Source organism: Falco rusticolus, chromosome 14, assembly GCF_015220075.1.
Source record: "Falco rusticolus isolate bFalRus1 chromosome 14, bFalRus1.pri, whole genome shotgun sequence".
NCBI lineage: Eukaryota > Metazoa > Chordata > Aves > Falconiformes > Falconidae > Falco > Falco rusticolus.
Window position 1 is genome coordinate 16,771,417 of NC_051200.1, and position 104,137 is coordinate 16,875,553.

Sequence of the window (104,137 nt, forward strand, 5' to 3'; positions counted from 1 at the left end):
AGCCGCCCGGGCGAGCTGTGCGGGCAGCGCTGGGGCACCCAGCCCGCGGCAGCCGCTGCCTTGGTTTGCGAAGGCAGGCAGAATCTTAATGAGCTGTGCTTTCCTTCAGCATCTCCATCATGGGTGGCTGCTCAGGCCTTCCCCCACAGCCAGGCAGATGCAGGACGGTTGAGCCGGGCTCTGCGGGGCTGAGCCCCCCACCTGCACCCCTCCCAGCATCACACAGGATTAGGGTTGTCCTGTGTGGGGTGCGGAGGGGCTGCATCATGATGGTTCCCACTGGTGGCTTTCTCCATCAGGACCTTTGGCCATCACCCAGTGCCAGCCCTGGCTCCACAGTGCCGTCAGCTGATTAGCTTGCTAATTAAAGTAAATTATGGTGATAGGGCTGAGGTATATGTTAAATCTCTACCAGGAAGGGTGTGTTTTTACATAGCGCAACACGTAACTCTGCCACGTGGTCTAGGCTGTACTTGCTGCTTTTTCCTTTGAGCATGGTACCTGCCTTCACTTTAATGATTATTTATTCCCTGGCTGCAGGAGAGCTCGCTGCCCTGAATCAGAGCCTCAGCTCCGCTGCATGAGGGTCTTGGGCACCGGGTGGAGAACCAGGGAGGGGATATTTCAGGAGGACATGCACGCAGAGCTACTACGGGTGACAGCTTTCTCTAGGATCCTGGTGCATTCCCCACTGGTGCCCAAGCCTGGATCTCTGGTCCCAGCTCTGCCTGACATACATCCCTGGGCTGCTGCTGCCCACTGCATCTCGCTGCTTTTTAACAGAGCTGGGGTGGTGGCAATGGCATGTCTCATCGTTGCAAAAGCTGGCTGGCAGTCTCGCTGCGGCACGCTTTGCTGCTCCTGAGCATGTAACATGTCGGAGTGGGTCTTGCTTAAAAGGCAGCTTCTCTGTCAGGTAGGATGCTGTCCCTCTCCAAGTGCCCCCCCTCAGTTTCAGGGGTCACTCATGATTGAAGAAATACAGGATTTCCAAAAATACCCTCAAATAGAAGACCAGTCCCTCAGTCTTGTTTACATCACCTGTAAACAAGATGAACCCAGAGAACAGATGCACCTTCTACTGTTAATAGATTAAAATTATAGATGATCACAAAATAGCAGTGTACAGAATAAATGCTTAGCTGATGTAAATTACTTTTTCCTCTACTTCCTTCCATTAGCCACTGACCATTTACCCCAGGCAGAGCTCTGTCCCCGGGAAACACCTGAGATGGATGTGGAGCTGCAGGCTGGGTAAGTGCTTGGTAAGACAGCACTCCTGATGGACTGAGATGAGATGTGTGAAAATCAGAGGGACTGTGAGATGGAGGATGCTACTTGTCATATTATCTCCAATTCTTAAAAGAAAAGAAAAAGAAAGAAAAAAATGAAGAAAACTGTCCTACCTTTTGTGGTCTTCTGTGCATCACCTGCTCCAGGGCGGGAGTTGGCCTGCAGACCAGTGAGGAAAGTTTGCAGCATTGGCAACAATACTGTGTGATTCAGGAGTGATCCCTTAAACAAGATTATTATTCATTTTACCAGGCACAGCTATCCATTATGGTTAATAAAACACCGCATAAGTGTTTCTCAGCCTGATCCAAACAATAAATCTTGTGGCCCAGCTGGACTCAGTTTCATCCTTAGCCTCGCACTGGAGGATGCGTTGGCACCAGCAGACACCGTGACTTGCGTGGACAGCCAAGATCTGCCTCTTACTTGCCAAGGTGAAGAGCGATGTGAGCATGGTTGCCACCTCCCCGCTGCATCCTTCTCTGAAGAACACAGTCTGCGTTGGCCGTAGCTGTGGTGGCACGCTGGCCCAGGGTTCTGTGGGGAAGGCAGCTCTCTCACCCTGCACACCTGCTCCACGGTGGGTGGGTGGCCTCTTGAGGGACCACACTTCAGGCTTTTGCACTGCTGGAGCTGTGGCCGCTGTTTCGGCTGCCGAGAGGGTGATGTCTCATTGCCCTGGAGCAAGTGAAGTCTGCAGGCTGGCGAAGGAGAGGGGGACCAACCCAAGCTGCAGGAGGAAGGCTTTGTCCTGGCATTCCTGCTGAAAATGAGGTCCAGGAATTTGTTGTGGGGATGCACCTGATGCGAGGATAATGACAAGGCTGTCTGCATGTGCTTGTGCTGCTCAGCAGCCTGCACTGCGGGAGGATGGGAGCCAGCAATCCTGCCTGCACACTGGCCTTTGCATCCAGCATCATGCCTGTTCTGCAAGGTGCCGGGAATGGCTGGAGCAGTGTCGGGGTCCAGGCAGCGGCAGGAGCTGGTCCCTGCCAGGATGCAGTTACCCCACAAATAAGGAGCAAGCACTGCGTGGCTCGGGGTGACAACCTGCGCCAGCACTGCTGCTGCCAGCACCTGCTCTGCAGTGCAGTGCTGGCGGCTGGCTGGGGGGCTCTGCTCCCGGCCATCCATCTGGCATCTTTTTGAGACACCACACTCATTTTTTTGCCGTGCCAAAACAAATCCTAGCAGACTATTAATCACTGGCTTGGAACAGCATCCACCCTAGGTTCGGTTATGGTAAGCTATGCCAGCCCTTGTCTGACATCATGTAGTCATTTGAAGAAGCCATAATTACAGCAATTGTTAGGCATTTTTCTAGCCTTTTCTGCCTTCTCTTGTAGGTAATGTTATGTGACAAATCTCTCTCCCTGACATTCACATCTCTGAGTGCTCTGCTGAAGCGCCACCGGTCGCCCAGCTGTGTTGCGGTGCAGGAACATCAGGCTCGCCGCAGCCAGTGCAGGTGGAGTGCCATAACGTGCGAATCTCAGTTTGGTGGGTGAAAAGGATTTGCGTGGCGATGCTGGGGAAGAGCTGTGGTTTTGACGGGTGTACTCTATGATTTCCCTACATCTGCCGTTGCAGAAGTGGCAGGGGGTGCCGGGGAGGAGAGAAGTGTGCCAGGACTGGTGCCTGGACTGCTAATTGCTGGGTGTAGGATAAAGGCAGGCAGTGTTTGAAACACCAAGCTGGGGGGTGCTGCTAAGTCAATACCAGCGAGGAACTGAAGCCAGGTTCCCTGATGCAGGCACCGTGGTGGGATGGAGCTGGACCCACGGCTGCTCCTCGGCTGGTGCTACACGTCTCCATTGGCTGCTCCAGAGCCGGGGCAAATCGCACCAGCTGAGGAGCGCTGCTGAAGTCTCCCAGCTGGCATTCAGCGCTGTGGCAGGAGGCTGTATATCCTAGGAATGCTTCTCCTGCCTGCTGGCATGCTGGGCAGAAGCCCTGTGGCTCGAGTGTAAAAGCAAGTGAATGTTTGGGAGCTGTCAGCTCCCTGCCAGTGCCAGGTATCTAATTTCTGCTGGAAGAAGGAAGCCTTGGAGTCTCTCTCCCATGCCATGGGGTCAGCAGCAGACTAAGTAGCATGCAGGAATGAAGGGGGCAGAAAAGTGGAAAGAAAAACGTGGAATAAGTGATTTAGTTGTATTCGTGACTTTTGAAAGATGGAACGGATGCTGTGGGGGCGGCTGTGCAGAGTTCGCTAAGCTCTGTGCGTTAGCAGCGTAGCTGTTCAGACCAGAGATGCTGCACTGCTCTGCTTCTCTAAATCACTGTCCTTCCCCAGGTGTCTCTATTCTCCCAACCTTTGCAGTCTGTTCGTCCATGCAATGACCTGGAGACTGAATTAAGATGTGCTGTTTGTAAGCAGGGTAGAAAGAGCAGAGATTCTCCCATTACCTAGGATAACCTTCGCCGGCAGGTGGATCTCCTGCAGAGAGAAGTTTGGTTGCCTCTTAATTCATCCATGGCATTGCTGTCTTGTAAACCCTAAGGCCGTCTGTTCTTCACCTGTGTGTGTAACAGCACGCACGGTTTGTAAATCCAGGCAGGCATCCAACGCGCCATCCTGAAGGTCCACCACACGACTGTGCACCGAACTGCATTGCAGCGCTCCCCCAGCCCGGCTCCCGCACACACTGGTGGCACAGATTGCAATCTCCCTGTGCTTTGCTTTCTACCCTCCCTCTTCTCTCCTCACTTTCAATCTTTGCTTAAGTTGTTGTGTAGGCAATTGCATGGCATTTAGTGCATGGTGATGTGTGTTTGGGGCCTGTGCTGGAAATACAGATCATTATCTGGAGTGGATAATATTAAACACTTTTCTCTGTTGGCTATTTGATTGCAAGGTTACTCTGTTTGATGGTTTTATATGCTGGAATTGATTGCAGGGGAAATATTTAGCCAAGCATGGCTGAAAGGTGTGTCCCATGGGCTGCCAGGTGCAGGTGTGCTGCTGTGCCCGAGGAGCCAGGGTTGCATCTCGGAGGGTGACCAGCAGCCCTTTCCAGACCCTCAGGTCAGCTTTTCTTGTACGATACAGGATTAAATCAATCAAGCTGTGCAGTTTCTTGGTGTGATCCTGCAGCAGACAGCAGGTCAGCTGTCAGTCACCTGTGAGGATGCTGTTTGGTGCTCAGTGCTGGTGCAGGACCAGCTTGCTCAGCAGCATGCCTGGCTCTCGCTCCAGGTGCCCTCCCCACCCTGCTTGGTCCTGGTCCCTCAGCTGGCAGAGATGGCAATTCTGGCAGTATATTTCATAATGTGCCTTCTGGGAAGTGGCCTGAGAACCAGTGTGCTCATTTGCCCCAGGCCATCGAGTAGCCGCTGGCTAATGAACAGCAGCAGCAGCCAGTGGGGTGTGGGCCAGCGAGCTGTGGGGAAAGGCTGCATCGTCTATCATGGCCCCCTGCATCAAGCAGCATTTTTTGCTTCACATCTTCACAGACCATACCGGGAAGAGAGTGGCTGATGGTGCTGGCTGCATTGTGCCTTAATATTGCCCTGTGCGGGCTGCTGAGAGCCAGCCTCTGCCCAGCTCCTCGCTGTGCCCTGGTGCTGCTTTTGTTCACATGGGATGTGCCGGCCTGGCTCCTTAGGTACCCCCAGAAAGCACCATCCTATTACTTCTCCTCTGTCCCCATTTTTTGCTGTCAGGCAGGCTGTGTAAATTGGGAGCAGCTCCAGCAGGCTTCCTCTGGACCAACACCGGTGTGGGAGTGGAGAATTAGCCCTTCACCTGCCACTTTTTTAATATAGGCTTTAAATCTGATTATAACTGCCTGTCTGGCTCTGCATTATGTGCTTCATGATTATTCAGCATTATGTAATCTTCGATAAAAGATGCTGCATCAGTAAAATGAATTAAACTATTGAGTGATAGGAGTTTATCGAATTCCTCACAGTGATGCCGTCCTCTCTTTGGCACTTTAACCTCTCCTGTGGAAAGAGCATGCCAGACACTGCCCTTGCTAACAGCTAGGAAACCCTGCTGACTTGGGTGGAATTGCGGGAGTACAAATAAAGTTAGATTTCAGCTTAGAAAGACAGTTTTTTATAGTCTAAAGACTCAATATTTCACAGCAGCGGTCCCTTATCTGCATTATGTGCAAAGTGCTAGCAGAGCTACATGCACAAATGTCTGCAAGTCCCATGGATGCTGGAGAAAGTTTGGCTCTTGGGGGGCTGATGGGCAGTGCTAGCCAGGCTGTCTTTACTCCAAAACCTCTTGAGAGTAGACATACACTGAATTCCCACATAATGGGTGGTGGTGGTGGTGAAGTGTGTTTAATTTGAAGCTGAATACTTTGTCTCGTCTGCTGAACACCACCCTGCCAAACACAAAATATTGTATTTTCTCCTTTTTAGGTCTTCCTTTTTCCATAACAGCAGTTATCTGATGGCTGAATGGGCTAGGGATTTTGCTCTGAGTTTTCCTATTTCTTCATTTCCTTTTTCTAGACTACAGGGTTTTTGGGTTTTTTTTCTACTTTGCTGTGCTATTCGAAACATTGCTCAGGAAAAAAACAGTTCAAACCTAAACTGTAACTCCCGACACCCAGACACCTTGAGAAGCTTTCAAGTTTTGCAGAACTGGATAAGCAAAGAAAGGAAAAAATAAACTTACATCATTTATTTTACTTCACCTAGTAGCGAAAGGGAAAGGTGCCGGAAAGGGGAAAAACAACACTTCAGAAATGTGAAATTAAAAGAACAGCTTTGAAAAATTAAAAAGATAAAGTTCCTCTTTGATGTTTAAAACAAACTTCAAAATTTCAAACTGTTTTATGCATGTTTTCTCCGGTTCTGCACCACACCAGGAGAAGTGGGGTGCTGGGGGAGCTGGGTCAGGGTGGGCTTCAGTCCCCACCTTGCTGCAGCAGAGGATGCGTGTGGTGGTGCGGGTACCAGCAGCTGGGGCAGGGTACCAGCGGGAAGCCCTCGCTATAGGGGGAGGTTGGCTGTGCCTCGAGCCCCTGAAGCCTTCTGGCCTCTGCAGCGGTGCACCCCGAGGGAGGCAGGGAGGACAGGCAGGGTGCTGGCAGGAGCTGGCTGGGCAAGCGCTGAGGCCGTCACCCTGCCCTGCCTGCGGGCGATGGCTTTGCTGGTCTCATCCTGTGCATGTCCTTTCCCCTCACCGCCTGCACAAGGAATAAAAAACCCAAGGCTTGACAGCCCGCTGACACCATATTTTTAAATATACATGTTTTAGATCCTGAGATTTACTTTTTGACAGGTACAAGAGAGACAGCTATAAATGCTGGGCTGGAAAGGAAAGTCATTCCCATTAGTGCTCAAACAAAGGGCTGCAAGATGCACCACTCGCTTTTAATTAAAAGTTTTCCTTATTTTACAGCATGGGCAGAACCGATATCTTCATTACACGCTGTCCATACCCATCCATGAGCTGGCTGAGCAACAGGCTGTGGTGCTGCCCTGTCACACTGTGTGTCACGCAAGCTGTGAGGGGTCGGGCTGGCCCTGCGCCCCCTCCCCTCAGCCTGATGCTGAGGAGCAGCAAGCCGACACCAAGGGGGACAGTGCAGCTGCCCAGTGGCAGGATGACCAGAGATGGGTGCTGTGAAATGAGCTGCTGTCTTGCATGGAGAGTGCTTGCAAGGGGTTTGGCCAAGGGGGACATGGGGGACCACCATGCCACCAGCTCCCTCCCTGCCAGCCAGGTCACCACGCACTGGTACTAGGGCCATCAGCAGGTGCTGATGTTGGGCTTTGGATAAACTAATTGTGTTGCAAGGAGTGAAGTGATGCTTTTAGATTTCAGAGCCAACGTGTGGCATCTTTATTAATGTGCCTACTTGAGTTCCCTGGGACGCGATGTTTTCTCCTCACCCTGGCCATCCATCTGAACTGATAATAGGACTATTAATCCATTTTGCTGACAGCACTCACAGACCTCCAGTGAGGCAGGAGATGGGGGGGAGGGGGGGCTGCAATCGATGCCTGTTTTGCTCGGAAGGGATCCCGTCACAGCCTCTGGCAAACTGAGCATTAGCTGAGGGTGAAAGGATGGAGCGTTAACCAAGGTTACGGGTGCTGTGCAGCCAGCCAGCTGTGGCCTGGCTTCTCCTTGGTCACCTGGAAAGCATCCTGCAGAAAGCCACTGAGATACAGGATGCTCTACAGAAGCCTGCAGGAGACCTGGTGGTCCGGGGCACGTCGCACTGTGCAGGGATACAGACACTGGGGACACCATAGACCTGCTCAGCAACCTTGTACCTGTCACTTAAACTGCATCTATACCTATATGGAGGTGAAGTTTCTCTGATTTCAGGGCCTTTTCAGCCCTGCCTGGCTACAAGGTGCCTGGGACAGCATCCATGATGTCAGTGATTTTCTTTACAGCAGCAGAAATACAGGTATGCAATAAATAAAAAATGCAGGTCTTTTATATATGTGACATATAAGCATTTCAGTAAGAGCTGGAAAATGAGATGCGTCCCTGCCCAGCTCTTGCTCCTTCCACACTTCCCCTGCCGGTAGCTGATCCCAGGTGCCTTTATATTCAGACTGATCCTGTCTAGTTTTAAATATCTCAAGCCACCGAACTTTCTCCCTCCAGGGAACCATGTTGCAGCCTCATAATTTTTGCTGTCAGCAGAGGGGATTTTTTCCCCTGTGACATTCAACCTAAATGCTCCATTTCTTCATTTCCTGTCATCCCTTCTGGTGATGCCCCTTGTACTCTATTAAATAATTCCTTCCCTCCCTATTTACACCAACCAGATCTGTAAGGCTCTTAGTTTGTCTCCCCACGGACAGCTCTTAGCCAAGCAATATATATATTTAAGCCTTTTAATCTTCCTTCAGAAATCAGTCTCTCTGTGCCTTTGATCACTTGCGTGGCTTCCCTCTGAACTGCTGCCAGCGTGTCTGTGCTGAGGCAGCCCAGCTCCGGCCACACCTGAGCATCCCAGGGCTTGGATGTGCACGGCAGCCCCCCATGTCCCCCTCGCTGTCCCCTGGCCCTTGTCCTGGCTCCGGTATGTGGCTCAGCTGCCATGGCCCGTCCTGCTGTGGGCTGGTGGCCACGTCTCCCTGCCAGCCGCGCTGGCTTGCAGTTGTCTAAGGCACAGATCCTTGCGCTGCTTTCTGCCCATGTTTCTACTCTCACTAGGCCCTTTCTCTGTTAATTTTCTGTGCTTGCTGGAGCTCACAGCACCTCCCCATATAGCATCATCTGCCAAATTCATTAATGTGTAGTTTACTCCCTCTTTCCAGGTCATTAATGAGGGTATTAAACGAGAGTAGACCTAACCTAGATCCCTGCAGTACCCCATAAACACCTCCCCCTGTTTCTAATTACCCTTTGTTTATGATCCTTCAGCCAGGTTTTCAATCCACATGGCACAGTTCAAGGCATCAGAATTAATTTTTCCAAGGAAGCCTTGGCGGACGCGGGACCAAAGGGTTTGCCCACTCGCACTGTCCCCCCCCTGCTCCCCCGTGGGTTACACCGACCCACGCCGCTGCCTCCCGGGGGACACACACGAAATTCCTGGGAATGGTTCTTCCCTCCGCCGGCTTCTGCTCCCGCTGCGGGATCGCGGCAGCCAGGAGCGGGGGGACCCGGCGTTGCTCCCGTGTTCCCCAGAGAGGAGAGGGCATCCCCCTGGGTGTCCCCGGGCACGGTGTCCCCGGAGGGGGCGGTGTCCCTGGAGGGATGCTGTCCCGGGGAACGGTGTCCCCGCACGGGTGGTGTCGCGGGAGGACGGTGTCCCGGGAGGACGGTGTCGATGGAGGGGCGCTGTCCCGGAGGATGGTGTCTCGGGAGGGGGTGGTGTGCCGGCCGCCCGCCGCCTGCCCGTCCTGCCGGCTGGGCGGCCCGTGGCCGCGCCGCAGCGCCCGGAGCCGCGCACCGTGGGGGCCCGCCCAGGGCAGGGCGGGTCCCGGCTCCGCCGTGCGCGGTCCGGGCCGGTCCCGCCGCTCCGCCTCCCCGCGGCGGCCGCTAGATGGCGCCCTTGTGCCTGGGAAGGCGCGGCAGGGCCCGACGGCGCGGCCGGGCCGGGGCCGGGGGGCCGGAGCCGGAGCCGCCGCCGCGGGGGTGCCCGGGCTGTGCCCGCGGGGCGGCGGCTCCGACGAGACGGCGGCTCCCGCTGCCCGCCCCGCCCCGAGGGGGCCTGTGGCGCGGCAGCTCCGGCCGGGCACCCTGTCCCGCTGCCTTCCCCGCCGCGGCGCCGGCTCGCCGCTATCGACCGGCGGGCTCCCGGGGCGGTTTGCCGCAGGGACGCGCCTGCACCCGGCCCCTCTTTGAGCCGCGGGGCGGGGAGCGGCGTGGCTGGAGGTGTGCGGCCCAAAGGCCCCAGGCCGAGTGCCGGAGCGGAGGGCCCGGCCCCACCGGCCGGGGGCAGCACCGGCCCGTGCCCAGGCACCGTGACACCTGCCCGGGGACCCCGGTAATTAGCCCCCGGGGACTTGCGGGCCACGCGCGGAGCCCTGAGGTAAGGCACCGGCACACGGACAGCGGGAGGTTTATTTCATTTCCAAGGAGGACGGCACCGCCGTGCTTTCCGCAACAACCAGCGGTGAGCGGCGAGCGCCGCCGGGCTGGGGCCGCCGGGGAGAGCCTGGCGGCCCCGGGTCCCACGCCGGCTCCCGGTGGACCCTGCCCGGCGGGGCGGGGGGCGGTGCAGCCGGAGCGAGGCGGGCTCCCTCCCGCCCCCGAAGGAGAGCGACTGAACGGGCCTGGGGGCGCTCGGCGCGGACCCGTTGGCCACTCCGGCCCGGCCCCCGCGGCGCCCACCCCGGTGCCCGCAGGGGCCCGCCACCGCCCTGTACGCGCCCGCGGCTCTGGAGAAGGAACCGCCGGCGGCCGCCGCCACGCAGCGGCTGCCGCGGCGCCCGAGAGCGCCGTTGCGCCCGCAGCTCCCGGGCACCGGGGCGGGCTCGGCGCCGCTGGGCACCCGGCGGCCGGCGCGGCGGAGCCACCCCGCGCGGCCCCGCTCCCCTGCCCGGCCGCGCCGCTCCGCCGGCCCCGCCCCGGCCCCGCCCCACCGGCCGGCAGCGCGGCTCGGCGCGGCCCCATTGGCGGCCGTACGGCGCGCCGGCCCCGCCCCCGGGCGCCCATTGGCCGCCGCTCACCGTCGCCCGCCCCCGCGCCGCCCGCCCCCGCGCCGCCCGCCAGCGCTCCGGACTGCGGGCAGTGGCGTGCGGCCGCCGCAGCGAGCGCCGGCGGGAACGGGCTCGGCGCGGCGCGGCGCGGTTCGGCCCCGCTCGGTTCGGCGCGGCTCGGCTCGGCACCCCGCTCCCGCACGCCATGCCTGGCCCAGCCGCGGCGCCGCCGGCTCGGAGCGCCTGAGCGGGCGGTGTTGGCGTGGGCGCGGGGGACCGCGGCTCCGGTGCCCGCACCCGCCCGCCGCCGCCGCTGCGGCCGGGGCAGCCCGGCGGGCGCTGTCCGCATGAGGGCTGCGGGCCCCTGAGGCGGGCGGCCGTCGGCCGTCGGGGCGCGGCGCGGCGGGGGCGGCGGCGGCGATGGGGGCTCTCCCGGCGCTGCTGGGGGCCGCCTTGCTGTGGGCCGGCGCCGGGGCCCTCGTCAACCTCAAGTACTCGGTGGAGGAGGAGCAGCGGGCCGGCACGGTGATCGCCAACGTCGCCAAGGACGCCCGGGACGCCGGTTTCGTGCTGGACCCCCGGCAGCCCACCGCCTTCAGGGTGGTTTCCAACTCGGCCCCCCACCTGGTGGACATCAGCCCCGGGTCAGGGCTGCTGGTGACGAAGCAGAAGATCGACCGGGACCTGCTGTGCCGGCAGAGCCCCAAGTGTGTCATCTCGCTGGAGGTGATGTCCAGCTCCATGGAGATCTGCGTGATCAAGCTGGAGATCAAGGACCTCAATGACAATGCGCCCAGCTTCCCCACTGACCAGATCGAGCTGGAGATCTCTGAGACGGCCAGCCCCGGCACCCGGGTGCCACTGGAGAGCGCCTACGACCCGGACTCGGGTAGCTTTGGTGTGCAGAGCTATGAGATCACCCCCAACGACCTCTTTGGGCTGGAGACCAAGACGCGGGGCGATGGGTCACGCTTCGCTGAGCTGGTGGTGGAGAAGAGCCTGGACCGCGAGACCCAGTCCCACTACAGCTACGTGATCACGGCGCTGGATGGCGGTGACCCGCCCAACTTCGGCACGGTGGAGCTCAGCATCCGCGTCATCGACTCCAATGACAACAACCCACTCTTTGAGGAGCCGGCCTACACCGTCAGTGTGCCTGAAAACTCCCCGCCGGGTACGCCGGTCATCCGCCTCAACGCCTCTGACCCGGACGAGGGCACCAACGGCCAGGTCCTCTACTCTTTCCATAGCTACGTCTCGGATCGGGCCCGGGAGCTCTTCCAAATAGACCCACAGAGCGGCCTCATCACAGTGAGCGGTGCTATCGACTACGAGGAGGGTCACGTCTACGAGCTGGACGTGCAGGCCAAGGACTTGGGGCCTAACTCCATCCCTGCCCATTGCAAAGTTACCATCAGCGTCCAGGATGCCAACGACAACCCACCCCTCATCAACCTGCTCTCCGTCAACAGCGAGCTGGTGGAGGTGAGTGAGAACGCCCCGCCGGGGTACGTCATCGCCCTGGTGCGGGTCTCGGACCGCGACTCCGGGGCCAACGGGCGGGTGCAGTGCAAGCTCCTGGGCAACGTGCCTTTTCGGCTCCAGGAGTACGAGAGCTTCTCCACCATCCTGGTGGATGGGCGGCTGGACCGGGAGCAGAGGGATCAGTACAACCTCACCATCCAGGCCAAGGACAATGGCGTCCCCTCCCTGCAGGCCACCAAGTCCTTCACCGTCAAGATCACGGATGAGAATGACAACCATCCCCACTTCTCAAAGCCCTATTACCAGGTCATTGTGCAGGAGAACAACACTCCGGGGGCCTACCTCCTCTCAGTCTCGGCCAGGGACCCTGACCTGGGCCTCAATGGCAGCGTCTCCTACCAGATTGTGCCCTCCCAAGTCAGGGACATGCCTGTCTTCACCTATGTCTCCATAAACCCCAACTCTGGAGATATCTATGCTTTGAGGTCCTTCAATCATGAACAGACGAAGGCCTTTGAGTTCAAGGTCTTGGCAAAAGATGGGGGTAATCCCTCTCTGCAGAGCAATGCCACTGTTAGGGTGATTGTCCTGGACGTAAATGACAACACCCCCGTGATTACGGCCCCACCGTTGGTCAACGGGACCGCGGAGGTGTACATCCCCAGGAACGCAGGGGTTGGCTACTTGGTGACGGTGGTCAAGGCAGACGACTATGATGAGGGTGAAAATGGCAGACTTTCCTATGAAATGGTGGAAGGAGACAGAGGATTTTTTGAGATAGACCAGATCAATGGAGAGATAAGGACCACCAGAGCCTTTGGGGAGAACGCAAAGACAGCCTACGAGCTGATCGTGGTGGCTCATGACCATGGAAAAACATCTCTCTCTGCTTCTGCCTTGATTTTGATATACCTGTCTCCAGCCCTGGATGCCCAGGAGTCCATAGGATCTGTTAACCTCTCTCTGATTTTCATTATTGCCCTGGGGTCTATCGCAGCCATTCTTTTTGTCACCATGATCTTCGTGGCAGTCAAGTGCAAAAGGGATAACAAGGAAATCAGGACCTACAACTGCAGGTAAAGACATCTTTGTTTCTGTGCGGCCGCCGGGTCTGCTTTGATTTTTGCTGTCACAGTTACTTTTCCATTTGCTGCTGTATACTTTGGGGGGTGGGGGTGGGTGGGGGTAGATTTGCTTTAGGAACAAAAGTGAGCTTCCCGTCCCTCCAAGAAAATTTCCTGCGAGGCTTTAAAAAATTGTTCAGGGGAGGAGAGCAGGAATGCGTGCCGAGTAACGGATCGACTTAACTGTGTGGCTTGACAATCTGTTGCAGCATCCCTGATTTTACGTGCTCCGTCGCGGGAAAGGGGGAGAACAGTTTCACGGCGGCGTGGCTGGTTCCTGTGGGCAGCCCCCTGCCCCCAGCATGGCTCCCCGGGCTGGCGAGGGGGGAAAGCCCCCCAGCCACCACCGCAGCCCCGCGGCAGGAGCGCGAGTGGCCGCGGTGGCCTCCGTCAGCCCTCGCTCGCCGCTCAAAAGAGCCATTGTGCGCCCGATGCGGCTCCTCACCACGGCTGCCGGTGGGGCTGGCTGGGTAAAATAGTGGCGAAAATCACCCGGTTCCCCTCGATGCGCTGCTCCAGCACCCAGCACCCAGCACCCAGCGCCTGGCACGGCCGGTTGGGCTGGGAGCGATGGGGCGAGGGGAGATTTTTGCAGCGCCGCGTTATTTTGCCCTGGCTGGATGCGTGCTTCTGGGTCCGAAATGCCGGAGGGGAGGTCAGCCCCATGCTCACAACCGCTGAAAGGCTGATAGGGGAAATCCAGTCCCCTGAATATGTAACAGCCCGGCGATTATTGTCTCTCTTTTACTATTCTCTGTGTTACACAAGTTAGGAGACAAATGCTAACCACACATGAATATCAATCAGATGCCATAAAAGAGCAGCTGCAATGCCTCATAAATGGTTTAATCCTGTTACTAGTGAAATAGCCATGACTTCTCCATTCCTTCGGCACCGAGTCGTTTCAGAGGGGAGGGATGGAAATTAATTTTGCTCTACCTTGGAAACGCACGCTCGCCCCCGGCGATTCTGCAGCGCAGGGGGATGTGCAGTCTTTAAAGTTTTATTTACGCAGAAATAATGCTGGAGAGTTTGGGTTTTATCCCCGGTTTTCACCGCATAAAGTGCATTTATAAGCCTTTTTGCTTGATGGGGGAAAAATCATCTGCAAATAAAGGTCGATCTGTGCTGTATTATGGGATGTCTAGCTTCAAGTGAAAGCCCATACACCAGCTTTCTTGCCAGCTTGGCCCATTAAAGGAGAATAGGGCCTGAATAGATAAAAATCACGTTGTGGTGGTGCCCCTAACAGCTTCACACATATGTATAAGCCCCGGGTTTACTGTGATGGCTTAGGGATTAATGAAGTGCAGTTTGATTAAATAATTGGTCAATAGAGAAAGGACAGCAAAATGAATGCCTGCAGGAAATAATTGGGCTCTCGCATTGCCAAACTTAAACATTTAGGTAAACAAAACAATTAAAGCTTCATCAAGCATTGTTAGAGGAGTCAGCAGCATATAGATTGTTGGCACAACAGAAATCCCTGCCTTCCCCTGATTTATTTGCATGCTCAGGGGGATGCACAGGCGGTTATCAGTGTGCATCTGAGCAGAAGTCAGCTGCGGAGGTAGAGAAGCACCAGGTAGGCGCAGCAGCGGCTGTGACCGTGGGGCACCCTCTCCCCACACCGGGTGCGTGCCTTTGGGCTTGGCAGTGCCTTGTTTTAGAGTCTCTTGCAAGAGCTGCTGGACAGTCTTCATAAAATGTGTTAATTTATGAGGCATGTAAGGTATATGAGAGCTGTTTGACTTGCTGGCATTTTCATGCTCAGGCAATTAGCTTTCTGGAACAAGAATATTTGTCCAATATTTGCCTTTCTAGATAAACTGTATTATTTATTCATCCCATTATTTCTGTTGCAGCTATTGGGTTGTTTGTTTCTGGTGTGTCTTTTTTTTTTTTTTTTTTTAATGCTGTAATCATAACAAGAAAAGCAGCAAAGTCCTGACTTTCAAATGTGTATTTCTGACTGTGGGTAGCATTTGATGTGCTTCTCTGTGAAATACTGAGCTGCCCAGTGCAGTGCATGTACAAATTCATCTGTGAGGCATTCGCTAGGGCTGTGTTGCTCCCTATGGAAAGAGAAGCCACAGTCACTCTGAGCTGAGCATACCCAGTTAATGCAAGGTGCAATCATATTTGTCATTATTTGCTTGGGTGGTGTTTTACGGTAACTTTTTTCCTCTGGTGTATTGCAGAAGGCAAACAAGGCACTTAATCAGTTGATTCTTTTGGCAGGTGGGAAGCAAAGAGGGAAAGAAAGGCAGAGAAAAACAAGCTTGCAGTAAAAAAAAGAAAAAAAGGTCAAAAAGGATAATTTCTTTTTGAAAAACACAGTTTTGTTGCGCTCTGATTTCTGGAAGGTGAAAGCGTTTCCCAGCAGAAGGGGGTGTGCGTGCTGGGGAGTGAGGGAGGAATAGGATGCGGCTGGAGAAAAGATTTTGAGTTATTAGGTATTATCAGGATATAGTCAAAACACCAGCAATTTGGATAAAACATTAATAAACAAACAGCCTTTGGAGTGTGAGAGAGTAGAGCTTGCCAGCTAGGACTGCTTCTGGGTCTGCTTTATTTACTGCTATGGAAAATGAACTGGGAAAAAAATCCGCTATTCGTTTTGAATTTTCATTATAGGGACCAAATTAAATCACTTTTAAAATCCTTATTATGCATGGAAATGAATGCAGGTACCCTTTTCAGTTCATGGATTTTAACATCTCCATTTTTCTCTTCTGCAGGCTGGACTTTACTCCTAGTAACTAAATATCAGCAATTACAAACACTAGAAAAAACCAAAGGCATTCTTCCTTCCCATTATTTTTCATATTTGACCTGAAAGTGTTATGCATATGAAAATAAGCTAAAGTCTGTGTTGTGCCACCAGTCTCAAAACATGACGTAATGTGCATGACTAAGAAGCCTACATGGAGATGGGGGCCAAGCCCTCTGGGTTTCAGCATGTGTATTTAGTGGGGCAGGGTTCGGGATGCTCTCAGCTATTCATTTTCATTCTGTCCCCCAGAATTGCAGAATACTCCTACGGGCATCAAAAGAAATCAAGCAAAAAGAAGAAAATCAGCAAGAATGATATCCGCCTGGTACCGCGGGACGTGGAAGAGACAGATAAAATGAACGTTGTGAGCTGCTCCTCTCTTACTTCATCCCTCAACTACTTTGACTACCACCAGCAGACCCTGCCGCTGGGCTGCCGCCGCTCTGAAAGCACCTTCCTCAACGTGGAGAGCCAGAACAACAGGAACGCCGGCTCCAACCACATTTACCATCACACCTTCACGGGGCAGAGCCCCCAGCAGCCCGACCTCATCATCAACGGGATGCCGCTGCCAGAGGTGAGTGCAGGCGGGCAGCCCGTGCCCCTGTGGCATCGGTGATGGGTTTGCACGTGGACCATGGGCTGTGGGTCTGTCGGTGTAAGCGCTGCCGAAACGATGTGTTGAGCAAACAGGCTGTGGTGGTTTCCGTGCGTTGGATGCCCTGGGTGAGGGAGTGATGGAGGACGGGCAGGGGGAGTGGTGGGCACCCACCTTGCAGGTTTTGGGGCAGCCCTGATGTGGCCATGGGTGGATGTTTCACCCTCAGGGATGCCCCAGCGGGGGTGCTAGCATGGGTGTGCCTGGCCACGCTGCCTCCATGCTGCTGGGAGGCTGGAGGTGGCTGCTTTGCAAGTGGATTTTGGGTATGATGATACTCAGGGGACAAGGTACTCGTTAACTTCACAAGAGTTTGTTAAAAGGTGGTTGAAAGTGGTGGTGGTGGCTGTTCCACTGGAGGCAGCGTGTTGTGCTGGGGGTGCAGGCAGTGCAGGGTGCCCCAGCGCAACCACATGCACGCCTGGCCTGGGACTGTCCCCTCGCCGTGCAGGATGGGTGTGCAACTGGAGGAGGGATGCGTGGTACCTGCCAAGGGCATGGAAAGGGTCTGCTCCGATCCACACCATTCTCATCAGGTTCTTCTAATTCATCAGCTTTCCTGTACATCACAGGCATCATTTAATGTTGCTTGTTTGTCTCTCTTTGAATTATTGTTTGGTATTAAGCAAAACAATCAAAGGTTTGTCATGTTTCCTGCTTTGAGCAGAATAACAAAGCTGAAAAAGCAGCTGAAATATTTATGGCTTGCTCTGTTTTGCGTTCAGTGTGCTGGTGTAAATGTAAGATGCTGCTGCTGAAGACAGTGGAGCTGCTTCAGATTTATCTGCTCTATGGGGAGCAGAGCCTGGCCCTCTGCGAGAGTCTGCAGGGCTGCTGGAGAGGGCTGGTGCTGGCGGGTTTCATCCTGCAGTGTTTGTATTGGCAAAATACTCATTGAACCCTGGTGTTCAACCTTTGCTAAGGCTACAGAACCACCTCCCAGGAGGTCATGTACTGGTGTCAGCCCAGTTTTACAGTGCTCCCAGCCCAAATGCTGGTCGCTCAAAGCAGAGGTGCAGCTTTTAATGACCAGACGGTCAGGAGGGGGCTGTCGGGATCTCCGTGACAGATCGTGGGCATTTAGCCTCCTTCTGCTCAGCCTGCGTTTGGAGGCTCTCCTGCCCTCACACGTGCAGGCTCCATTAGGGTTTTGCCTGTTCAAGGTTACCTGCTGAGATGCTGTGAGGAGGCACCTCCTGCACCGGTGCCCCAGCACAGCCCTGCACGGTTGCCTGTGGCTGCGGCACCATGACTCTGCCTGCCTTTGGGAGGGTATGGCAGGAGCAACCCAGCGCTGGTCCAGAGCATTAAAGCTCAATTTTAACTTCTGGTGTTGGTATAAAAGCTGTAATAGAGTTTCTTAGCCATAACAGAAAGGGAATGACCTGAATATAAGCGCTCGTATATTCTACTGCACGTGTCCAGCCATAGAGCTGCGCAGGCTCTTCTGCTCCCAGGTCCCCCAGTGGGTGGAGGCAGGGACTTTGCATCCACGCCTGGGTAGGAGCAGTCTGGGATAAGCCTGTCTCTGGTCAGGTAAGGCGGAAGAGCTGCTACCAAAGCCGTCTGCTCCTTGTGCTGTGCCTGGGCAGGCTGGGGGTGGGAAATGCCGCCCTTCGTGCATGAGGGGATCTCCGTTGATGCTCAGATTTGCCTGTGCCCTTTGCTAGGTATCAGCTGGGGCTCAGGGAGCCTAGCTGCCTGGGGGATGCATCCCAAGGATGTGGGTGACCGTTGCTGTTGGGATGTTGGGGGTTGCGGTCCCTGAGGAATTCCTGCCTTCCCAGAGCAGTGTGCTTTGCAGAGGGGTCTCAAGCGCATCTCTGGCTGGTGCCTTGCTACGGGCACCAAGCAGTGGAGCACCCTGTCAGCCTGTGATTCACTGCCACAGACAAAATTCAGTCATAAAATCCATCATGTTGGCGTTAGCCAGAAGTGCGTGCTGGCAGGGGAGGTCTGCCGTGCTGAGGAGGAGGGAAGGAGCATCGGGAACATCACAGCTCGGCTGATAAAGTTAATAGGCAGCTGCGGGCAGAAGGCAGTGCTTGTCCATGTCCCTTCTCGTTAGCCTGGGCTCCGGCAGCGTGTGCTCTCCAAAGACCCCCACCGCCTTGCACACCCTCATGTGAGGGAGCTGGGATGCTCGTTGCTTCTCCCTGTGGCTCCAGCACGCCCCATTTCCCCATCACTTGTACAGGTGGGATGCACTGCAAAGAACCGGTACCTTGCCTGGAGCAATAAATTTGTCTCTTGTAATGAGTGCCATGAAGTGTCAGCTGAAAACGTGCCCTGCAGCAGCCCCGCGGGCACGCAGGAGGGCAGCTGCGCTTCTCCAGCCCTGCTGAGGGATCAGCAGCTCATGGGTGGGTGCTCCTGGGGAGAGCAGCATGTCCTGGTGGGAATCTGCTTGCTCCTAGGGAAAGCTTTTGGACAAAAGGGCAGGGCCAGGGCACAGGGAGGAGAAATCCCAACTGAAAGCTGCTTGGAAGTTTGGTTTAGGGTGGGAACTTCTATGTTTTTTGGCAGAGAGTCCCAGTGTTATGCTTCCAGCTGTTGCAAGGGAAGTTTATCTTGGTGGTGGTGTGGGTTCTACTGGCTCCTAAAAATCCAGGTGACCCCAGAGGGTGAGGAGGTTCAGTGGTGACTAGAGTGACAACCCTGTCCTGGCACACAGGGTGACACAGAAACTCCATAGAAGATGCTTCCATGGAGGAGCATCGCAGCCGTAGCCCATCGCTGCCTTAGCAGGTATTATGGTGTGATGATACACGTGTGAAGCGTGCTACTGGTACACCTTCAGGTGACGAGCATTTAATAAATGCAGTTCCTGCCCAGAGTTTCCAGAGCCAAACTGTTCCCTGCAGTGCATCCAGTGGGACTTTGTCTGGGCTGGTTTGAGTTGCCTCCAGTGACGAGGCTGCTGGCATTTCCCTGGGGAGCCTTTATGAGGTGTCAGCATCGGGGAGATATCGCTGCTGCTCCACCTAGGAGTGACTTTTCCTGATGAGAAGGCAGAGCGTCGGTTGATAAAAGATAAAATACAGAGGTAAATGTGTCGCTGGCGATGTCGCTTAGCATATGATGGTTGTGGCTGGGAGTAAGTGATTGCCTCTGCAGACACGCGCTGTCCTAGCGGCGGTCGGTTTGCAATGTAGCTGGTCTTTAACGTGAGGCTCATTTACTTTAACAGTCAGGAACCTTGAAATAGAAGTCCCCAAGGATGGGTTGTTTGTGGAGCTTCAGGAAATGTTTCCTCCCGTGCCGCAGCAGTGGTATGCACAGTGGCAGGTCTTGGGGCAGGCGGTGCCATGCCGTGCCGGTGGTAATTGGGTTTGTCAGTGCTCCCCACCTTTCCCTGCTGATCCACAAGGGATTAACAGCGGTGTCTGCAGAGGCTGCAACCCCACTCTGAGGATGCAAAAAAGTTTGAGATGACCCTTGAAAAGCTTTTCCCTTTGGGTGGGGGCTGGATTCAGCTGCCGGCTCTCCCTGTGCCAGGGCATGGCTGCCAAGAGAGCATCGGGAGGCAGTGAGGGACATCTCGGGGGGGTTCGGCCTCACTGGGGTTCGGTGGTCCCTTGGGTGCTGAGGTACCACTTGGGGACCCCTGCCTGCAGCCTTTTAGCATCCTTGTGGTGGTAGGCAATGATATGCAAGAAGCGTTTGCGAGCAGCTCTGGTGATTGTGGCTGACAGGGGGAAGCTTGGCCCCCATTAGTGTTTTGTTTTGCAGGAGGGAGAGTGGGACATGTTGGAGCTGCAAGGGCATTGCCGGTCAGAGGCTTTGCTGCTGCCGAGGGCTTATTTTTTTTTTCTTCCTGCTGAGCCGGAGGGGAAGTCAGCTTTGAAACCAAAAGGACTTGTTGTCAAGTTTTGCATGTATATTACTGGAAGTTGTACCAGGAGATTAAAAAAATCAAAATTAATAGGAGCCATTAGGCAGCTTCCTCGATAAAAATGCACGTTGCATTGGGGTGGTGTGGAAACCGGTCTGAATGCCGAGCCTTTTAGGATTCTCAGGACACGACTTGCATGTAGAGCAGCCACCCTTGGGTAACACTTACATGCCTGGATTTTGACTTCACGGTTTTAAAAGAAAACAAGGTGCATGTAATGGCTGCATCTGCGTTTCAGGGACAGTTTTACATCCAAAATCTGTGCTGCTTTGGGAAACAGTGCTGGTGCATCGAGCACTGCCCTGGGACGGGGAGCATCCCCGGGGGCACGCCAGCTGGCTCTGCCCCTCAGTCTCAGCCGGGGCTGAGTGGTGGCTGGTCCCTGGCAGGACCCAGCATGGGAGAAGTGAGGAGGTGTGAAATGGGCGCCGGCAAGTCTTGTTTGAGAGGTTGGGTGTCCAAAGGTAGAATTAGCATGGAGGTTCAGCTTGACTCTCTGGGGGTGCAGGATGGCTCCGTCACGGCAGTGGCAGGGAAGGGAAGCAGCAGTGCTGCCGTTTCACTGTGAGCAGGGTGTGGGTCAGGCATGGGCTTGCTCTGGTGCTGCTTTGGGGGGTCCCACTGGAGAGGGTCAAGGTGGAGCAGCCCTGATCCATCAGGACTCGAGTCCTCCAGGGACCTGCGTGCCTGGCAGGTCCCAGACCCAGCTCCGGCCCCGGCACCGAGGGGTTGCGGCTGTGGCGATCCACTGCCTCCTGAGCTGATGGCCACCATCAGTAAGATGGGGAATTACTGGTTTTAGTGATAATCCTGGTCTAATCCCCCAACCTTGATACACTCCCGCGTAATCCTCACTCACACTGATTTTGTTTGGGCTCCTCGTGGCAGCAGGGATTATTTGAGCGAGCAACAGTTGCAGGATAAGGCCCTGTTGGTTTCAGATATGCTTTTTACTACCTGGAAAGCGTTCTCCTCACTGTAGGAAATGGTTTTCTAAGCACAATAGAGCAATTTTCGTTTCAGGCAGCACCGGCAGTTTTTGCTCTGGCTATCTGGCGGTGCTAACTAAAGCACATTTCAACAACACACAAAGATTTTTGTTTTGTAAGAAATGAAATCAGCGTGGCTGTTCCTCTTTCTCTGTCATTTCTCTACTTGTCAATTCTTTCTTCCCCTCCAGCTTATCCTCCTCTTCTCCGCTAGCCTTAAAAAGCCCCCAAAGTGTCTGTTGTAATCACATTTTGTGTGTTACAACCAGAATGAATGTACTCACTTTAATATGCTGGGTTTGAGGAAATCAGTTTCTGTCTGGTATAACAGACAATTTGTTATAAACCATGCCATTTAGAAGTGAAGGGCCTTGCTTTAGTGTGGTGCTGGGGAAACATCATCGTACATAATTGGAAGGGATTTGGCTTGCTTCTGAGTAATGCTGTGTATAGAGCGGGGGGGGGGGGGGGAAGAAGAAAACGGAGATAATTTCCAACCCGGAGAAAGTTTGTGGCACTGAGGCATGCCAGGCTGTTGAAATAAGGCTTATTTTCAGCAGAGAAAATAATTAAAACATTATGAGCGTCGACGTTTGACTAGTCGGAAGCTGACTTTGCAGCAAGCGTTGCCAGTCTTGTTTTCTCCTTGGGAGGTCACTGTAACTCAGCACTTTTTTGTGCCTGCGATGCGCACCGTGATGGGTAAGCACAGGTCATGGCTCTCATTAGTGCCTCTGCATTTCTGTGCCTGTGCATCCCTGCCTGGGAGCTAGCGGCAGCCTTGCTTCTCCCAGAGCCTGCCGAAGAGGAGCGGTGCTTCCGACTTCAGGTAGGGGCTGGTTACCCCCTCCCTGGGGAGGGCTCGGGGGTCCCTGCCAGGGCAGCCAGCGGGCACACTGCACCCCCCGGGGAGCCCGAGCCTGTGGGGGGGACCCCAACCTCCCCAGCTGCGCTCCCTGCTCGCTCCAAATACGCCCCCGAAATCACGAGTCCCAGCAAATCCCTCAGCTTAACTACTCCCAAAGTGTTTTGTGTATCGCTGCACATCCCCTGACCTCCCCGAGCGTCAGAGGCCAACATTATGGAAATCAGCAGCTTTTGATTCCATTCCGAGGTCAGCCTAACCAAATTATACGTCTCCTAATGTAATCGCTCCAAGCTCTCTGTATGGAAAAATTCATTTGAATACCTTGCAACAGAGATAAATACGCTGGCTCCCATTCACATTTAACTACGTCCCTCACTGATGGCTGCGCTCGCTGCGCGGTGGCTTAGGCGAGCCTTTAGTCCAACAGCTTTAGCTTGTCACGGCATCGCTGAGGCTGGAAAAGGCATTTAAGATTATCAAGTCCAACTGTAAACCTAGCGCTGCCAAGTCCACCACTAATCCTTGTATGTTTTGTACGGATGATATGGGGTTGTGACCCCATCCTGGCTCCTCTCTTGGGATTTTCCAAGGGTTTTCCAGCCCGCAGTGGGGTCCCGGCTGGGTGGTACCAAGGGGCTTTGCTGCAGGAGCCTGGGGAGGAGTTAAGAGGCCGCTGTGTGGTGTGGTGGCAGGAGCCAAGCTGTGTTTAACAGTAAAACCCTTCTCCGCTGATAGCAACACCTAGAGTGCTCAACATGGATATGGTTATATCATTATATATTGCATTCTCTATATTATTTGTTATATGTTATCTGTTATATGCTATACACTGTATGTTATACATGATATATTTATAAGCATATAAAAAGTGTGTATAGAATTGTTACATATTGTACCTAATTATGCAAATAAGTATGTAATATGTCATATAACCATATATATATCTCATTTGATTTTATGCTTACTGGTTTGGGTTTTATGGTTCACTTTTACTGAAAATAGAGAGGCGCGTCTTGTTTTCCTCTCCATAAATTTGAATTTCTGATGCATATTTCTGATGCATAACTCTTACTTGTTGAGTCTATAAAAAAAGCTCCGGCACATATATTTACATGGCAGATAAGAATTTTCCTTTAAATTACGGAAGATTTATAGTAAGTTTTTTTTAAAATTACGACAAAAGGGTGGTCTTGCATGCTACTTACGGCCTTTCTTATATTAGTTTCCAAATGAACTCTTGTTGTATTGAGCGATTTGAACTCTGTGGTTTCTCCCCGTCGCTCGCTTTGCATAAAGCACATGCTGCATGCAAAGGCATCCTTGAGGCCAAGCGCACTAACAACCTCATGCGCATCTGCTCGAGCCATATTTTCCAGCTGCCATTTCCAGAAGTCCCTCCTGAGGACTTTGAGCCAGAGAAGCTCATCAGCCAGGTGCCCTCCCAGGTCCTTGGGCTCCTGCCCTCACTGAGGGTGTCCTGCTGGGGTCTTTCCTAAATTCCCATCAGCCAGGAAGGGCAGAGCCCTGCCTGCCCTTCGTCCCCTGCCTGCTTCCATCCACAGGCTCTGCCTGCAGGCTCACCAGCCGTGAGCCCTCCATCTCTCCTGGGAGACCTCTCCTGTGACCCCCTCTGATGGTTGGTCCTGCTCCCATGCGAGGGCTCGGATGGGGGGACCTCCAGCCCTGCCTGCTCCCCCTTCCCTGCCAGGCTGCCTATGGGGCTGGGCACATGGCCTTGCTTCAATAAATGATTAGATATTGTTCCCAGCAGAGACTATAGTTGAGTTCCAATCATTTTCTGTTAATTAAAATACAGGATGGTCTTATTTGTAGCATAAATAGTTGTAATCTGTGTACTTATAAGTGTAATTATAATTTAAATTAGAGCATGCTCTGAATTGGTGATGAATGGGGTGCTCTGCAGGCAGCGCTACCCTCACAGGGCTGCAGTGTGTGTTGTCTCCTGGGGTCCCCTGTGGTCCCAGTTCCTGCTGTCCCCAGAGGAGCATCACCCAGGGCTCAGCAAAGTGGCACTGAGGCCGTGGATGGCTCCCCATTTCGCTGTTCCTTTTGGGGCAGAGCTTGCCTGTGGCACCTGTTGGAGGGTTTGCTGGAGAAAAGACCACAGCATCATTGCTTCAGTGTCTCCCTCAAGTTTCTGGTCTAAATTTGGAGTGAAGTAATGGCTTACGTCAGCTGAACAAGTGATTAGCACTTAGCCTTGAAGTGCCTCCCTGTTTAACACAGGATTACGGTGAGTTCTCGTTAGGCTGGTGAAGGCTTGCATGCGGCAAGTGCTAATGCTGCAGTGGACAGATGTGCATCGCAGATACTGCACTTTGTACACCCTCGGATGGAAGCCCTCAGCACGCTGCGGGTAACCCCAGCCGCTCCTCCTCCTTACACCCGATACATTGTGTGGGGCTGTGGTAGATAGCGTAGGTCTGTACGTGGTGGGGCCATGTAGACAATTGTGGTCCTTGTCTTGATGCCCTGTTGGCCACTGGAGATCTGGACGTGAATCCTTCGTGGTTCTCACGGGGATCTGGAGCTTGTCAGATTATACCATCTTTTGTAATGGCAGGTGTATGCCACAGGGCAGGTTTTAAAATTCCCGTGTTGGTAGACTGCATTAACCCATCCTAAGTCAGGTATGTAAAATTCCATTAAGCGAAAACCCTCTGGCATTTTCTCACCCGTGCTCGAGCTCTGCAGGCTATGCTAATGCAGTGTGTTTGCTCATCTATTAGGAGGATGATGGCTTTAAAATAATAACATTTATCTTTGGCAGCGGACCTACTATAGTGCATGCTGAGTACAATTTTGTGAAAGGCTCTGCAGATGTTGCCTCATTCAATCTGGGTCAAAAAGAGTGCTTAGAATCATAAAGGTTAGAAAGAGATCAAATAATTCGGTGGTTTTATTGCTGAATAATGTACTTGGAAAATATCATTCACCATTATTAGACTAAGTGAGTACAGAAAACACAGGACTCAATAGTCATTTCTCAGTATTGGCTGATTTTACTGTTTTTATAATGTAGCTAAATTCCCTGTTATTGATTCTAGCATTGATTATCGATCTGGAAACCTAAGTGTATGCGCTGGTGGGAGCACACGGGAGTCAGGCAATTAGGGTATTAGGCTTCCGCGCCTCCCTGCAGCGCCTGGCAGCGGACAGCACACCCGCGGGGCGGATTGATGCTACTTGTGGGAAGCTGTCAGGGTTTTGGGAGCTGCCTTCACAAACAGAGATGAAAAAACAGGAAAACACCCATTTTGTGTGTGTTCTTTTCCGTGCCTGCGAGCTTATATAAACTTGTTCACGCAAACCCAGATGGGCTGGGACAGCGGCACCGGGATGGGGCTCGGTGCCTGCGCTTGCGTCTCCCATCACCTGCTCCCTCCTGGACTTTTCATATTCAGATTCACATCTGGATGCTCTGGCAGGGGCCCAGCTTCAGTGACATTTAGTGATCAAATCCACACGGCTGTTGGCTTAGAGACAGTATCCGAACCTGTCTGCCCAGTGAAACGCTTTTCCAGACATTTGCGAGCAGTTCTGCTTTCTTGTTCAGCCCCACTGTGGCTGTGTCCCCTCTCTGGGGGGAGGTACCACGCTTGGGCTGAGATCCTTCCCTGTACATCGGTTTAATTGCAGGGGTTGGGTTAGCAAGAGACCAAAGCCGTGGTCCCATCCAGGCTCTGCATCCCGTGGTGAGCCCTTGGACCAGAGCCGGCGGCATCGCTGTGGGAGCCGTGGGCTCCCGCCGGGCTGGGGCTTGCTCAGCCGTGCGATGGATTCCTTTGTTCAGAAAAAAAGAGACGAATTTTGGAATATGTTCATCTCTTGTTCTCTGCACTTAGTTGTTGTCAGCATTAATATGCCATTAACACATGCTCATTAAGAGGAGAATGATTATACCCTGCAGAGTATGGGGGAAACCTTCATTAGACACTAACATATTGAACTGAGCTGCAAACTTCACTTGGGAAAACTGGGGAAGGTTCTGCTCAGCATCAGGTTTCCCTAATTTCCCCTCGTTGGTCTGATAACAGCACCTGGTCTTCTAGCAGGCACGCTTTCAGCCAGGGCTGCGGGTGTTGCGCAAGCGAGCCTGGGCTCAGGCTCCAGTGCTGAAATCCTTCTCGGGACCTCAAATCCAGTTTCCCCCAGATTGAAGACGTCCTCTTCAGAGCTTATTTTGGCAGGCAAAGTGGCCGCGAGCCTGCATCCCTGCTCCAAGGGCTATGCTGGCTCTTCAGGCTTAACGAGATGAAATATCCGCAGAGCTGGGAGATGCTCTGGGAACAGATTTGTTGAGAAAGGAGGTGTCATTTCTACATCCTCGCTTTTCACACTGTAACGACGTTTTAAGCGTTCATCTGGCCTTGCTGCCTCCAGTCTGAAGCCATAACCTGCCATGTGTGACAGGGCAATTGCTCGCCCCGGTAATGATTACAGCGGAGCCTGGTGTTGTTCCCTTGTTTGCTCGGCGCGTGGCAGCTCGAGGCATGTGCATGGTGCTCTCTTAAAGTCAATCAATAAGAATAATTGCAAGTTCAGGTGGGGGTGAGGGAGGAGAGTTCTGTAGCAGACAAATATTTGCAGATTAAGACCCTGTTTACATGCAGATGCCTCTTGTGATAGGTAACAAGGGACAGACAATAAGGACCATATGTGGTATTTAATCAGAATTTATTTTAAATGGGGTGATTTCATAGATTTCCATGGAGCTGGCAGCTGTCCTCTGTATTAAATGTGAGTGTGCTGCCTCCGTCCCTGCCCTGCTGCCCTGCCTGCCCTGGGCTTTTGCAGGATTTTGCAGCATTGGCGCATTGCGGTCCTGTCCCCTCTTGCCTCTGTATAGGTGCAGCCAGAGGGAATCCCACGGATCAGTTTCCACCTACAAACCTCAGCAAAGGAAAAATGGCATTTGACGGCCCAGGATTTCCTGCGGTGAAGGTGTATGAAAGCATAGCCCCCTCCACGGGGGGAGGCAGCCTTTCTCCTGGCGCCTGCAGCAGCCGCAGGAGCAGTGATGCTGGGCTGAGCAGTGCCTGCTGCCCGCAGGACAGCCAGCACCCACAGGGTCTGCTGGAGCTGCGAGTGGTCATGGGGAGACCCAAACCACAGGTTGGAGGAGTTCTTCCAGCAGAGATGGAGACTGAGAGGGCTGAGGCTGCTCAGCCCTGACTCGTGATGCTCCTGGTGACCTGACCCCACGTTTGTGGTTGATCCTGAAACCTACTAATGAGGAAGTATGTCAAAACCAGAGGGGTGACCCATGGTTATCTGTCATTGCCGGGGGTGGGGAATGAGGTGGCGAGGTGAGATACCACCATGCGACAGGGCAGGCTTGGAAGCTTTTTGGTGTCTCTACCACCGCCTTCATTAGAAGTAGGGTACCACCTCCTGGCTTGTGGTGGCTGGGTGGACAGATGGACGAAAGGACACCCTGACTGTTGAGGAGGCAGGTCGGTGGCTGTCCCAGCTTCACCCAGCTTCTCCTTGGTTATTTCTCTGACCTTAATGACTTCTCCCTCTCGGCCCGCCGTGCTGTCTGAAGGCAGAGCAGCCACAGGCTCCCATCTAATCGCCTCTTGCCACGTTGGAAACGTGGCTGCGTCTGTTTGCTGGATGCTGCGTGACTCATGTAATCACCATGCAAAATGCATCATTCATAAACTGTTTAGCGTGACCTTTTGTACAGTAGCACTAATTATTATTATCACAGAAGCCCAGTAAACTAGACTAGTAATTATCAGGGATTTATTTGAATGGACAGCTAAGCTATTCTTGGCAAGTTAGTCAAAGCAGTTGTCATGACAGCCACACAAATGTGTCTTATGAATTGGGTTAATTAGGGTAATTAATAACTGTTGTTTTGCCCTTTTTAACAAGGTATTGCCTAGACACTATCAAAAAATAGCAATTGTACCTAACAGAAATAGTCTTCTTCTAACAGCAACCTTCAAATCACAAAATCAAAGTAGTAAATAACTGTTGGGTTGTCATTTCAAAGAAACGTGTCATCCTTCTTGTGCAAAAGCAGAAAGTAAAAGGCTCTGTTGTAATTCTTCTGCTGAGTTTCCCTGGTTGTGCAGTGTTATCTAGAGACTGGTCACCATCCTTATCAATATTATTATTATTTATTTCAATGGCACGCCGCTCTAAGCCGTTGTCAGAGCTCTTTGCCATGCCCGGCTCCGTGTGAGTGGTGAGGGCAGCCCCAAGGTGCTGCCGTCGGTCGGAGCGGGCTCTGCAAGCGGCAGGACTTACAGCTAATTTTAAAGTTGTGACCATAAAGAATTGTTGTTTTGCTGGTGCATCGTCACCATCCTCATCAGGATGGCTGGTGCCGAGCTGCCGAGTCCTTGCTCAGCAGAGCATCTGCTTCTTTTGAAAGAAGGGTTTTGCTGAATAAATGGTTCCGGTTTTCTTGGGTTTGTTGCCGATATTGAGTAATGGTGGTAACTAAGGTTCCTAGGAACCAAGTAGCACCGAAGGGCCTCAAAAGGGAAAAAAAACCTCTGCTGTACCCCCTCCAGGGAGCAGCTGGGGCACCCCTGGCCGCCTGGTAGAGGGTCTGCAGCCTGCGGTGGTGGCGGTCCCCATCCTGTGCCGGTGGGCTGGGTGCTTGCCGGCACAGAGCACCGTCTTCCCGAGGACTGCAAGATTTGGTGCTGATTATTAAGAACGGTCCAACATTACAGATGTGACTGAGGAATATTACGTAAGTTTTGTAGGAAAGTGACCTGAATAGATGAGTGAAGGCTCTGGCTGGTTCTCCAGCTGCACCGAGCCCTGTCTATTTATATCACCTCTGGGCTTCCGAAGTCCTCTTTTAACTAAAGCTTATTTGATAACACAAGTCTTTTAAAAAAGCAAGAATAAAAAAAAAAAAAAAAAAAAAAAGGAAAGGGGGAAGAAAGCCCTAAAGAAAAACACCTCTGTGGAGAAGGTAGGGTTTTAATGAAGAAATATTTTATACCATTCTCCTACAACCTTAGGGCTAATAGCCTGGAACTGGTACTTTGGCTCCTTAAAAAGCCCAACAAGACAAGCCAATTATGGCCTCTGAAACATTTTTATTTTTAGTTCGTTGTAATAGCAATTCATCCTCGGCTATGGTACATTAACTGGAAGGAACAAGAAGTAGTAAGGTTTTGGCATCTTTGTAATAACCAACAGGCTGTTTTTACCAGGCTGTTAATAGTGTGGGGTGGCTGTCGGGCTGGGGGGGGGGGGCAGTGTGGGGAGGAGAGGGGCATCCAGTGACTGCGGGAGCAGAGATCCCCTAACCCAGCGGGTGCTTTATTATCATTTATTTCCCTACAGTTTATTCTGGGAGAAAACAGGCTCCTGTTGGGCTAAATTCCTCAGTTTCCTGGTGCCTCCGAGCTGGCAGCATGGCTCAGGGGGGAGGAAGGGCTCTTTGGACGGGTGCTGGCGTGTCCCCAAGGCTGCTGGAGCCAGTGTGACACCTTTTGGGGGACAGCAGGTTTTGGGGGGAGTGGAGCCGGGCTGAGCTGTGCCGTGCCCTTCGCATCCCACCTCCCCGCCGGGCTGTGTGCGTGGTGCCGTGGGTGGCGATGGCAGCGCCGGGAGGGCCAGTCCTGCTCAGGGTCCCAGTCACTCCCCTGGCTGCAGGGTAATTTTGTGGGCTGGAGAGCTGCATTTTCCTGCCCAAGTTGGGAAAAAAATTAAAATCGGAGAAAATGGTTTTGATAAATAATTTCATTGTGAGCAAAATCCCCTTGAGGCTTAGAGCGGGTGCTGGCAAGGCTATCCTGATTGCAAGCCTTTCCGTGCAATTACAGATAAACAATGTAAATGACAGCATGATGAGCACACGGGGCAGTGTTCGCCTCAGTTTTATTATCCAGCAGTGCTGGGGAATTTTTGCCGGAGCCAGGCAGGAGCTGCTGGTGTGGAGCTTGCACTCCAGAGCCGGGTGTGGGTGCACATGGCCATGTGCCGGGGGTGCACATGGGACCAGATCAGGCCTTGGTGAAGCTGTAGGATGCAAACACCTGTGGGGTGTGTAGGGGATACGGGAAGCGCTCGCTGCTTGCCCCAAAATCAGAAGAAACGGGGCTTGCGCTGAGACATGGGGCAGGGCCGAAGTCCCCATGCGCCCATCCTGCCCTCCCTGGCTGCCCCCGGGGCTGCCGCCCGCCGCTGCACCGGTTTCGGTACCCCTGGCCAAACTTGTGTCTGCTAAGCCACTGAGCGGGGAAATGGTCTGGCTGCAGCTGCCAGCCCCCTCGCCCACCGCCCCAGGGAGCCTTGGGGGTGTCTCCGTCTCCTCTGGGATGCAGAAGCAGAGCAAGGTGCCCCTCGGCGGTGGGGCAGCAGCTGAGCCTGGCTCTGTTTTGGCACCCGGCACCGTTGTGGTGTGCCCCCCACCTGCCCTGGGGCTTGTGTGCGTTCAGGGATGCAGCCGGCGTGGCGGCTGCCCGAGCATCCCGTCACTCCGATGTGCCGAGCTGGCAGCAGCATCTCACGCCTTTGCTATTTTTAACTCAGCTGCAATGATTTTTGGTTTTTCTTTTTTTTCCTTTCTTTTTTTTTTCTTTTTTTTTTTTTTTTTTTTTTTTTTTTTGCAGTGACAAATCTGTGATTTCTCCTGTTCCCTACAAAATGCATCAGTCTGACCTGCCGCTCCAGAAGGTGAATGACAAGGAGTTTTATTTAGCCCTAGAGATGGGAACATTTAAAAAAAGGTTCCTCTGTTATATTTGTTTTCATTCCTAATGGCAGGAGGCAGGGAAAGGACAGTTCTGAAAGGTTTTTTAACAAATCTGTAAGTCATGCCCCATTACCCTGGGGCTGCTGATTAGATCCAGATTGTTTCTCGCACTACTTAGGGAGGGGTGTAGTCCACACTGGAAGCTGCATGCATGGATCCATTACATATCTGAAAGTCCCAGGCACAGGTGATGGGAAAAAACCCTTTTATTAGGTTTATTAGTTATTATATCTCTGCAGGGAATTTTCCTGGGTGTATTGAGGCAGCACCACCGTGCAGAAGGCTGTGCCCCAGGGGGGCTGGTGACCTCGTCCCTGTGCCCTTGGGTGGGCACATGGGAGGGAGGCATTGCTCCTGCTGCTCCCAAATCCCTCCAGTCCCAGTCTCGGGGGCACTGGCCAGCTGCTGGGGCATTGCCAGCCTCCTGGCTGCTCACGTGCAGGGAGGGTATCTGTATGCTCTCCTCTAGAAAGCATGCTCCCCTTTTGGGTCAGTATTTTGCTTTTCGATCAGTTTTGTGGGGATGGTGCCGAGCAGGTGCCTGCCCTGGTGGTGCTGCTGGAGGAACCTCTGTGTCACAGTCACCAAAGAGGTTTTGGGTTATAGGTGCCATTTGAATGTGAGGCAGGTTTTTTATTGTTGCATTTTTGCCCTTCATAACCATACTGTAGATTTCTGATATGTTGACAAATTCAACCGGGTGACACTATTTGTGGCTTTCAGGAGTGTAATTATGGCTTCATTGTGTGTTGCTTCTCTTGGGATTCAATCTGGGTTTCTAATCCTGTACCCTTTTTCAAAATCACATCACAGCAGCTCCCTTCCTCCTGCTTCTGATCCATTTTCAGATAAAAAATGACAAAGCCTGTATTTATTTGGGGAGGGGACAGGAGTTCAGTGTGGATTAGTGGGCATGCCAGCGCCGTAATACAGTCTGGTTTGATACTTCTGCTCATTCTGATGAACGGGGTGATGCTAAAGGATGAACTCTCCCAGTGATTTCTCTGCAATGCTTTTTATTTCATCCAGAGAAAATGGAGGCTGGACTCAGTTCCTTCGGTGTTTAATAATGTCCATCAGAACCAAATGCCCTTTATTTAAGCTACAGTAGTAATTAGAGGGTCGGTGGTGTTAAGCAGCCATGGAGTCCGGCTCTGAGGAATGTTCATTGTACCTTATTAAATTTGGAATTAGTGCTTAAAAGGTCAGAAATAAATATTCTGTTTATATTTCGGGGATAGTAAATCTAAATGGATGCTGTGTTTGCACATCCTCGTCTCTGCTCGTTCCTGCTGAACCAAGCGAGGCACTGCTCCATTTGGTTTAGGCAGCAATCAGTGTCTGCAAAAAAACCCAACCCCAAACCCGACCCTGGTTTCATTGATCAAGGGCAGGAAAATGATCTGCTGTATTACATCTAATTATAAAACATCAATATCAGATGCTAAATGCACTTACTTTTTCAGAGACACTATATTGCTAGTTTACAGTTTGCAATCTCCTGTATTACAGGCTTTAGCAGGGAGCTGGGAGATGGCTGCAAAGGGAGATGCCAGAGGTCAGATCCTTTTAACCTTTCCAGCTCCTCCAGGTGACTGGCTCTTAACTGGTGCTCAATAAGAGCCGAATTGCTTCACTTCTACTTTCTGTCTTGCCTGGAGCTGTTGACACAGCGGAGGTGCATCCCTCAGCCCCTCTCCCCTGGCATGTGCTCCGGTGCCCGTGGAGCAGGCTGGAGCTGCAGAAGGGGACCGGTGGTCAGCTGGGTCCTTTCCAAAGTCCCTGACGCCATGGGGGTCCCTGAGCCACAGCACGGCTTGGCTGTCGGAGGGGAGGGTGATGGGCTCCATGGGGTGACACAGGCATCGCTTGCCCCACCATGTCCTCAGCGTTTGCTGACTTTCCTGCATGGTGGAAGCGCCAGTAGCTGCTTGGGTAGAGTTTGCATGGATGTTTACCCCAGAGCCTGGGGCTGGTGCTGCTCTCACATCTCTGATACCCACCATGCCAGGTCCTGCCAGTGCTGGAGAGTGAGGAGCTGGGAAATATGGGTCTGTTTTCTGCTACGTCTTCCCAGGCTGCAGCCGCAGTGCTCAGGACCCTCGCCCACTATTGCAGATGTTGCTGATGCTGGCAGCGCCTGAGTGGAGCTGGTGGTGAGCGCAGGGAAGGAGGCGTGGGTCAGGCACCACAGTGCACATCCAGGCTGGTCTGCAGCCACTGCTCCTGGGCTTTGACCGATGCTCTGAGGCAGCAGTGTCCTCATCAGTAGCCAGTAGTGCAGGGGCTAATTATGTGGCATCATACACGATGGGGGAAAACCTCTCCTGATGTCCCTTGAGATCTGGTCCCAGCCCCGAGCTGCATCTGATGAGTCTCCTGCTGGTGTGGGGAGAGAGACCAGCTGCGTTGCTGGGTGTGAGAGCATCACGATGAGCCTGGACTCTTCTTCTCAGGGCCGCGGGGCTAGGTTTTGGTGTTCAGTGGGGATTTGTACAGTGCCTGCTCCCGTCAGGAAGGAGTCTCAGGCTGCTTATTTATTTCCCATGAGGTAAATAAGCAGCTTGCTAAATGATATTTCCCTCACTGCTGATGCATACTTCATTTGACCTGGTCTCTACTTTGAAATTTTCCCTGTCTCCCCCGTGCAGCTGTAGTGTTTTTATTTAATTTGCATGAATTCTATATCACCCACAATATAGTTCAAACCATAAGAATTAAGTACTGGTGAGATCTCCTAACAGGCAGCAACAGTTTTATTGCAGATGCTGGAGCCTGTGATTGAGTGGCCCATGGAGGACAGGACTGAGGATACAGGAGGACCAGGAGAAGTGGTCTTACAAGCTCTGCCCTTCCCACCGGGGAGACCCAGTGGATTTTTGGGAATGATTTGCCATTTCTGTGGTCCCCAGTGATGCCTGCAGCACGAAGGAAAGGTCAGACCGGTGCTCCTGGTGAAGATGAGCAGCTTGATTCAGAGGATGAGGAGCCATTGCATGTTTCGAGAGCATTTTCTGAAACCCAAAAGGAGAGATGCACATTGCAGCCTTGGAGAAAGGTCCGCTTTGTTTTTTAATAATAAAGGGTGACATGCAAGCTTTATTAACAAGGCACGTAGGGGAAAAAAAAAAGGCTCAAGGGATAACCCTGAAAAAGTGGTGCTAAATGTGTCATTTTTATGAAGCTGATTTTGTGAAGGGTCCCTACATGCTTTGGCAGGAGGTTGCAGCAGGTTTACAATAATTTGTAGAAAGATAGAAATGTTTTCACCCTGAAGTGAGAAGAAGGGCAAAAAACCTCACACTGGGATGCTTTGGAGTTATCTTCCAAGGCGGAGGCTGGCAGAGGGATGGATACCTGTCACTTCGGGTCAGGAGAGATGGGTCCAGCTTCAAACAACCACAGACTTTGCCGGGGGCCTGATGTGTGGACCAAGGAGCCAAATCCTCCACCGAGAGTCTGGATCCAGACACAGCAGGGAAAGCTGGATTTTCACCTCCACAGACTTTGGTTTGAAAAAACCAACATTGGAAATAGCTGAAAAGAGGGAAGAGTGAGAAAAAGCCCAATCCTGGGCATCCACCCTGAGGCAGGCAGGCTGGCAGGGACATGGGTGCGCTGATCCAAGCCGCCTGGCACAGCCCGGGACATGTCCCCCCAGCCCTGGGGACCAACTCCAGCCAGAATCCTCTATTTTTCCATCAGTCCACAGCGGTGGTCGTGCCTGGAGTTGCTGCAGCCTGCTGACCTTTCTGCTGGCACTTGCATTAATTCCTCTTAAACCACCTTTGCATCCTCTGAGGTTTATTTCTGTTTCTAAGGCAGAGAGTGAGCAGTCGTTAGAGCAGTGCTCTGTTGCTGCCAGACCTTTTCCTAACAGGGAAGTCACCTCCCGATGTCCGGGTCAAGAAGAGTTGTCCTGATGTTTGTACGTCTTTTTTTTTTTTTTTTTAATTTAATGGAATTGGCAGTCCTCAACTAAAAGCAACCACTGGGGGGGGGGGGAAGTTTAAAATTTCCCTGCTGATTGCTCGATTCTGAGTGTGTCTGTTGTTATATTTATATTTGTGTTGCTAAGGCAGCAGTTAAAAGCATTTTTCAAATTAGGCACTGGTAAGCTGCGTGCTGAGCCAGGCCTCTCTCTTTGATGGCATTGACACCAACACTCCTGCATCTGGAAAGCAAATCCCAAGCCTGGAGGACAGCAGGGTTTCTTTCCTCCAAGAGAAATAAAGGCTGAGACCACAGATGTTATGCTAGGTGTTATTCAGCGCTTCCCAGTGTCTTGAATTTATTGTGTATTTGTAGCACAGAGGCTGAGGGTCTGATCCTGACAAGTGCGAGCATCTTTTATTTGTGTTATGATGAGCAGGAGATCAGAACTGACAGTGCTGTTTGGGAGGTCCTTGCCATACCCAGCTCTGGACATGGAAAGGGGAGGCTGGGCTGGAGGCTGGGCTTCCCTTTGATTTCTGGAGGAGCAAAGCTGATCAGTGAGAAAGCAGCGATCTGCTTTTGCCAAAATAATGAAGAAGATGAGGGCTGGCCTCTTGATGATGCACTTTATGAAGAGCGCACTTTCATCGGTGCCAGCCAGCCTTACCTTTTCCCTCTTTTTTTTGTACTTCAACTTTGTTCTTCGGGCCTCATTAAGAGAGGGAGCGGTTCCTTTCCCAATTAAAATGTTGACATGCTGGAGATACTCTCCTTCGCTGTTGTTTTGCCTCTGTTTGTGAGTAATTGCACTTTGCAGGATGAACTAGAATTAGATCAAGTGAACTTCGATTGAATAATGCAACCATAAAGCAGCCCTTCTCCATGAAAAATCTCATTTCTTTTTTATTTTTCTGTTTTGATCCCCTAGCCTGCATCTAGATAACCTTGATGGATAATCCCATGGCTGAGGAGAGGTCTCGTAAACTGCTGGGCTGCCTGATGCACGGGCGGGAATGTGCCAGTACAGGCAGGGCAGGCAGCTCTTGCCAAGGGTGCAAACCCTCGTCCCAGGGAAGCAGATTTCCCATCCTTCTGGCCATGTCTCTCCTTGTTTTGTCCGAAATCTGGAAGTAATTAGCATTAGTCGTGCTGCTTTTGGTGGCATGGGGGATTCGAAGCTTGGGAACGGATGCTGTGACTGACCCCACGGGAACCCGCTTGCTTGCATTAGTGACGTGGAGCATCCTGAGCAGGGGGGACACGTGGACCAGGGAGTCTGCATGGGAAGGGTGTTACCTCAGTCCATCAGATGTGATGGGAGTTTGCTTGTCAGTGAATGGTTTCAGTTCAGCCAGGATTTGGTCGTCTTTTTTGGTCAGAAATCAACAGCAAAGCTCCCAGTGATGTTGGTCAGAGGGGGATTTAGTGTCTGTATCTGGGCTGCGGCACATGTGATGGCAACACATGCGGTGTTTCCTCAGCCTGTGGTGGTGTTTCGGCAGCACTGGTCGAGCATTCCCTGCGGATAGCCCTGGGTATCCCTTGGCCCCTGAAGCCTGGGCGGTGCAGCGACAGTGCTCTGAGCATTTTAAAGCTCTGTGTTGTACCTGCATATATTGCAATTTGCCCTCTGGGTCCTCTCAGCCACCCATTCCTCTCCTGGTTTTCCCAGGGCTGAGATGAGCCCATAGGGATGAAGCGCACATCTTATCAGAGAGTAGTGGTGGGTACAGGGGGTCTCACACTGCTGCTTGGCATGGCAGTGGGGCTGGGGGTGTGGGGACAGGGCCAGCTGAGGCTCCAGGCTTGCTGGAGCCATTGCCAACTGCACCAGTGCAGTGTGGTGGACAGGGCTCCCTGCTGGGCAGGAATTGCTCTAAAACTGGTTCCTGTCCCTCCTGCGCTCCATTGCTTGGCTGCCCCCAGAGCCCCTTTGCAGGGCTGGGATCTTCCGTGGGGCTGCTGGAGGGGGATGCTGTGGGGTGGCATCAATCCCCATGGCATGGCAGCGCCAGGATTGATGGATAAACACAGGACCAGTGTTTTCTGCAGTGTTTAAAGCCTTGGGCATCACAAAGTTTAAAAATACATGTGTCCATTTACTCCTGAGCTCTAACCATCAAAGTCGTCCAGCAGGACTGAGGATGCAGGAACTGCAGGGACCAGTAGTTTGTGCAGTAAATCTCCTGCGTGACTCTCCAGCAGTAATTACTATGTGAAAGTAATAACTGAGCTGTGCTGAGTGCTGGGCCAACTCCCCCGGCTCGCAGCTCCTTGCATGTTTCTCTCTGGGAGGTTCCTGTTTGGTAAATTAGACATTGTGCTGTATTTGAGAAAAGGTCACATTTAACCAACGCCGCCTTTGCTTTATTATCTTGGCAGAGCAGTGTAACCTCTGCTGGGGTACGATTGGATTTCACATTCGGCTCTGCTGCAGCAGCCCTGCTCCCTGCATCCTGCCATTGTGATTACGTTAGCAGCAGACTCTGCTTTCCTTTATTTATTGGGACATTAAAGATGCATGCATTTATTTTTGCCATGTTCATAATTGCCATAAAAACAGGCCATAGTATCCCAAATTGGCACTTTGGGAAGGAGAGTGGCCATGGGGCCAGGGTGAGGAGGAACCAGGACAGGCTGCTGGGACAGGTGACTGTCCCTGCTTCTGTCCCAGGAGGATGCTGCTGCCAGCCCAGAGGAAGCGGGACAGAACAGGGTCGACCCCTAACTCTGCCAGGGGTGTCTGGCAGGGGCAAAGAATGTCCCCCAGCCCAGGAGTGATGCTGGTGGGAGCCCAGGTGGGATCCCTGCAGATCTGGGCAGACTTTGGGTAGAGGGACAGATGGACTGGGGTGCCTGACCTGCCTCCTCATGGGTCCCTGAAGCCCAGGGAGGATCCTGGCCTGGCCATGCAGATCCCACCGTGTCCCTGACATGGCTTCTGTTGTGACTCACCATGCATCTCCCACCTCATCCCACCTCGTAGCTCCCACACATCCCACCCTGCAACAGCCACTGCATCCCACCATTCAGCTCCCATCATGTCCCACCGTGCATCTCCCACCATACTGTACCACGCAGCACCCACCACATCCCACCCTGTGGCTCCAACTGTGGCCTCCAGAGTGCTAACACCTTGCTCTCTTCTCTACTTTTTGGTTGCTTTTGTCGGTTGCTTACCTGCTGCGAGCACCAGAAATCCGGGGCTGTGTAATCAGGTTAAAAGTTAGTGTGTCAAGTGTGGAGTAAGTTAGTGGGTTTTGCTTGCAAATGACAAATCCATTGGCTTTTCTCCCCTGCTTTTACTCCCCTCCAACTTTTAAGCGTGTTGCCCATTGTTTGTTTTTTTATTAATAACAGAGCCCACTGTCTCTGCAAATGAAATGATGTAAAACAAAGAAAAGTGCCCACATTAAATTCTCCAGCAGGGGATTACCTTGCTGGCATTTACATATCTATGCAATAAATATTTTAACGTGTTAATTATACACTAATAAGAAAAATACCTTTTGAACTTTCAGTCAAATTGACACACACAGAACCGAGTCCATCAGGGAATTAAAAGCAATTAGTTTTGTAACAGAGCGTAGTCACATTGTTTCTTCTCTGCAAATTGTTCTGTGGTCACCAGCCAGCCTTGGTTTTTTTTTGGTGAAAGCTGGTGGCGAGACCGACAGGGACTGGAATCTTCCACGTCTGGCTCCGTCCCGCTTGCTGGGGTCTGTCCCGAGCCGGGATGCTCCTTCCCTTATGTGGGGTTCAAACCTGGCCGTTCCCAGTCATGGGGAAATCAGACTTGTAACCATCTCCCTTTTCTTTTCCTCCTTCCAGACTGAAAACTACTCCTTTGATTCCAACTACGTGAACAGCAGAGCTCATTTAATAAAAAGGTACGTAGGCTTGCTTGAAAGCACTTGGGTTTGCCCAGCCAAATCCTGATTATTTAATGTTCTTCCTTACTGTGTTATATACGACTTGCTTTTTTTAATATGCAAAACGTTTCCAGAGTAATCATTTGATTTTAAAAACAGTATTTACTTCCTATTACGTCCCATTGCTCTTGGTTTGCAATAAAGGAAGGGTTTTTTTCTTTTCTTTTCCTCCTTCGCGCTGGGAAGTTGCAGTGAGTTAGGTGGAGTGCTGTTACCCTGACAACTTTCAAATTCATAGAGTTTATTCTATTTGAATGCACAGGAATAAAATGATAGATCTGGATGGTGAGATCTCCCTGCCATGTGAGGCGGGGGAAAAGAAAAAAAAAATTCTCGTTTGGGGGCAGATAATTGGGTTGGATATGCGCTCACTGTTTTAGGTTGAATGCCGAGGCAAAACAGCACTTTGCGAGGCTTTTTTCTTCCATGGGTAAAAAGGAAAATATCGGTTCAGTTGCAACCTGGCAATTACCCTTGGGGGAATTTAACTCTTTACATAAATAGTGGTATCCTCAGAGCTTAGTGGTGGCAAAGAAATGTCTCCGGGAGGTTAACGCTGGGGTTATCTGGCTGAACCCCGCTGGGCTGTGCTAAACGAGAGGTGAGCATCCCCCTGTGGGGCAGGCTCGGCTCTGCCTCCCCGGCTATTGCCAAGGCACGGAAAGGCACTGACACAGCACAATCAATACCTGTCAGGAGGCCGCCGCGCAGGGCTGGAGGGCCGTCTCCCCGCGCAGGATGCGGGCGCAGGAGGTGGCCGGCAGCTCTTTGCCCACCTCCCCTCTCCTCCCCAGGGACCGGCCGAGGTGTGCGGCGAGCGAGCTGGGTCCGTGCCGGTGCCCGGTGGGGTTGTGCCAGGGTGCTCTGCAGAAGCCTTCACGGCAGCAGGGGTGTAACGGAGAGCAGGAGCCGGCCCTGAACTGCTGAGATCTGATCTGAGCAGTAAAAATATCCAATTATCTGCCTGGCTGAGATCCCATTTATTTACATCTTAAAAATACAAGGAGTAAGGGAGCTGTGAGCACATTGTTTAAGCAGCTTGGGTTCAGCTAGGGAAGGACAGGTGTATTTGCCTGCGTGGCTCGTGGTGTTTAATGATGCTAATGCGATTGTGAGAGACGACGGCTTGCCTGCGTCATGCTGCCCCTCGCCGGAGAGTCTTCAGCCATACTGAAAAAACCCCAATCTATTAATCTTTCCTCGTTCACACCTAAGATAAAGGCAAGCAGCCCGCCCGCCTGCTGCAGCAGGGCTTACTCCGGGGCTGTATTGTTTGGGAAATGCTGCTGCTGCCGATTCCCTGAGACCTGCCCATCCTTTAGAGAAGTGTCAGCCGTGGAAACATGTCGTGTGGCTGCTGCATTACGGTCTGGTTCACTGCAGGGGAGATAAATGCATTGTAACACGGGTTGCCTGCGCATTATGAACAGCAGCTCCATGTAGGACAGTGTTTCCCCTCGCTTTCTACCTTTGTCTTGTACCTTTAGTACAATGGGTGCTGGGAACACTGTGCAGACATCTAAGAACAAAAAATATTTTCTGTAACATACTGTGGCATCATTTTCATCCTTTGCCTTTATGAAGACGTTGTAGCTCTTCTATCTTTGGTGAGTGAATCTCCTCAAATCCAGCACTTTAATTAATCTATTTGTACTTTTCCTGTGTTGTCTGCCTGCCTCTCTCGCTCATCTATGCACACACAAATGAATTGTAGATTTGTAGTGCTTTCTTAACTTAAAATTCTTTGATGTCACCTGGAATCAAAGTCAGTGGCTTCAACAGGGACATCTTTGTTTAAAAGGTAATGTTTGAAGGTTTACCAGTTTATATGTATTTCAGAGCTACCCCCTTGTGTGCTTTTGCAAAGCATCAGATGGTAGGTGGTCTGCTTGGTTTCCGTGGAGACGCAAAAGGGTTTTTCAAAGTAATGAAAATCTCCAGCTCTTTGGGGCTTTGAAGCACAGGCCGCATCACCCACCGGTGTTTCATACCAAATCAGCCAGCAAGAAATTTTGGGGCAGTGGGTGCAGGTGGATCCCCCCGATGGATGCAGATTTCCCATGCCAAGGCTGGGTGTGGAAGGAGGCGCAGGGTGGGTTGCCCAGGGACACTGATGGCTGTACCACCTGGGGAAGGCACATCTCAAGATGTCCCTGTGACTTGCTGCTGGGTGTCCTGGGGCATCACCCCTTGCAGGATGGTGGCGAGCAGCAGGAGGATCCCAAATGCAGCCAGAAATGAAACTCTTCCATCCCTCCAGCCTAGCAGCTGTGGGGTGATGAAGCTGCTTGGCCCTTGGGGGAAGTTGGGAGCAGCTCAGGTCTAGCCGGCAGTGGCTGTGCTTGCAGGGGATGTCAAGGAGTTCAACTGTGTGTCGGATCTCCTTAAGGCTGTGAGAACTTGGATGCAGCATTGCCGGGTTATTTTTAAAAATAAGAATGGCATTGTCATCATGAAAATGAATTCCTGTTTCTGGGAAGACCTTAGTTTTCAAACTTTAAACAACCAGGATTTGGCCTATAACCTAAAAAATTGGGGTTTAGATCCTGTGTAACTTCAATATGTGGTAATACGACTTAAGGGAGCCGAGTTATAGGAACGGCTCATTCAGTGTATATATTTTAAATTTTGTTTTCCAATCCTGCTTCACTCTCAGCTTCCATACTACCCAGAGCAGATGACTGACACCATCCCCATGGGCAGAGGCAGCCTGCCAGGCGGGACAGGCTGGATGCTGTGTTTCAGGGTGCTGAGCAGGGGGTGTCCCCCCCTACCTCCCTGCACCAGCTCTGTGTGTGTGGGGAGCAGCTCCAGCCCTGCTGCTGGGTGCCGGGATGGCAGGGGACTTCCCTGTCCCTGCAGGGTGCGAGGCTGAGTGGTGGCAGCAGTGCCACCACCGCAGGTCTCCCTGTACGCCATGGGGCAGTGGGGGCCACCTTGTCCCACCCAATAAGTCACGACTGTGTCTCCCCCAGCAGCTCCACGTTCAAGGACTTGGAGGGGAACAGTCTGAAGGACAGCGGCCATGAGGAGAGTGACCAGACGGACAGCGAGCACGATGTGCAGCGGGGCCTCTACTGCGACACGGCCGTCAACGACGTGCTGAACACCAGCGTCCCCTCCATGGGTTCTCAGGGCCCTGAGCAAGGTGAGCCACTGCTATGTGCCCTGGGGGCTGCCCACCACCCGCCCAGCCCCCACACGCCCTGTCGGTGGCTCTGGTGCTGCCTCAGTGGGTGCACAGCAGGGATGCGTAGCGCTTGCAGGGGATAATGCTGTACATCATCAGGGTGCTGGGTAGATATAAATTAATATTCACGCCGCGCCTGTCAGGTAAGTGAGCATTTGGGATTATCCTCTGTTTCACAGGCAGAAAACCCAAGGCCATGAGCACCCGCCTGACAGCGAGCGAGTGGCGGCGTTGGGATTAGGGCAGGAATTACCGGTGCCGTGCCCAGGGCTGGTCCCTGCCGGCACTTGGTGCGCCTTTCCCTGCGCGCCCTGCTCGCCATCTCCGGAGCTCATGTGTGGGCGCCGTCTGGGCAACTTTTCCGAAAGGTCAGCAGAGCGTGTGGGCAATCAGCCGGGCATCCCACGAGGGATTAGCTCGGGCTGGTGGGTGAGGGTTTGCATCTTTTCCCCAGATAGGCGGTGGGCTTTCAGCTCTTACACATCCCCACGCGCAGGGATGAAGTCCTGCAGGAGCCAGGCTGGTATTAGCTGGAGGAAAGAAGTCAGAGCAGTTCAGCTGAGCCCAGGCCGTCGTTTGTACTTGGGCATGAATGTAGCTTTTAATGTCTGACGGATGCGAAGATCCTATGCAAACATCCTGTCTTTTTCAATTAAGAAGCCTGAATGCGGTTTGGTGCTCTGGCGCAGGGGAGCCTCGGGGCGCTTGGCTATATCTTGAGATAAGCTGTAGCTGAGGCTCAACTGGAAGCCCCACTGCTAAAAGACTTAAGGATATGAAAACAAAATGCTGTGATTATGAACTGGTCTTCAGCTGTTTAATTCAATTCATGGTAAACATCATTAAAAGCCTTTGTTTTGCTGTCATAAAAGAGTCAAATGGGGGAGAGAGAGTTCTTGCCATCTGCGCCACCGATTGTTGGTTTTTTTTTGCTGGAGAGGAGCTGATCGCTGTATTAATTCTCGATAGAGTCTGTTAAATGGCCGTAGTTAACCCTGTAAGACTCCACGAGGAGGGGAACGTGGAGGTCACCTACCCATTCCACGCTGCCAGCCACACTAATTGGAGAGGGATGGCATCCGCAGCGATAATGTATTTCCAGACAACCCTACTGTGGCCAAAGATGAAAAAAATTAAACATTTATATAACTGTACAGTGGCAGTTTAATTCTCTGCGGACCAGTGCCGTGTCAGAGAATGCAGGCTGATAGCTATCATTTATTATTCTTCTATTACAAAGAAATGCTTTTTCATTTCGATCAGGAGAGGGTTTCCTAAGATGCGTTTGCAGTAAGGGATGACTGTAGGAGCAAAAATGTTCATAATTGATTCCCATCCCGTTGAATGGTCTGAGCAACATCTGTTAATTTTTTGTCACATTTCTTCAGCAAAAAAACCAATCTCAATGGACTGCAGATAGGGTTTTACAGAGATTACATTTCTGATAAGTCTTCATGCTGGCTCTGTTGTGCACCAGATAACAATGCAAATAAGTTAAAGAGGATGAGTTGGAGGCAGAGCTTGTTGAAGGATTCAGATGGAAATAATATGGTCCAATCTGTTGTAACATGAACTCCTCATTGCACGTAAAAGACTCCCCCAAAATCAGGAGTATTGCCAGAAGGCGACTTCCAAAAGCAACCTGTATGTCTGCCTCCCAGTGCTGCGATGGCTAGGGGCTTGGTGCTTTTGGCTCTGGTTTGTTTCTGGGAGGAAACTGGTACGCCAGCATTGCGTTGCCATGCAGCTGGACCTGTAGGCAGGTGTGCTGGGGGGCCAGCTCCCATCCTGCAGGACTCGTGCCGTCTTGTGCGGAGGAGCAGTGGGGACTCGCCTGCGAGGTTGTCAGGATGTTTGTGGAGCAATGAGAGGAGCAGCGCAGGCAGGGGGGTTAGCAGTTACTGTCATAGAAGCTGAAAAAAAGGTTAAAGAGAACATTTTCTGAGCTGATTTGTCAAGCAGGGACTGCAGAAAATAATCAGGAAAATCAAGATGCTGAGATGATGGTGATAACAGCGGTTCCTGCATGATTAAAGCGATGGTTTTAGCATGGTAATTTTTACCCGATTTTGGGTCAGAGTAGCAGGGCAGGGAAGAAACACAAGTTCAATGCCAAGGATGCGCAGGACCAGAGCGCGGCCCACTGCCCTGAGCACGTGGTCTGTGGCCAAACAGCAGCCTGGTGGCTCACGTCCCCCTGCTTTGCCTTTGCTCGCTATCCCTGCCCAAACCACATCTGATATAATCCCAGAGAAATGGGGTGGGAGAGTCATCAGAGTTCGCTCATTAGTGCTAATTATCTCCTGCCTGGGGGCCCGGCGAGGTGCCCCGGTGGCCAGGCTCTGCTGGGCTTGGACCTCGCCTTGTGACACCATGAGTGCTTTGTGAGTGGCCAGCTATCAGACTTTGTCCAGGTAATTTGGGCATCTTTATCTGCTTGGTGGGTAATCCTGGGTCTGCTGAAGCAAGACGCTGGTTGGCAGAAATCCTTGCAGCTCAGGGGTAGAGGGCAACCCCTCTGTGGTGGCACTGGGACCTGTCTGGCCAGCCGTTGCCTACTCAGATGCTGGATTTTCTGCAGAAAGAGGTAGGCATGGGGTAGGCATGGATGGGTCCAAGCTCCTTCAGTGTTCTTCAGTGAGCCCAGCACCGGTGGTGAGTACGTGGCCATGGGAGCCCCAGGGACCTACCGCAGATGCTCAGGTAGCCTCCAGGCCCTCTACCCCTTCTCTGCCCTGGTGCTGCTTTTGGGTGGGAGTGACACTAGCTGCCAGTCCTGCTGGCAGGAGCCCTTTCTTTTCCTTTGGAAATGACCTAGATTTCCAGAGAAATGGCAAACCATAGCATGGAGGGTGTCGAGCTTTAGTGGGTAGCAGCAGGTCATCAGAAATACTGCCTGGAGCTCAGCCACATCACTTATTTTGGGAGTAGGACTTCTGCCCAGTCCCTCTTTACCTCAGGATCTTAATTATTGATTATAAATTCATCAGTTGAAAAGATGGCTGTAATTGCTTTAATATGTACCCAATTTGGAGTTCATTATCGCCCAGAATTGTTTTCCTTCCCCTGCTAATTGATACCAAATGGGACGCTGAGGAAGGCGGGCACCGGCACCGCTCCACCTTTTGCGATTGCCTCGCTGCTTAATTATTTGTTTATTTGTGGAGGTGTTAAGCACTGCTAGAAGTTTATATGCACTCCTTTCCTAATGGTGTCCTCAGCTGAACTTCCAAATGGATTTGTTGGAGAAAGGGAGGGTTTTGAGTGGCTGTTGTATCTCGGCGACGTTTTGGGTTGGCTGGAGAAGTCTGCTGGAGGATGGGGGTAAATCCTTGGGTCCCCCTTTGTATTTTGGCCCATTTCACCGCAATGTGGTGTGGAGTTTCTCCGCATCCTGGTGTAACCTTGACCCAAAGCCCGGCACTGGAGGATGCCTTGATTTCCAGCAAGGAGGTGGTGCTGGGCAGGAGACCCACGGCTGACATCACCTTTGTGGACAGCAGTGGGTGGTGCTGGCAGCCGCCGGAGCTTTGCCGTCGGGTTTGCAGCTCCCGACACCTGTTCCTCCCAGCAACGTGGGGAAATCTCAGTGTGAAATGTTTTCCAACACTGCAGAGCGTGGTAGTGCTTTTCCTGGGAAATGGCAGCGCAGACCAGATGTTTCAGAGGGTAATTGAAAATTCCATTTTATCAGAAAGCATTTGCTGTCAAAAAGTTTTATCTTTACTTCAACAAAGAGGTTGATTAGATCCCTCAGGACCTGAATTAGCATCTTTGAGGTTAGATACTCTGTTTTGTGATTCAGGTAGTTATTCCTCCCTTGGTTTTGCGCATACTGGGACTTTATTTTTTAAATCCCTTTGCCCTCTTCCAAGCAACATTTGTGCAGGTCTGGCTTGTTTTCTTTGTGTGGATGCATACAGGCGTCTAGATCTGCTTAAATGTTTTCTATTACCTTTTTCACCTTGCCTTGAGCCAGAGCCATCCTTGTACTCTGTAAGTCATAGGAGCTCTTGCCAGCATAGAAATCAGAAAAGAACTTTTTCAAATATGTGTTTTTAATGTTAGAAGCAACAGATTTCAAACTTCTCTTAATTCCCAGTGCTGGCCAGTGTTTTTTACCATCAGTCGTAGAAAGAAAATCGTTGGCCCAATGAAGCAGCGATTTGCTGTTTAAGATAAAAATAGAATCCAAAAGAAAACGCAAAAATTATAAACACACACTAATCATAAAGAAGCCAGTGTTAGAAACAGTCACCACAGCCATAAAATAGTGAAAAAGCTTTCAAATCAAGGTGAGAGGGTTTTTAAGCAATGTCAGTAATGTGTCTCTACAGAGAATTGCTTCTAAAAGCATCACTTCCACTTTTCTGGTGCCAGATCAGCAGTAAAGGTTGGCGTGAAATGTCATCTGGAAAGACCTGATCCTGCATACATTTCCACATTTGAGTAACTTTGCTCACATAGGTGGTTTAATTGTGTCTGAGTCTCATAAACTCCAGCAAGACAAAGGGTTCTTTGAATAGAAATGGGCTATATTTAAATGCTTACATTAAGTCTTTTTTATACTATCACACAGTATAGGAACAGGCTTGGATGTAAAGGAGAGCCAGGCACGTGATACTCACCGAAACTTTTCTTGCTGGTTGCATCCCAAATTATTCAGATACGTCGTCATTTAGGGGATCAGGTTTTATTTAGAATATTCCAATTGGCTCTTATGCTCATTTCCATAGTATCTGGGTGCATTTCAGTCATGAATTGAGAACATGACTAATGGTATTAACTGGAGGCAAACACAGGTATTAGAAACTGTTGATTTTGTAAGCTGATTTCCAGCAGTCGTTCCACCTGCAACTCCCTTTTACTCTGCAGAAAAGCCTTTCTGAGAGCTGTATGTACGTGAAGACCTAAGTGACATATTGTAGGGCTTTGGAGGCTGGAAATACAGCTGCATTTCTCTGGAAGTTTCTACAAATTAATAAAAATACCTACTTTCTTGTATTCATATATGCAGCACAAGACATAAAGTATAACATTCATATGTGAGTGACAGCACATCCCTTAAGATGGATAAATGCTGTAAGCTTTCTTTACAGGGCAATGCCAATTATTACAGCTCTTTTGATTTCTGTATTATTGCACGGATCTCTCAGTAAAGTAGCCTCGGCGAGCTCAGTGGTGCTCCTGCAGTGGCCAGCCTGGAGGGAGCAGTCAGCTTCTCGGAGTACTTTGAAACCCCAGAGAAGGATTTTTATGACAAGTGGCTAAGCCGGGCTTTGGGAAGAGGAGTTGATTGTCTTATGATTCCTTCACTTTTACATGATTACATATTGAGCATCTAAGCTTGTGGATGGCTGTGTGGTGGATACTGATGCTTTTGTACACACTGTCTCTCCATCCTCCCCATGCGCCTGCTGCTGCTATCGCTGCTCAGCGGGGCTCGCAGGGGGACATAATATCTTTTATTAGACCCGTGAATGTAACTGGGAAAAAAGATGCCAAGCATTCAGACTAACAAGTCTCTCTTCAGGATGACCCTTACTGCTGCCAGGCATGTGGTGCTGAGCTCCACCTTCAGTGGGTGGGATGTGGGCAGGCAGCACTGGGCAGCGGGTTGGGCTGCCCCACCGATGGGCTCAGCTTCCCTCACCCCCCTGTTGTGTGGCAGCAGAGCAGGGCAGCGCTCGCTCCAGGAGGTTTAATCTGCACACAGATGTACTGGCTGGCATGGACAGATCCCTCGTGTTGCTTCTTCCTTAGGTTCAGAGCTCTGGAGCACTGAGCACAGCTTGGAGAAATCCTTGCGGGAAACTGATGGTGGGGCAGGGTTGACACTGAAGTCATATCCACAGCAATAAATGAACGCCAATCCCTTTCTGCAACAGCAGAACTAAATAACAAACAGATGTGTGACCTCCTTTGTTTGCATAAGAAGCATTATCATATATCCCACATTCCTGGCACTCTTTCTTCAGTTTTCAGGTTCCTTCCTTCAAAGATATTCTTGCAGTGCCTCCATCACTGAAGTTACTCAGTCCACAGTCACAGAAGTTACAACTTTTAGATCCTCAAGTCCTTTCCATCTAAGCACAGAAAACACTCACCAGATGTGAACATTTTGGCAATTTGGAGAGGAAAATTAAAACTTGGATCCGTGCCCTGTTGTGTAGGTTTGTAATGGATGAATGATCAACCCAGAAAGTTGAAGAGTTTCTAGCGTTTTATTGTACTTTTTAATGAGAATTTGTCGAATTTAGTTATTGCCTACCCATATTTTTGCTGGGTGACTGGAGAGCAATTTATAGGAGATATGAAGAAGTGATATTTCTGATTAGAGTTTCAGCTTCTATTTGTGCTTGGTTTTGTTAACTTCTAAACTCCAGCCCAAGCAGAAGGTTTGCGGAGAAGATCTTCGTCAGGGTTCAGCTGAAGGATGGGGTGGTGCTAACCCCTGGCTCTCCCAAAGCATCCTTTTCCAAAACCACTACACAATACTTGGATTTTCAAATATTTCTAAGATAAACACACAGTTCAGTCAAGTTTGCAGCTTCCTTTTCCCTTATAAACAAGCCAAAAAAAGGCTCACGTGGACCTTTTTTTTTTACTTTGCCAGTAACCCCAAGGAAACCATTAACACTTTCTGTCTCACAGCAGTTAAGACGAGCAAAATGGTCAAGGTAATGGCCATCATATTTAACAGTAGGGAAGGTATATGAATAAAACCGAACCTTCTGCTAACGCAGCAAGCCAGCACTTCCCGATCTCCTCCTGTAATCAATCTACATCGTTAATGACTCTGAAAACAGACTGAACTGCTGGGGCTGGCACTGGGAAACTTGCATTACAAACTAACCATCTCTTATTAACCTTTCGGTGTTTCCTTCACAACACTAATTAGAGCCAAATAAAACTACTGTTTGTGAAACTCTTAAGTTAAAATACAATTTTCGGAGGAAATATGGTAAACTCCAAAGCTCCTGTTTGCTTGGCCTTTCTTTTTAATTATGATGGAGGATGGCTGTTACTTGTTTAACAGAGGCTTACATGATTAATGCTGCAATGTTACTGTAATTAAAACAGCAAAAAAAGATGTGATTGGAGCCTGTATAATTTACAGACATCTCGGCATTCTGGTGGCAGAGCAGCTCTAAGTGTTGCAAAGAGGAATCATAAAAATTTATTCTAATTAAAATTGCCAGATTGACTAAACAACAGGTGACTTATGTAACTTGAGCGACTTGCTCTTGGGGTGAGAAATCATCTGAAATCAGTGAATTATACAAAGCTGTCTATTATTCCACTAAATGTGAAAGTGTGTGCTTACCATGGCAACCTGCATCAATTTTGCAGCCGCTGGAAAATACAGGGCCCTTTATTAAAGGAATAATCGCCGCAAACAGTGCGCTGACCCGCAGCTCTGCGGGCGCGGGGGGCACGGCACGGTGAGTTTCGGAGCATCCTTCTAGGCACGGGCAGTTGCTGTCGGGTTAAATCTGCTCCCGCTGTGTGGAAACACGCACAGGCAGCTCGGGGGTGATGCTGGAGCGGTGCTGGGCTGGCATCTCCGGAGGGGCTGGCACATGTTGGGTGCCTGTTTATTTCCCCTCAAAAAAGTGGTGCAGCTAACTTTATAAATCCAATGAGGATAAATCATTTGGAGCTCTCTTAATTATGCTTGTGTGCTGCAGAGAGCTGTAGGGCAGGGGACTGCATCTCCCCTGGGTGCAGGGCAAGGAGCCCACCCGTCTCTGAAATACAGTGTATATGGGTGAGTGTCTAAACTGCTCTGGTTCCAGCAGATAACTGCTGAAGGGAGACACACCACTGGGTTTGTATGTAGGTTGTTTTACTAAATGATCTATGTAATAATATATAAGTCAAAACTCTGTAATAATTGGTACCAAACAGCAAAGAGAACTTGCAGCTTTTATCTGTCTTAAGGGAGGCGCTGCCACTCAAAACTCATGAGCACTATATTTTATTTCTCATACAGCATATATGAATGTAAGAGAGTAGATATTTCTAAATGGGCCACAGAATTATTAAGAATTTCGGCAGCCTTTCCTCGCGGTAGACACGCAGGTATGCAACGGAATAGGCTGGGAAGCGGGCGCACGGGGCTGCGCCAGGCTCCGGCTGGGTTTGTGTTGCCTTTGCTCGGTGATTTCCCTTTCTGTCCTGCATTAACCCCTGTGTCTGTTTGGCAAACAAGTTCTTTGCAGCCAAGTATACTATAGATACATGCTAGCCACAATGTGTATAATCACGGTAAGCGTAATGTGGCCCTATTTTTGCTGAGTGTCTCTAATAGTAATGATCAGCTTCCCTACTCCCAGCGTTCGCTCTGTTAGTGTTTTTATTTTTCAGCAGAAAGCCTTTCTTGTTCAATTTTCCTGATTGTATTTTCACCCTTTTTCAAGTGTGGAGAACAAGTTGCTTTGTAACCAGCTTCATTAGCTACTCACATGTTGTGTGTCATTACTGATAGCCACAGCTGGCTGCGGGTGACAGCACATGGCAGCGGGTGACCAGTGGTCACCACTGTGTCCCTTCGCCTTTTGGCAGTGATGGTCACACTTGGGGCAGGGAAGTGGAGTTGGGTGGAGACAGGTTGGGGTCGGGCTCTGGGTGTAGGAAGGAGGAGGACATCTGGATATGTGGAATGAGTAGTTGTACTGAAAGCGGACCTTTATCCTGAAGAAATCCTGAGCTAACGTCAGTCCCTCTAAGGAAAGAAAAAAATTGGAAAAAAAAAAAAAAAAAAAAAGGTTAAAAAAACCCTCTCTGAATTGAAGCAATAGGAAATGAGAATTGCTGAGAGATACTGTCATGTGGGTAGCGGTGCTACCAACCTTGGGCTGCAGTAATTACCTCTATGCATGCGATTTGTGCTTGGCTACGACTGAGTTCCCACATCAGCCGGTGCCCAGGCTATATTCAATCAGTCCCAGCTGGAGAAAACTCTCTTGGATCATTTGGTGAGACTTCACCACAGATGCTACCTTGCGTCTGATGGAAGCACTCGTGAGCTGTGTACCACGAAGCCTCCCTGGCACGTGGGAGACATGTGGGGACAGGCGCGGGAGGTTGCCTGCGGCCAGGGGCTGGGGCTGCCTGCGAGGCGGGGGCGTGGGTGCTGAATCCCGCTGCTGGGCGCTCCTGGCCCATTCCAGGGAGAAGACTTTGCTCCGCTGGGTGCATGCCAGAGAGAGTAGGTTTTGTAGTTGTTCTTGCACTGTTTTATGTGGAAAATGAAAGAGTGATGAGCGTTGCTTGGAAATTTTTGTGAGAAGCCCGAGGATGGTGGGTGCCTGTATCTCTCGCAAACCAGAATAGGTCGGGCGCTTGATTTCCTCTGACTGCTTTGGAAGTGTCGGCTTCATTAAAGAGACAAGGCAGGGGAGCAGCTGCTGCGAATGCAGCAGGCAGTGCTGCCTCGCCTGCTGGGGCACGTTCCCAGTCGGCTGGTTTAGTAGGTGAGCTGCTCCTGGGGCAGGCGAGGAGCCTCAGGGTTCATCCTGCGAGAGGAACAGCTTTCTTAATGCAACTCACTGCGCTTCTGGACATGATGCAGCTCAGTGAGAAGTTATAAAGGGGCAGCTCCTGCTCAGGAAGAGGAATTTGTCTAGAAACCTGCAGTCAGAACCACGCATAGCAGTAATTCAGGAAAGCTCAGAGAGCCAGAAGTGTTTTTGGGAGCGGTAGGTGTGTTAGTGGAGGGTATAAATACCTGTGGGGAGGGTCTGGCACACTCGGATGGGTCTCTGGGTGGGCCCTATGTATATACCGACCTTTCATTTGGGTTTCACTCTCTGTTTACCAGCCGAGTTATTTGTGCCACTGACATTGTTGCTCACCAGCATATTTCAGCGCGAGCCGTGCCTTCCGGAGGCTCCGCTCTGCACGGCCTCGCTGTGTCTCCTACAGCAGCCTCCTGAGAAGGCATCCCGGGGCACGGAGGGCTGCCGTCTGCCTCACAGCACTTGCCGATTGACTTCCATGTCCTGCATCTGTTCTGACAGGCAGTGCTTTTGCAGCCGCTCTCTGATTAGTTTTGGTCCCTCAGATGCATTGATTTACAGACCTTTCTCTGCAATACAGCTTTTCTCGATGACAGTCCATGAAGCACATGATAACTCAGCAGTCTAAATTATTCAGGCAAATTGAATGTGTTTGGCTTGTTCCAAACTTTTGTTTCCTTTCAGTGCTGTCAGGAGAACAGGTAGCCGTGATGCTTGAATCCAGCTCATTCAAGTGCCAGGGAGACACAAACAGCTCAAGTATAACCCGTGTTTTACCTTGTTTGTCACTTACTTCCACCTTCAGCCATGCTTTTTCTGGGCACTTTTGTGCCTGGTAAAAATGTCTGTCTTGCATCTGGAGTTGCTCCGCTCCGCTATGCTGCCGGGCTCTGGGAAATCACTTCATCTTGTGGTGGAAAAGCCCTTGTAAAATCCCAAGGAAATTCTGTATCTGTTCCACCCTTTAGCCATGTGTCCTTTTGTGGAAGTATATTCACTCATGCAAATACTTTGATCCATTAATCATCATTGTAGGATCCAGGAACCTCAAATTAATGAAGACAAGTAATTAAAATGAACAATCCCACCTGCAATTCCCTAATCACCTGACCTCTGCTTTGTTAGTCTCCCTCCATTGTTACTGGGTAGGTACGTTCAATTAATTCACTATAGAAATCCATGGAAGCCCTTCACTGGGCAGACGTGCCTTGCAGGGACTGCCGAGCTATGCCAGACGGGTGGAGAGCAGATGTTTTGTCAGTGCAAAAAATGTCCCCTCGCTTTCTGGAGACTGTTCTGCAGCAGGAACTTCTGGGTCTAACTGAAGGCATTGGCTTTCACTCCCCAAATGTGTGTCTGGATATCTAAGACCTGACTCAGAGCCTGTTGAATCCAGCAGGACCCTTTCAGCTGAGACCACTGGGCTTGAAATAGGACCCAAGAGAGATGGCATCCTTGGGGGACACGCTCTGAACTTTGCTTGAGACATCGGTCATCTAAGCTGGAGTTCAGGAGTGAGCTCAGGGAGAAGATATCTGCTGCTGAGCATCTGTCTTAATTCAGCAAACAAGGCAGAGCCACTGCTGGAAGATGGAGGTTTGCCTTGGAAAATTCTAGCTGCAGATGAGACACATGATTTTAGGAATTAGAATAATTACCCCCTGGAACAGGTTCCCAAGGGATGTGATATATTCTGTATCACTTAGAGTCTTTAATTCACATTTGCATCTTTTTCCTAAAAGCGTGCCTCGTCACTCAACGTGAAGGGCTGTGCTTGAGAAGCACAGCGTGACAAAGCTGAGCATCCTGTGGTTTGCAAGGGAGCAGAGCAGGGAGTCACTGTGGTCCTGTGTGGATTAAGCTCTGCAGATCCCTGGAGGAGTGGATTTTGGCACGTCCTTGAGTAGAAGAGCTCACGACTGTCCCCTTGGCCGGTGCTGGCTGCTGTGCAGGAATGTGCAGGGCTGAGTAAGTAACCATGCTGGAGATGATTCAGGAGTGAACTCCCCCAGCCAAAATCTGCCTTCTCTTTCGGAAGACATGCAGTCCCTTCCTCGTTGAATCAGATGTCCCCTGGGGCTGAGCAATCCTGGCTGTATTAGTGTTTCCAGGACCTTCCCTCCCGCTGCTCCCTAAATGGTGAGAGTGTTTTTGAAGACCTCATTTCCCGGCCTTTCCCTTTTATCTCTCCAAACAGCAAGTAAACGAGCAGCCCTTTAGTTTTTAGTTACTGCTTCTGCACCCAGTGAGCTATCAGAGGCTGTTGACGATGACTTTTCTCTTTTCCGTGCTTCTGCCTGCAGGATTTGGGGAGATAATTCATTTGGTCCTGGTGCTTTGTCAACTTTCAGCACTTGTAATTGCCTAATGATCAGTGCTGATGCTGTTGTTAAGCCTGTTAAAACTTTGTCCTGCTGAACAGCCAGGCTGTGGCTGTTTCATCGCGTTGTGCCTGCTGTGTTGACTGGGGCCGTCTTTGATGCTCACTCCCCGGCCCCGGCTTTGGCTGCTGCTTCCCACCCGCCTCAGCTGCTGCCGGTGCCCGCCGAGGGGGATGGATGCAGCAGGGTGCTACCCACGCTGGGGAACCGTGCCCGGGGTTACAGGGAACTAAAGAATAACCCCACGGAGAAGCAGATGCTTTTCAGGATGAATCTCCTCTCGCCTGCTCAGATGCCCTGCCAGCCCCGAGGAGCCTGGTGCTGAGTGGTGAAGGTGGTCCCCAGGCTTGGCGGAGTGGGTGAGAGGGGCTTTCTGGAGGAGGCTGCCGTGGGTAGGGCACTGCTGTTCAGCAACCTGCATGCCGTTTTTGCTCTTCCATCTCTTGGGTGCCTTTTCTACCTTCATTATGATTTTTTTAGAGCTCTAATTGGCCACATTCCGTGTGATCACCTTCTTTGCTATGCATCCGAGGTGCCCAACTGGCTGGTGCCATCTCTTGAAACCCCCGTCGCTCATCCTCGCCTTTTCCAAGGCTGTTTCTTACTTAATGGCACACACTGAACATTAGTGCATTACCATCCCTTTTCCAAGAACAGTCTCCATCCACTCTTCTCTCATCCCCCAGTGCCTCATCCAATTTAATTAATTATACTTAGTATATTACGCATCCTGTCAAAGTTTTTCCTTTCCGAGGTTTAATGGTTTTTTAATTCTAATGCATGCTGCATGTGTAAGTGTTTTAGAAATGAGGCGAGCGTGCAGTGGCAAAGAGGCAGCATTACATCTGTGTGCCGCAGACAGCGAGGGTGGATCCCTGTAGAGAGGCTCCAGCAGAATTACTGCAGGACCGCACTGCCTGCCTTCCCGTTGCATCCCCCTTCTTGTGCTCGGGCAGGGGGGATATCAGGCTGATTCCCACCACAGAGGGACACGTTTGGGTTAAGCCTACCTGCTTATGGTGCACCTCATGCTCCAGCCACAGAAGCACGTGCCGGGCTGGTGGCTCAGCCCCAGCACCAGCCGCTTCTTCTTGACTGCTGCAGCCCTGTGGTGAAATCCAGTGTAATGAACTTGACTCTTCTCCTCGCACTAACTCTGTCTGAAAGCACCAAATTACATCAGTCATTTCAGCCTTGCTTTATCCCTTTGAAGAAAGGCTGCGTTAAGGATGCGGTGGGGACTAGACTAATCAGGTAACGCCAGCTGGGGCTGGTACCTATTGCTCTTTATTTCCCAGTGACAGTTAAAATGTTTGGTCAGAAAAGTCATTCAGGAGGAATGGGTTTGTGGGGTCTTATACCTACCAGCTTTGGGTATTTCCAGATAAAACCTGCTCAGACTAAGAGGGTTGTGGGTTGGTGGTTTTTTTTTTCTTCTTGCCTGTCAGTGTTGCAGAGTGCTTAGGTTTTGAAAATCCAGCTGCGCTCTGTCTGTCTGTCACACCGTCACCACGAGTAACAATGCTGTGGTGCAATTTAGCTGACAGCCCTGTGAACCGGGGCCAGGAGCCAACACAATCCAGCCTGACCTCAGGGCAATGTTGCAGAAACGCGTCTCGGAGAAATCAGGAACCACGGGAGGCTGCGCAGGCAGAGGTGGGGCAGAAGCTGGAGCCACAGCAAGGGGGCACGTGGCAGGACCCCAGGGCTGCATGCAGACCCCCCTGCGTTGGACTCTGCATCAGCGCTCGAGTGCCCGTGGGTTGGTGTCAGTTTGGCCGGGAGGGCTGTGGCCATGGAGCTGACTGCTTGCCTTGCAGTATTTACAGAGGCTGTGAAAATATGGTTATTTTCCTTCCTGTTGCTCAGCTGTCTCCCCATGGCTCTTCAGTTTACAGCCCAGACAAACTCGAGGGCTCATTCTCCATCTGGTCCCCACGGCTGCAGGGCTGGTGGGACGGGACGGGATGGGAAGGGATGGGGCAGGACGGGATGGGATGGGGCAGGACGGGATGGGATGGGATGGGATGGGATGCCACCTGCATTGCTGGCAATTCAGCTTGTCCATGACTTACAAGTAATGTAGTTTCCCTAAGCGTATAATGAGGGTTTAGATTTGACTTGACCTTATGCTAATTTTATATGCATATTTATACACTATGATCACACTCTTAATTAATGAAGGGAAACTTAATTGCCAAAATGACATTTCGGCTGAATTAAATGGGCTAGATTCCCCAGACTTTGGCAATGTCATGATGTCTTCTGGTGGCCGTGGGGCTAGTCTAACCTGTAGCTGGCATTCCCCTGTCAATGCCGTTATCCCTCGTCGACATGGAACTGGAGTCTTGTTTGAGCCCTCCGTGTACGCCTGTGGCCGGGGCAGAGGAACAGGAGTGTCCTTGTGTCGTGGTGAGTCGTGGTGCCAGATCAGGCTGTAGGCGCTGCTGGGTGCTGGACAATGTAGAGCAGACTTTGCAGACCTGCCCCCGTAGCTGTCCCGGTTCCCTGTGGGATTTTCTGATGCACCCACCACCCTAGACCAGCATCTCATTGTGGGACATCCCTGTGCTTCAGGGGAGAGTGTCCACCAGCATGGAAAACCCTGTGTTCATCAAAAAAAGAGTTAAAGTAGAGCACCAGGGAGGGGATAATGCCGGGCTCCAGGGTGGAGGAGCGAGAGGTCAAGGTCAATGTCGTGATGAGAGATGGCCAGCAACCAACACTTTTGGCTTAAAAAAAAAAAAAAAAAAAAAAAAAAAAAAAAAGAAAAATTCCCTAGCTATCTCTTGACGGTGGGGAACGCCCCATTGTGCTGGGAAGCCTTCCAGCTCTCTCCGCTCTTCAGAGCTGCGCACTTTTAGAAAGTACAAAGAGCTTCTCATAATGTTTTGCCTTGTGGGTACATCTATGATTAATTCCGTGCAAGCATTACTGGTGCAATAACAATACTGGAGGTCCTAAAACTGAAAAAGGAAACACATTTGGCTCGTACTTCATACACAATCACTTACACTTAAGCTATTGATAGTTGATTGGGATCTGTAGACTGCTGGGCTAGTGCCACTGGGTTTCTGAGCGCATTCAATGGCTGGAACAGACAGCGAGGCTGTAGGTTTTGGCAAGCTGTAGGTCTCATTAGTCAGGCTGACTGTATCTGACACGAGAGATTCCCATCCACCAAGATGAAGCTCACTTCCCTAGGCTTTGGCTGACGTCCCAACAATATTTACATGAAGGACAACAGAGGATCAGTTTTAGATTAAGGCTGTGAGTTTCCAGTAGGCAGACAGTTAAATATTCTATTGAAATACTCTTTTGATTATTTAGATAATAATGGAGTTTATGCATGTCCTTGAGAAATCTGGGGAAAGGCAGTTGTTTTATGCTAAGCATGCAAAGATGTGTTTAATCTTGATAATAGGAGTAAATTATGTATCAGCGTTTATAACCTCAGCTCCTTGATTTCTTACTTGTGTGGAAGCACCAGAAACCTCACCGGGAAGGGAGTGCTGCGTTGGGTGGGTGCACAGGAGGAGGGGGCAGGCAGGGATCTTGCCTGCATCCCCACTCCTGCCGGCGCCCTGGCCCTCTGCATCCCTGCAGCGAGAGGATGGGGATGGGCTGTTCTGCTTCGTCCTGGCCAAGGGAGATGCCGACTGCGATAACACATTTGCCATGAGTCCCCAAAGGGTGTACGTCGGTGTGGCTGCAGCGAGGGCAGGGATGCTGCTCCGACAGGCGCTGGGCCAGCAGCTGGCCTGGTACAGTCAGCTGGGAATTGCTTCTTATCTCCCTCAACTGTACTTTCTGTTCTGTTGGATTTTTATCAGAATCGTCGAGTAGCTATTTTCTGAGCAATGCCTAATTTTGTTCGGGATGGGGAAATAATTCGATTTATTGCTGCCGTTGCAATGTGGCCGCCTGGCTGGTCCCATGTTATCCTGACAGAATATGTGAATTTGTCGGTTTCGGATTTGACAATAGCGGAGAAAAGTAACCTTTGGATTAATTTGTTTTAGCGACTAAAGTCCCATTAAATGGAAGGCAGCTGGTGTCAAAGGCATAAATGGAGACAAAGTTTTGCTCCCAATTGTGGGAAATGTGTTTAAACAGACTAGAAATGTTTCCATCTCTGCAGGGTATAATATACTCAAATGGTTACATTAACATGAAAAAAATATAAGAAAGAGTGTATTTAGGACAATCCCTCTGTATCCAGTGTTAATGAAATTGAATTCCAGTAATGAAGTCAAAGGGTTGTATTCTGCACTCGCGCAGGCAGCACAGTAACTTGCATTAGCCTTAATGGGAGCTGTGCCTATGAATTACGGAGCCGTAATGGTTCGAGATGGAAGAGGTCTATCAGAACCCAGAGTGCTCTCCTCTCTGAGGACCAGATCCTGCATCCTAACTGATGCTAGGATGCTAATGAGCCCTGTACCAAGGTGTGAGTAGCAAAGTTTCAGAGGTGAAATCCCTGCTGCTCAGGGGCCAGCATGAGCTCTACAGACCACTTAAGAAAAGTATTAATTGGGGTTTAAATGGTGTGTTCCACCAGCCCTCTGAAAGGGAATTAATTTTGCCTTGCGAATGAGGTGGGGATTGGCCCACAGTCCCAGATAAAGGAGGGTGGCCAGCATTAAATTGCATTCTAGCCCATAATACCTTCTGGGTCTGACTCCGCTGCACTGCGTGGCACGCTGAAACACCAGCTCCTCTTGCTTCGTGTGATCACCCTCCTTTCCACAGCCTTCTTATCCCAGAAGCTTTGGCATGCCCGGGAGGGCGTTTTTCCAGAGAAAATCTTTTGCATCAAATCTCTGCTTATCCCTCAGGTGTGTCCCCAGCCAGGCACCCTGGGTGTCGGCGTGGCAGTCTTTGCTCGTGATACAGGGACCGTTCTGCAGAAGAACAGGCATCATTAACAGCAACATAGAGCAGGAAAGGAGGTGAATGGGCCAACCCCTCAGCTGGTGTAAATCAGTGTGGGTCCTTGGTGCTCCTGGGAGCTGTATGCATCTGCAGCAGCTGGGAGTGATCCCCATCGCGTCTCTCCGTTGACCATGACAGAAGCGCTGCCCATGAGCTGCGTTCAGCCTTGAGTCCTTATCAGCAATTGCCTGATAAATTAATCTAATTCACATCCCTTGTTTCATTAAAATAATTCCTCACAGGCATTTGTTTTGTCCAAGCACTGTTGACCTCCTGTGTTGGGACAGACAATCCAGGATTAAAAATACAGCATTTTTCAGCTTGCAGAAATCCCAAACAATGGCGAAAGAGAGGAAAAGAAAGGCTTCTCGTTGTGGTAAAAAGCATTTGTCACTGTCCCTGGTTATTAGTATCCTTCGAGCACTGTGCAAGGGAAGCCATGCCAGGATTACATTTCTGCATTGGCTGAAGATTTCTTGTTAGGAAAGGTGAAGAAGGCTCTGTAAAAGCCCATAGGTGAAAAATATAATACGCTATTCTCTGCCTCTTGTTTCCTGATATTATGCTATTACGGGAGATAAGGGAGAGGTGCAGAGTCTTAATTTACAAGCAAATAATGAACCATGGCTGGGGACTGTTTGTATGTTGCTCGGGCTTATTATTTTATCTGGAGCGTAATGCGGTGGATCGCTGCTCCCGAGCTGGGAACAGCCCCTCCTGGGGAGATGGAGGGGAGGTGGGCTCCGCGGGTGTGCTGAGGGTGGTGGGTGCTGCACAGGGGCTCGGGGACGTGCCTCGTGCCTTGTGGCATACGTCCCTGAGAAAATTCAGGTGCTCGAGTTAAAAAGAAACCCCAAAGTAGCTGGAAAAGGAGTGTTAAATAATGCAGTTGCGCATTGTCCGTGAAAGATGGCTAACCGTGAGTAAACATCAACAGCAGTGTTTGATCCCTTCATGTTTACTATTTATTCATATTTATTATTCATAAATTCCGTCACAAATGTTAGGCCCGCACCCCAGTGAGACATTTGCATTTTATTTTAAGTTTGATCCCCCCTCCCTTAGTTTCATGAACTGAGATTTAATGATTTGCTTTTCCACATCGTTCCTGTGCTGGCTCTCCCTGGCTCTCCTCTTCTTGTTTCAGGAAGAGATTTCTAACATGGAAAAGTGATATTTGAATAGATTCCCCTAAGGCAATCAATTTACTTTTAATTTGTCTGGAACTAAGCTTTTCTTTGTTGCAATGAGAAAGGATTGAAACTGCTGTAAAATTTATTAGCTTCCAGGAAGATTTTGAAATGAATTTTTTAATGATTGTGCTGTTTGCTGTACCCAGGAGCAGTGTCATCATGATTACAGTATAATCATACGGTTGCTGAAGAAACACCGAAATATGGAGATAAAGCCAGGCTCCTGCACGGGGGTACCTACGGTACCGGCCCAGGTATGGGCACACGTGCCCTATGGGGCTGGGGGCTTGGGCTGGGGCCGCTCAGCACCATGCTCACCTGTGCACCCCCCACCCCATGCACGTCCCAGCCAGGCTGCGATTCTTCCAGTTGTCCCTTCTGTTCTTATTTTCCATTTTCAAGCGACTTCTCCGCTCCTCTTCCTTGCTCCCCATGTAATAGCACAAATGAGCTCTACTTACTCACCTCAGCAAAGCTGCTCTGACATGGATTGGATTGAACTGAGCGGCTGTTTGAAAATGGAAACTCCAGGGACTATTGTCATCGCCCAAATTGCACCTTAGATTGTATAACAGCACATGTCATCTGGCCATTTATCAGGAATATTACATTCCCAGGCACTTGCACCTTGCTACGATTTAACTTTGTCTCTTTGGCCAGCGCTGCGATTCCACTGGAGATAATTCAATTGCTCTGAGAGCTGAATGGGCGCCTTGCTCACCGGCTTCGTGTTGCTCTGTCGCAGGTACGCAGGCTTTGAATAGGAGACTGAAAGCACTTGTACACCCTGGACGTTCGTTAATCCTTCCTTTTAATGAGAGGAGGCCCTGTGCAGAGGGGAGGTGGAGGCTGTGTTGCTCCAGTGCCTACCCAGTGTCCTCTGTCAGCTCCTCCTGGGCTCCTCTCAGCTCCTGGCTCTCAGGAGTCCATCCTTTCTCCCTGCCTTTCCAGCCAAGAGCTTTCGCGGTGGGATTGGGAAGTGCTGAGTGTCTCGGCTGGGCAGGCATCAGGGTGGGATTGGGAAATGCTGAGGGTCTCGACTCGGCAGGCAGCGGGGCACTCGGCCCCAGGAATCAGGGCACTGCCAGTGTTTCATGTCACCTCCCTGCCTCTTGTGTCACTGTGCTGTTGTCCCCAGCTCCGTACCCCACCGGTGGGGTGGCTGTGTGTCTGCTAGTGGAGGAGCTGCGGGTGCTGCCTCCCCCCGCAGGCAGAGCCCACTGCCTAGCTCAGAGCCCGCAGGCAGCGCAGGCAGCACAGGCAGCGCAGGCAGTGCAGGCAGCACAGGCAGCACAGGCAGCACAGGCAACACGCGGGGCTGGCTGGGGCTTCTTATTAGTTGCCTTTGTGTGGGTCCCCTGAGGTGCAAGTAGAGCAGGTTTGAAATCTGGAGCTCAACGTGGCTTTTGCTGTACTTGTGAAGGAGCGTATTTATTCTAGAGGTGGCTGTTGGTTTTATTTTATTTCATATTTGCTATGTGAGAGCTTACATTTAGCAATGACACATTTTGTCTGCCAAGCCTGACTACAGGATAACTGCTCACCTCCTGATGGCGAGGCTTTTGCCAAGATGTTTTGTACCTGGGGAACATTTTAAAAGCAACCTGCCCTAAAGTGCTCTGAAACAAAACTCTGGATTTACACTGGGTGAAGGCATGAAGTATGGATATTGCTGCTGTGGGACCCGCGCACCTCGCGTGCCAGACTGCGCAGCCATCACCCACGTGTGGCACCTGCGCTGGGCGAGCTGTTCAGCATCTCTGCAGACTGCCGGCGTGTGACACGGGTGTCCCTACAGCCCCGTGAGCAACAGGACTCTCACCCCAGCGTGTGTGTAGTGTACACCACTTGTTAGAAGGCCCAGCCCAGCTCAGGGCAGCTTGTGCAGCCCCATGCCGCAGTGTCCCCCTGCTCCAGCCCATGCCAGCCGGTGGGTCCTTGCCAGCCTGGTGCGTTGGGCTCCTTGGGGACTGCTTTCCAGGATGAGGTGTTTGCTCCTTGGGTCATGCAGAGCAGCGCTGAAGCTGCGGCGTTGCTCACCCCGTGCTGCCCCTCTGCTGTTCCATCCTCCCTTTGCCTCTTGCCTGGCCCTGTCAGGCAGCAGTTTCACACCAACGTGCTCACCCCCTGCTATCGGTGCGCTGGGGGGGGTGGTGGCAAGCTGCCTGTTTTGGCCACCTGCCACTCCTCGTGTCATGTGTGGTACAGTGGTTATTACCTGGGCTTTGCTCCTTGCATTAAGAACATTTTTTAGTGCAGACAGTAACAGCTGTATTGACTAGGGCAGGTCTAGGGCTATAAAAGAATTTCCTGTTGTCCTATTTCTGGTTGTTAAAGTGGTAAAAACCAAGACAGAACAGTACAGTAAAGAGCCCTTGAATGTGAATGACTGTCCTGGGTGCCGTTGAGGTGGGGTGAATCAGACCTGGCTGTGAAGGGCAGCGCCAGGAGCGTGCCCGGCAGCTCCGTGCCTGCCTCTGCCTTGGGGCAGCAGCTGCTCCTGCACAGGAGGAGGATGCGAGGTGACAGCCCTGGGATCAGCCCTCTGAGCTTGCCTTCTGTGGGCCTGGGATAGCAGAGCAGTGGTGTGGTGTTGGTGTGTATCAACAGGGCATGCTTGTGGTGTAAAAATAGTATTTTATATCAGCGACGGGGTTAAGACAGTGATGGGTGGGTAGCTGAAGGTATGATCTTCACAGTGCCATGGAGAAGTGGCTGCTGCTCAGGGCTCTGTGCTGGTCCCTGGGTCTGCTGCCAGGTCAGGGAAGCCCGGACGTGTGTTGTCCCTGAGAGCAGGGTGGTTTATGGCTGCGGGACATGGTCCCTGCAGGTCAAAGCGGGAACAGGAACGGGGAGGCAGAATGTGTGGTGGAGCTACCTGTTGTCTTCAGGTCTGTGGATGGATGATGACTCCTGCTCCTCTGCCTGTCAGCCCGGCATCTTTCATACATGTTACGTTTCCTTCATAAAATAAAAGATGGAAACAGTATATGTATGTAATGCTTTTCATCTCTTCTCCTGCCTGTGTTTCAGCTGCCACCGGTGCAACTTGTAGGCAAGCATCCTGGTGTACAAAGATCGCGAGTCCCCGGTAGACAGGCACCATGCCAGCTGTCTTCAGTAAGACTGCTCTTAGAGCACAGGTACCTTTCTAGGGTTTGAGGAATATCCACTTGCAATGCAGTAATCAGTGAAGTCCTCAGTTTGTTTTAAAATGTAAAACGTGCCAGCTTGGAATACATGGCTCAAGGCAAGACAAACCCCCCTGTGTTCTGTCCGGGGTGCAGTTTGCCTTGGCTGCGGTGGTCCTGTGGATGTGGGACTGAGCTGTGATGCTGGGCAGGGAGGGTGAGGAGCAGCAGCTCCCCCTGTGCCTTTCTGTGCTGGACCAGCCAGCCCAGTGTGCACCCAGATCTGGTGTTTCATATTTGTGGAGAGACTGAAGTGATGTGTGCTCCAGCAATGTGCCCAAGGTCACACAGCACAATAAATCAGTGTCTCATCGGGGATGAGAACCCAAGATATTTCTGTATCCCCTCCAGCCATCACCAAGTCCTCTGCTATCACAGCCAGACTACACAACTTTGTATGCTCGTAGCAGCCTTTTGAAGGTAAGCTGTGGATAAATAGGCAGGCAGCAACACTTTCTGGGCAATTTTTCTTTTTTTTTTTTTTTTTTAATTCTGCTCAAGTACTTGAAAGTAACAGAATCAAAGTATAAGAACATGGGCTTTTAGATCTCGGTGCAGGTTGTTCTGCATGTGAGGCTCAGAGCATCCTTCTCTCAAACTGCTGTAAAGGTGGCTGCCGAAACCCAGACCTCCTACACATGCACCCGGTGCCGTGCTCCGCACCACCGGGTAGCTGCTCTGATGTAGAGAAAAAGCTAATGCTTTACCCGTAGATTTTTCAATTAATTGGCTTCTTCTCCTTTAAAAAAAAATCCTTTTGTTTTTTTTTTTTTTTTGGAGGTCTGCCTTTTACTCGTTTATTCTCTTTAAGTGTTAAGCTGCTCATATTTTGGTGCATTGTGTTATGTGCTGAGAATTTTTATCAGCCGCCCTAGTGCTCGAATGTGGTGGAAATACCAATGTGTCTGAGGAGTGGAGGTTATGCACACAGATGTACAAAGCATCAAAATGAACGACGGGAAGGAAACCCAGGCTGAGTCTGCACCTTCGCAGGCTTCGATCCATCAAACCAGCACCGACCGAGCGCGGTCTTGTGTGGGTAATGGCATTAGTGCTGTAACGCTGCTTTGTGTGTTTATAGGTTACGGTAGGAAGGAGCTACATCTTGCGTATGGAAAGGTTGTGCTTTATGAGGACTAGCTGCAGTCACAGGTTCTTATCAAATGAAGGAAAAGTCACAAGCTGAGACTGAAAAGCAGCCGAGAGCCTGCGGTGTTTGGTGGGAGCCGCAGCTGGATGCTCAGCAAGGGCTGGGGACGTTGAGACTCCTGGATTTGGTTTCCAGCTTTGCACTCGGCTGAGCCTGGCAGCTTCCCTGGGCCCCAGTCTGTCTGTCTGCGACGGGGGCTTGAGGCCGTGCAGTCCCGTGGGATCGGCCAGCAGCACAGGGATACATGCAAGCAACGGGCACCCGGGTTTGCACCTGCCTGGGAGCCCTCAGACCTGCGTGTGGAAGGCCCCTGGAAAGGGTTAAACCACTGCTCCCTGTTTCAGCCCTGTAAAGTGGTGTTGGGACAGCCCAGAGTGGAGAGAAGGGAACGTTATTGCTCTGGTATGAATAAAGCCCCAGCACTGGGAATGACACATTTAATCTTCAGTGGAGTGGGCAGTCTTGGAGATTTATAAAGCCTCTGTTGTGTGGGAGGTCAGTGGGGATTAAGCAGAAAGTTAAAACACGAATATACACCAAAAAAAAAATAAGAAAACCCCCTCCTCCCTCTGTTCCTTTCCCCGCTTTGCAAAAAGTCAAGCTTAAATGTCACGTCAAACCAAGCTTAAAACATGGTGGCTTTTAGTGCTGGTTGCTAAACCCAGAAAGTGCTGACTTGGAGCGGCTCGACACGTGGGACAGACCCGCTGTGATGGACTCGCAGCTGTAACTCCGTCCCCCAGGTTGCAGGTCTGGCAGTGGCAGATGACACACAACCTGTTGGAAATTGAACTCCAGTCCTTGGAGCAGCAGAGAAATGGCAGTAAAAATCCTTCTTCCGAGCCTTGTCTTGAGAATACTTGCTGTCTGGGGTAGGACAGCCACTGCTGGGGTGGGAGTGGTGCTCGGTGGGGGTCCCCCCTCGGGCAGATGGGGCAGGGGGACGGTGGGCGCTCCCGGCGGGCCTCCCCTCTTCACCATCCCTTGTGTTTTCTCCCCACAGATCAGAGCGAGGGATTTCATTGCAGGGAGGAGTGCCGCATCCTGGGCCACTCGGACAGGTGCTGGATGCCCCGCGGCACTGTCCCCAGCCGCGCCAAGTCCCCTGAGCATGGGAGGAATGTCATCGCCCTCTCCATCGAGGCGACAGCGGTGGACGCGGAGCCTTACGCAGACTGCAGCACAAAAAGGACCTTCGCCACCTTCGGAAAGGAGGGCGGCGAGCCCCTCGCCGACGAGCGGCTCGCCAACCCCAAAGGCAAAAGAACGGTGGACCCCGCCGCCTGCAGCCCCAAGGTGAGCGGCGCCGTCCGCGAGGCAGGCAACGGCTGCGAGGCCGTCAGCCCCGTCACCTCACCCCTCCACCTGAAGAGCCCTTTGTCCGGCAAGCCGGCGGCACCCTACGGTGCCGGGCACTGCGCTGGCAACCGGGAACGGGAGCCCTTTGGGAACAGTGGCCCTTCCCGGCCGACGGAGGCAGAGCCCCGGGGGGCGGACAGCGAGAGCGGCGGGCAGGAGGGCAACCCGCTCCTGCAGGAACGCCGGGAAAAGGACTCGCCTGGCGCCCGGAGACTAAAAGACATCGTCCTCTGAGCGGCACCTGGCAAGAGGAGGAGGAGGAGGAGGAGGAGGATGAGGGACCGCACGACTCCCAGCGCAGATTGTTTTTATTGCTTACCAATGGTTCACAGATTGCTGTATTTAAAAGCTTTCCCTAAATGTATTGTTTATAAATGAAGCTATCGTTAATGTGACAATCCCACTGGTCTCAACAGGCAGCAGGGGTGTGCAGCCGGAGCAAAGTAGCTGGTGTTTTGCTTTTGCCGGGAGGCGGTGGGGTGGCAGGGGGCAGAGGCGTGAGACCCCTCTCTGGTCCTCAGGAGCGCTTGGTATCCCCTCCTCGGAGTTTATATATTTTTATATCTCAAAACAAAGAAAAATTTCCATTCCTGGAAAGAATTGAATGGCAAATTCCTTATTCGGACATCTTTAGTAATCACCCTGGTGGTTTTGTAGTCTAGACAAAATAGCAGCCATTTCTTGTGTGTGGCTGTTCAAAATGACAGTCGGGTGAGTTTTAACATTCACCCAACATGAGGCTGTTTGTAATTTAAGATGTTGCTATTTTGCTATGGACACCTCTGCATTTATGAATCCTTTTGCTGTCACATGCTTATCTGTACTATTATTGTATTTGATATTGCAAATTACTGTATGTCTGGTGATGGCAAAAGGCTTTCAAGCTTAAAAAAAGGGGAAAAAAAATCACAATCGTCTGTCTTAAACTTTGGGGAACCTGCAGTTTTCAGACCCAGTTGAGCAAGCGCTTCTTCCAGCCCCCCCCACATCGCCTGCAGCCCACCCCGGCTGTTGCAGGGCAGTGACAGGGCATTGCGGGAAGATGTTTTGGGGAAAATTCTGCCTGGATTGCAATTCTCAGATGCACTGTGCTGAAATTTTTCCCTTCTCTGTTTCTTTTGCATAATTCCAAGGCAATGCATGGAAAGTTTTTCCAGAAGTTGGTTGTTCTGGTTTTTTTTCCAGTTCCCAGACTTAGATATCCCCCATCTCCAATCATTTCCAAGTCAAAGTGATGGAATTCTTTAAGAGATCTAAATTACCTTCTCAATTAGACACACACTTCTAAGTCAGCATTTCCCAGTCACGATTATGCCAAGTTTGTCTGTGTATGTATGTCATCATGGCATGGATTTTAAACTGTTCCGTTTTCTTTCTATCCCTGCATCATAAATAAGTATGGAATGAGCAATAGTGATGTTAATTTAGGGGCAGACAGGTGATATGTAACAACGATACTAATTCAATTAATGTGCCTTCTTAATGGAGAAAAAATTAAAGCAATTCATTATTTTTTCTCATAATTAAGGACTTTTTTGTGTGGGTACAAATTTACTCATATAAAATTGATTTAAAAATTGAGCTACTTTAATAGCCATTTTGTAGAAGGGAGAGAGGGAAGGGGTTCCACAGCTCTCTGCTCTCTTGCAGTGATAATTCCTCAGTGAGGTATGAGTAAGGTAGGAGGATTTCAGTTAGCATATAATTATTATTATTATTATTATCATTGTTATTAACCCTTCACCGGATGGATTTTTCTACCCTAAATAATGTTTCCTAGAATTTAAAATTGATTATGGAAGGGAAAATATATAGCTCTTGCCAATGTTTGCTGTACCAGCAAGTTGAAATTAGTGGTTTCTAGAGAAATAGTCTTTCTAGGTCTACATATCATGATAAAATATTTGTTACTTTGATTTATTTAAATTAAAAACGTCAACAAGAAAACAAGCTCTAGTCATTATTATCCTCAAAATGAAATTAAGCTCCAGCCATTTATTTCTTCAGGGCAAATTGATCCTGCCTGAAGCCATAGCTGGTCCAAGACAGGTCCGCAGTCAGTCTGTTTCCCCTGCCACATGCTAGGGCCAGGAACTGGGGAAGAACCGTCAAAAAATGGTTGTCTAATGAAATCTGTGACGCTTCCCTCGCTGGTGTTGATGACTACCTCATTCAGCTCCCATCCCACACATTAACGTGATGTCCTGCATCCCTCCGGAAAGCGAACTGGGGATTTTCCCCTCTGTTCTGCAGTTTGAGCCCATTTTTCAGGGATATGTTATTTCTGTTCCGTCAGTGTTTCCTGCCTGCATACTGCTACTGCTGTCATTTATTTCTGGGTTTTTTCCCCAAATGTGTGTGTTGTTGTAACACAAAGAAGAAAGGGGCTGGCTTGGGGCTGTTGGAGTAACTGGATTTTCTGTAACTGTTGGGCTGGGTTTATTCTGATGTTACCTGTTTTTGTCAGCTCTGGGGGGGCTTTTTAGTGGGGAGCTTCTCATATGGGTTTGCTGAGCGGCAGAGCCTGTGATGCCCCGTCTGTCAGATCCTCGTGGCTTTGCAAGGCAATGGCCCCCCATGGCCCCACTGTCCACCCCCCACCTCCAGCAGGATGGGACCAGGCTCCCCCCGTGGACGAGCACTGGTCCCCCCTTCCACGGGCACCCCACCATCATCCCCAGCTGCCCGAAACGTGCCAGCCGTTAATTTCTGCTGAGCATTGCCCTCTGCCTGCGGAGCTGCCACCACCAGCCCGGCGTTTTGGATGAAAAATAGATGCTAACTGAAAAGGAAGAAAAAAAAAAAAAAAAAAGAAATAGAAACATTTCTTTAATTTACCCAGAGGAAACATTCCTTGCCACTCTGAATAAAAGCACAGCCGAGAAGGAATGTGAAATAATTCTGTATTAAAAGGGGGCATTAAAGAGGTCAGCAAACCCTTATGCCTCCAGAAAATTGTTTAAACACCAGTTTTCTGGGCTGACCCGGGCTGCAGCCAGGGATGCTGAGCGAGGGGCCCTTCCCTGGCATGTCCTCACTGTGCGGGGCCGAGGGGAGAGCCGGAGAGCGGCCCCTGCTCCGCCGCCACGGCCCTCTCCTGAATATTTTGCTACTCCTGTCACTGTCCCTCTGTGTCACTTGAGATGAGTTCAGGGCTCCTGGGCAAATCCCAGTCTGTCTTGGTTTTTTCCTAGTTGCATCGAAACTGGCCATGCAAAAATGTTCAAAGCTGCAGGGTGGGTGGGGGTGGGGTTGAGGGGGGGGTTCCAGATGTAATTATTGTGCTTTTTAATAATTTAAACCTGTGCTCAGATCTGGATTAGGAAAAATTGCTGCAGTCTGTTGGTTTCCTTCAGGCAAACCTGCTCTGCTCCCCTGTTTATCCAGGAGAGCAGCAACCACGGTTCTCCCCCCGGCATGATGAGGACCCCTCTGCAGCAGCCCTGTGGCTGGGGACCTGGGGGGGGGGTGGTATGTGAACTCCCCCGTGCCAGCCCAGGGACCCATCCCGGCTGCCTGGGAGCCCCTGACCTTTCCCACCCTTGGGGCTGCAGGGCTGCACTGGGAGGGGTGATGGAGGGGGGGTGATGGAGGGCTGGCGGGGGGTGGTTGATGGCTGGAAAAATCCCCCCGAGCACTGTCCTGGTGAGGTTGTTGCCGTTCCCTATTTGTTGTGAAGCTGGAGGTGGCCTGTGGATCACACATTGTGCAGAAGTGAATTCCTTTTTTTTTTTTTTTTTTCCAAATAGGAAACAAGTTGCTTTTGTAAAGAACACACTGTCTGATGAATATATTGAAATTATTCTTGGGGGAAAAAAAAAATCTAATTATGAATGGAAACACATTTGTCTGTCATTGGGGAAAATTTATGATCTTGTTGCTACAGCTGCTTTCGCAGCGATGGGTAATCTCTAATCCAACCTGTGAGTTGCGGTACCCGTCGGGGAGAAGCCCAGACCCTGCTGCACGCACCGCTGCCAGCGCTGCCGAGACAGATCCTTTATCGGCATCAGCTGATGTTCAGCTGATCTAAGCTGGGATGGAATCTTCCAACGCACCTAATGCAAACTGGTTTCCAGCAGCACGCGCCTCCTTGCAGCCTGGCGGGGCGGCAGGTACGAGCCCTGGGTCTGGCACCGTGACACCGGCACCTTCGTGGCGCGGGAAGAGCCGGCGGCAGCGCCGTCACTGCTCATCTGCCGGCAGCAGGCAGGGCTACCGCGGGACTGAGCGCGGCACGTCTCGTCATGGTGTCTCCGTTGCCGAGTATATGAAGAATAAATTGTTGTATATGCTGATATGTATGTTATGTACATTTTCACAGTGATTGAATCATTGTAAACAACAAAATGGAAAAAGGAAAAAAAAATCACCATTCTGTCTATTTTATGAAGATGATAAAGCAGCTTTATTAAATTATTACAATTCTGTTTCAAAATGGTGTACCTGCCACATTGGGTTTTTTTCATCTGATGAGAACTTTGTTTTCCACCTAAATGTGATTTTTCTTTTTTCTGCTTTGAGCATCTAATGCATTTTAGTATTAAAGCAATTATTGAATAAAATGGAAAGTAAGTGTTTGGTTAACCATGCCTAAGTGGGTTTGCTTTGACGGGCTCCAGGTGCTGGTCCTGCAGAAGCCAGCACATGGCTGGGCCCCACCTGGGTCCCTGGGTGCCACCCCAGCCCTTTCCCTGTCCGCTTCTCCCATGGCTGATCCGCTTTGGCAGCTGAGAGGCTACAGACCTCGGGCAGAGCTTTCCTGGCCCCGAGAAGGGGTCGTCACTGTCCCCACAGGACTGTGGTGACCCACTGGGGTGGGCAGGCTCTGAGCCCCTCTCCTCACCCTGCGAAACCCAGCAGGTCCTTTGCACCGCCGTCCCTCACCTTTGGGGGAAACCGCTCTGGGAGGGATAAAGGTAGGTGGGAAACACCTTCAACGCACACTTCTTGTCTGCTGAGGCATGGCAGAGAAGAAAAGACTTATTTTCCCTAGGAGGGGACTTTGGAGGCTGCAAGAAGATGGTGAGGTTCATCCACTGCCTCTGAATTAATGGTCTGTTCATGGACCGCTCTTACATGTGGAGCATCCAAGGGTTTTGTGGCTAGCAGGGGTAAATGCCCTCCCTGAATGGCCTCTCCTTGTTCGGTGGCTTAGCTAGGGTGGCACCGAGGTGGGACCGGCACAAGAGTAGCGATGCACGAAACGCCTTCCCCGGGGTGGGAAGATGCTTGAGCTGTATGCCCGAGCATCACCCCGCATGGCTGGGGCACATGGGGAGCAGGGGGCAGCTGGGGTTCACTCCGCCTGGGTGGGCCCCCCACTGCTGTAAGCCCATGGTCCAGGCTCCAGTGGGGTCTGGCCGGCTGCCCTGGCCTCAGCTCCGGCACCAGTGTGTGTTGGTGCGGGGACCCCAGGCAATGGTTTGCAGCCAGCCCAGCACCAGGACCTGGGGCCCGTTTGCACCCTCGCTAGTCAGTCGTTTGGCAGGTGGGTGAAAGGGGATAAAGCCAGGCTGTGAAGGGGAGGCTGGTGATTGTGTGAGGGTTTGCAGGTGTTGCTCTGCTGGTTTGCAGCCTGGCTGGGGAGCAGCCGTGCTGCTGCAGACCAATGCTTCTGCCTGAAGAAGCAGTGGGCTGTGTCGTGGCGTTCCTGAGCCATGTCCCCCTGCCTGCGTTGGGGACCCAGTGCTGGAGCTGTGACTGCAGCGTGGGCTCATCTCCCAGGTAGGATCCGGTCCTGTTTGTTTGGGGGGAATGGCCCCAGTGGGCTGCCCTGGGTGGGCGCTGGAGGTGGGGGGCAGGCTGCTGGGGGCTCGCCGGGGGCTGGCAGTGGGGCAAGGTGGAGCCCCAGCCCAGGGGCCAAGCTGGGAGCTGAAACAGGGCTGAACCCCCCGCCATGGGGAGGGCTCCCCTTGCAGCACCCCAGGTCAGCCCTGCCCAGAACCTGCTGGCACCCCGTGGGCACTGGGCTCGCTCCGGCTTTAATGACCCCCCGCAAGGCCAGCCAGCTTGCCGTGCCGGCTGCGGGCTCCTGCTTGCAGCGAGCTGGGGGCTCGGAGATGTCAGGTTGGTGACATGTCCCCGCCGTGCTCCCCGGCCAGCTGTCGCCGTCCTCTGTCCCCGCCGGCACACCCCAAAGAGCTGCACGTCGCCTCTGCTGAGCCAGCAGCAGCTCGGCGCACGGAGGTTTGCATAAATAACAGTGCCAGGAACGGCCGAGGTGGGCGGCAGGAGGGAGCGTGATTGAGAATCCGCTGCAGATAAAAAAGGGATTCTTATTTCAAGTGTGCCTGTCTGGAAATGCTGCTGACCCGTAGGGGTGTGATAAATCTCGCTGCTCGGAAGGTCTCCGAGGGCCGGATCCGGAGCTGAAGCCAGCCCCGGCAAGGTCCCTGCGGCTGGGCTGGCTTTGGCCGAGCAGGTCTCTGGGCTTTGGTCTGTGCCATGTGTGGCTGATAAACAGGAGTAGCTGGTACAGATGGCTGGGTGCTGAGGGTGGGCTGGGCACCCCAGGGAGCTGCAGTCCCGTCCCCCCCCAGACTGCCCCAGCCCTGGGGGGACCCAGCCCGTGGTCCCTGAGCATCCCTAGGAGAGGCTCCCTGGGGCTGTGCCTGAGGCTGGCTGTCCCCGCTCTCCCATGGGAGAGAGCTTCTAGGCTGTATGGCACCCCAAAGTGCAGAGCCCCCCACCCTGCTGTGCCCCTGGCTGCAGTGAGGGGCTCAGCCCTTGGTGAAGCAAGAGAGGGAATAAAATAGCAAAGAAAGCAGCCAGCCCTCATCAGGCGAGGTTCAGAGCGGGTTCATAGGCACAGATCTCATTTCTGGTTCTCCTGGACATTATTCTGTATTATATTTGATGTTAAACTGGAATATCTAAATAGACCCAAATTGGATTAACAAGCAATGAATTATCATACACTTTGACTGTGTAAGCCCACAAAGACAAGAACAAATAAATTGGATGGATCAAAGGCCTGAAAGCACAGAACAAAAATATATAGAATGTATTTCTGTTTGAAGCAGGGCTCCGCAGACAAAGTCTTGTGGGCAGGGCAGTAGCCGGGGGGGGTGCCGGTGCCTGTCCTGCATTCCTGTTGCTCCCCGATGCGGGTTCTGCTGCATTGGGGAAAGGTGGGACCTGCTGCCTGCCGCGCTGCTGCCTGCGATCGCTCGCCTTGGGCAGAAACCAGAGTCCAACTTCAGCGGCAGCCCCAGCGGGCCTTCCACTTGTTTAACTTGCAGCTGTTTTTTGTTTTGTGTTGTTGTCCTTTTCTTTTGAACGTGATGTAACCGAGCGTCCCCGAAGAGCCATCAGAGAACAAACACAGGCAGGTGTACAATTATAGAGCTCACCTCCGCGGCCCTGCGCTGCTCCCTCCTCTGCTCCCAGCCCTCCGTGACGGGAACAGGCTGTGGCAGTAAGGATGGCTCTTTGGGGACAAACTCTGGGCTTTAGGGTAGCACCGTTGGCAGGGGTGTCTGGGCAGCTTCTGTGGGGACACGGCTGGTGGCTGCTGCGCTGCAGCACGATCAGTCATTGCAACCTGGCGCTGAAAAGAACAAAAACCCTAACAAAGCAGCACCGTAGCACTGCTGTAGGAAACCCTGCCATGGCACTTTCCATTAATACAGATAAAAAATTGAGACACAGGGCAAACAATATTAACCCCATCACTGATCAAGCTTAAAAGCTTTTCCCAAGAAAAATTGTCTCTGGACAATTGCGGTTAAATAATGGGCAGGGGGATCGCTGCCGGCAGGAGCCTCTGCCACGGGGCCTGTGCTGCGTGCGGGTGCTCCTGCCCAGGTGAGCGAGGGAGGCTGGGATGGCAGCAGAGGCTCGAAGACAAGCACAAGGCTGATCCCTTGCAAAGCTTTAGGACAGAAAAAACTCAAAGCTGGTCCGGTGCTTTAGCTGGAGATGGCGCAGGACCAGAGTGGCAGCAGCCTTGGTGGGGGCCAGTCTGTGCTGCCTGAGGGTGATGAATTGTCTTCCAAGGCCAAAATAAAAAGGAATTACAATAATCAAACCTCCAAAAGAGAAGCTCGCTGCAAGGGTTTTCAGCTACCCAGACAGGGGGATTTGGGCTGCTTGGTGAGAGCTCACATCCCCCAGATGTGGAGGTAGCTGGGGCAGGGGCTCCCTGCATCCCTTCAGCAGGGGGAACCAGCGTAGCCCTGCTCCCTTGCTGCAGCAAGCTGGTTTCCCTTTTCCAGCCCCAAATCTCTGCCTTTCCCACCTCACCCTTGTGCCCCTGCCCATTTACAGGTGCTGTATCACCAGCGTGTATTGTCATCCCCATCACTTGTGGCAGGCTTTGCAGATGTGAGCCCCCAGCATGCTGGACCAGCTTCACCACCATGGTGCTGAGGCAGCTTCACAGGGCAGTGGCCACCCGGGAAGGGCTGGGAGCCAGGCTGGGGGGGGCTCCAGGGATGGGGAGTGCAGCAGCTCCATCCCAGCCCTGCTCTGAGAAACCCTCCACCCTCCACTGCTCAGCTGCCTCGGTGCCCATGCAGAAAGCAGGCAGAGGCAGCATTGTTTTGACTGGAAAAGGAAAAATGAGCAAACAACAGTCTCCAGGTTCCTTTCTTTTTCTTTTTTTTTTTTTTTTTAAACTTTCCTGATAAGGAAAAAACCTTATTTTTTACTCCACTCTCTGCCTCTGCTGCACAACAGCTCAAAGGCTGTTCTTTATCTATTTGATTCTCTGTAAAATTGATCTTATTCTCTTTGGAGGAGTTAGGTTTAAATCACAGGATGAAATCCCAGCCCCAGTGAATCAATATCAAATCTCCCATCAACCACAGCCTGGGGTGGAGATTTTGGCCATGGGACTTTGGTTCCCTGGTTTCCAGTAGGAAATGTCATCTGTTGATGGAGGATGTTTTCATCCTTGGCCAGCAAGCCGGTCCCAAGGTCTCTATTAAAGCACGTCGCTCGCACTGTCCTTCTGCTCCAGTCCCACCTGTCTGTGCTGTGGTTGAGACAGGGGCTGAAGTCTCCAGCTCTGATTCCTGGTGGAGGGGCTCCAGACCCCTGGCCAGTTACCTTCCCAGCTCTCCTCTCGCTCGCTCACCGCCTCTGTCGGGAAGGCGCTCATAGGCATGAAGGTGTAGCATGGCGCTGGCCGGCCTGGCTGGGTGAGGCAGGAGGAGTGCTCGGTGAGAGTGAGCTCTGGCTGTCTGCAGCATCCCTCCTTCATCACTTATCCCAGCCTACAAACCCCAGCAAGGCTTTGCATCCCCCAGTGCCCCTTCCCTGGCATGGGCAGTCACTAACACCATGCTTCCCTGGGGGAAAAAACAATATTTTTATTAATTCCTGTTGCCAAAGCAACCACATCCCACCTTCTCAGTGGGTGCAGGCTGAGTGCCCGCCAGGGCCATGAACAGGATGTGAACCCTTGGCAGGGGAAGGGTCATCTTGGCCCCCCTCTACCTGCAGTGGGTCTGGCAGCCACAGTGCTGGGAGGAGATGGCAGCAGGGTCCCCCTCGGTGGAGATAACCCTGTGGCAGCTGCCTCTCCCCTTCCCACTGCTGGTGGTGCAAGGTTCCCCTGAGGCAGATGGTACAGCAAAGCTGTGTCTTTATCAGAGGATACCGGTAGCATTCAGCTGCTTTTGAAGTCTCCAAAGAGAGCTGGGATATTTCTTGATCTGCTCTTAAATAAGTCATCGCCACTGCTGTTAACTCGCATTAAGCACTGGAAGATGCCGGGTGCATGGGGAGAGGCATGCACGGCTCGGCACACCGGGACGGGAGCTTGTCTGCACGGGGTATGCAGCCGTGGGGCGTAGCCTCAGGAAGACACTTTGGAGTATTAAATATTTGATGTGTAAAGTTTATTTTAGCTTGAGCCAGACCGGAATCACTACGTCTCCAGAATGCAGTTGGTCGGAGGAGCAACCTCAGCTGGTGTTGTGTTGGTTTTGCACCTGGGTTTCTCTCGGTGCTGCTGCTATTGAGTTTCCATGTCACCCCCAGCTCTGGCACATCCCCAGCCATGGGGGCTGTGCCCGAGCCCTGCTGCCTGCAGAGCTGCCCCCGGCAGCATGTCCTGCCTCTGTCAGGGCTGCATACTGCGTTGGGGCACATCATCCCTTTCAAAGCTACGCTGTGCCATTTGGGCTTGAATGCGCAGTGGTTTGCACCCAGATACCTGTTTTTTTTCCGGTCCTTTGCTCACACTTAGCTGCGGGAAGGAGGTGGGTTCTGCAGCAGGCTGAGGCAGTGCCTGGTGTCCGGGAGCTATTTGTTGTTAATGGAAACGTTGACAGATCAGACTGTGTTTTTTAAATGCTACTTTTTTGCTTTTGCTTGTCCCCCTTGGACCCTCTTTCCACCAGCCAGCACCTTTAGCATTTATCTCATTCAAGTCCTCTAAGCAAATCTTATCTCTACCTTTTATCGCATCTTTGGGAATAGTAATTTTCAAGTCAGCTTTCACATTACCTCATATTTGTTACTACTCCTCTGTCAAGGGAAAACCTGGCTTGTTATTAGTTCTCTGCCTGATACAAAACATTTAATTTGAACAGAAACCACCAAGAGAGAGATACATATTGCTTTTCATAACCAAAGTGTCAACGTCTTGACCAGACTGTAGCTGAAGCAATCTTTACCATATGGTGGATTTTTATACTTTAACGTCACATCTGCATCCCTGCTGCCTCTCCTTTCATTCCAGAGATGCCGTGCTGGTGATAAAAGGCACTGTCTGCATGTCCTTCCTCAACATAATCACAAAAGGACCCCTCAGCAGATAAGGAACTAAACCACAGATACAATAGCTGTGGCTTCCCACTGGCTTTCTACTCAATAGCTTTCTGCTATGCAGTAAAAAAAAAAAAGAAAGAAAAAGAATAGCAATGAGAGAGCATGTGTTGGGAAAATAAGCCCCTGTAAATCCCAGGGAGGGCACGGCTGCAGAACATGCTGGGAATAGTGGCTAGAATGGGGCTGAAACAAGATGAAACTGTTTTTTTCCAGATTCATGGTAAATGGGATGCTACGGACAGCTTCGCTGAAGCTCAGGGGCCTTCAAAACATGAAGACTCGGTTTGTAGAAAAAAATATGGCTATAGTAGCGTTGAGTTTTATTGCAATCTTATGTGAAAATGTATTAAACTGTTGAATCTTGGTAGGGATGGAATGCACAAAGCTTCTGGTCTGAAAGCTTGTTCAAAGCTACAGTGCAGTCGGAAAGCACCTGTACCTGCCACTGAGCAGCAGGCAAACATTTTGCACAAACTGCTGATGAGCTGGGGTCGAGGCCATGCTGGCGGTGGCTGAGACAGCTCGGAGCATCGCCTCTGTTTTCTGCTTGCTTGAGTACTGCCTGTCCCAGCTCCTGGCCGAGGCGCTGGCTCCATGCTGGTCCCAAACCCCTCCACTTCTTCTCCCCATCCCTTCTGAAGGATGCCAGGAGCTTTGTTCCTTGAAGTGTGCTGTGAGCATCAGTACTCCGCCTGGCACGGCCTCAAAATTGGTTACAAATGTCTGGTTTGATTGTGTTAAGGATGCACAGTCTCTGCCACCAGCTCTTTCCTCTTATCACCTGGGGTGGCCCAGAGCCCCGACTTGTGAATGGGAGAATGGGAGAATCACAATGCACATTTTAAGTCTTGCATTTTCCTACACCCTTGCCTCTCCCTTTTTCTAACCCTGCGGACTCAAGCCTTGCCTGCCTGCCTTCCCTCACCTCTTCCCCTGTCCCTGGCAGTGTCGCACAGCCTGTGGACTTTGCTTGGGTACAAGGAAAAACAGGGTCGGGCTCTGTGCTTGGCACGTGCCCTAAACTCCTGCCTCAGCGTTTTGCATGCCACATAGGATTTTATTGTATTGCTTTAATGGGAAGTCATGCAGCTCTGAACCCCAAATACACAGCTTTGTAAGAGTAGTGGCTGGAAGAATCTGCAGATAATTCAGTCCTGCCTCTCTTAAGTGAAATAGGATGTTAATACAATACAGTGGAGAATCGCTAATACAATCCTATTTTTATACTAGCACTTTCATGTCATATTAGAAGAAGATTCGACTTTTAGATCTTTTTTAGCAATTTAGCACAGTAAGGATTTCATTATACTGACAGAACTATTGACAAAAAGAAACACATTAGAATTGGGAGGATAATGGTCCTTGGGAAGAGGAAGTTTTGCAAGGCTTTTCATTTAAAACTGGACTGGACAAAGTAACAGGCACTGTGCTCTGGGGAATAATCCTGCATTAGCAAAGGGGTGGACTAGATGACCTTTTAAGTCTTGTCACAGACTAATAGAAGTCGGAGATGGAAGAGACTTTTAGGTCACATCAAACGCTTCTTCCAACCCAGTGCAAGATTATTTCTTGATATATTTGATGGTGTTTTTTTCCACTTCCAAAAGTTCCAAGTCATGAAGCTTTCTCCTAAGGAGCCTTTTTCACACTATTTTACCCAGTAAGTGTGCGCTTAACTTTGCGCACTATCATTAATTCCCCTGAATTTAACTCTCTGCGGGATTTAACAACTTTAATTGGATTACTCACAGCCTGCAAAGTTAAGCACCTGCATAAGGCTTTGCAAGAGGGAGGTTTAACAGATCTTGGCATTAAGTTCTTCTCACTTTTCCACCTTAATCTTTATTTTGCTTCACAGTCCTCTCACCTTTCCCTTGCCTCAACCTCTTCTCCTGACGCACAGGCAGTTCTCGCCTTCCCTGCCATTGGCACAAACCGCTCCTTGCCAGAGTGACTGCAGCTCCTTGGGCATGCGAGAGATGGAGAGCTGCTGGCACCACGTCCGAATTGGGTTTGCTTTTGCTGCACCAAACATTTCAAGCACTTTCCCCCTGCTCCCGCTTCCCGCCTGCTTTGGAGCAAGAGGAGCAGGGCGCGTGGGGATGCAGCCTGGGACGGGGGCAGCATCACACAGGGAACCCGGTGCAGCCATGAGCCCTGCTCACCGCGGCAAGAGGGTGAGACGCATTCCCATTCCATCTGCTCCCAGCCTTCTTGACTAGGTACCTGCTTTCCACTTCTAGAGCAGATGTTCCTGCTGGAAATAGGCTTCTCTTCTGAAGTTGGAGCCATCACTTTGCATTAGAGCCTGCAAGCCTGCTTTCTGCCTTATAGTGCTTTCCCTGCTGACAGGGTGTAAGGCACAAAACATTTTAAATGAAGATCTTTACAATTGTGAACATGCTGCAGTAAATATTAATGCTAACTTGTTTAAATGGCGAATCAGCAATTTATATAATGGCTGGGGATGCCTCTCCTTAAGTGACACATGGTGGCTGGGTGTTGCTTCATGTTTCCCAGCCTTGGCTCACCACTGCCTTTTGGAGAGAGGTGTTGCCTGTCCTCCTGCTGCCCTGGGGACATGGTCCCTGATGCTGCCATGCCGCATTTGTCACCCTAGGGACTGCAGTACAAGTGGTTTGCAGTGAGGGTTTGAAGCCTGAGCTGCTCAGGCTGGCTCCAGCAGGATGCCAGGTGTGCCGGGTATTTTTCCATATGAACCATCTGAGGGTGTCCGAGGGCTGCCCTGCAAAGCCCGTTTCAGCCCAGCATCCTGGGTGTGTTTGCAGCCCAGATCCTCTCTTCCTCCATCTAATCATCGCAAAGGGAGAGATGAGACCCTCACGTACCTCAGTGCTAGGGGGTGCGGATGAGCACTGATGGTTTCCTTGTTTGTTGAATAAAAGGCACCTCAAAAGCATGACCTATTGCTATTACTTAACATATTACATTAATATGATGGAGATCTGAATAGGCTGATCAAAGCAAGTGCTCAGGTTCTATTGTTTCCCTGGTGAGCTGGGAGGCTGTAAATAGAGCTTGACCAGGCTCCATCCCAGCTCTCCGGCTGCCTCTTGCCTCCCGAACAGCCGTGTATTGTCCAGGCAGGAGGTGGATTTTCTGCAGAGACAAAAGCAAGACAAGTTCCTTTTTAGATTTTAAGCTTGAGTTCATCCAGAGGAGACAATTTACTTCTTTTTGTTGTTTCCAACATCATTCATCCCTTCTGTTTATGCTCTGTAGAGGCTGAGCCTGGGATATCATCTGAAAGAAGTTTCTCTTTCAGGATCTTTGATGTTAGGTTTGTTATATGTATATTTGAAAAGTACTTCTGCGATGACAAAGCTCCGTACTACTCCTGCTGGGCTGATGTGTGTGTGAACCGTGCCAGTGAGTGGCAGTGATTAATCCAACAGCGCCATGTGCTTTTGCTGTTGAACGACTCGCAGTGTGGACAAAGCAGAAGCATGTTGGATTTAAATTGGTGACAAAGGGGGTGGAGTAGTTTTCCTTGTCCTCGGCTGTAGAGGAGTTTGGGGGGGCACTGGTGTGAGCCCCACCACTGGCCAGGTTTGCCTGCCTGCAGCACAAGGAGGGGTGCCCTGCCTGGGCTGTCAGGGATGGGGTCCTGCTCTGTTTTGCTGGGGGAGCTCCCAGCTCTAGGTATCCAGCGGGGCCAGTCCAGCCAAGGCATGTGGAATTCATCCCCAGGGTCTGCCGCGGTGGCCCAGGTGAGCCTGTGAGGATGGGCTGCCTTGATTGCACGTTATCCCGCTTTCAACAAAGAAAAGCTTGACATCCTCTGCAGGCAGCTACCCCCAACCAGGAGGGCTTGACTGGTGCTGGATCTAAACCTTCGCTCGACTGGCTGCCTTGCGGCACACAGCTGGATCACCTGCGGGATCCTGCCAGGGCGCCATTGACTTTAGCACCTTCCCACCCATGAGCAGAGCACGAGGGTGGCTGTGCCAGCCCAGCTCAGGACTCTGTGCGCAGCTTCCAACACTGGCCAGCAGCAGACACTGGGGAGAAGGTCTCAGAAGCAAGGGCTGAGCTTTCCCATGGCAGAGCCTGCCGGCTTGCAGCAGTGAGGGACATGGGGACGCCCCGAGCCAGGGATGGCAGCCAGGCTGCCAGGCTCGGTAGCCAGCTGATCTGTTCCCCCGTTTATACTTCTGGTCTCTTGAAGCAGCTTGTGCTCTTGGCTACCGCAACATCTGGTGGTAATAAACCATACCATGTAATTGCGTTGGAAAAGGGTTTCTTTTTTTTTTTTTTCTAACTTAAATTTACTATTTAATAATTTCATATGCCCAAGGATGGGTTGGGAATGTCATTGTGGCCCTGGTGGTAATTTGCAGGGTGTTCTTTCTGCCACAGCCTCTGGTGCTGTAAAAGATCCGACGCCTACGGGGACACGCTGAATGCACCGAGGGGGCTGAGGTGACCTGGCGTGTGGCCCTGCCAGCCTCTGCGTCCCTGCTAGATGGGGCTGAAATCTGCATTTGTTTGCTCAATGCTACATAAATAAAATCCGGTTCTGTCACATTTGCTGCTAATTGGCTTGCAAGGGCTGCTTGTTTGAATTGTGGAGCTCTCACGAAATGGATGACCTTTGGCAGTGTTAATGTTTCCTGTGAAATCCCCAAAGCTCCATACGTTCCCTTGCTCCTGCTGAGAGAAGCCACTCCTCTGGTCTCCCGTGCCCTCCTCCTCGTCTCCTGTGCCTTCCCCGTCCCTGCACTCAACTCCTCTTCCATGACACATGAGAAGAAAGCTGTTTTGTCACAATGGGTTAATTAATGAACAGCAGAAGTCCAGAGTTGTTAAGAAAGGGCAAGTGAAGGAAAACATCCCCACGTTTGGTGGCTTCTGGCCCGTTTCTGAGGCAGCATTCAGGGCAATGGCATGTCTGCAGGTGCTTCCCAGGCTGGGCTACATCCTGGAGAGGAGCAAACACTTCCCTGCAGGAGAAAATCCGGCCATGGCTTGGATGGTGATTTGCAAAGGGCCCTGATGTGACTGGCAGCCGGGACAGTGCTCTGCTCCATTGCTTCTCAGCCTTGTGGTCGAGCCAGCTGCACCACTCGGTGCAGGGGCCAGGGCTTGGTGCCTCTGGAGCAGCCCAGCCAGCCGTGAGCTCTCCTCCTGTGCTCTGTCACCCACACGGGGCTGTATTTTGCAGGTTTAGTTTTTCTGCTGGTTCAGCTGCTCGACCCAGCTCAGCACACCACCAGCCAAACACTGGTGTCGGGCCAGGGCAGGGTGATGTGGCTGGGGGAGGGGGGAGCAGGGCAGCACCCTAAACTTGCCCCACAGGGAAGTGCCTGGAGCTCGGCAGGATTGCTGCTATTTTCCTAGCAAGATGTTTAGCTATTTTTTCCCCATCCATCCTTTCAGCGTCTCTTATTATTCCTTTATTTGTATTGATTTTAGTTCACTGAAACCTGAACCGCTCGGTGTGTAAATTGTTGGAGTCTGGCTCTCCTTTCTGTGTGGCTCTGATTTGGGGTGTAATCTCCAAAACAAAATCCCCCCCGGGGAGTGAAGCCCCCTGTGCCAGCCCACCTGCTGTTGGCTGTGACCCGATGGGGCTGCTCCCCTTCAGCCCTGCTCATCCTTGTGAAACACCTCTGGGTTCTGCTGCTGGCAGGGAGTTTTGGGTGACGCATGCTCAGCCCCTGCTATTTGTGCTCTCAGTTACCCGCTTAACCATGGTGATTTACATGGCAACCCGATGAGGCCTGGCATTTCAGTGCCTTTATGCATTAAGCAGCATCAGCTCCCATGTAATTTAATTGTCTGTGTTTTAAACATAAATCAGCAAACTGTGAGCTGGAGCAGAGCAAACTCCTTGCTGGGCATGGAGGCTGCTCTTGCTGACAGCCCCTCGGCAAGACATGGCCCATCCTGGTGTCGCGACTCCCCGGGGATGTGCCGCAGAGAAAATTTAGGCTATGGGTGTTTCACCGGGATGAGCCTCCCCTTCGGGGTTCCAGATTTAGGTCGCATCAGTCAGGCTGGAGCCAAGAGTTGTGTGAGCAGTGGGATCAGCAAGGTGGGCTCCTGCATCCCCCTTCAGAACAGGCTCTGCAGCTGGGGCTGCTGCCCCCCAAAGCTCCTAGGAACGTGATGTCTCAAGGATTCCCCTTTCAGTCATTTTTTTTTCTGAAATTGGCCAAAGGGCTCAGAATCCATTAGGCACTGTGACTAATAGTTGTGACTCAACCAGCCTCATTTCCTGAGGAAACTGGGCTAAATGTCATCCCTCCCCCCCACCCCCTCACCCAGTGTGTGTTTGCCATCCCGCCGGACCTTCCCAGATAAGCTCGCATGGAGAGCTGCTCCTATGCGAGGCTTGGCTCACCTAGAGCCAAGCGTCTGGGCCGGTGGTGAAAGGGTGTTTGGGTTTTGCTCCTCTTTCTTTCCAGGGCAGCTCCCTGGTTTCCATAGGGTGAGCGTGCTTTCTGAGGCCCTGGGAAGTGGCACGGGGGGTGGGGTGGGTGGTGAGATAACCGGGTGGGAATGGGAGCCAGGACATGCTAGTTGGATGGGGTTTGGGCTGGGGCGGAGGCTCCCCCTGCCCTACCCTTCAAGCAGCCTTGCTGACACCAGGGGATTTCTGCCGACACATCCTGGTTGCCACAGCTGTGTCCCTGCTAGTGGTGATTGGAAGCGCCCACCAAAATCCTCGAGGGCTGTTGGCCCTGCTGTCCTTCCCAACCCCAGCAGACAGCCTCTGTGCTGGCCGAGGCCACTGGTTCCTGTCGTGGCCAAGGCCAGGGATGAGCTGCATCTCCCCGCCAAGTCCCTGGGCTGTGGGAGGCAAACAGGGCAATGCCCCGTGCTGGGTAGGTCACAGCTGCAGGCTGAGCAAGCCAAGGCGATGCTTTTCCCAGACCTCCTGCCGCCCGTTCCACAGTCCCCTGCTTGTCCTGCCTGCAGTCCCCCTGCCAGGCACTGCAAAGGTGGGAAGGGGGGCTGCGCTTGGAGCTGCTTGTGTGGCCACCCCAGCAGCCTCCTTCACTCCTCCTCTGCTCCCCGCAGCCATTCCCACATCCCTGGCCAGCCACCTCCAGCCCCCTGGCATGCGGGAGCAGCAAATGTCAGTGCAGTGAATGCACGTGTGTTCATCTTTGCTAAATGTTTTCGCCCTTCTTTTGCACTTTTCTGCAAAGGATTTTGCAGGCTTTTTGGAGTGTACAAATCCTCCCATGCAGGGTAAATCAAGGACCAGAGGGAGGTAAAAAATAACTTAGGTAAAAAATAAACCTTGCGCTGCCAGGTCTTACTTAGTAGCTGTGTGCTATGGTACGCGTTATACTTTACTGGGTTGGAGCAATATACTGCTACAGCACGAAGTACCTTCCTTATAACCAGCTTTTTGTAAGCCTTTTTGTATGCAAGTGCTCCTTGTAGTGTAAAGCAGCTTCCCAGCAGCAGTTATCTCCTGCTGCAGTACAGCATCTACACACTTTCCTGGGTGGGAAGGGGCTGTAAGGGTCGCGCTGCAAAGCCAGCCGCAGCCGGGGCAGGGGCATCCTGCCAGGCAGGGCTATCTCGGCGTGGCGCCTGGCTCTGCAGGCAACAGGAGCTGCGCTGCCGGGTCTGGTAGGAGAAATGTGTGGAACTGATTACCATAGTTAATTCAGTTCTGTGATTTTCGCCTGAGGGGGCTGGTATTTTGGGATGCGTCAGGTGAGGCAGGGTGAACCAGGCTGTGACCTGCAAGCATTCGCACAAACACGTTAGCAGGCTGGGGCCAGGAGGGCACAGGGTAGCTGGGACCAATTTATTCCCTTAACTACATTCACAGTCTGCAGGCTTGAGTGGATAGTTATTTATTTTAGTGTGCAGGTTTTATGCCGATGGAAAGACTTTTGTCCTGAACATAGATCAGTGCAGTATGTGGCTTGTGCCGAGCAGAGTCACCCTGTCTCCCAGGGTGGGCTGGAGGTGGCTCCTGCATGTGTGAGCAGACCTGTGTTGCAAAACCTCTTCTTGCGGTGGCTCTGCTTTTCATGGCTGATGCCACTCGAGTCCCTTCTTGGTGGTGCCCAAGTGACTGCTCGCGCTCCTTGGTAGGAGAGCTGTGGGAAGGCGATGCACACTGGGGCTGCTTTGCACCCCGAGGCAGAGTGGGCTCCGATGGGGAGTGGGCTGTATGCTGGGGAGTGGGGTGCATGCCAGGCAGCTGGCTGTGGCCAAGCAGTGTCCTGCTGAGGCATGCGGGCATGAGACACTTACAGTGGGATCACCCCTCCCAGCTGCAGGCTCACAGCCCGGTAGAGCCACCGTTATGGCAGGACGAGGTAGCACCGAGTTTTGTACAGATGCTAGTGGCTCTGGATGGTGCAGGAGTGATACAGAAACTGCATCCCCCCCGGACAGACACGTGCTGCCAGTTGTACTTACAGCGGGTCCTGCTCAGGCTTGGCCGCTGCTGAGGTATGCTGCCAGCCCACCCTGAGCTCCGATGTGCAGCCTCTCTGTCTCGCTGCCTGCCCAGGTCAGAGCCATCTCCTGGCTGCAGCCTTTGCTGCTTACTGCAGGGCCCCGTGCAGCTCATGGAGCGTGGGGAGGGCGGCGAGCAGGGCTGCCACGCGTGGTCCAGCTGCTGCCTGGTGCCTGGGCACGGTGGGGGAAGGCACTAGCCAGACTCACCGCCTTTCTCATCAAGAAGCTCGTGTATAATTTACGAGGAACGCCTGCTGTATGAATATTTCCCATAATGAGCGGCGGGCTCACTTTCACACATTTCCTCTGCTGTGTTTGTTTTATTGTGTTTGCTTTTATCATGGGAGACCCGCTCTTTGCCTACTGCCTCGTCTTGCTCTTGTGCCTGCCCCGTGCTGCGGTGCTGCCTGTCCCGGGCAGGCTGTCCCCTGTCTCTTTGTTGGCTCCTTTCAGAGGTGGGAGCGCGCCTCGCCGCAGCATGGGCAGCTTGGGACAGCGAGGACAACAAAGGGAAGCAAAGAATCCTTCTGCAAAGGGCCGGGGAGGAAGGCAGGTGGCCAGTGAGCGTCGGGCGGGAAGACAAAGAGCTGGGAACAATGGGAGCTCCATGGAGCACAAACACTTGCTCCTCTCATTATCCACCCATCGCCCAGAGGAGTCACGTGCAGGGGCTGAACTCTGCTTCTCCCGAATCCAAACTGGGGCAGAATGACCGGAGGTGAAGGACGAGGTGCTCAGGGTGCAGCACCTCAGGGTGACTCTCAGCCAGTGCCCCGGGACAGGGCTCCTCCGGGGTGCAGAGATGTGCACAGGGGCAGCCTCAGCTGCATGAGTGCTGGGGCCATCTCCAGCAGCAGATGCTGCAAGGATGGGGCTAACCCTGGTGGCCAGAAGCTCAGCAGCAAAGTGAAGAGGCAGAGGCCCTGCAGAGACTCCCATGGTTGCCATAAGGGAGTTTTTAGTTTCCAACGGCTCTTAAGTGTTGACGGACATGTGCAGGCTGAGGAACATGTCCCTGGGGAGAGGCATCAAGGTGTACTTCAGGTGTTTTCACTTGGAAATCTTTCTGAGCGTCTCCTGTCCTCAGAGGGACCACGCTAAGCTGCTTCTAGGATGGAGAAATGTGTGCCTTTTGAAAGATGACATTGTCAGGAATAAAGTAGAGGAAAATAAACCTCTTAGCCAGATGAATTCAGCAGGTCAGGCATTGGCTGCCAGCAAATACAGAGCTAATGACTAGATTCTTGTCATGTACCGAGCATAACTATTCCAGGGACCTGCCAGTAAGCGGATGGAGGGCAGGGGCAAATTTTATCTTAGCACTCTTATATTCAAAGGTGCTACTTTGTGATTATGTCATTTTCTCTAGCTTCTTCCATTCGTCTGTCTCTCTATGGTGAGCATCTGTTTGTGTCAGAACAAGGGGTTGTTGACTGCACTCGAGCTGAGCTGCTTTGACCTGCACTTCACAATGCACAAAGGCTTTTCTCTATGACGATTAGCTCTGTGGTGCAATATTAAGGCTCTTTCTTCTTCCTTATGTGCCTTTTACACAGTCTGTTAGGTGGGGAGCTTCAAAGTGCCTGCTGGAGGGTCCTGCTGCTATCTGACTCAGATCTGCTGCTGCCCTTGTTCCTCCTGGGGCCGGGAACCATCCGATACAGTGTGATTCCATCAGAAATGTGCAGATGGAGAAGAGGTGCAGGGAAGGATTATCACGTGAAACTAGACGTCACAGACTGTGCAGTGCTGTTCTTGGTGAGATAAGACATTCCTAAGGGCAGTGGCAATGCTCTGAGTATAGAGGAGCATGTAAGCAAGGGTTTGGGAGGAGATGTGGAGGTGCCCATCGGAGACACGGGGTCACCAGGACTTCTGCCTGATCTGTTGCTGGCTGCTGCTCTCCTCCATCCTGAAAAACAGCAACTACTGGCCCTTGTCAGTACTGAAGTGCTGAATTAGCTGGGAAAGAAATCCCAAAGCTCCCAAACTGTGAAGGTAAACTGTTCCATGGTTGAAGGCCTTGCAGAGCTATTTCATGGACTCTCCCATAGATGGAGATAGTATTTTTCCTACATGCAGAAACCTTGATTTCACATTGTTTGGGACTTCAGCTTTCTGGGAACATTTAGAAAGTGACACGTATGATCCCAAGCATCTTTGGGCTTTCCCATTGTCAGCTCCCGGTGTCACATGGATGAGAGCAGAGGGTGACTGTGGACTGAGGTCCCACTGGGCAAGAGCACTCGCTGAAGCTAGGCTTGAACTGCAGCATGGCTTTGTGTACTTGCACGGCACACGGAGCAGATGTGTAGGTGCAGTGTCCTCTCGGGGACCACTCCTCCCCTACTTATGTGTGACCAGAGAATTACTCTTGTCTCTTCCCAACTCTTTTGGTAGGATCTGAGAAAGACAGCCTTCCCCCCACACCTCTTTTCTTTGATAATTAAATAAATAAATAGAACCCTTGAGCAAATGAAATGTCATTTCACATTCAGGCAAATACATTTGGGTTAGAAATCTAGGTCAGAATGTAAATTATCTTGCTGCCTTCTTGAAGGTGAAGTCCCTGAAATGCTCTCAATTTAACTGAAATTGGGGATTTCCCAGTTTTTGCAAGCACTTTATTTTGCTTCTAATGAATACAAGGGGAAAAAAACTTTCTTCAAACTGCCAGGGGGTACAATCTATCTCGAATGGCTGTAATACTATATAATAAAATAAACCTTAACAATAAATGCCTTATGCTTTTAAAGCCTATATTTTGAGCATGACATGTAGGGTGTTAAACTTGGTGGAAAATCTGACCAGAAGTCTAGAAAAATCAATTGCATTTTTTCAAGATTGCTGCCTGACAGAGGCCTTTATTTTAGTGTCATAGCAAAGAAGGACCCAAGGATGCTCCCTGCATGAGGCCAGGGATGCAGCGGGACACAGCACATCTCCTGGTGCTGTGGCACCTCCCTGTGCCGGGGTGCGAGGACCAGGGCCAAGTGCATGGAAAGGTGGAGGGAGAGGGATTTTTTTTCCCCAGTACCATTCCCCTGTCCCCTGGATGCTGCTTTCCCCTTGCCCTCTGAAATGGTCCCAGCTCGCCTGGCTCAGCTGCACGAGCCAGCAGTGGAAGCTACAGCAGATGCTGTGATGCCCTGCACAGGATGGAAAACATGAACTGAGTCTTGTATTTGATAGGAAAAGAAAAACTTTCAGTATTACACTGGGGCTACGGCCGTTTGTACAGCAAAAACTGCATTAGCACTGTAAATTATTTGTAGGAAAGTACAGCCAAGAACATGAGCTGTAATCGGGTCTGAGGAATTCCGCTCTCGCTGCCCCCTCCCTTCTCCTATTCAGGGAATTAAATCCTTGAGTGTTTCTATTTACCACACAGTCAGTGTTTGTTTGTCTCGGTGTTAACATTTCCTTTCTTTTTTGTCTTTAATCAGCTGCAATTATTCAGTTATATTCATGGGTAGTACTAAAATAAAAATAGGTGCATTATGAATATTAAACTCCTGCAAACAAAGCCCTGAATGAGATGATTTGTGTGCTCTGTGTACGTTGGTTTTCCTGCATGGAGTATACAGCAAGCCATATATTTCCCCCTTCCTTTCTCTTTCATTTTCTATATGCACAGGATGAGAGGCAACGTGAGCCCTGGAGGGAATGGCGAGGGGAAGGAAGATGGGAAAATTCTGAGTGCCCCTAGAGCATCACTGTGAGGTGTTGCTCACAGTGGAGTCTGCGGAGATGAGCTTTAAATCACACATCTGGCTTGCAGCTGGGAGAGTGAGGGTGGTGGGGAAGTGCCAGTTCTTCCCAGAAAGGAGCTGTCTCAGCCAGCCCCTGTGCCCGAGCCCTGCCGGGGGGGGGGGGGGGGGGGGGGGGGGAGCTGGGTTCCCTCACCCCCCTGCAGCCATGGCAGAGGGGTCAGGTCCTTGGAATCCTGCCTGTATTTTCAGGAAGTCCAGTTCTGAGGGTCCTCTCACAAGCAGCCCCTTCAGTGTGGTGGCCTGTCAGGAACTGGCAGCATCTGTGGCTTTGGGCAGCCGTAGAGTGTGGGGTTACACAGGGTGGAAGTGTTCTTGCTCTAGATGGTTAGAAAACAGAGTGGGATACCTGAGACTGGACTTTTGGAGCACTGGGATCTCTCCCTGCTGCCACGATGCACACCACTGTGAATTCCCCTTGTTGGTTGCACTGAGAAGCTGGACCTGCCACAGTCACCTCCCACCAGGGCTGCTGCCTTCGCTCCCCTGGAAATGCTTTTGTGGGCAAAGCCAGGCCAAGAAACTAGCTTTTTCCTTCTCCTGCCTCAGATTCCTTAGGGTTTGTTGAAGGGAAGCTGGGAGCTGATGCCACAGCCTGATGAACCTGCCATTGCTCATATCCCGCGTCTTGTCTGGATGACTGGTTCTTTACATTTTTAATGGTATTTTGTATTGCTTTTCTTGTACTGCTCCTGGATATTTTGCAATACGCATCTTTGTGGATGGATGCAATGAATCAATAGTGAATAATAATCTAAGTCTAGCGGGAACAGAGTTTGCAAAGCAACTCACCATTCACACTTGCTGGAAGCACAATGAGAAATCACCAAGATAAGGCTGAATAGAGAGAAAATGACCTGGGAGAAGGACAAGGAGGAAATCCAATCTCTGAAAATGAAAAGAAATTTTTTTTTACGTGCTGTGTAAAATTATACATTTAATTCTTTTTCTTTTAACATCAAGCCTTACAGCAGATTGTGCTATAACAGCTTCCTTGCTGCTCCCGCTGTCTGACTCTCAGGAGCTGGGGTGTTTTAGTGACTTCTTTTTCCCGGTGTTGCTATAGTTTTCTATCTTGTTCCTTAAACGATTGGATTTGGGAAGCTTTTACATCACACCAGTCAGCTGAGGTGACCGATGGCTTCACTGTTTAAGCCCCGCAGGCTGTCCAAAGGGGAAGGCTGCCATCCTTAGCCGGGCTCTCTACAGCCCTTGACACAAGCTCATTCCCAGGGCTGTGCCTCCCGCTGCTGTTCCCTCTCCAGCTGAAGATGGACTGTGCCTCTCTGGCTGCTGTGCCCTGATGAATGTCCCCGGCGTAAATAAAATCCGTTACAGGGGCTCGAGCCGATGTCCGTGTTCATCCCTGCTCCCTCCAGCTGCCCACTCTACAGCTGGGGCGAATTGTCTCAATCTATCACAATTACGAAGACGCTTGAACTAAATAACTTCGTAAAGATCCACTGGGAAAATTCATTGGTTTGAGACCTTAGAAATGGATTTTATTTACAGTGTCCAGAGAATCATCGTAAAGAGGTGAGCTGGGCTGTGGCTGTGCTCGGGAGCAGCAGGAGTACGGATTGCCTGGGTCCTGTCCCCACAGCCCTCACTACCTACACCAGCACTGTGTGTATATATATATACACACATAGAAGATGTGTGTGTGTATATATATATACATATATATGAGACCTGCAAGTCCACGTGGAAAGGTATTAAATAACATACCGCTGCATATAGGATCACAGAGGGATGTTTAACCCCACCTTTGCCGGGATTAAGGTGATAGAAGGGATTTTATGTCTTAGGGGAATTTGAGGGCAGTGCCTCTATCCTGGGCAAAGTTTTCCAACCCCCTTTCATGTCCGGACTGCCCATACTCCGTTTTCAAAACTAACGTTAGCATGTGAGGACTTGCTGGAGATAGGATTGAGTTACAGCAGCATAACAAATTACCTCCTGTCAGCTGAACTGTGATAGCAGAGTACAGATGTGCTCTTACTCTGTGGTCTTTCACTGACATTTAAACTAAGCTGTTTTAAGGATTTAAGAGCAGTCATAACAGGTCAGAGCAAAGGGCCAGCCAGCCCAAGCTGCTGGCTTTGGGAGGGGATTTGGCCGAAACCATGGGAAGCGCGTAGGAAGAGGCGAACCTGCCCCACCGCCTCCCGGAGGGCTCCTGCCACCCCCAGCACCGCGGTGGGGCTGGAGGAGCTGGGACAGGATGGGATGAGGTGGGATGCCTCAGCCCACGAGGGAATTTTCTCCTACTCATTTCCTTTCTTTTCTTGAACTCAAGTAAATTTCTATCATCTGCAAAATCCTGTGGCAAGATATTTCAAAGCTTAACCCCATGTTGGGCTTAGGGAGGTTTTCTGCTTCTTTTTTTTTGTGTTCCACAGATCATTTCTGCTGTGGTTTGGGTGTACACACGTGACAGCTTCTGTGGTCCTGTGTCCCAGCCTGTGTCTCTGGGCTCGGTGGGGGTGAGGCTCCTAAGCCCCATGCATTTTGGTGCCCAAACATTGTGTATCCCAGGAGGCTTTATACATTGGATTAGGACCAGCAAACACCCAGCAGTGATGGCGAGATGCGTGTTCCCTTCCCACCATGTGTTTTTGGATGTGCTGCTACAGGCATGCTAGGCGAAAACCAGGCTGACCCTGCTCTGGCCACGTCTTTGCTACTAAGCATCCAGGCAGAGTGACACATATACAAAATAATAATTTGTAACAAAATTATGTGAGTGGTAGCGGATGAATAAATCATGCTTATTTAGTGCTGTCTGAGGGAATGTGCCCTGCACGCCTGCGACTCATCATTCTCTGGAAGGCAGTTGTGCACACTCTGTCGGGGATAACACTTGTTCCAAGTACTAAATGCCAATTTGGCTCCCTTCGTTTGTTCCCATTTTAGCACAATTAACTGCCTCTCTGCCGAGTGTGGCTGAGGTGAGTCCAGGCACCGGCTGGATCCTGGCTCTGCTGTGAAGGGGCTGGTCCTGCCAGGGAGCGGGCAGGGAGCGGGGCTCCGTTGTTGCTGGCGTTCGTGTGGATGCTGCGTTGGCCCTGCCGGATGGACCTTCCTTCCCTTGCTAATTTAAATACGATAATCTTCGTTTAGCTACTGCATGCAAATCCCTAAATATCATAATTTTGATTGCCTCCCTGGCAGTTTAAAGGATTATATCTGGGTTATTTTTAGCCCAGATCATTTCCTTGATTTGATTTACAGGCTCTGCCCAGAAGGAGCTGCAGGCAGGTGGGCTGCAGGGGGAAGCCGGGGGGGCTGAGCATCCCGGGCCGAAGCTGCAGTGTGCGCTGGGCGGTGAAGGCGGGACCTTGCGTGGTGCAGGCACAGTATTTCCATCTCGTGGAAGGAGATGAGTTGCATCATTGCAGCACAGCTGGGCCTGCGGAGGTGGACTTAGTGCTGCAAAGTGGTCGCTCATCTTTTGATGGGTTTGGGGAAAAAAATGTGTGATTTTCTTCACCTCCCTCTCAGAGCAGGTTTAGGACAGACAGGAGGTGCAGGGCACCCTTTCGCAGTTCTGTCTGCCTCTTTAGCACCTGTCCTCTCTCCTTTACCTCCCGCCGGCCGGCCAGCACAAGGTCCACCGGCTGCCTCCTCCCTCCCAGCCATAGAAGGAGCGCTATCTCCCATGCTTCAAAGGCAGCATCAGAGGCACAGCAAGCCCCCTTGCTCCTTTCACTGGGGGATTTAGCTAATGCTCTCTCCAATCCATTTTGCTTCCCTGCAGCTTAGTGTGGATTTTCATGCCCATCTCATCAGCCCACTTAGGGTGTGCAGCCCTCTGCCAGCCTGCAGGCATTTCAACCCTGCCGGCAGCCTGCCTGCGCTGAGGGCTCCTTAGGGGCTGAAGCAGAAGTGAGGGTGCTGAGTGCCAGGCAAACACATTGTGGAGGAATTCCAGAGCCAAGGAAAGGAGTTTGTTTTTTTTTTTAAAAAAAAAGCCTGTTACAGCACGTTAAGGCTCCAGTGACCCTGCTTGTCCCTCCCTCATGCCTGCACATCCTGGGGGGGACCCTGGATGGAAAGCCCACGGAGAAGCAGCAGTGCAGCAGCACCAGCTGCGCCATCGGTCCAAGCAATGGCTCTCAGGCTGGTGAGGCTTCCCTGGTGATGGAGCAGGAGGTCTGGATTCATCAGTCATGTCACATTACATTATGTGATGCAATGCAACATGGCATGACTGATGTAACCCAACGTTAAATGTCATAGAGCAATGGATCAGCTCAAGGCTACGGTAATTTTATGTGCCCATTTAATCTGGTATTTAAAAACAAACACTCATAGCAATCTGCATCACACGCTACATTTTGCAAAATTGAGCAGCAAATCTGTACCAAGCAAATTATATAATTCTGTCATCTCTCAGGCTTATGTACATGTGTGTAAATACTGTAGTTGGGTTTAAAATTGGTGCTCTGACTTTCTGCTCACACCACGAGCATCACCAGGGAGGTCATTGTGGAGCTGTTGCAGGCTACCCAGCGCTGGGGTCTCCCCTCTTCAGCTGGTGCTGGAGGCAGATGCCAAGGGTACGTCCCACTGTGGTGTTCAGCACTGTTGGCTGGGGCTGCCACTCTCACCATCTGCAGACGGAGCAGCCCCTGCCACCGTCTGCTCCAGGTAAATCCGTCGGGCTGGGTTAGACCAGCCATTTCCACTCTTAAGCTGAAGACGAAGGGTTTTGCCTGAAGCTCGTTTTGGGCATGTTTGCCTGAGCTACAGCGGTGCAGGCGTAGGGGCGTCTGTCCCCCCAGCACAGCTGCACCTACAGCTGTCTGCAGCTGCACAGAAATTCCGTGCTTCCCTCTCCCTCGTGGCCTGGAAATGCATCTGCTGCCTGTCCTCTCCTCTCTGTGGTGCGGGCTCTCCTGCAGACTCAGCCTTGCTGTATCTTTCAAAGCATCTTGGTGTTTTAAAAGGGGAAAAGCCTCCCCCGTTGTTCTTTCTCCCAGCCCTGTGGCTGTGTGGCCTTGGTCTGCTCTGCTTGGAGGGAAAAAACCAACCCTTAAGCACTTGCTTACTCCAGTCCAAATGAGGGTAACACTTCAGCGTGAGCTGAATGTTAAGCAGGTATATAAGGGCTGTCCTGGGATGCTTTCCCGGATCAGACCAGGGCAGACCTCTCTAGAGCAGAGACCATTCCTCCTTTTAATGGCCAGAGCAACAGTAACGGTAATTAATATTTCCCCAGTCTGTCATAGCACCGTCGGATTTTATGAACAAAAGAAGTGCTTCAGCCCTGTCACTTTGTTGGGCTTATCTCCCTTGCCCCTGTGCTCAAACAGGAGGGCAGCAGCTCTGCACACAGGTTCCCAGCCTGCTGCCTGCCCTGCCCAACCTGCTGGGCAGTGATCCAGTGGCAGGGAACGATGATTTTCCTTAAAGAAGCAAAAACGAGATTAAAAAAAATCAAACTGAACAAAAGGAGCAGAGCCCACACTGTGCCGTGGCCAGGTTTCCCCGCACGTGTGGGTGTTTGCTGGTGGCGGGTGCCGAGGAGCTGCCATCAGCATCGATCCATGTGGGTCTCTGCTCGCGCCATCCCTGACAGCTCTCATGGGTTCAATGTTTGCTGTGCTTTGCAAGGCTCGTGTCTGCATTTGCAAAACACACTCATGTCAGAGCATCCTCTTTCCGAGTAAAAATGCCTTGTTGAGGTCTGGAGGGGAGCGGACCTGGGAGAGCATGGACTTTCCCATAAAAAAGTCTCCTCTCCAAGGCTGGGTGTTCCCAAAGAGCTGTGGCTCAGTCAGGAGAGCTCACTGCACCACAGACCAGAGCAAACAGCAGAGGCTGTGGCCAGGCTGGGTGCAGATGCTGCTCTGCATGCTGGCTGCTGAGCTGGGATTCTGTGTTTATGCGTACCGTTGTTGTTGCGCAGACCTTTCCAAGGGGGTCTGTGCTTTGCAGAATTTGCTAATATTGCCGTGTTGAGCCAGGATTTTTTTTCCTTTAATTTCCAGAGCTGACTGGCAGCATGCAGCCAGGTACAGAATCTGGAGCAGGACTGGAGCAAGCCATTTCTGAAAGGCTTTTCAGCGGCCGGCAGCACAGTAAGATGATGTAGCTGTCTGCAGGGTGTGTGCTCAGCAAACCCATCCCCAGGGCTCTGGAGGTGGGTGAAAACAGGTAGATGCTTGCAGCCTCGGAAGTCTGTTTTTACATCTTGAATCAGAAACATGCAATGAAAAATTCATATTTTGGTTCAGATCTTATTTTTGGCTCAAGATCAGAAAAAAAAGTTAAGTGGGGAATCTAATGTGCATTTATATTTGCGTAACTCTCTAGCAGTGGAACTGCTTTGTGTCTTATACAGCTCATGCCAAAGTGAAGGATTTGCTCTTTCATTTTCAGCCTGGGGTGAAATTTTACAGTTGAGATTATAGGATCCTGAAAATAATTGTTGCCCCAACCTTAACTCTTACATTATAAATGAGGATGCATCATACTCAGCATGACTGGGAATTACAGAAATTAAGGATGAAAAAGACCTCATCTTCCAGCCAGTGTAGGATAATTTTGTACAGTGTATTTGATTTTTTAAAGTATTCTCTCCTTCGTAGATGATGGCCATTTTCCTTAAAGAGCAGTGCTGCTAATGAATGTCTCCATTTCAAGCGAGACCCAATGGCAGTGTCCTCATGCCACTCATCTCCAAAAAGGACAAAAGCTGTTCCTTTGCACGCCCTGGTATTCTTCTGGCCCAGGGAACTCAATATTCAGGGCTGAGATGGAGGCTGAGGTCTGTATCTCATGGGACAGCTGGATACCAGGGCTTCCAGCGTGTGGCTGGCTGGGCAGTTGCCGCCAGTGTCTTGGAGGCGGGAGGTGCTGGCACTGGGCAGGCACCATGCACTATCAGCAGCGTGTGAGCCTGGGAATAAGGAGGCTCTGGCTCTATCCTCACCAGCAACCTCTTAGACATCCTCCTTGTCCTGCCCCTGCTTGCCCAGCCACCCTCCGTCCACCATCCCTCCCCCCTGGGCTCTGGGTGACAACGCTGGGGTCATCCCCACCAGGTGCCTGCCATCCTGCTGGGGCAGCCCAGGGGAGGGGACAGATGCAGACCTACAGCTTTTAATGACATATTTTTTTCTCCCTAAGCCCATCAGACCAGATTTCTGTGGTAGAATGAATAACTGAGAGCTGTAAAAGGGAAGTTTTCTTTCTGTGCTTTCTCTTTCTCCCTCTTTGCCCATCCAGGCTGGTTCCTTTCCACCCTCCTTCCACTTCTCTTTGTTGTTGCTAAAAAGATTAAACTTGTTTGACCAGGTTCTGAGTCAGCACAGTTGTAAGGGGAAGATGAATGAGGCTCTTTAACCCTGCTTATCCCTCCAAATGCCCTCCTCGTGGAAAGAAATACACACGCGTATGCTCTGGGAAACATTGGTTTTAATGTTCCTTTTATTTTTAAGTCATTCTTTCCCCCAGTCTTATTTCTACTTCTGTCAGATAATGGGGCTGCTCTCACTCCTGCTGCTCTCTGTGCTGAACCTTTCTCTGCTTTTCCACGCTGATAGGGCTCTCCCTTTCTTCTGGATCTTCTGCGGTAAGCCAGAGCAGGATGCGTGATCCTGAAAGGGCAAAGCAGCTTTGTTCTTTTGTCCCCAAAACCTTTCCCCTCTCAGCCCGACTCTCACATCTTGATCTTTTTTTCCTCAGTCCTCGGAGGAGGCTGCTTTCAAATCCCTTTTATCCCGGTAGTAAAAATCACAAGCATGAAGAGAAATCTGAAAGATGATGCAGTGAGATGGGGCTTATACCCAGGACGAGTGGGTTTGGGACGGGACAGGATGCTGCTGAGTGGCAAGGGGGACCTACTGGGATACCCATAGCCCTTGGCGCTTGCATCTCCCTGTGAACCACTGTGTGGTCAGACTTGATGTGTCCCGTCACGTCCATTCCCCGTGACCTGGCTTAGGGCACAGCACTGAGCCCCGTGTGCAGGCACCGCGTGGTTCTCAGCCGCAGGCAGCACCCACTGGCACGCTGGCACCCCGGAGCTTGCAGCCCTTTGCGCTGCAGGCAACATCCTGCTTTGCCAGCACCTGGACCCAACCAAAGAGCGTCTTCATGCCCGCTGAGATGGATCCCAAGGCAGAATGAAACTTCAGGGTGGGATTCCAATCCCCAGCCATGCTAATTGCTCCCGGCATTTCTCTTTGACAGCCTGCCCCCAAAGCCCACAGAGCTCCAGGAAACTTCTTAAACTGAAGGCTCAGGAGAGGCAAATATTTTCCAGTTTTCTGTTTGGGGGATAAACAGAAGTAAATGGTGCATCCATAATCCTGGATTCTGCTTTACAAATGCCTTGTGGTGGTACTGTGTGTCATTCATGTAGGTGACTTTTACAATGAAAAATCCCATTTAAGCCTGACCTTTCACGTTCTGGAACATAATAGACTGTGCAACCAAATCGCATCCTCCTGGCAGGGACACCAGTGAACTGGAATATTAGTTTTGTAAGGGGACATTTGAATTCTGAAAATTCATTTGTCAGAAGTTGTGTTTCTAATGATGGTTCCATTACAGGGAGCGGGCGGGGGTAGCTTTGCAGGCAGCGTGGGGCAGGGGGGTTGCCCCCAGCCTGCCAGACCTGCAGCCTCGTGCAGGTGGGCATCTCCCTGGGGATGGTGATTTGAATTTGGGAACAGGTCTCTTGAGAGCCCTCTCTGCAGGGATGTCTGCTTGTCTCCCAGGGAGCAAGAGGAAGAAAACACAAAGATGGTAAATGAGATGGAAACAAGATCTCCTGCTTTCCACAGCAAGCACTGGGTGATGATGGAGCATTTTGCCTGGAATGGACAGAATGGTGTGAGATGAGATAAGATGGGCTGAGATGGTATGAGATGGGGTGGGATGGGACAGCACCTTGTTCTCACCCCGTTAGTACCCACTCCCCATCCTGCCCCTGCCAGGGCCGTGGGGCAGGAGAGGCAGCTCACGCAGGTGGGCCTATTTCCAGCCCAACAATTAATTATCGCTGCTCCTTCCCTCGCGGGGCTCTTTGTGCAGCAGCTCCCCACGTCGGCTGACAAGGCTGCTAATTCCCCCTGTTCCTGCTGGCTCCGAGGCCGCTGCGGCTGCTACTCGAAGCATTTATGTTAATACGCTATCAGGCAGCCACATCCCATGGCTTATCATTTTCATCAAGTCTTGGTTTTATGGTTGAAAGGAATTACTTTCAAAAGACCATTACCACCTCCCTGTTTCTCATGGCCTTATGCCTACCTGCTGTTAAGCTTTTATAAAGGCATAATTTTTTTGTGTAAAGCTCATAAAAGCTACTACTCAAGTCCCATGCTCGAGTCCACTTCCCTCACTCGCTGCCTGGGACTCTGACTCGGGCAGCAGTGATCCCGGCTGATGATGCTGGGAAGCTGGGCAGTGGAGAGGAGAGCAACTGCTTCTTCCCTGGTGAGCCCGTGGCTCTGCGTGACGATGCCAGCAATCAGACCAAGCACGCTTCTGTTAAGGATGCCCCACATCCTTTTCAGGGAGGGCTAGGGGACACAGCTATGCTTGGCCATCTCTGGGCACAGCCCCTGTGGTCCTGTTCATCCCAAGCACACACTTTGGCACCTCCTTTACCTGGGGGTCCCGTCTTCCATTTGCCACTGAACTCCTTGCTGCTGCCACAGGCAGGTGGTTTCTGCTCTTCGGGCTGTGCAGCAGGTGCTGGGACTGGGGCAGGCACCGCTCTCCAGAGCCTGTGTCTGGGCATTCCTGCCACATTCACTACTGCTTTGGGGGTTTTTTTTGGTTTTTTTTTGGTTTTTTTTTTTTTTGCTGGTGAGTTGAAAAGGGGCATGCAGCTAGTCACACCACCTGATAGTCACTTGCCAGTAACATAAAAACTCTTATGCACCAATATATCAATCAGCGTTATGTGTCAGCCTTTACTGCATTCAGCTTCCATCACCCAAACAAAATCACTCTGTAGCAGTCGGGGAGGAGGCTAATACCGACGACTGGAGGCATGGCTGGGCATACAAAGCACAGGTGTGAGCTGGGTGGCCAAGCCAGCTGCTGGGGCTGGGGACAAGAGCCCAGGGCAGTGATGGGGCTCGACGAGCCTGTGGTGGTCCCTGCCTTGTGGGGGCACGCGTGGTGCCCAGGAAGGGCAAGGTGCCCCCACTGTCCCTTGAAGGGTCCTGGCACCCTGAGGCTTCACACTGCTCTGCAGCCCCAGGAACAGTTAGGGGCTCAGTACCTGCAGCCCCAGCAGCCTCCATGCCTGCTCCTCCTCTTTGCATCCAATTAGAATAATTGCAGCTAATTAAAAGGAGGTAATGGGTTTCAAGAGGGGCCCTGTATGCTTTCCCAGTCTCTCTTTCCACCAAGGCTGCTGGAGCTGCCAGGAGGCAGCTGCTCCTTGTTAGCACCTTTTGCAAGCTCCAGGTGGCCCTTGTTACCCCTGGGCAGGGTGCATGGCCGTGCTGTGACCCCACTGCCCCTGATAAGGGCAAGCACTGCTCCACGTGGGACCGAGGGCTGGGGAGCTTATGCAGTCTGTGCTGGCCAGGCAGGCACAAGCAGCAGCAAGCACCGAGGCCCAAGGTATGTTTTGGATGAAATGTGCATGAAAACTTAAATGTGGCTGGGGGCAGTCCCCAGACCCTTGGCAACCTGCTAATGCAATGCTTGGTGTCTGCATCCCTCTGGCTTCTAGAGGGGAGAAATGTGGTGGGGGGTTCCTTGGTGACCACGTGCAGCCCCAGGCGGCTGTAAGGGGTGTACTGTGCTGCGGAGGGGCTGGTGCTGCCCCTTGGCGCTGGCAGCACCGGAGCTGCTGCTGGAGCTGTGCCTGTGCAGGGTTTGCTGGATGCAGCCATTGGTGCAGGGCTGGTGTCTTCCTCACGGTGCATCCCCTGGCCTGAGCAGTGCTGGTGTTGGCTCTCCTTGGCATGGCCATGCTGGGGATGGAGAGTCTGGGCTGTGGCTGCTTTCACAGCAGCAGAAAGCTCTGGGCTTCGCGTTTCTTCATATTAAATATGTGAGTGGCCACTGTATCTCCTGATTATCTAATTTGACTTGGAATAAGAGGTATTTGTATTCATTTCCAGAGATGATGTACAGGCCTGATCTTAAACTGATTTAGACAGTATTGTACATCAAGAAAAATGAGAATGGGAAAATCTAATGTATGGTGTTTTTTTAAAATAGGGCACTTCACAAACCTGCATGGAATTACAAGCAATAGGCAAATGCTGTCACAAAAGTCTCTCTTAAATGACAAAAGGACATGAAGAATAGCGCTGCTCAGCAGCACAATACAAGCTCCAATAATACGATCACATGCTTCCTCTCGAGTAGTTTGTAGTACCAGGGCTCTGACAGATGTCCTCTGTCAAATCTTCCCCTGGTAGCTGGAGATGTTACTGGTGTCTCCTGTGCCCTCTGCCAGCAGCCAGACCTCGGGTGGGGAGCTGGCTTCTCCAGGTGGCTGTGAGTTCCCTGGGCACGTTCCCTGCTCTGTGTCCATGCTTCAGGTCCGGACTCATCACCGGGGCTCGTTTTGTGTTCGCCTTTTGTCTGGGCCAGGTACAACCCCATACATACATATAGGGCATATATATATATACACACGCTCCACTGTGTGTGCAAGGGGTGGATCGTGAGCCTGGAAGTTTCTGCAGCCTGGAGCTCTCTTTGGGATGGTTTAGGAGGGTGGGTGGGAGCAGTCAGCAAGCGGCAGGCAGAGCTGGGTGAGCAGTGCTGCTCGGCGCACGGGTAGGCAGCGCGTCCCCTCTGTGCGTGTGCAGATATATGGAGATACAGGTGCTGCTCAGTCGCACCCAGCTGCTGGAGCAGAACGTGCTCAGTGCTTGGGTGGGCTGCAAGCCATCTGCAGTGAGGGGGGACATGGCTGGCTTAATACCAGCACTCTAGATCAGAATTAAAGCACTGGCTGTGGCTTAGAGGGTGCTGTGATTCCCTGCAAGGTCCGGATTTTAAACAGTGATTAAAGCTGATGTGATAAAGGGGGAGAGGCTCCTGCAGGTGCCCTGGCTGGGTCAGAGCACGCATGCACACCTTGCAGTTTGGTTACTGTAGCATTTGCTCTCATCTTCCTTCCAAAATCATTGCAGAGCAATGCTGGGAGTGTCTAGGAAACAGCTGTATTATTGGAGGTGGCTGTGTGCCTGTGGGAGGGATAGTGAACTGATCTTTTCTGGGTATCTCTTAGGATCAGTGCAAACCTTTGCATGGAAGTAAATATGCATTGGACAAGGGCCATATTTTGACCTTGGCTGGATGTGAGGCTTTAATTATCAGAGCTAGCTGAATAACACACAACATTTTGCCATAAGCATTGCAATTTCTAGGAATTTATTTCAGCATTGCTTAGTCCTTTTGGGCTTCGTGTTTATGAGCATAAAAATAAACCTGCTCCAGAGCAGGTATTTTCACCTAGGCAGCGTGCTGAGCGGGCTGTGATTTTATTTACATGCTCTTTATGCTGCTTCTTTACTGTGGATATAAATATAACTTACATGTTACAAAATCTTTTTTTTTTCTCCCCCAAAAATGTGTGAGATCCCAGCTCAAAGGAGTCACAAACCTTGGCTAAGTGCTGCAGGGTGGTTTGGGGGTCAGGCGTGAATTCACAGCTCTCAGACGCCTGCTCCTGCATGGTGGGAGAAGAGGAACCATGGCAGGCAGCGTGCCCATGCCAGGGCACAGCCTCTCCCACCCCACCCCACCTCAACAAGGTGCCTTCAAAGGTGTCCCATTCCCTCCACGAAGCATCCTGAAGTGCTGCTCAAGCCCCAGGCAGGGGCGTTTCTTGGCTTGACCCTCCAGAAGAGCAGGGGAGCGTTGGCAGGCATGTAACTTTGAGCTTTAAGAGATGCTTGTTGTTGTTTAAATATATAGTACTCAAATGAAAATGGTCTTTTGCCGACTCATGGGAGTGTTCCATCTTTGGAGTGGCATGAAGTGATTTAGCCATTAAGGTTAATGCTCGTCTTCCTGCTGTCTGTTGAAACTCTGGGCTAGGCAATGCAAATAGCTTAGCCAGTACTTTTAAAGGTCATTGTGCATGAAAAAAAATAAAGATCATACACTGCTCGTGGAAATGTCCTTAGTAATCACTGCTTGCTCGGGGGAGGAGGGACAAGGCACTCCTGGAGCGTTTATCTCCTCGTGCTGTTAGTTTGGTGACAGGACTTGCATTTCTGGCAGCTTTAGGTGCAAGCTGGCATCCCCTTTGGGTCCTGTGCCAGGTGATGGTGGTGCTGGCAGTTACCAAATATGCTGACTCCAGGCAGGCTCCCACCACCATGGCATGCGCTCCGGTGATGGGCATGCAGGGCAGGTTTCACCTTCAGTATCTTCTTTGGGTTGCCTGTAGGACTCCTTTGGGTTCAGATCCTTCTTTGCCTTCCCCACAGGATGTCTTGCTCCTAATTTATCTGGGAGGTAATTTTAATCCTTCTCTCCTCAGACAGCTGGCTACCTCAGTGCATAATTAATTTATTAACACACTAACCTACTTTAAGGCGATAATCACTTTAGGGTCACAGCAGGTCTCAGCCTGGCCCCGTGACAGGGGTTTTCAGAGAAACTGAGTTCCTTGGCGCTGGGGGGTATCCGGTCGGATACTGACTGCAGCATCCTCTTCCCGTCAGCCCCGCTCCCTGCGGCTGCCCTGTCCTGGCTCCTGGGCCTGATCCCATCCTCAGCCCCGCTGCCCACACCAAAACCCTGCCCCGGAGGGGGTCTGCTGGTGTGTGGGACCGGGGGTAGTCAGTCCTTTCGGCAGCGTCCTTCAGTAGTGCCTTCCTCCTTGTCTTTCCTGAGTGGAGCTGCCGGATTGCCACTTCCCAGAGGAGGAGAGGAGGGAGCCGTCGCTTTGCAGCCGCTCTGATGTGGGTGTTTAGCATCAGCTCTAATAGCCTCCTCTCTCAGAGAACTGAACTATATCCTCCGCTCATTACTGCAGCCCTTCAGAGGAAGAGGAGAGAAAAAGAAAAGATCCTATTCATTCTTACTGTTTCCAAACAATACAAGGAGGATGAGGACTCCTGTGTTTGTAGTGAGCTTATATAAGAAATAAGCAATAAATGAGGAAATCCTGGTGACCTGCAGCGTGCCCTGAGCCGTAATGTTTCTGGAGTCTGACTGTCCGTGTACAGAGCTGCAAAGTGAAATGAAAGCAGCTTTTAAAGTCTCTATTCTTCTATTCTGCTGTGAAATTCCTGCCTCTCTTTGTGAAGTATGATCTTTGTTGGTGTGTTTTCTTTGTGCCTGGAGTAATTTTTGTGTTGAGAGTCTGTTGTGCCATGCAGTCATTGTTCGTCCTGACACTGACCCTGGGAAGTGCCTGCTCTGTGGCTGCCGTGCCGGCTGCCAAGCAGCGGTGCCGGGGAGGTGGCAGTGGTGCCGGAGTGCTGGCACGGGGGTGTCCAAAAGGCTCCCTGGTCCCCCTGGGGTAGGCACCCACATGCTCCTGGGCCTTGGAGGCTTTGCATAGCCAAAGGGAGTCATAAACCACATGGAGCTGGTCCCTGCCCGGGGAGGTGTGGAGATGGCTGTGCCTCAGGTGAGGGTGGGAGGGTGGGCAAGGGATCACACAGCGCAGCCTGTGGCTCTCCTGGTGCTGGGGCTGGGGAGATACAGTTCTGCAAAATGTGCTGGCAGGAGCAATCCTGCCTGCTGAGAGTGAGCTGAGAGAGCACTCCTCAGGTTCCTGAGACTTCATTCTATGCTGTATAGAATGGTTATTAATGAATATGAATAAATATTGATATTAATTATCTCAATCTGCTTGAAGCTCCTGGAAAAAGTACATGTTTGGGGCACTGCAAGACGTGAGCTGGCCTTAATTCTGCTTGCGTCGAGCAGGGTGTGCTGACAGCCTCGCATGTGTGCCGACGACTCTGCGTTGTTGGCCATCCATGGGGACAGCTGGGATTACGCTCCCTGTGAGAAGTTAAACGTGTCTCGTGCACCTGCACGAGAGCAGGGCTTGCACATTGTGTTTTATAACTTTTCCTCCTTATCTGTAAACTTCACAGTCAGGGTAACAGATGGGGACAGCTTAGATGTTGCAGATAGTTTGATGTATATGGGCTCGAGCCAATGTCCTATTGAAGCCGAGGGTTGTGTTCCAGTCTCTGGATCAGGGGAAATGAATTAATGCAGGCTCTGGGGTCATCATAAATACTTACCCTGTCCAAGGAGTGACGGTGTCTGGTGTGTGGCTGGAATACTGCACCTCAAGCAGGCAGGCTCTAGCCCAAAGCTATACTTGGCTGTTTCATCCCTGATGGCAACACTCGTTCTCGCCGGGAGTTTTTCAGGCCTGACCCAGGAAAGCAGGGGAGCATGTGCAGACAATGAAGTGGTGGAGCCAAGGAGTATTCCCAGAGAAATCTGCG

The 104,137-nt window shown here is 51.5% G+C and overlaps 1 protein-coding gene across 2 annotated transcripts; it reads left to right on the top strand.

Annotated features, from left to right (window-relative positions):
• The first annotated feature begins 10,484 nt into the window (after positions 1–10,484).
• On the top strand, positions 10,485–69,499 carry PCDH19 (protocadherin 19). Of its 2 annotated transcripts, none has more exons than XM_037408459.1 (5): positions 10,485–12,929; positions 16,003–16,330; positions 38,686–38,744; positions 41,762–41,934; positions 65,354–69,499. In XM_037408459.1, the coding sequence occupies exons 1-5, from the start codon at positions 10,789–10,791 to the stop codon at positions 65,941–65,943; spliced, it is 3,291 nt and encodes a 1,096-aa protein (XP_037264356.1). In that variant the 5' UTR covers positions 10,485–10,788; the 3' UTR covers positions 65,944–69,499. The 2 variants fall into 2 exon arrangements, with proteins under 2 accessions (XP_037264356.1, XP_037264357.1); XM_037408460.1 differs by having other exon boundaries at positions 41,765–41,934.
• The last annotated feature ends 34,638 nt before the right edge of the window (positions 69,500–104,137 follow it).

Coding starts and splice junctions, on each gene's coding strand:
- PCDH19 (XM_037408459.1), top strand. CDS start 10,789: ATGGGGGCTCTCCCGGCGCTGCTGGGGGCCGCCTTGCTGTGGGCCGGC. Junction 16,331..38,685: donor ACGGGATGCCGCTGCCAGAG/GTGAGTGCAGGC, acceptor TCCTCCTTCCAG/ACTGAAAACTACTCCTTTGA. Junction 41,935..65,353: donor TTCTCAGGGCCCTGAGCAAG/GTGAGCCACTGC, acceptor TTCTCCCCACAG/ATCAGAGCGAGGGATTTCAT.